This window comes from Gallinula chloropus (assembly GCF_964237585.1).
Source record: "Gallinula chloropus genome assembly, chromosome: 2".
Lineage (NCBI taxonomy): Eukaryota > Metazoa > Chordata > Aves > Gruiformes > Rallidae > Gallinula > Gallinula chloropus.
The window spans coordinates 138,104,787-138,231,946 of record NC_140086.1 but is presented as its reverse complement, the minus strand read 5'-3'; the positions used below and the strand labels follow the sequence as shown (position 1 = coordinate 138,231,946).

Genomic DNA, 127,160 nt, shown 5'->3' with positions numbered 1-127,160 from the left:
TCTTCATAGTGTGGCTGGAGAATTACTCTGAAGTTCTCTTCTTTACCTTACCCCAGCTCTCTCTTTGGGTATCCTTCTTCAAAGCAAAATCCTTGCTGGAATTTGATGGGTGTTGTTTCTACTCCATTTGTAAAATGTTCGACCAAAATGATATCATATTATATGTTATTGTAACATAAGATAATATATAAATATATAACACATTGTTATATATTATAGCAATGTAACATAATGTACTACAGCTTCCTTGAGACACCCTTCAGAGCAGATGTACTCATCCCAGACACTACTGAGGACTTGAGCTATGAAAACCATAATTCCTTTAAGGTAAATCCAAGTCTGGGATCCTACTTGCAGTAATCCAAAATGACTAATAACTTCTGGGGGGAAAACAAACCACACAATTCTCCTGCTCTTTCTTTTATATGACCTACATAAATATTTTTTATTTATTTACTCAAGGTAATCATACAATAATTTACATTTGTTGTTTATTTTCATGGTAAGCACATTTTTGTGGTGAATATTGTGTATTTTGTATCAAGAGATAAAATATTATTTATTGGCTTCCTTGACAAGATTTCTGAATAAAACTAGTTGCTACTGTTTATTTTTATGACACAATGAGATACTTTTTCCCATTACAATTATAGAGATTTGGAGCATATAACGAAAATAATGATTGTATTAGCCTTCTGGCATTGGATTAAGAGTTTTCCTGTTAAGTAAACTGATTGAAAATACGTTGATAGACTATGATTTTCTCTACCATTTTAAATGTAATTCTATAGAAAAGTAGAATAACTTTTGCCTCTAAAATTATTGTTTTATTCTATGTTACTGGTGCATCTGGCAAAATGACTCAAGAAAAAGCACATGTATATATAGCTTCAGTTCCCTGGGACCTCATTTGACAGAAAATTCATAGAATGCTCTTTAATCCTCAATACCACTTGAAACACTGAGAGTCATTTTGGGGTTTGAAGGGTACTGCCTCTGAATCAGACAGCCAAAGTGCTTGCACTTTAGCCTAAGGCCTGAAATTGATAGTGGTTTGATTTCATTCTGACCATAGAGTCATAGAATGTCTTAGATTGGAAGGGACCTTTGAAGGCCATCTAGTTCAACTCCCCTGCAGTAAGCAGGGACATCTTCAACTAGATCAGGTTGCTCAGAGCTTTTTCAAGCCTGACCTTGAATGTCTCTGGGGATGGGCCTTCCACCCCCTCTCCGAGCAACCTCTTCCAGTGTTTTGCTACCCTCATAGTGAAGAACTTCTTCCTAATGTCTAATCTAAACCTACCCTGCTCTAGTTTAAAAACACTGCCCTTCCTACTATCACTACATACCCTGTCAAACAGTCCTTCCACATCTTTCCTGTAGGTCCTCTTCAGGCACTGGAAGGGCACTATAAGGTCTCCCCTGAGCCTCTTCTTCTTGAGGCTGAACAAGCCCAATTCTCTCAGCCGGTCTTCATAGGAGAGGTGCTCCAGCCCTCTGATCATCCTCGCAGTCCTCTTCTTGTCCAAGAGATCCATGTCCTTTTTGTGCTGAGGGCTTCAGAGTATTCCAGGTGGGGTATCACCAAAGCAGAGTAGAGGGGGAGAATCATCTCTTTCGATCTGCTGGCCACACTTCTTTTGATGCAGCACAGGATGCGACTGGCAATCAGAAAAGTGATATATAGTTGTATCAGCTGTGAGGGCAGCAAGATCTGCCAGAAGGAGAGGTAGGCAAGAGAGGAATAATAATAATTGTCAGATCCCTGCCAGCAATCGCTTTGGTTCAGTGCTTGGAGGCTGAACTAATTTTTGCCCCTATCAGTATCTTCTGAATAAATCTTTAGTGAATTTATAGTATGGTTGTTACAGGGAGACATATTTCAGTTAACCTTGTAGTGGGCTTTATTTCTGCTTGGAATTTAATATTGAAACTTTTGAAAATGGAGACTGTAGCAAACTGCAGACAGCCAGTTAATGAAGGAGATAATTAAGAGGGTCAGTCTCTCAGACTGAGTCACAGCCTTTCTCAGCTAATTGTTTCAATCACCAGCTGCAATGATGTAAAATTCTGGTGCATCAGCATTATGGAAACCAATAGTTATTAATTTGTGAGTCCTGTTTGCAGGGATCAGCAGTTGTAATTGTTTGAAACCAAAGATCTGAAAATATAGTTGAAAGATTTGCAATTACAACTGTTGCTGAAGTTTCCATGTTATGAGACGTCTGAGGCCTTTTCCAATAAGCTGTAGAACATTTATGTTAGAAGGCAACGCAGTTTCCAGACATCATTTTAGAGGAAAATGAAGAGTAAGTGTTTTGTTGGGGTCTTCAATTGGATGGGGGGTGGGAGGGAGGAAGCGGCTTTGAGAAGTGACAGGAAGGTCACATTGTCATTTCAGGGAGAAAAGTGTGCCACCAATTCCTTCCTGCTATATTTCTATCCGTAACATCCAGATGATAATATAACAGGTGCTCCCTTCCTCTTTGCTATATGGCTTTTCAGTGCTGAGAGCTTATGAAGCCCCTCGTCTCTGTGCAACCCAGGGTACAAAGCATATAAAACACCTTCAAAACCTGAGCTTGAGAACATCAGAACAGAAGGAGAGGTTTCAGTTCACCATGCACTTTCTCCACATTCATCTTCTCTTTCACAGGTGATATCAGCCCTAGCTGCCATTCCCCCCAGCTCCAGTGATGTGACGTGTTTTTCTCTTCCAGAACATAACTGAAGAGGCATGTTCACCAGCTCAGCCTTCAGAATGAAGGGCATTAAACACAAGAAGTGTATTCATATTGCTTTTTCTCTGGAATCAAGCCAATGCCAAGACCTTCCTTTTCCACCATCTGTCCCACATTGCATTTTACCATGTCCTTACTGCTCTATCCTTAACCAAATCTATCAAATGGCTGAGATAGATTAAGGGAAAAAGAAAAAAAAAAAAAAGGAACTTTTTTGGAGTGTGCAATTTAACCATTTATTTTTAGACAAAAGAATAAAAATGCTATAATACAACCTGTGCGTATAGAGATGACTATGGACCTGTGAGAGAGAAAAGTAGAAACACTTAAGATACTTCCATAAATTACTGTTAGTCTGGTTAGTAACACACACTGTTCTTCCCAGATAAGGAGTCTGGCATAAGGGGAGGGTGGAACAGATTAACACATATCAGAATTAAATAGCCAATATACCTGGAATCTTAAGACAAAAATATGATGATGTTTAAGTCATTAAAGAATATACTCCCCTGGCTGAGGCACTGTGGAAAAAAAAAGATGGATGAATTCATTTAGAAGTGAGAGACCTTAGAAAATTAAAAAAAAAAACAACCTTAAAGAAATGGAATTTGTTAATGAAGTGTTAAACTCTGCTGGCACTTCCATAAACCAAATCATGTCAGGTAGAAAAATGCTGAGCTGTAGGGTGGGATGGAGAGTGGCTGTGAGTAAGGCTCTCTTTTCCACTACAGAAGCTGAGACCTTCCTGAAGCCTAGGTGTAAGGCAATTGAGAACAGCCCTAAACAAAAACCCCAAACACCACCAAAGACAGTTCTTGGTTTCTTCTTCATGAGCTGTTTTTCTTTTCCAGATCTTAAAACACCTCTACGTCCCGCTCCCTTCTTAGCAGACTTCACTCTAGTCATGATTTCACTCCCTTCTTCCCCCCGATTGCAGCACAAGGGGCAGGCACTGGGAGATGGGGGCTTCAGTCAGTCCCTTGCAAGTTGGTTTCCTTCTCGGCCGGGGGGGGCATTCATTCCACACCCTCCCCCTGCTGCACCGTGGGGTCCCACCCATGGGAGCACAGTCCTCCACGAACTTCTCCAACATGAGTTTCTTCCCCCAGGGCTTTATCTCTTCATTCATCTGCCCCACCATGGGTCACTGCCATGGTGGGCAGTCATAAATCACAATGTCTCTCAGTCCTAGTTATCCATGGGTCTGCAAGCCTTCCCCCAGCAAACCTGTTCCGGTGCAAATCTCTGTAGGTTGCAAGTGCTGGCAGAGGTTTGCTCCAATGTAGGGTCACAGCATCTTCTCTATGTCTCCACCTGCTCCATCCAGTGTGGAGCCCCTCCACAGGCTACAGATAGGGTCTCAGCCTTTTCCATGGGGACACCCACTCTACCATGGGTTTCTCCACGGGCTGCAGGGGCATTCTTCTCACCAGCACCTGGGCCGCCTCCTCCCCCGCTCTCCCTGGCCTTGGTGTCTGCACAACTCATTATATCTTCTCACTCCCTTCTCCAGTGGCAAAATGCAGCTGCTTCCAGGCTTTTTTCTCCTGTATGTGATTCTCAGAGGTGCTGTGACTACCTCTCAGCTGCAACTTTGGCCTTGAATCGCCCGTTGTTTACAGTTTTGAAGCTGGCAGAAAACTGTAACTGCTGCTTACAAAAACCGTCTCAGCAGCACGCTACACAAAACTGCAACATTGGAAAAAAGCTTCATTGCATCAAAATATAACTTTAGTCAATCCAAACCACTTAGGTAACAGTACTCCTAGCCGTTGCGTAGGAACTCTTGGTATTGAAAGAACTTAAATTAGAAATATTCACTGTGGTTGCCCCAGTCATATCTTATGTAGAACCTGAAGGACAGCTATGAGGAGTGAAGAGTGCTGTGATCCTCTATCTGGGAGGAGTACAGCAAATTTCATCATTTTTTGTTCTTACTGGCCGTCAGTAGAAAGGTCAGAAATGAAGAAATTAAGCTCAGAGGCAACATGAATAACTCTGCTAAAGAAGTTTGAGTGCATAGAATTGTTTGCCACATTCTTTAGAGATATTTCTAACTCTAAATAAAAACAGACCTACACAAAATTTGTCAACATTTTCATGCAGCCAAATTGTCTCTGGATGGCAATGTCCCACAGTGGTGCTAGTTGGACTTGAAAACTCTCAAGCCTGGCTTTTTGAATGGGAAACAGGCTCCATTTGGAGGTCACATGTTTTTAAAGGTAAATAAATTCAAATGTGTTAATTCCTGTATGTCCAGGTACTGTCAGATTGTCAGAAGAATGATGACCGGCCAAAATCCTGTATGTTTGACTTGCTCAGTGACTTCTGCATGGGTTGGAAAAGTTGTTTGTAACAGATAGTTTCTTCCTTGTTTTCTGTTGCTGTAATTAGAGGAGCAAGAACCATCTGCAGAGAAGAGAAGGTGTGTTCATGTCACTCAGATCTGTGGCACAAACCAGTGGCAGACAAAACTCATAGCTCACAATAATTTGACTTATGGCCACAGATGTTTCTTTTTTTGCATATTCATTCTAATCTGTGTTGTTTGGGCTGTGAGAGAACAGCTTTTCATTTCCCTTATTGTCCCGTGACCATATAAAACCAGAACTGTCACCAGGGAAAAAGTAGCAACCAAATCCCCTCACCCAACCCTCCTCTGATGGCTGTGAAACTCCCAAACCAGAACCAAATCAATAGGAAAACACAGTTCCTCACTATTAATGCCTTCTTTCATGTAATAAAAAAATGTAATGAAGCGAATATGAACATCCTATTGACAAACTGCTCAAGAATTGGAGCGACCCTACTCATGTACATGGTCTCAGGAAATCCTGGCATTTTCAAACCACATTTTAATGGAGTCAGCTGCAGCAGGGAATTAGGAAGACAATGACAGTTTTCTGATAGATAGAGATGAAGAAATGAAAAATTATGCTCTAAGAAAGGAAGTTCAAAGTCTGATTCTGATACAAATTTTGCATTTTGAGTTCTGTGCAAAAATACAACTATTCTTCCAGGATAGTCCACAATCACCCCTCTCTATTTCCCACTTAGTACCAGTTGTAACATTGTATTTTCCTTAGTGTAGTTTCCATCATGGAAATTAGGGTTTAATATTTCAGCTGCTTCTAATTTGACCACACTGAAACTTGGCTTTACTATTTACTCAGATACATTTACCAAGGAATCCAATGAACTGTGATTTTTGAAGTGCAGTAAAAATAGCAAACCTCTGTTGATTTCAGATATATTTTCCAAGGTGCTATGTCCAACATAGCCTGGTTTTGAGAAAACAGAAAAATGCAGGAAAATTGCTCTTGGTCCTTGCCTATTCCGGATCACTCACAGCTAACACACCAATGGTGGAGATGGATTCCAAACCCAAGGAAAGCTGATGGACATTAGCTAAGACTTTTACTGCTGTAGCTCTTGCCAGCAAAAGGCAAAACAGCATTTTTAATGGCAAGTAGAATATCCCCAGTAAAATAAGCCTGAGATAGGCAAAAAGGATGGAGGCTTTCCAGTTTGAAGCAGTGGGAATTTTTCAAGGCTTTCAAGACAGTGAAAAGCTTGGGCTTGGAGGAGAAATAATGTAGCTATTTGGAGGCAGTGAATGAGGGTTGTAGTCACAATAGAGGTGTGGATCTGTTATGAATCCAGCCTGTTATGGCCGACTATTTGGGAGGTGGGGTGGCATTTTAAGCTTAGATTTGCAGAAGCATTCACTGCCTTGCTCCTACACCATTAAGGTTCAGAGTCTTGCTGTGGAGATTAGTAATGTTGATAACCTCATTCACCCTGTGCCACATGGTACTGGGAAAATGTGAGGTGCTTTTCCAGGCTAATAAAAGAACAGGTATTTGACCTACCAGAGGCACATTTTCTAAGCTTGACCCCATCCTCAAATTAATTCAGGAAATTCGTGGTACCAAAATACCTTTGAAGAGCAAAGCTTTCTCTGTTGCTGTAACATGTAGAAGACTTCACATCTCTGCCATGCAGTCAGAACATAAACCATCTCTTATCCATAATCTTGAAATCCATATAAGCATAAATGTGGTGGTTTGTTTTGTTGTTTTGGCATTACAAAATTCATTCATGCTCAAGACCCATTTGTAAAAGTCAGCAGTGTCTCACAGTAGAGAACCTCAGAGCAATATTTGAAAACAGTAGAGAAACATATAAAATTTTGTGTGAAGCAGAGTGGTTTTCAGTTGGGAAATGGAGCAATCATCTCTGGCTTTTAAACTGCATCCACACATGCAATTACTCTGTGTTTCAAATCAGAACTACTAGCAACATGATGGAAAATTACCAGTAGAGGTGAAGTCTATTTTGATGGACAATATTATGAATACTTTATTACCAGAAGAAATAAAAAGCAACCCTTCAAAAGTCATGTGTTTGAGGTGTGGAGGGGAGTTTCCCCATTAATAATGGGATATTGTTAACAAACAATTATTTGTTATCATACATTATTCTGTGATGCTGTGATTACATTGGTGACAAGGGAAGAGGTGTGGGTATCATCTATCTAGACTTCTGTAAGGCCTTTGACACAGTTGTCCAGAATATCCTTCTCACCAAATTGGAGAGGTATGAATTTGATGGGCGGACTGTTCAGTGGATAAGAAATTTATTGGATAGTCACATCCAGAGGGTACTGGTCAATGGTTCAATGTCCAGGTGGCGATCGATGGCAAGTGGTGTCAATCAGGGGTCTGTACTAGAGCAGTACTGTTTATGATCTTCATCATTGACATAGTTGTGGGATTGAGTGCACCTTCAGCAAGTCTGAAGATGACACAAAAACTGAGTGGTGCAATTGACATGCCTGAGGGATGAGATGTTATCCAGAGGGAACTGGAAAAACTCAAGAAATAGGCCTGAAAACATTCAAAGTCAGGTTGGACAGGGCTCTGAGCAACATGATCTAGTTGAAGATGTCCCTGCTCCTTGCAGAGAGGGATTGGACTTGATGACCTTAGTGGTCCTTTTTCACCCAAACCATTCTTTGATTCTGTGATTCTATGATTATCAAAGACAAGTTAGGTCCCTCTTTATCAGTTCTGAGTTTGTCTAATACATTTAAAATACCTCTGAAGACAGGTACTCAGGACTGTCCATGGCCATTTGTCCCCCATTTGAGGAAAGCCTTTCTATTTATGACAGATAATGTGTAACTGCTAATTGAAGCTCATTAGTCTTGCTATTTGTCCAAAGAATATGCAAAAAGGTTCTTTTCCCTTTTTCTTTGCATATACCTTTAAGGTACAGAAAGCTTCATTAAATGAGAGCCAGACATACTTGATGGCAAAAAGTCATTTATCTGAGATGTGTGCATTTGCCAACTAAATGAACTTGATTGGTAGCAACAGCTCTCCTGAGAGGCTTTATAATTCACTGAGCAGAAGAGCAAATGCAACAGTATTTGGGAGGTGCCAGTGAAGGATTTTGTCCCTTGATTGAAAGAATATATTCTTAGGCTACATTTGAACACCATTGTGTTACATGTTTCTCTAATTGCTGAATTTTATTTATGCATATCTCTCATTGGTGATGTTTCATCTAATGAAAAATACTTGTTAATAATATAAATTGTTCTGAGCCACGATGTTTTTCTCTCTCTTCCAATGTCTTCCTATGCTAGCTGACTTCTGCAGCTCAGCTGCATTGCTTCAGAAGCAGCTCTCTCTTAACAGCTTGGTAAACACCTCTGCCAAAATGAATTCTGCTGAAGAGCTGGTGGTTTTGAAAGTTACAGAACCAATCTGGGAAAGGGCTTTTGGGCTTTGTCTTTGCGAGGGCTGCTGACGTTCACAGACGGTGTAGGGATGCTTTGCTTGTGTCTGTTTTGCCCTTGTGCCAACAAAGCTGTGTCCATCAGGTCATTGTGACACAAAGGAGATTTTAACTTTCTTCCTGACTTTGTCACTGGCAGTACTCACAGTGATTTTCAGTGTAATCTTGTTACCCAGAGAGAGGCAGTTTTATATCAGAAGCTGAGAAAGTGAACATCAAGAGGTGTTCATGTAGTAGGATGCAAGCATACAAGTAATATGCATGTATTGCATGCATTTGATATGTTTATTTTTTGAGGGGGTTTTATGTCTATGTATAAATGGGCCTAATTCTTGGAGAAAGGTTCAGCTCTTTTGACTACACAAGGCATCTAAAAAAATATGTGCAGTTTAACCATGCCTTTTTGCACACCAACCCACCTTAGGTGAGTAGTTGCCTTTTAGCAAACCAGTTGTTGGAATGATACACGAAGTGCAGGTGCTGAATTCTTCCCCTGCACCTCCCCACCCTGACCCCCGCCTCCTGGCCAGCACCACTCGAATTGCACGACTTACAATCCAATTGGATAACTGGAATTAAGGGTATAGAGTCTATGCAGGTATTTTGTATTAGATGTGTTGTCCTGGTTCTGGCCAGGCCAGAGTTAACCTCCCCAAAGAGCCAGCACAGATGAGCTGAGTTAGCCCAGGCTGTTTCCTACACCACCTGACACCACTCCCTCATAAAAGGAGCTGGACAGGGAGGAGTGCTCCTGGGTTTTTCCCAGAGCAGTCCAAGTGTGGCGGGGGTGTCTGCTCATTCCTTGTGTTGTGCAGTACTCTGTTTTCATTGGGTTGAGAAGGTACTCTGTGTTATCACCGTGTGTAAGTGAAACTTGCTGTTATTTTTGCCCTTGCATGGTGCTTTTGTCAGTAACTGTCCTTGTCCCAACCCCTGGAGGGTCTGTCTGTTTCTCCTCTGGGAGTGAGATAGTGGCACATGGTGCTCAGTCACTGCTTGGGCTGAACCACCACACATAAGTATGTGTGTGTGTGTGTAGTCTCTGCATTACAGTGTGCTAGAGGTTTCCTTTGGACAAGGCTCTCAGAAAAAAGTGGTGAACAGTTTTCTTTCTAATATTGCAGAATGTCTTAAATATTTGGGAAAATTCACTAACTAGAGGGAAGAAATGAATTTGCTTATGGCTGAGAACTTTAGTGAAGGAAGATTTTGGTGAGAAATTCCCAACAGAGAGTGGAGAGTGAAGTAGTCACTTAGGGATAGGTGGGTTGGGGAGAGAAAGGGAAAACTCCTCCCCACTGACTGTTCTGGGTATTTTGATCAGGACTTAGAGACACTTTTAGATGTGCCTAGAGTAAAATGATCTGACAAGTTGGGAGAATTTACCAACAAAAGCATACTTGTAAGAAAAGTCTGAATTTTGAGTGTAGGAGGATAAGTCTGTCAGTGGTAGTCTCAACAAACTCAGCAGGGCCAGCACTTTGCAGTCATTTGTCTCAAGACCACACAGTAAGTCTGTGGTGGGGACATGACCCAAATTCAGGTTTGCAGAGTCCACACAGCCCAGTGTCTTAACCACAGGGTTTTGCTTGATTTTTTTTAATAGTGTTTCTGTGATGTTAATGCTATTGTGCTACTAGCTCATAGCTGGGTTTGTCAGAGACCTTAAGAAGGTTCTTGATGGGGTGAGAGTTATTCAACTGTTTAAGAACTAGTTCTTTGGTATTCATTTATATCTGATTACCTGAAGGGAAGAAGACACTCCAACATTTTTAAAACGAGTCTGATTTTTCTTTAATTGCAAAAATAGAAGTCTCTCACAAAGCCAAAGTTTGCTGAATGCCCAGCTCTACACCAAAGCAATTGCTTGAGAAACAGTCCTGTACAACATGTAAAATAAATGACTGGCTGGCAGCCACCTCAGCACGGAATCCACCAGGTATCACCTTATCCGAGGGCTAGAGCAGACCCAGCTTTCCAGGCTATCTAAAACCCTTCTCCAGGGCTTTGTCCTCCTGTATCTGCTGTGATAGGAAATGCCAGATCAAGGTTTAACTTCTGTGTTGCTGCTTTCTGAGCTATCTACCCAGTTCTTCAGGGGAATAAATAACCTGAAGAAACCAACAGCATCCCCCATATGTCTGCAGCCCCTGTGGGGACATGGGCGTTGCAGGAGCAGTACCAAGCATCCCCTCTCTGATCCATCTGTAACCATTAACACTGATAAAACAGAAGACCTAAAGGGTGAAATCCCAGTTTCTACAGAACTCAAGCAGCTGTTGCTTTTTATTTCAGAAGGGTCACAATTTCACTCGCATCAGTCAGTATTTCTCTGTTAGAACATTTTCTGCATGTGCTGAATACTTACAGCAAGGTTCTGCTTACGTACTGCACACAATGCAGCAGAACAATTGGCTTGCAATCAAAAATAAATGTCTTCTGGTGTAGAAAATTGTCAGGGGTTTTATGGCATAAAAATACACTATTCAGTAAGTGCTAAAGTAGATAATTTCCTGGCTTATGTGAAAACAAAGGGATAATTAGAACTGTGTTTTCATTCATATCAGCCATAAACAATGACTTTGTGGTTTATAGACTGTCCCTCAGATTTGACAACATGGGAAATCTTGCTACTTTTTTAACCCTTCTCAATTTTGTGAGCTATGCATTTCAAGTATAATCTGATAAACCTTGATTGCATAAAACTTCCCTTCCATAAATGTACAGTACCATTTCATCTAGATATGACTTTTAAAAAATCAAAACTGGGAAACTTTTTATATACACAAGGAATTGTACAAAATACATCCAGGTTTTATTGTGTCTATTTTTATTCCTGAGGGTCTATTGCTTATTTACAAGGATTGTCTATTCTAAACATAAAATATATTTATTATGTTTCTTAGTCCTAATGGCATTCCTTTTTTTTTGGTGGAAATATGTTGTTGATAACTAATGTTCCATTCTGCACTCCAGAGTGTTAGTACTTGTGTAATGTCATACAAATGGCTGAAAAGCAGAAACCTTTGTTCACAATATCCTGATATGTAAGAAAAACTATTATTAAATTACTCCTACAAGGTCTGTAGATAGAAAAGAGAAACATGCTCTGGTTATTTTTCAGCAGTTTCCCAAACGAGTTATGACAAACTGTTCATCATGTACCTGTGTAGGTGATGGCACATCTGCAGTGACCCGTTGTCCTTTCACCTCCCTAGTAACTCTGACTTCCCAAGGAGTTTCTCATCAAGGCAAAATTTTACAGCAGTGGAATAAAATGAAAAATCCTTTCACTCCCTCCTTTTGACAATGAAGGCTGCAGTATGGATTGTATCTACTTTTTGTTGGACATACTCATACTACAATTCTCGTGAAGGCTCTGAATTACTGCCAGTTCACAGCTACAGCCTTTGCCAAAGGGGCACCTCCCTTCAGTTGCTGGAGAGCGAATTGTGAGCATGAAGGCTTAGAGTTAAATATTTGCTATATGCCCAAAGACAACAAAAGAGCTCGTAAAATAAAAAAAGCCTGGACCACAATAAAATTCAATAAGCAAAACCTTTTCTTCAGCTATTTCCTGCTCATTTGATGTGGGCCTGAACTTGATAAACCTGCCCACATAGTCTGCAGCAAGCAGAGTATGAGCTCTGACCATTTGTAGAGCAACATTAATTCTAGGTAGATATCCTACATAACTTTCATCCCTGTGGAAGCCAATACTGGTGATACTGTCTCTAAACTGGAGATGTGGCTGCTTTCTTCATGGAAGTTATTTCACAGATTGTTTAAATTGCGCAGAACATCCCTCCCAGGCCCTTCTCAACAGGGATGTTAATTGTGATGGGTTATTCATTAAAATATGCATGCACATTCATGCACTTATCCACATGCTGGGTGGAGTTCATCCCCTGGAGTAGTTACTGGGAATAGCCATCCATCCCCTTGTGTACCAATCACCTCTCAGAAGCACCTACCTGTGCAAAACTGGTGATCAGCCTTGTGTTGGCCTTGCTTATTTGAAACTGAAGTGGTATTGGTCTATATGTAGCATAATACTGATGATTTGGGATCCTTCATGTTAAATATGAAGGTGAGAAGACTATTTCACCAAGTGTTTTCAATGTTTGCTAGGTATTTGTATAACCTCTAAAAGCAGAGACAGGTTAATCCTGCCCTTAGCCACGCTGCTGAAATCAGTGAGAAATACTTCTGTGTTACTCAGTGTACAGTGAAATAAAGAGCTTTTCCATACCAAGGAGCTGTCTGGTCCCAGGTCAGTCTTCTCCACAGCAGTGGGCCTTATGCTGGTGATATAAATGAGGTTACCCACTGAAGAGCAGACGTACCGCTAGGAAAGAGATAATTTCTGCTTGCCTCCTGATCAGCCCCTTTCATCAGCTCAGCAAGCTGAGAAGTGCAGTGCAGTCAACATCTTCTGACCCAGTCATTCCCATCATGAACCCATGTGGTGTGGCTGTGGGCAGATGGGTCACCCTGCTTACCTGTGCTCCATAAGGGTTCCCCAGAAAGCATTAAGGTAGTTAAGAGAGGTTATGTATCTTCTCTGCTGTACAATCTTTCCCACTCATGACTTATGCTTTGTGCATTTTTGGGGGACTATGGGTCACTCTGTACCATAACACAGTTCTGATAAAAAATTGTTGCATGTATGTTCATATGTATAATTTTTACATATATCTGTATGTATGCTAACTAGAGTTTCCAGATGTTTTAATTTTTGTACCTTTTATCTAACATTCAACTTCTCAAGAGCTTTTAGAGGCTGCTTTTCCTAAATGCCACAATCACACTGTCTCAAAAAAAGAAAGGTAATGTTATTCTTCTTCTAAAGATACTTGATCTCTGTGATCAGACTTTTACCCCAAATTTAGTTTCAAGTCTACACCTACCATTTTCATAATTCTAATGCTGTTTAAAAAAACCCAAACCAGTGTGGGCCAAGCACCTGAGTGCTATGAAGTGGTTTGGAATAAACTGCACACTTTCCAGTCAAACTTGTGGCAAGTACATGCTGGATCAACAGCAAGTAAAGATAAGGTGAAAACTGCAAAGGAGAAATGTTCCTCCTCAAAACATGTAGGACACACGGACTGGATAGTATTTCTTGTGCTGGCGATGCTGAGGTGGAGAGAAATGCAGAGCAGATGAGTGAAGGAGCTGTATCCCCTTGACCACATATGCACAAACTAACATCGACAGCATGTGGGAATAGAGGGGCTGCATCTGGTCACACTGCTGCACATCAGACATTACATGAAGTAATCTTCTGTGGTCACTTTTCAAAGGTGCTTTTACCTGCAGTGAGAGCAAAGGACACAGATTCATAAAATCAGCGTAGAGATCTGATGTCCTTCACAAATTGACTGAGGATACTTGTGGGTTTTTCTTTTAAAAATAGACTCATGAGACCCTGAATCGGATTATGAAGAAAATTTCAAATGCCAGATAATGACAGTTAAGTGCCTTTCTGCCCCAGCAGAGCACGGTGCCCATTTGTGCTGCTACAAAAATCATAGAAGAGACAGGAGTTTCACAGGTTATCCAAATGGTTCATCTGCCAAGGCAGACGAACAGGGCCTAAACCATCCTAACGCTGTCTGTGCCAGTTTGTGTTTCATGAGATCCACATACAACACCCTGGTTAGTCATCTTTCCATGATGCTTTCTTCATCTGCAGCAGTGCCTGTCACATGCTCAGTAATGACAGCCTTCTGACCACTTAATTTTACTGGTTAAAACCACTGTCCTTTCTTAGGCTGAAAGGAATGTTCTGTTCTACACTAGACACACTGAGAAATACTTCCTTTTATATTCTCGATGATGCCCTGAGTACTCAATAAAGGGACACTTATAGATAGATTTGTGAGCCATCTGGAAGTGTCTGCAAAATTCTGTGCTGCACAGAAACATCTGCAGGTCATCAAAAGGATACTTGGAAATAAAACCTTACAGGTACCTTAATTACTATGGCTGCCACAGAACTATAGGTGTCACAGCAACCTAACTCTGTCATCATCCTAAATCTCAAGGCTGGACAGGGACTTAAACTTCACTAGATAGTTGACTAAGGAGCTGGTCATGTTCTTCCTCCTGATGTGGTATTTCAAGCTGGACGTTTAACCTTCATTCGCTGCTGGATGATGGCATTTGCTGTGCAGGACTCAACACTCCCTTTGAAGCGTGTGTTCCTGGAACAAGCACGACAGTACATTGCAACAATCCAGCTGCCCCGGGAAATTCCCAGCTTGGCACTAACTTTGGCTTCAAAGTCTCTTTTTGTGGTATTTTTTTTTCCCCCATGTGGCTAGCACTGGGTACAGATTGCACGTGGTTGGTCTTCTATGCTGCCAGAGGTCAAAGAGGGCATGCTCACATACTGAAGGGTCTCACTGGCTTGGGATCAACTACTGTGTCAACGCAGATGACATATGGGTTACAAATTATCCTATGTTTGAGTGGTAATCAAGTAACTGTGCATGTTTAGTTTCATGAAGACAATTCCTAGCACTGGAAATGCAGATACCTTCATATTGTTAGTGTTTAGGACTTGCATCTTTGAAAAATGGCTCTATTAAGGTTGGCAAAGGATGGAGGAGGATTTAGGAAAAGAGGACAGAAATTCACCACATCTGCGTGGTTTGTTTTATCCCAAAGCAAAGTTATCTTGCTACGTTATAAACACATGAGCATTTTACAATGGCAATGCAGGCAGACTTTTAATTAAGGTAGCATTATTGCTAAGAATTTTAATATAGAGACAATTGTCTGTTCTACCTTTGCTGTTCTTTTATTTCAACTAAAACAATTCATTAAGTAAATCAAACAAAAAAACAAGTCTTACTTTCACCATCCCATGCCACAAGAAGTCTTTTAATGTGTGCTGCACTTCTGTACCTACTAAAGAATAACAACCAGCATCTTCCTAATAGATTTAGTTGCTCAAACAAAGCAACCATACAAACCCTTCTGGCAGAGCAAATGTTCACTAAACTGGGTTTTCATGTGTTTGGTGTCATGTATGAGAGGAAACAGATACTGCAGAGGTGCAGAGATTAATGCAAGGTTTGTTTCCTCTTAAAATACACCTTGATCCCCCTGATTGAAGTGTCATCTCCTTCACTACTTTTTGATACACTGATGCATTAATTATGCATTTCTTCTGTAACTGTGAAATGTATTAGAGACAAAACACCCTACTGCCAACACGTCATAATTATGGAGGTTGTACCAGCATTCCTGGTATTATTGTCACTAGTGTGTGGTATTATTTATAAAGCAGAGAAGTGAAGCTTACCTTATGTATGCAATGACAACATTCCAAACCATCTTGAGATGAAGAAAAAAAGCATTTTCCATCGGAAAATATTCTATTTAGAAATTACTAACTACCTCTAAACAACATCCTTTCCTGCAAAGCCCAAGGGTGATGACAACCCTGAACTCAGTATGTCTGTTAGACCAAATTTTTAGTGGCTGCCAATGATCATCATTCCACTGAAACCAAAGCTGCCGAAAGGATGGACTTAACCACACAGTGTTTCTACCACCTGAAGCTCAAATTGAGATCCTAAACCCCAGATCTCAAATTTGGCTTTTCTGAAAATTCTATTGAACAGAAAATATTAGGAGTGAAGAAAGAGAACAACCACCATAATGGCAAAGCATTTCCATTTTGTACATCCACATGGACATAATAGACTGCAAAATGACTTGTACTTACATGTTGTAAACATGTACATTATTAAAACCCACATGTTCATTATTAAACTCTGTGTATTATGTACACTTCTTTTACAATCAACTCGTTTGTGTCTTTAGAAATTAAGAATGCCTTCTGGAGTTCTCCAGGGAAGTGTGGTGTGCCCCAAAGCTATTCAGACATACAGCATTCATAGCAGAGACACCTTATCGTCTTTAATGACTAAATCCCCCCCTTCCCATTGTTCGCTGGTAAAAGCAGAAATGGTGATAGATTAAATACTGCTGTCCCAAAACCAAGACACTGGGTCAGGGCTGGTATATAGACATTTGAGATGAGCAAGAGTCACCACTGGCACTTGCAGCTGCCTCATCCTCTGTCCGTGTCTTCCTGCTTGGGCTGGGGTTGAAGCATCGGATGCAAGTGGATTAGCAAGGAAAGAAAAAGGGGACTGATAACTTCCCAGTTTCCTTCAAAGTTAAAGAGTGTGATGAATATCTTGAAGTTATTAGCATTTCAAATACCTCATGCATATCTCAACCAAAGATGAGGGAGTGGGAATCCATGTGACGGTTTTTCAGAGAGATGTAAGAAGGAATGACATTATATTAATTAGGTATTTTATGCATAAAACTCCACAGGAGTCACAGCCCTGCAAAACTTCCTTGGCTCTGGCCATGCTGCTTGCAGATTCTTTACAAGTAACTTAGTGTGGGGAAATTAATCTATTTTGTTTCTTTTGTGATTTGCAGAACTTTTGCAGTGGCAATACTTCTCCCTGACCTGATTTCTGCCTCAGTAATCACATAGAGACTCCAATGGTGCTTTGAATGTGTGATAAAGGGTACTTATCACTCACAAAAACGTACATTCATCATCTTTTCCTGATGACAGTCTCAGACTCACACATGAAATCATCACATTCAACAATTAGGGACTCAGAGCAGCAACTGGATTCTAAAAATAGATGCTTCCTGGTAAGACATTAGTTTCTCATTTCTTACCTCGGATCCTTTACTGTCATGATCATAATTTTATACGAGACAAGCATTCATCTAGCATTCATCTCAGAATGGCTTTTAAAGTGAATCATAATTTCCAAACAAATTTCAGAGTTTATTCAGAGTGAAAGAATTGTGCCTTAGTGATGAGTTTCTGGGCAGTGTAATAGGGTGACAATTTTTCCTGTAAATAAATATTCTGGAACTACCAGTACTTCTGAACAAAAACAATTTTAAGATGTCTTTGGGACTTGTCTGAGGCAGCCTAAATAACTTATCTGTTTCTCTGAGGGTGTTTTAGATGGCTATTTCACCTTCATTTGTTTTATGCACTGCTAATGGGATAGGAATATTTTGGGGCATCCTTTGGAGATCACCAAGATTTTAATACTTCGGAGTGATTCTTGTCATGTTCATCTCTCTGATTTGTCTTGCAATGTGCAAAATCCTTTAATAAGTCATCCATCTTGTTAGAAGGGGAAAAGTGAAGGACTGCAAGGTAGTTAAATCTTGTGAAAGTTGGTAGTTCAAAATCTGGTGTTAATGTATTGAAAGGGAAAAGTGCTGAAAGTTTCCAAGTGTGATGTCCGGATTTGTTCCTTCCTGTTTGCTATGGGGTAGCTGGCACTGTTAGTACAGTCGGATGGCCACTTCATATGGCTGGTGTGAAGAGATGAGGAGATGACATAGCCTGGTGTTCAGGTCTGTGTTCACTCACTCCCTGCTGCAGTTCACAGGAAGAAATGCTATTCCCAACCCTGCATCATCCTCCCTCTGTGCCATTGCTGTCAGAGGCTGATGATATAATATGTGAATAAGATGTGTCCTTTTACCTGGTCTTGCCCTCTCCAGTGGTGGCTTTGATTTGTGCACTCCCACCCTTCTCCCCACTTTGTTCACAAGCAGATGAAATGATGTGTTTGCAATGGCTGGTGCTGAGCTAGGCAGATGTCTCTCCAGATTTTAACGCAACAAGTTCAGAGTCCTCTATGTATCTTCCATTTAACTGTTCATTGTTGGAATCATGATGGTACAGGTAAACAGGGACCTCTGTGATTGACGTGGCAGTGTAGGAGGTAGATCGCGTGGAACAGTGTTCTCGGCGCCTTTGGCCCCACTGGGTTTTGTACTGTGTCCATTGCCTCTTCAAAGCTCCTTGTACCTGTTAAAGGACCATATAGTTATGGTCAGGCATCACCTCAACCCCTATAATTGTAGACATGTTAAAATATGATAAGGGAAAGGGAAGGGAAGGGAAGGGAAGAGAAGGGAAGGGAAGGGAAGGGAAGGGAAGGGAAGGGAAGGGAAGGGAAGGGAAGGGAAGGGAAGGGAAGGGAAGGGAAGGGAAGGGAAGGGAAGGGAAGGGAAGGGAAGGGAAGGGAAGGGAAGGGAAGGGAAGGGAAGGGAAGGGAAGGGAAGGGAAGGGAAGGGAAGGGAAGGGAAGGGAAGGGAAGGGAAGGGAAGGGAAGGGAAGGGAAGGGAAGGGAAGGGAAAGGTGAAATTCTCCATGGCAAATTCCATTAGGTTTGGTCTGCCTCTCTCCTACCCTCTGCTCCCAGCTCCAGAAGCAGAAGCAGTTACTCATCTCTTGGCATTAGTTCCCTCCCTGCCTACCTATGGCAGCAATGACAGTTTCTGCAGTATTACTGCTTGTAAAGAGATGGCTACAGGTTAGCCGTTCCTTTAAGAGGGAAGTGTGTAACAGACTACTGCACAGGAACACAGTAGGATCCTGTGGTAGAAGAGGGAGGAGGAAGGAGAGATGGTGATTAAAATACATCTGATGCTGCAGCTGGGTCCTTGCCCCTGGAATGTCTAATGCATTGTAATCTCTGAAGAAACAACCTTGAGTAAAACTGGCCATGAATGGCAAAGTGCAAATACATTTCAAGAACTTGCTGGCACTGATTTTGTAGAGAGAAGGAGTTGGATGATTAGTACAGCTAAACAGAGATTTTTTTTTTTCCTGGTAATTTAAAGGCAGGTTCTTTGCTGGCAAAAAAAAAAAAAAAAAAAAAAAAGTGTTGGTCACAGCCCTCTGTGTAGCAAAGAATTTCAGCCTTTGGACATTCATCTTCTAGGAGTAAAATATTTTATTCAACATATACTTAAAGAGTGATGTTATATATGGTGCCAGGGTATGGCTTCAACTATTGAATTCCACAAGGGAATAAGAAGCCCTTTTCCAGCTGCATGTTCAGGCATCCAGGCACTTGCTATCTCCTTCCCAAAGGAAGCATTGAGACACAAGCAGGGAGTGGGCATACCCAGATCATCCAGATCAGTGATTCTGGACAGCAAAATGTGAGAATAGAAGCAGTTTGCCATAATAATCTGCTGTAAAGGACCACCCCTCAAGAGGAAGGCAGCGTCAGGTGAGCAACTGTGATCACAGGAGTGTCCCAGAGTTTCTGTGTTTCTGCTGAGGTGAGCTCTGTATGTCATTTTTGCTCAGAGAGTAGTCTGAAGTCACTCTCCAGGCTCTGTGCAGAACAGTATCTTTGATTCATGCAGATGAATTTGAATGACTTTAACATTTCCCAAGTTTCCAGAATTCTAATCGCTATTAATATCTATATAGTAAAATGTTATCTACTCACTACCCACAGCTGCCTGCAGAAAGCTGTTTCATGTCACATAAGGATAAAGCTTCAGAAGGAATTGCTATGAATCCGAGATGCTTACTGAGCATTCAGAGGGAGTATGCAGCTTGCCAAGAATGGATATTTCAATTGCTTTAGCTTTTTAATTTTAATCCAAGATGCAAGCCAAGGTATGAGGACCTGTGCTATAAATCCTTACTCATGCAAGCAGTTGCACTGACTTTGGTATGACTACTTGCTTGAGTAAACAAACATTTGCTGGACTAGACCTTTAAAACTAACTGAAAACCACATCTAATGCCCAGTTTCCAATACTAGCTCTTTTGTTGCTGTTGCTTGGCTCAAGACAAAGTTGTTAAGAGTTCTGTACATTTAGAGAAATGTATTGCTACATCAAGAAAATAAATGGCTAAGTGTAGGTTAACTGGATATCAAGCACAGAAAAGACACATAGTTACAATGGGGTTACAACTTTAATCACTGGGGCTGTGAGCAAAGTTTACTATGCCAATATTGAGATTTAAAGTGAAATGGCTGCATGCAAGGATGTTTCATATCACACCATTGCCAAAGTCTATTAGTAAGAAATAATTACTGTATGAAAGAGTAATTCGGATGGAAGACAGATATATTACCCAAAGTAAACCCTGTAAAGACTTTAGTCACTTAATTGCCTTTTGATGTTACAGTCTAAATATTATAGTTTAGCCACACTAGAAGCAGTGAGGAGGGACTGGAAGAAGAAGAAGAAGAAAACTTTGGAAGGACTCACTCAGTGACTTTCCCCAATATTACACAGAGACAGAGGTTCCTGTAACTTACAGCTGCACACAATGAGAATAATGCAAACATCTTGGGTGCACAGCAGCTCTGCCTGTCTGAAGCCATCTCTCCATTACCACCACTGTGGTCATAAGCACCTCTTTGCCATTGTGCACCTCTGGCCATCGCCTCTGCCCCTCAATATTGAGTATGTTTGCATTTCACAGCAGTTCATCCATTCAGATTACTCTCAGTGCTTAGTGAAGGTGGCAAGACCATGGTCTTACAGCCTTCCTGTTCACCGCCTAGCCCCCTGGATAGACCCCAAGGCTTTGATCACTCTTACATGGGCAGAAGAGCTGCTGTGAAGGTGATGAGCTCCTGATGAGCTCTCCATCTGCTCTTAATTAAACTGGAGTCTGATGGGCCATCAGGGCAACCATAGGTCTGGCCATGATAACACAATTGACTAAAGAGAGAAGAATAATGTCACTTGAGTCTTAGGAAGCCTGCTGTGAGGAGCTTATAGTTTTCTTCTCTGAAGGGAGTGACACTTAAATTGTATGTATGGTCAGGGAGGGAACAGGCACAACCCTTCCAGTTCAGCACATGATTAGATGTGCCTTTAGCCAGGTTTATAAGTCTCCACAGAGCACTGAGAGCATGAGGTCAAAGCAGCTGTGTTTATATTCTCTGCTGAACTGCTGGCCTGTACAAGAATCCAGCCATAAATGGATAATGGATAGTACAAGCTGCTGCACTTGAGTAAAGCAATGTGTTAATCTAGATTTCTGCCATATTCCAAAGATCTCAGATGATCATAACTCAGTGCCAACTAAAACCATTTAAATGTGTAAGCACTATTACTGTGCATTTTAAATGTGTAAGCACTATTACTGAAAATCACATGCACAGCCACAATGGATTAACTACCAAGGAGTCTTCTGGGGACCCCAAGGGACAGGGCAGTGTCTGCCATGCTTTCTGCAGTGATTGCTGATGAAACAAAGTAAAGTCCAAATGAATTAAGAGCCTGAGTTTATATACTCTGCTCTTCAGGACTTAAGAAGGATTTTCTGTTGTCTATTATTCTCACTGGCATTTAAGATACATGGTTGATCTTCTTCCAAACAGACTTTCCATTTTGTTGGCCAGCCTTACAGTCTAGAAGCAATCTCAGGTCTGGAAATATGGTCTGGTGAGCAAAGACCTTGTATCATCTGTTGCTGTTGGACTAAGAATCTACACTGCAGCTAGACACTGAGACGTTATATGAAAATGCAAAAGAAGATCTGTCATTTTAAAAGTCCAAAAAAAATCCATTGTTTGTGTTCATTGCTCGTTCTTCTAGATGAATGCAGGCATCAGCACAGCTTCTTATTACTACTTTTACAGTTCTGTAGATGGGCACATGGTACTAAAGTGAGGTTGGTGAGGTAGCGGTCAGTGAATGCAATAATAAAACACTGTCAGGTAGTACTGAGTTTAGTGTTTGTCCTGGTGAAATTTCACGTATTGAAGTTAAACATTCCAGTAGGAAAAAGTAAATCCCAGAGTATCCAGGCTCCTGTGGTTCTAAAATTAATCTCCTTACCCCACACTGAATTTTCTCATGAGAAATAATTTTGAGCTCTATGGCAGCAGATATACACAGTGGCTTGGAAACAACCTCCTACTATGACTGAAGATCAGACTGTGGCTTTGGTCTATGTCATAATGCACCCAGCAGGTCTGGGAGAAATGATCTCAGCTTAGTTCTCTTGGGCAGCCAGGTTCAGGCCTGCACTCGCTTTGGAAGGACCTGATGTCATCTTGGCATTAGTCTGCTGCTGCCCCTCTATAGATTTTGTACCTTATACATCTACACCTTGTGTAACTGCAGAAAGAAATGGGACTCGGAGGAAATTTCACCCTGTTTTCTGTCGTAGTCTGGCACAGGTATTCTAGTATGCAATGATTATTGATAATGTGCTGATGCAAGTAGCGCCAAATTGTCTTGCCTCTGTATGAGTGAGGTGCCATCTTTGACTATCTGCCCACTTTAATGTGAAATTCTAAAAAATTTACTTCCTTTATTGTCTAGTAAATAAAATTTCCCATAAGAAAATGATGAGGGGGTTTCTCCTCATCCCTGCCATTGGCTGTTAGACAGTCTGCAAGTCTGAACCAGGTACAATTTTGAAAATGGGTTTAATGGTGAAAAGTACCCAGGTGCCAACAAAAATCACTTTCAACCCATCTGGAAAACCCAAATCCCCACAGCTGTTTGTTCTTACCCCCAAACTGATGAACATTTCTGATCAGCCACTCCACTGAGGCACCATTAATCCTGTGTGCAGTCCAGAGCTACCCAGGGGTAGTTAAGTCATCCATGTGATTACTTATGAGAGCAGCAGAGTACAAACCAGGAAGCCATGTTTCAGTATTATATTAATTTTTTATCTCATTTTGGGCATCATCCTTTCCAGATGTATCCCCTCAGTGATGGCATGCTGAAAATTCAAGTATCAAAAGTGGATATCCAGATAAGAGCATTTCACAAAGAAGAGATCCTTTTGCTCTGGGCTTCCTGATGTGTGAAAAAGGCTTTTGGAGGTGAATAGGGGTTTGGTGACTATTGCTGTCAGGATTTGATTTAGACTGTGCATCTTCAGCCCACCCAGGGAATGACTGGCTGCTTTTGCCACTTCCAAGCAGCAGTTCAGTTAATGCAGAAGTCTGCAAAAGCACAGCACATCTCTAAGGTCTGAATATTATATATGAATATGATGCATTTTCTTAATGCAAATATATTTATTATGAATTCTAAATTACATGCAATACAGTACTTAATGAACAGAAAAGACCTGTGCATTTATTTTAGACTCCTTTTTTATTCCTGGAATGTGGCTTTTAGTTTTCTGCCTTGTATGCAACAAAGGTTAGTTTGTATCAGAGACAAACCCCTTCATACCCTGCAACCTAATTTTTAATTCAATGATACATACAGTCTGCCATGACGCTGGCAAGAAAATGCTTAATTATTCTATATTCATTTTTGTGTAACTTGGAAATCATATTCCTGGAGTTGTAAGGATGCATATACTTTTCTGACACTGTGACATTACCAAAGGTACTTTGGAATTAGAGCTCTCTGATGAAACATATCTAAGGAACAGCCTTTAAAATAGTTTATATTTTCAGTGCTTTTTTTTTTTGCTGCTATTCCTCATTTTTAGCATTGCTGCAGCCTTTAATCTTGGCACAAATCTGTATGTTCCCATCAGAGTTGGAGAATTACAGAGTAATTGACCTTTCACACTAAAGCGATAAAACATTAAGCAAATTTGTTTTGCAAAAGCTAATCTGAAAAACATGGAAGATGACACTGGGAAGAGGGAAGAAGGCAGTGTTCAAGACCAGGATTTTGGGGTAACGCACTGTTTGGAGGCAAGTGAGGACACCTGGAGCACTGCCTGTACATAGCTACACAGTCATTCCTACAGGGAGAGGATGTTTCAAAAATTGCCTGGCTGGTTTCTGCTTTCTCCATGCCAGGTCCTCCCTACCAAGGAGAATCAGAAGTCTTTCTGTGTTTCCATGGCATGGAGACACAAAGTGTTGACAGTAAAGGACAAGGAGAAAGGTGGTAGTAGATGTGGGGGACTGAAATGTGATAAAAAAGAAAAAGACTTGTACATCCCGCCAACTTTGTTTAATTGGACCCATGAAACCATGAACTTCTGCACTATGATCTTTACAGCAATAATTTCATGTGAGTTTCTGGTATCATTTACTGATCACGTTTCGCCATTCTCTTTTATGCCTCCTGAGAAGCCATGCTACAGAATTACACTGGGAGGCCTCTCATCTTTTTTACTGCTGTGTTTCTCTGTACATTTACGCAGCGAGCCAGCCAGAAGCAAATGGACAGGTCTGTCCACAAGTGGTGGCAGAATTTAATTCTCTCTGCCATCCCAAAAATTGGCAAAGCAGCCAGTAGCACCTTATCACTAAGATAACTTGCTATCGAAACATCAGTGTGGTGACATCACTACTTGGAATTTGCTACTTTCTAAAAATATACAGGGAGGACAAATATCTTTAGGTTGACATACTGAGTGTTAGCATCACAAAGCTTGCTCTGTATCTAATACATCTGCTCTGGATTCAAAACTACATTTTTAAAAGACTTCCTAGTTTTGCTAAGATATGGGGTGTTTTATTTCGCGACAGTTAAGTGCTCCTAATGCATTGAAAAAACATTTTTCTGCTAACCATCTTTAGGAAGCAGCTTACAGTAGGAATTTAAATAGTTCTTGAAATATTTTAACCCAGTATCTTTTTGTAAAGTGTAAAGATTTAGTGAAGTGGACATAAAACCGGCTGTAGTTATATAAAATATTGATCCAACTGTAAGAGAATGGGAGACATCTTTGCCTTAAGGGTTTATATTTCTGAGCTACTACTGACCTTAAAAAGCCCAGCACTTATCCTCAAAGGAGTGAAAGTAATGGCACTCCTCCAGGCTCCTCTGCTCTGACAGTGCTTCTGGGGACAGTATCTGCCACAACTCTGGGGCTGAACGTGGCACATGGCTCTCTAGGACAGAACCCTAGAGATCCCCATGGCTTCTTATGGGGCAATGTGGTCCTTCCAGGTGATCCATTCTGCTCTCCTGTGCCAGGAAGGGAAGTAGAGAACATTTGGCTTCTTTACTTAGACCTCTGTCTCAAAATTGCAGATGGTAGGAGGAGAGTGGCATGCCTGTACCTCGTTTGGTGCCATTTGCTTTGTAATGCTAACACTCCTGATTCATCTGCTCAGAGATATTCAAGTCACGGTCTGCACAGAGCTTTGCAAAATGAAAATTGCTGCTTGTATTATAGTGACTAAACCCAAGGTTGTGTGGTGTCAAAGTTTGTAGTGCAATTACTTCATTTCCTCATTAATGAACAACCAAGTGACTATTTTTCAAGTTCTGTTTGCTGTATTTCACATGCTTACCTCACCATTGAAGAAGCAGAATATCGTTGCCACCAGTAAGCCCTAAGAAAAAGGAAAAGCAAAGAATTTAGAGATCACAATATATACATTTTTTTGGGTGTTGCTTGGAAATTTGTACTTGAGGAATACCAGATAAAAATATTAGTCTGCTTCCTCTGCATCACAGACAGTGCACCTAACCTTCCCCTAATTCACAGTTACTTTGTTACACTGATTTTTGTCTTTTCAACGTGTTTTACCATTTTCTTTTATATTACCAGTTATAGATCATCAATTTTGGCAATTAAGTTATTTTTGTCCAAGAGGCCTAAAGAAGGAAAATTAAACAGCACATAAGGTTACATCTTGCTTACAGGGGACTACCACATTAGTACTGACTATGCTGAAAAGATGGCAAAGGAATTGTGTCCTATGTGCTGGCCCTTGTTTTTTAGAGAGCAGTTACCCAGTTAAAAGTGTTGCTCAAGGAGACCCTTTGAAAGGCTTTAAATCAAACTGCATGTCAGGATAAGTGGGCTTTTATGTAGGGCATCAAGATGGATGGCAAGGATGTGAAAAGAGGTATAAATGTTCAGAGGAAGGAAAAAAAATAACCCCACAGTAGGTGAATTAGATGGTAGGGTCAGAGAACAAAAGAAGAGAGAGTGCAGATCTCTTATCTTGTTCCTAAAAGGTTTAAAATTAATTTAATTATTGCCACAGTTGTTCAGATAATATTTTGCTGCTGCTACAAGGCTAAACAGGGCCAAGCAAGGGACATGAGCTGAGAAAGTGTGACCTTAATGAGAGCAAACTCTTGCAGACAGAGCCTGCCATCCCAAATCATGCAGTTACACCGGTCCGTGTTACAAACTGCACTCGGTCTTATTAAAATAGCATTACATAGCATCACGAGGAGCCAAATGCCTTCATTTTAAATTACTTAAAGCAGCTATTATAAAGTAAACCTATGGCAGTTTGTGAAATTGAGGGGAAAACTGCAATACAATAGCTTGTGTTCCCAAGGGCTGCTTTGAAGAGCTTTACAGCTGTATCTTTTTATAAACCCTCATTTAACTGATTACCAGTTAAATTGTAGCTAACGCTTTTTAAAATGTCTTGGACTCTCAAGTGTATATTTTGGACCACAAATGTAGGGAAGCAATAACTGTTTTAACAAAATGCTTATATATTAGAGATAGGCTGGTTTAAAGACGTGCTGACCACCTGAATTTTGGCAATTATTTTACTCCAATACATTTTCTCTAATGCAGAATTTGTAATTTTACATGACATCAAATATGAACACAGGAAAGCATGTTTGAGGAGGAGGAATGGTAGACCTAGTGAGAAAAAAGAAGGTTTCTCTTCATGTTTTGGAATAGCAGGAAGTATTCTCAAACCCCTCAAATCCCAGCATACGATGTGCAATGCACAATTGTTGGTCCATAATCTCTGGTGTCAGAACCGCCACAGAGCCAACCAAAATCTTACACCCTTAAAGCAGGACTTTGTCAGACCACAGACTCCTAAATCAAAAATGTATAGAGATTTGAGCAAACACGTCCCTTCCTGGTGGCCTGGGTTGATCTTCTTCTGTGCTGTGAGTGCTACATTAATTTGCACAGTTGTGCAAAGCACCTGATGTTGAACTGCACGGTATGTGGTCTCAGCAGGGGTCTCATTATTTTGCTAAACTGTTTTTATATTAACAGCAGTCAGCCACGATGGGAATTGAGATGAATCTCAATCTCCCCTGGGAGCAGAGATGCTCAGTGGACGTCTCATGTGAGGCACGGCAGATACAAAAGACACCAGGAGGACAGAATGAAGTGGAAAAATTTTTCGAAGAAGTCTGCTGTTCAGCAGGAGTTTTAACGGGGAATTTGGGAACTGCAGTTCACCTCAAGGCAGAAATTGAACCTGAACTATTGAAGTGAAGCCGCTTTTCCATTTCAGTTCCTGTATGGTATTTGAAATCTTCTCTTACATCCTGCAATTGCTCTAATTTTCTTCTGTTGGAGAGTATAGTTCCCTGAGCCTGTGTTCTCTCCAAGCAACTTCTGACAGGAAAAATAAAAAGGAAGCTGTGGTCATGCGTTGTATTGTATCTTCAGTTGTTCTTCTGGAGTGAGCTGAGAGCAGATCTGGCTCCTTGTTATTTTGAGACCATGGATGTTGTACATCTGGCTGAAGAAATTATGTTCTCTTTTTGTTCTATATATATCTCATTGCTCTTCTTCCACTAGCAATGGCCATCTTGACTCTTCATCTATGTTTGCATTTGATTTTGTAGCATTTCTATTTCTATTATTTCTTCTTCCATTTTATACATAAAGCTTTGTCCATAGTTCAGAGTACTATTGCTATCTTCATCTATAAAGCTATGGAGACATCATCAGCAGAAAGCAGGTTTGTCTCTTTGGAGCCAGGAGGTCTCTCTAACTGCTTCTGGTTTTTGCTCAGGGTTCAACTCTTATTAAGGATGAGATCTCCAGGTCAATTATATTTCGCTGCCATTGCATGGAGTTGTTAAACTGACCTGTGATATATTGTCTGCTGTCAGCAGGATAATGGTGGCAGTGGTATTGAAGGCAAGGATGAGGAATATATTTATTTTGAGATTAAGGCCTTTCATGACTGCTTCTGAAGTTCTTAATTTCTGAATGAATGTGACTTTCAGCAGAATCATGCCCTCTCTGGGGACACTCTCTGCTTGACAGGTATTTAATTTGTATCTTACTCTCCTGGACAACATGAGTGTCTTCAAAAGAAATTCCGTTAATTTGCTCAGGTTCAAAATAAACGAAAAAAAATACCTATGCAGATATAGCAAATTTACATGAATTTCTGATACCCCAGCTGTTTTTCTTCTACCTTGTGTCTCATAAAACCAGTAAAGCATATATTGATATGTTCGGTTCTGATATTCCTGAGCATATCCTCAGTTTCAGCCTTAATTGCACTGTGTTGTTGCTGTTTAGGCTTTAGTGGGAAGATCTCTACATTATTGATGGTAGAAGATGAAGGCACATGTAATTGTACAGATGGCCACAATATAAAAAAAAAAAATCTGTTTCTGATTCTCTGTGTGGGTTTTGGTCCATGTCCATTCACTTCTCACTTCTGGATCTGAATGCACCGCAAAAAAACCCCAATGCCAACACCCACCATGGCCAAGCTTCTTCGTAGAAGTACTTCCCATTCCCATCTGTCTCATTTCAGCAAAGATGAAGAGCTTTGAGAAAAATAATACCATGTTCTTCATCAGCTCCATTCACAGCACATTCATACAGCATCTCTGAGGTTAATGACTGCACCATAAAGTGTTCATTTATGCTAAGTTAAAAGAAAATAAGCAAATCAAAGAATGTGTCTGTGGTTTCTGCTGCTACTGAGGTGGAGAGATTGCCATGAGAGGGCTGAAGATGTCCTGCTGCAAAACAAGGGAGACATCCCATCAGCCAAAGCTCACACTTCTCTGATCTCTGCTGGAGTTTTCATTACGCTCATTTTGTACATGAATTTTTCATAGAAAAAGGGTACTTTATAATATCCAGCTTTCAAAAAAAACCCATTTTCTCCAACTTTTATTGGCTCAAAATATTAGAAAGTTTTGAAATTACTAATAATACAGAGAAAAAAAGGAATAGGAAATTAAAAAAAACAACATGTATGTTGTCACAAAGCAGTCCTATGAATTAAATTTGCACAGAAGGAAAAATGTTACTGGTTTGGCATCACAGAGGATACCTATTTCCCTTTAAATGGAGTAGCAGATGAAATGTATATCTTCTTAAAATGCATTGAAATATCTTACTATTTTACTTTTAAATGGGTAAATTTTGTTCTGAGGTATATTTACATCTTGGAGGCAGGGTGTATAGATATGTGACCCAAACCGATGCCTGAAAGGTAACAAAACACAAAAGAAGCGCCTGTGAGCTGGATCCTCCTGCCTGACAGGGTTTGTGCTGCTGTGTAATCTTACTCAAGGAGAAAGAAACCTTTGATTATTCTCTATTTAATGAAGAAAACCCCTCTTTTTATTTGCCAACAAAAAATAATGCCCTTATGCTGAATGTGTTAACTTCTAAATACCAGCAGACTTGCACATTCAGGGCCCCAGTCAGCAAGGTATTGTGAAGAATAACTTGCATATTGCTGTTTATTCAGGGGCTATTTCTCCACTGCACCAAGTGAATGTCCATGACTAAATCCTCTCTGGCATAGTCATAGTTCCACATCAGGTATGTGACAGCCTCTACCAAACCCAGCTACAAGATGCTGGAGAGGGAATTCGGAGAGAGAGGACAGTCGGTGGAAGGAGCTTGAAAGCAGGAGTGTGCTAGTCACTGAGCTTGTTTGAGAGCATCTGCCTTGGGGGGGGTGCTATATGTGGGGCTACCTGATGCATCATGGGGTTATTGCATTTTTCTTCTCTTCCTTTTTTCATTTGAGGCTTCTGCTATGGACCAAGCTCAGAGATGAGAAGCTGGAATAATTGGATGTGGTCACTGGTAGCAGATCCTCAGACAGGAGTTCAGAACCACGATATCTTTGCAGCCTGAGACCCCCTCAAATCAGACACTCATTGGTTCCTAGGGTGGGGAAAGTGGCAGGGGACCAGGACCCAGGGAGATGTGGGCAGCTGCAGCTGGGTGTGAAGCATGAGCCACATCAGTCTCTCAGCACAGAGACCTCAGTGCAGTTACAGGCAGGAAACAGGACTGTTGTTGCTGCACTCCTTTGCAGAAGACACTCTGTTTGACCAGATGCACCATTTCATCTTCACTGGGCAGTAGGATGGGACTTTTCAGGCTTTTAAGTGACAGATGTCTTTTCATGACAGTGGTGTGCAAAGGGCCAGCACATCCTGTACTGTTAATATTTTACACTCTGAGGATCACTGCATCTTTCTTGTGCTTTCAGCATCATCTCATGGGCTTTTGAAAGTCAAATCCTCTAGGAAAATCTGCATCTCACTCACTGTGTCTCCCAGAGCGCTAACGTTTGCTTGGTGATGCCTACCTTAGGAGCTCTGCTTAATAAGGTAACTGTGTGCTCAGCAATGCACCTACAGCTCCCCACTCTGTGCCTCAGTTATTCCAGGAAAGGGGTGAAATACCTTTCCTTCACAATCTTCATTTCAGCACAGTCTGGAGGCTGAAAAGCTGGTATTGGTGAAGGGAGATCTCTACTGCTGCAGGATTCATGGAACAGCTCATAGCCATTTTTGAAAAAACAGCTCTGCTTAAACCGCTGAGCACTGATGACTGTACTGCAAAAAGGGCAGGACAGCTCAAACACAGCCTGGCTTTGGTTATTCAAAAATTACTTCAGCAGAGGAAACCTAACACAGAACATCTCCCAGGTTTTCAGCTGAGAAAACTGTTCTCTGAAAGAAATACTACTACACAGTTTCTCATGGGAACAAATCCTTTCTCATTCACCATCTTCAATCCTCTGATTTTCACAATAGAATGCGGTGCTTGTTTGTACCATTTCTGTGTACATGGATGATTTAACTAATATATCAAACTGTTGTGGTCACTTAAAGCAGTGATGTGCTGTTGAAAACTTGTCTCTCTGTTCTAGAAAAGGCGTCAAAATTTAATCATTTAACCAGTGCAGAAACGGAGAATGTATTACACTTTCCACCAGAAAAAAAACACGTAATTGCCCCTATGGTGCCTGTTTTTATATGACTGACATGCTACAGGATGCAAAAACTAATAGACTGCTGCTAGTTTCTGGAGACGCAGGCTGTGCTGCAGTATATGAAAATGCAATAGCTACCAGGGAAATATAGCCATTTGTTACACAAGATAATACAATATCTGCTAATTACATAATCAGTCCTAGAAGAAAATGAGCACCAGAGGAGTGATTATATAGCTGGCTACCTTAAATATGCATACTAGAAATGTTTGGGAAACGATTAAGGAAGCTTACTTCAGAATACAATTAAAATTCAGCCCTAAGTAGAGAAGGGGCGCTGCTGGATGCTGCAGGTAGCAGGACAGCTACACAGCCCTCCCCAAAGGCCAAATTTTATGTGCTGGCATGATACACAGTCATTATACTGCAGAGGCATCAAGACCTCTTCTGTCAGGTCTGTATTGCTGCCCTGGCTGGGGGACAGCTCTGGGTGGACCATCACCACTCAGCAGGCCTGGTGGCTTCTCTGGGTACAGCAGCAGTGGGGCATGGGCACGTGCCCACGCTGGCATCCCCAGCACCATCCCAGTGGCAGGGGACGATTAGGGTCAACAAGCCATGGAGAGACACTCATTCCCGATGAGGGGAATGAGGGGAGAAGGAAACCATTGGAGACGAACCTTCACCTCCTTAGATCCCTCCATCACCTAATCCCATCCCTTGGTACAACAGTTCCGCAGTTGCTTTTGTTTCTGGTTCCCTTTTAATCTTGGTTGGTAACTTTCTATTGCATAATGATCATAATTATGATTATTAATTAACAATTTTTTTTTAAGTTCTCCAACAACCTCACAGGATTTGGAAGATTTTAAGAGTAAAATGATCACTGTATCACTCTATCTTACCCTGACTTGCTAAAGCTGTAAGCAGCTTCTCAGAAAATTTATTTGGAGATATTCATTTACAGCCCTTGAGACAGAAGAAGTGACAATACAGGTAATAACAGAAGAAAGACTCTTGTTCCTTTTAAGCAGAACTGTAATAAGATGGTATAAATTTCAAAACCAGACCTGTAACTTCATTTATTCTATGCACACAGGGGAATGCACACCCACAGTTTTAAAGAGATAAGGGCGATAAGCAGGAACTGTCTTTAAGATGACAGAGTTCATAGATTTTGCTGGCATTATTTATCACTTCATTTAAGAAAAAAAGCACCACTGATCTTTTTTAAGCTGTTGTGTTACTGTAACATTAAAATAATTTCCACATTTACCTTCTGCATGAAAGGAAATGAGAAGTGGGTCACTGTACTCACCCATGTTGAACTCTGCTCACAAATTCATTAGAAATCTGCCTTTGCCAGTCAGTACAGGATGGATGTATTAGTCAGTAAAACAAATAACCAAGCATTTAAAGTCATTTATGTTTGCTTTGTATTGTTCTTAAACGAAAATAAACCAGACTTACTGGATGATGCTGTGTTTTCAAAGTATTTATAGAATCAAAATGTCAGTCTTGTATTTTAATTTAAAATACCTGATAATGGAATTTTAACTCCTAAATGAAGTTTCATTGCCTCATTCTTGGCTTCTTTGTGTTGCCATTCCCTCTGTACAACAGTTTGCATACACCTAATTTTAATATTAACCCCACAGCACCAGTTTCAGTCAAACTGAGCACAGAAACTGTGTTGGAACAGAAAAGCCTTCCATGTTCTCAGTTTTCTCTCCTTAACGTAGAAATAGTCATCTGATAATTTTTGCTACATTTTCTATTGTTTCCCCTATCTTGTGGTTGCTCTTTATGCAGTTCTGCTACATGTGCAAGGGCAGATAATCCAATAATGGGAAAGTGGATGGAAAAGAACTGAAAAACAACAGATATGCTCAGTTTCAGGGCAAAACAACTGGCAACAGCATCTTTTGGCTAAATTAACTTGACAGCAGCACCTCACCTAAGCTGAAGTTACTACTATATAACATACCTGGTAATGCATTAATATATGCATGATGTAATCATATATTTCTCCAGCAAGTCTGTTTTCTGGTCTCCAGGGAATAATAACGAACTGAATTCCCAGTAAGGGCACCAGGATTAAAGTGGCTCTGACAGCTTTCATATACATGTTGGACTCAGCACGATGGGTATCCCTTAGCTTTGTCACCAAAACTCGGACAATGTTAAGCAAAAAGAAAAAATTGACCTGCAAAAGCAAAGCCATTATATTTGAAAGTATTCAATTTAAACAGACATTCAAAATAAAAATACAGAATGCATAAATGGCCAGAAAATCTAATTTTCTAACTTTCTTGTGCCTCATAATGGGCAGCTCCTTGGGAGTCAAGTTCCTTGAATGTTTTCAGAAGAGAGATGCTAAGCTGCTCTACACGTTTCCCTTAGGAAGCCTGCATGGATGTTTCAGGCAGGTGGGGATCAGTTCTAGGAAGCACTGCCCATGGGCAAATTTAGGATTTCCAGGGAACAATTAATCTCATTCTTATGTCTAAAGTTTAAACGGGGTGAACAAATTGTCCCCTGGGAGTAATCACATCTTTCTTCTGAGTCTGAAGGTCACTGAGGTATCTTGCTTCAGTCTGCACTCAAGATGTCTGCATCCAGGTGAGAGAAACCCCAGCGTGTCCCTGGGTGTACGGGACCTATGTGAGCACATGATTTCTCTGAGGAATGTGCTACAGCTTACATGGGCCAATACTTCAGGCTTATGTATGAGCAGGGAGACAAGCCTGCTTTTCAGAAAAGCCTAGGCTACCTACCCTCACCTCCAATAGACGGCACAGACCCCATGGCACACTACACACAGGTAAAAGTTAACACGTGCTGTCTCAGGGCAGAAAAGCCAGACAGAAAGTTTTGTCCCTGTCCTTCAAGGTCAGTGATACTGAGTAGCTGAGCATCCCACCTCCTCAGTCATTTCTGGATACCCGAATCACAGCATACAGAAACCCTGGCTTCAGAGAGAGCTCCTGTAGAGATGTGCTGAGAAAGGGTGAAGGGACAGGGAGGACACACCCAGGCTGATGATAATGGACCGGGTGGGTACCTTGCAGTCACCCTAGGCACCACAGAGCTTCTCTCTCTACTATACACAGATCACTCTTTTCCACTCTGCTACAGTACTATCAGGCACCAATGCCTCTGAACTTCTAAAGACTTTTTTATTCAGATAAAATTTTAAAATAAGTATGCAAGTTGCATAACTTACATAGATACTTTAATAGCCCAAATGCCATAGACAGATGAAAATTTCAGCTGAATCCTTCCGAACAATAAAACATGAACCAGTAAGCTTTAGTAAAGCATTTAATCACTTCTTAACTACCAAGAGACCTTTCAACTGTTTTACATTTATTCTCTACTGGGGGGAAAAAAAGGAATAATAAATGATTTCTGAGGTCCCATTCGGCATTAAATTGAAATCTTATTCTCCATCCTCCTCTGACTTCACTTGCTTTGCTTAACCTTCGCTTTTAGAATTTCTGGAAGTAACTGTGAAAAGTTGAAAAAGACTTTACAAAGGTAAAAATCCTCAGCTCTTCTGTGTCACTCTGTCACTATGACATTTTTGTAGCAAATCACACAGGACAATCTGTAGATGTTGACATCTTCACAAGATAACTAAGACCGAAAATGGCATAAGCACAAACCAGAAATTATGCTCCCTTATTTTGAAAACAGTTAATGATTGCTTTTTTCCACAAAAAAAAAAAAAAAAAAAAATAGTCCCTCCTTTTTTATCTGTGGCTAAGATGTACAGACTTGGAACGTGTGATAAAAATAAAGGTTGAACATGTCCTCTTAACACTGAGAAGAGTAAACCTCTGGCTACTTCTAAGTTCTGACCAGAAAATTACAAAAAAGTTCTATTCTATACAAGTTAGCAGCATTTCTAAAATAATTATTAAACTTTATAGAAAATAGTATTCTTACCAATAAAGCTGCCATTACAGGTCCATGGACAATATAGAGCAAGTGTGTGTCAACACTCATCCAGCAGCTGGAGGAGAAATACACCATTAAAATTTATTATTAACTCAAATAAAAAGTATTACATGGCTAGATATTGCCAAGTTCCTTCAAAACAGAGATGCTACTCACTTGTCATTGAAGTACTTGGCTCTTGCAACAGCATGAATAGACGCTGGCACTAAAGGGAACCCTGAAACAATTAAAAAGATACATCAGTCTTGGTATTTTTTTAGCTGACTTTCATAGAATCTCTTGTTCATAATAACACACAGATGTGAAATCACAGAATCACAGAATTGTAGGGGTTGGAAGGGACCTCAAGAGGTCTTCGAGTCCAACCCCCACAGCTTTTGGGAAAGAACTGCAATCCCACTGCATTCAGGACCTTAGTGTTACCTCGATGGTGAGAAGCAAAAGGGAACAATGTCAGGTGAGACCAAAAGAAGCGGCAAAGCCCACAGGCCATGCTTTCCTGGGGTGTCACAAAGCTGCTGCAGGGCTCCCTTGCCTGCTGTGGCTTGTGCAGGGAAGGGTGTGAGCGAACCTGCAGTGTGGGAAGATCAGCTGGTTCTCAGCAGAGCATTCCCTGGGGAAGCCAGGGACACTTGTTAAGACCATGTAAATCACTGTTGAGCAAGAGAGGCACATTAACTTGCATGCCAGACAATGAAGCAATACACAACAGAGTGAGGAATTGCTCTTTTGGAGTCTATGGTAAGAGAAAATGCTTGCAGCCAGGAGGTTTTTGGAGGGATGGGGATTTGGGATATCTTCTGCAGGTTCCCAGCCTCTGTGCAGCCAAGCCCACACAATGCAGCTTTATCACAGCAGGGAGTTGAGCTGTGGATACCATCAATCCACATCTACTTTATCTGTGAAGCCTCAAGGGAGGCCACTAATCTGACAGGAGCTGATGGGAGCAAATTTGTACCAGGCCAAAGGCTGGGGAACAGCCATGCTTAACAAACTGGAAGCCTCAAATCCTTATTTCCTGCCTGACATTGAGAGTGATAATCTGTTCCACTCCTGTCTGTCTTCCTTCAGCTTGTTGTGCCCCTCTCTAACAAGATAGAAATCTGGGGTTGGGGACTCTGCTCTACAATATCAACCCCAGTTTGTACAACCCTGTGCAGACAGACAGCAGGTCGACTGCCTTGTCCTGTGCAGAGAGCTTTGTGGACACCCTTGGTGTTACTGCTGCCTGTTCCCTGTAAACCACGGATATTTCGTCTGAGCTTTGGATATACTATAATCATAAATAAAAGCATGTGAAAATGTCCTGCTGATACCACAATTAGTCACAGAGGGAAGAAAGTAGGTCCTTGTTTCTTTGGGTGTTAGTGCTTTCATCAACACTTCAGAAGAGACAGAGAATCCTTAGCCAAATCCTGAGGAAGTCTTACCTCAGAGCACAAGCCAGCCAATGCTGTAGTGAGAGTAAGGTCAAAAAAGTACATAAATATGGCACTATGATGTTTCTAGGTATCTTTAAGCAAAAGCTACTTACTCTACTGCCAAACAAAGTTCTTACCAACATTTATCTTGGACAATGCATCTGTGGGAGAACAAATGGTATTACCTTCCCCTTTATATACTAGAAAATGATTACTTGGCCTCTGGCTGCAGACTGCCTTTTTTGGGTGATGATGCACGGTAGAACAACAAATGCTTAGAATAGAAAGGAAGGAGCTTTCATCCTCAGGATGAGCTTATGGGACTGACAGCTTGAAGAAAACCTTTTGAGTTGGAAATGGTGCAAGTCTGGGACAGTTTTGTTGTCAGGTTGAAGTGCAGTTTTTAAGGGGCCTTTCTGAAATAGCAAAAAGTCTTCATCTGAAAGCTCTGGCCTTGAGTATTGCAAGTAGAGCTCTCCACATGATGCCAAGGGACCTTTTTCTTCTGCAAAATTCATTACCCTAGAATATTTGGCTCAACAAACTCACAAGCAAATCTTAAGAATCCAACGGAAAATTTTCATTAGTCAGCTAGAGGGTAAGAAGCTCATGACCATCTGTCTACAGTTCAAATTTCCAGCTGCTCCACAGGGTTAGATGTTGCCCTTCTCTAGCAAAGAACCAAAAGGCAGAGAAAGCAGGAGAAGTGGAGCACTAAGAAGCCCATTGGGACTTGGTGGCACAACAAGTATCACTGCAGGGGTCCCACCTACACATGGTAAGCAGTGAGCAATGTGGAAAAGTGGAAAAGATCTCATGCCAAGCATCCCAGGAAAGGTATGATGTATCCCTCTAGGTCATGCCAGCTCCTCTATGGCATAAACTGGCAATTATGGTTAGTTGTATTTCCAGTTGAATATGGAAGTCACTCTGTTTCAGCACAGGGCAAATGAATTATTCCCTTTTCACTTTTACGTGTATGAAGCTGCCTGAAGCATCCAGAGTGGACTGTAGCTGGATGCACACACTTCATATTATTTTCTTGGCTTGCGTAAAGGTGATTTCCTGACCCAGAGAAACAATAACAAATGAAATCGATGCTCCCAGCAGCAGTTCCCAAAGAAGGGGTCACCTGAAGGCATCAGCCTTGAAATTAAACTGTCCATGTCAGATTCCATTCAATCATCTCAAATCTTTTGTAAAAGTGTTTTATATTATTTTTTTATATTTTTATAGAGCTATTTTAAAAATATAAAATAAAAGAATGTAGATCCCCTTGCATGGATTAGTTATAGCAATGAATAATGAGTATATTCTTCTCATGTTATACCTTGATCTTTTGAATTGTAATTCAGAGCACAACCTACTCTGGTTGCTCTGCATTGCCCTTTGGCGAAATACTTCTCTCTTCATTGACTAATGTACCTGGATGTTTAAAGTTAGACTATGTGGCTACTGCTTGAGGAATCAGTGGAATTACAGTGACTTATGAAAACATAAGGGGTATGGTCAGAGGTGCTAGTGATTACATTTTTTTTTATTTATTCATCTGGTTTCATTAATGAGGCTGCAGACTTTGTAGTCAAAGAGCTGTGTCCATTTCAATGAAACTTCTTCTCAAGGTATCATCATACTATTACAACAGCCACTGACCTATTTAATTTTTTTGGGCAGTGCTGCATATACTAAGGAGTGACTTGTTAGATAACTTCACCAATTTACCTATGATGATGCTAGTGCTGTTCCCAGCAATATTACAGACAGCTCAAAGGCTTTCGATGCAGGCTAGCTGTCTCAGTTGCATTGAATTGCACTGCCTAAATTGAATGTCACCTGAAGAAAAGGTTTATGATCATTTTCCTCCTGCATAATTGGGTATGGAATGACACTATTTTGGGAAGTCATGCTGCAAGACATGAAAATGGTAAAAGCTTTACCCAAAAAGAGATGTTTAAAATGACTCTTCACATGGGGCTGCCATTTCAAAAGCAGTCCTATCAGATTTTTTATATTCAAATATTCTGAACTATGAAAACTTCATGATAGCACAGTTGCTTGCTCCAAGAGGGCTCAGCTATTTGGATTGACAGACAATCCAGAAACCTTGACTTAATTTAGAGTTCTTCAGGAAGGTTGTCTTCATTGAAGAGCTGATGATGTTAATTCCAAGAGCAGGACAGGGCCCTCTCTCCTTAGAAAAGATCCATTTGCATTTAAAAAAGGGTGTATGATGGTATTGTCAGTTTAACATGCCTGGAAACTGCTGCCTGGCTGTCTAAACTATACAAACTAGAAAATCATACTAATTTTCTAGGTGTCTAATGTAGGTATCCAGAGATCTCTTCCTCCATAAGAGGAAAGTATGTTACCAGGCTTTTAACTGAAAATCCAAATAGGGGAAGAACAACTTTCCACTTTGCTGTTCCTGCCTATTTAGGACCTGATATTGAATGCCTAACTAGAGGTTGAAGTCTGAGTTTTAAAAGTCTTCAGAACACTTAGAGCTGGGCAATTTTCCACTGTTCTAATTAATTTATAATTTTTCTCTGCATAAGCACTAGGGCTGTTTTTTATTTTCCTGCTGTAAACAACATAATATTGAACATGGATATATTGGTTGCATTTGTGTGGCCTTTTATTGGACAGTCCGAAGGGTAAATACCTGCTACTAATTAAAAGGCAAGGGATCTCTTAGTGAAAACAGAGAGATCTGCATATTTAGAGATCGCAGATCAGACCCAGTCATAGTTCCTTGGGCAACACACATGCGACTATGTACAGTCTGTATTCATAGTGTGGGGGTTTGTAACCTCTCTCATAGAATATCACTGGCATTTTCTTATTGGCACCTGTACGTTTCTCTGAAATGCTTTTGGGATCACTGTTGTTGGGCAAAATCAGCTGTGACAGCAAAGCCGTTATCTCCTCCTACACTCCTGTGCAGGTAAAATCGAGTCTTCTCCTTTAAAACAACATCTGCCAAAGCGTATCTGATACTGGATTCACTTCCACAGAAATTCTGGTTCCCCTTTCTGCATGCTATGTTTTTTCACTTTCAGAGACATAGATACTGATTTTTCCTCTTCTACTTTCCAGAAAAAATACAAGTTTATAGGTACTGTCAGAGAATAATATTTTTGTATATAAAGTGACAAAAACAGACAATCTGTTTGGATAAAAATCTATTTCTCTCCCAAAAATCTGCTTAACACAAAACCAATTTATTTCAGCCAATCCCAAGATGCAGCAAATAATGGATACTGACTCCTACTGATTTTTGCATGGGTCTAGGCCCATCCAAATAAATGCAATCAAATTTAGGACCCAATCTTAGGCTATGGCCTGGCAGTATGAATAGAGTTTAGGAGTATAAGTGCTAGAAAAATTCAAACAGCTGGAATAAATGACCATCTTGCTACAAAATCATACATACCCCAGCCCAAGAGGTAATACCAGTGCAAACGCTGCTCTTCAGCAAACACTGCCACCACAATCAACGTGTGAAGATAAATGCCTTCACAGAGCATCCAGAAGTAGTTGCAACCCAGCATGTACTGGTGAAAGAATTGCAGCACTTTGCAGCTTACCTGTTAGACAAATAAGATAAAGTCACACACTTGGCCAGCATTTTGCATTTAAGCAGGCAACTACAAATGTTACTGCTTGGCTGTGCAAAAGCAAGGTGGAATAAGAATCCCCAACTCTTGCTGGGTTTGTTCAGCACCTGTAAGCAAGAAGGATTTTATAATTTTATAAATGAAATGAATGGGACAAAAAGCCCTCACAAAATAGAGAAGGTCAAGGAGGACTATGTGAAAAAATAGAAAAATCCCCTTCAAAAGTCAGAAATCTGACAATTTTTAGAACTGACACAAACAACCAGCTTTACATGTACAAGAAAGGCTGTGAAGAAGACTGCAACTTAGAGCTCTGGTTAGGGTGATTTCTTTTACTTTTGAACAAACTCTTCTATGGTCTGTTCAGCTCTCCCATCTGAGACACAGTCACTCACTCTTTAAACTGCACCCAGCTCTGAACTCACTCCTTTGGGAAGGATAAATGCTGCTGGCAATGGAGATCTTTTTCTTAGCGTACCACAGATACTGGCTTTGCTTCTCTCAGATAAAATAGGGTTATTTAATTTTGTCCAAATAAAAAAGCAACACAATGAGCTAAATGGAGACGGCAAAGTTGGGAAGTGCTTTCTGCCTGTGGTTTTTCCACAGTAAGAGTGCAGAGCACTGGAATAGGCTGCCCAGGGGGGTTGTGGAGTCTCTTTCTCTGGAGATATTCAAGACCCGTCTGGATGCCTATCTGTGCGATATGTCCTAAGGAGCCTGCTTTGGAAGGGAAGTTGGATCCGATGATCTCCTGAGGTCTCTTTCATCCCCTACGATTCTGTGATTCTGTGATTTAGATGAAGCTGCAGATATAGACCTTTTCCAGAGACTGTGGCTTCAAGATGCTGGGAAGCAGTGGACAGATGGTGGAGGGAAGTGTGTTCAATCCACTACTAGAAATCCAGCTGGTGTGGGACAATGCTGTTCCTCTACTGAGATCATCTCATGTCCATCTGCATCCTCAGAAAGGGCAAAGAGATCCTCCACAAGGGTCCCTCCATGCCACCAGCATGGTGAGGGCGAGGAGGAGTGGAAGGGTGTTGCTGTCCTTGCAGGACCCACTGCTCCTCAGGAAGCAGTGCTACTCAAAAATCCTAGGTCACATCAGTGATGGCAAAGTGACAGTCATGATCTGTAGCCACAAGAAAATAATTTTTCCCCTTAGCTTCTACAGAGGTTTTCCAAGCTGACTACCTGGGCTGTAAGAGGTATCTTTAGTATTTACTTGTATCTTTAAAGACACATTTTGGCAGCTGAGCAGGTAGAGTACTGCACATTCTGCATCTCTCTGGGCACTCAGACTGCCCCTCTGGACCAGAGAAATTTGTTAGCTATCCAGCGCACCACCTTCTGTTGCTGAAAAACATCCCCAAAGCAATTGCCTGGACGTGTGCATTTGGCTCTCTTTCAATATTTACAGTGCAGATTGGTGCTCATGAAAACAGGAGTATTAGGACTAGCTCGAAGGACTGATTTTTATTTTTAGTGAGACATTTTTTCTGCTCGCCACAGAGGGCAGAGCAATCACATCTTTCCACACCACATCTGAGCAGTTCCTACAAAGTATGTGGGAAAAGGCTTATATAGTGGCTTGAAAAGGTTAAAAATAGGAAGAATTTCCTCCTTTTTCCATTGGCAAATGTGTTCATTAAGGTTCTTAAATCTTCTTTGGATTGTTTTTCACAGCTCTGTTTCAATACATTTCTTGCCTTGTTGCCTCGCCTGTGCTAGACACAACCTCCTAGCTGGTGGCTGGCCTGTCTCCATTCTCCGTTATCAATCACCCACCCCCACAAAGGCTGGCCTTGACTGACAGGCACTTCCCAAAGGCTGCACACACACTCAGGTGGCACCCTCCCTGACATCAGCCAGCTACTCCCGCCTCTAAAAGTCAGCAAACTTTCTGAGCCAGCACAGCAATTTTCCAGACAGGTTTGGTAAAATTAGCTCCCTCCCAGGTTTGGAAAGGGCCAGTCCCCCGCTCCCCCATGGTGATCTTCTTCGAGGACCTGCAGGTCAGGGGTTTTGGTCTAAGAGCTCGAGGCATCATTTCCCTGATGGCTCCAGTGAGAGTAACTCGGGGTGCCTCCATATTGCACACAGGGTGGTCCTGCTCCCGCCAGAACCAAATTGTCCCATCTTTCTGCCCTGCTGTTGGAGCTCTGCTGAAGAGTCAGTGAGTTCTGCAACATAACCCAAAAAATGTCATGGGGTCTCAATCTATGGGTGTGCAGGTGACTGAAGTCAGTAGGTTTTAATGCACGAGCGAGGCAAGCTGAGGGGAAAGAGCTGGTCCTGTCTAGTGCAGCCCCGTAACTGTTGCTCAGGCTGGTGTGCCTGTCTCCCGAACAAAGGAATAAACAAAAGCTCCTCTTTTTGAGAACCTGGAGACAGACAGCATTGACCCTCACAGGTTGGTGGCTATGCACACAAGACAAAGTGTGATACAATTGCCATGAAAGCCCCCAAACCCAGGAAACTACCTAAGAAAGCAGCTCCTTTGTGTCTCTGGGATGATGGCCAAGAATGAACCTTTTTTGGCAGATGTCACCTGGCAAGAAATTCAATCTGTGAGCAGGGTGGCAGCCTCCTGCTACTTGTTCTCACTGCACTGATGAAGACAAAAGCTGAGGAAAGTTCATTACAGATCTGCAGGAGAGCACTTGAGAAAACATCTCCTTTACTGTTAATTTTTCTTCTGCATGAAAGCAATCTGCAATGGGCTTCAATTCTGGCTAGCTGCTCAGGGGAAAACGGGGTCAGGAATACAAGCACTCATATTCTCCTCTTGCAAAGCTTGCTAAGAGTCATGTAGCTCATGTGGATACCTCAGCTGTGACAGGTAACGAAGGCACTTCAAAAAGATGCTGGAACCATTTCACAGAGAAGGAAAAAATTAATTTACTCTCCTAATACAAGGAGCCAGAACTGGGGTCTATGATATTTTGCAGGATATATTGGCATACTGTTAATGTTCCATTCCTGTCAAAGGAATCCAAAGTTCCACTGGCCTACACAGTACCCTGCAATTGGGCAGTCATGGCCCCTTCCAGCGCCCCCTCATCATATGTACTTGTCATTTCCCTGTTTAGACTCTCCCTGGATATCAGTTAATAGCTTGCTATAGCAAACAACAGCATTAATTACCATCACAACCCATTAAGACAAATAAAACCAAACCAATCAGACCATGTAAAGCCCAGAATAGCACTTCCAACAATAGTAACAACATACAACGCAAAGCAAACTGCTTTTGGTTTTGAGCCAGAAAACTTGTTTTCGAGCAGGTGTTCCTAGTGATTCAGAATAAAAGGGTTGACTCAGTTCTGGTATAGGAAAGTTGTACAGATTCCTGGGTGCCCAGTTCTGTGGTGCTCTCCTTGGTGAAGGGATCAGGTTGGCATGTTCAGAGAGCCTGCCCTACTGAAAGCGAGGGTGGGATAGCCCACTGCTGTGCACAACAAACCCTCTCTTTTCAAATGCTCTGACTGACATTTCAGAAAATAAACTAAGTGACCAACTGAGGTTATTGATCTTAAACCAAGCCACCTACACGGGCCATCACTACTGTCCTGCATTTCTCTTTTTAAAGGGAAATTAACTTGACCTCATGGAGGATCAGTTGGTGCAGTCCCTCTTCAACTCTGTGAACCTCCCCAGTGCCTGGCAGTGAAGGGCTCTCCTTGTGAAGAATTTGTACATGATTTATTCAAATTCAGTTTGAAGGATATAATATATATTCTCAGACACTCTTAGTTTAGCATCTTAAACGAGTAGCTTGAATTATGATTTCTGATCTGCCTTACGTGTGTGTTTGGTTGGTTGTTTTTCTTCTGGTTATTAGAACACTGTTCTATGAAAATATTCTTAAATTCCAAGTATCAATATGTTACACAAATAAGAAAAAAAAAGAATTTTCCAAGCATGACAGTGCTATGTATTGTAGTTGTAAATCACTGGCTATCAGAACGTCATACCATTATACAATATATCTACTGTGAGTCATCCATTAAATTGTGTTCCAGTCAGAAACCTGGCTCACAGGGGCTGAGGCTAAGATTAATGTTTTAATATACTTTTAAACTATTTACAGAACAAAATGTACACAGTTTCTCAGAGGGATCCTACGTTTTGTGTTACAAGAAAGCAAAATATGAAATTAAATGACGGGAGATATTTTTAAAAGCATCTGTGTCCATATCCACACTATAGCAAAGCAGACAGCCCAGAATTAGGCATTCTGGATAGGAATTAATGCAGCTACATCCACACATCCTTCAGTCCCAGCTGCCGTAGTGACTGCTCTGCTAGGGCTGCAGATTTGAACTCTGGGATGAGCTCCCCTGGGGTTCCTGTGGCACATGGTGGCCCCTGGGTCCTTACCAGTGGGATACACAGTGGTAAGCATCATGCTGGGTCAGAGGGAGAGCAGCTGTGTCACCCCAATGAGCTCAGTGTCTAAGCTGCGGTTGCTGAAGGATGTCAGCTTTTCAGGAAGGCATCAGAAGTATGAGCCTGAGAGGACAGAGAGGCCATCAGAGAGGGGCCCTGAGGAGGAGGAACTACTTGACCTGCTGTTAATTTGGATTTGGAATGGAGTCAAAGTGCTCACAAGGTCTGCTGCCATCTTCTCCCAGTGGTGGGAGGTAACCCCAAAGCAAAGGGCTATGAGTTTCAGTTATTCCAGGGTTCAGTTATTCCACCTCTCCTCTCCCTCACACCTGAGCAAGAGTGACCGGGCACAGGAGCATAGGACAAGGCAGAGGTTACTCAGACACATATTCATGTTGTTGCACCCCAAGCCAGACTAGTTTAAGACTACTTTGAGTATGTCTATTGACTTATGTTTAGGTTTGAGATGTAAGATCTAGATCTGCAAAGGCATTTCCTAGCGACTAGATACACACCTAACTGATGACATGGATATAACTACTCCATGATTCGGTTAAATGCTCCAGGGATTTTCTAATGATACAACTGGGATTTATGAGACTGAATATAGACACCTAAACTGTCTGTCCTGCAGCCAAAAAGATAACAATACAGGTGAGGGAGATTACAGCAAAAATTACCTCATCCTAAATGAGATAAAATAAATCAGATGGATTGTGCCCCAAATGTGCTTTTGTCTATCTTTAGCGTGAGGTAACTACTTCAGCTGGATGTACCTAGAGTAAAGGTGTCTAAGTGTAAGACATACCTGACCTTAAATGCCTATGAGTGTTTTTACTCTCTAGATGCACTGAGACTCTACTTTAGTGCCCTTCCTGGGCTGACCCACTGCCAGGGGGAGGTCCCAACCCTTTGAAGGATGCTGAAATACCAGGAAATTCAGGAAACAGTTGGATGTATGCAACCATAAGCTATTCAGAGGTGAAATGGTAAGAATGGAGCTTAATCATTCAAATCACTGATATTTTATGGGTTGATAGCTTATTTTGGCTACTAAAACCAAAGGCCATGTGCATAACTAGCCCAAGCCTCTTGCCTTTTTTCTCCTGCTCAGAGTCATTTATATTTCTTTTTCCATGCTCTTACCCCATGTCCCTGGCTGTCATAATGCAAAGACACTTTGATACCTTTTCATTTATTTCCCTTCTGTTTTGGGCTGCTTCTGTTTGGTCTTAAATATCTTCAAGAGGAGGAGGGTGGCTGGGTCATGACTGAAAATGGGCAATAATGCAGGTCTGCACAGCAGTCACCAAAGGGCAATGAAACAGCACAGATGGCATTCATCTCACCTAACCCAGGTGTCTGACTTCAGGGTGCAGATGCACAGACCAAAGCAGCCACTGAAGAGGAATAAGCACTTTACATTTAATTCACCTGACCTGTTTCAACCACCTGCATTACAGCGAGGGGAATGGTGTCCTGGACTCGGACACAGCTCCCTGCACTGGCAGCACTGCTGTTTCATCAGACAAATCTCAGTGAGGGAAATAGCTGCAGCAGCACAGTATCCAGGAGAATATTGTGTTTTGGAAACGTGATACTGTCCTTCTGAGGGGAATTCCTTTTGGAAATTCCATCTTTTGAGGGATTTTGAAAAAGCTTTTGAAAAAAAATCAGAGTCACATCTTTCAAAAATCACACTTTTTGGCCCATTCACACAAATTTCTAATGTTTCAGTCAGATCTTTCTAAAGACACAAAATACAACTTGGTGAGGAATCTCAAGTTTAATTTGAATTAGCTCAAATTAGCACTTGCTTCTACAACAGCAAATTTTCTAAACATAATTGATTTATATTCCCTGAGAAATATCAAAAACTACACTGCTTAAATGTGCTGTTCATGTGTAGAAAGCACAGGAGCAAGAGTTCATTATGGAATGCCCTGTCCACACAGCATAGCACAGAATCCACCCAAGAGGCAAATGTTAGCATTTGCACTTGTTGATCTGACATTTAAGAAGTTGCTACTTGACATTTTTCCATGCCTGCATTTTTAGAAGCTAATGACATATCATCTACTCACCTTTCAGTCTCTCAGATGCATAAGAGACAGTGCAATTGATAGAAATTCATCATCACCCAGGTCCCACCCTACATTTTTAGGTCATCTTCACTTGTTAGTTACAAACCTCTCCCATCTCTTGAGGAAAACCAAAGGGGAAAATTACAAAAAGCCTCATTAAAGGATAGAGAACTGAGTTAATGTCAGAACTCAGTGAAGCACAACTCTGCAGCAGGAAAGACTAGCAGCCTTTCAGCAACTGCTACAGCTCAGTTCTGAGAATAAAACAAGTATACCTTTCTTGAGCAGCAGTTCTGGAGGCATTTCATGAATTTTAGCAAATCTGGAGTGGATTCACTCATTTTGCACATACAACCAGCATGTGCTCATAGAAAAACCCCAGTGGCTACAAATGGCCATTGGAGAATTGCAGCTGATGACAGCAAGACGGGATGCTGAGAGGTTGCCAGTTTGGAAAACAGCTGTCCTGGGTGTGCTTATTTTTCACTGCTAAAACGGCAGAGCTTCAGGGTCCGGATGGGGTGCAGGTGCATAATGTTTAGGCAGAATGACAGGTTAAACCAGACTTTTCACAGGCTCATTTAAATTTGTAGTTTGGCCTCTGCACCAGATATTTGTCCTCCATCCTCACTATGGCTGAGAGTGCAGGTTTTCCTCACCTGAGCCACAAAGATCTAGCCTGAAAACCCAGGAACAGCCACGAGGGTCTGATACCTTTCAGCTTCGGGACCACACTGCATTTTGCAGTATAAAAAGGCCTTTCTGGAATCATATTTCTGAAAAAATTGGCACTATGCCTCCCAAATAAGAGGATTGGACTGCTGAAATACCATCCACAGGATCTGCTAGAGCCTGGATTATTTTGAGATGAAATACCTCTGGACTGGGCTATCATCCCTCCCTTCATGATGTTGCAACAGTTTTGAGAAATCTAAGCCTATTGATAGATACTGCTTTAAAATGAGAGCAAGCAAGTGAAATGCAGACAGAGTAATTTCTGAGGAAAGTAAGGTGAGGAAATTTGTTCCAGAATACTTATTCCTAGAGTCTGAAACCTTTTTTTCCACTCCTGATGGCAGCTGTTAATTTGATGGTGCTTTCCCATTGAGAAAACAACCATAATAATGTTGTTGAGAAGGGTCTGATCTTTCTTCGAGGTGGTGACTGACTTTGCAGCTCAGATTCAGTTGTTCCATGAATATGCTTCACAGGAGTGTCATTCATGAATGCTATGAATGTCCTTTAATCATCCATACTTCATATTCTGGGCATGGCATGCTACATCAGATCAGTGAATCTGACACCGCTGGGATTACATGGTGCTTTGTTTCCTTCATTACTCTGAGAGTTTTGAAAATATAAACAGGCATATAAAGACCTTGGGAAAAATGATGAGAATTGCTGCTCTGTTTCATGCCATTTAGACCCTGACAGATCTGTCTTAAAATGAATGCAGACACTATTCCAGCCTGAAAATTTGTGAGAATTCTCTGAATATTGGCTGGTTCTGAATTCACTATGTCCTTCACCCTGCATTAATCTCATTGAACCTCATGGGAGGGGGAAGATCTTTCCTAAGATGGAAGGAGAGATTCTGATTTTCATCTGACTTTACTGCAGTGTTACACCAGTGCAAACCAGTGATTCCAATGAGTGTAAAATGGTGCTGTACAGTCCCAGGACTGCCCATGAGCTTACTGCTGGCAGAAATTTCACTTGCAAGGGATTCAGCAGCATAAAACTAACTCATCCTCTTGAAGGTTCCTGAACCGAACATGAACCTGAACCAAAATCACAGTCATTCCCTGCCTCCAAGGAAGGTCACACTGCCCTTTGCTCACAGGACATTATCAGTGATCCCATGCTGGCTGTGCCTGGGTGCCAGAGCTGGAGGAGATACCGTCCCTGTGCATCCTGCACAGTACTGCTCCATCTTCCTTGTCCCCGCAGGCTAGTGATGCTGGACAGGCCTGGGGAGGGAGAATCTAGACAGCAAATGCTGTTAGGAAGCAAGGAATTATACCCCGAGAAGTGCAATTCTGCTGACAGAGAAACGCAATGGCAGTAGGAGGGACTGTCCTCTCTGTTAGAAGTTTGGTCTTTCATTATTTTTGCACCTAGATGATACAGTAGAATACCTTTGAGACATTTCTTTGGGGTTAAACTGGTTGCAGAGGCCCCTGTAAGTAACCTTGTGGAAGCAGGATGGAGGAACAGAGATACTAAGATGAAAGACCTTGGAGATGCTTTGAGACTGACAGTAAAGCTCTGTAAATAGTTACATTAACAAAGAATCAAATTAATTTAACAAGAAGTGAGCCTCCAGAAGCTCTACCCCAAGCATAATACATGAAACAACTCAGAGGATGAAAGCGCCCTTCTCCTTTGTGGAGCTCCACCTTTGCTGCTTCCAGTGGGGGCTGCACCGTGGGGACCGCTGGGACTACTGACACAAACACAAGTCACATGCAGCAGCATTTTTGCCATTTATCTTTACTGGTATCAGCTATGAACATCTCATTTGAGAAAAATATGTTTTGAAAACCCCCAGGCTCTGCCAGCTTACATCAGAAGGAACTGAAAGCAACAAGAAGTAATGTTTATATGGTAAAAAGTCCTAAAATTAACACTTTCCAAAATGCTGTGAATGTCCTTTGCTTTCTTGGCTCTTGATCCCTCTCTCTATTCCTCCGAGAACAGGGGAAGTTACCAGTATCATACTAACTACCCTTTACACACTCCTCATCTTCCTGTACAGGTCAATGTTTTATTTCTACTGTTTTACTGTGCTAAGGAGGAAAATCTAATGTACTTGAGTTGTCATGGGTTTCTCTTGAATTAGTTCATGGCCAGAGTATTTATAGTGTTCTGGTGTCCATGAACATACTAGATTTTTTTAATATTACTACTACTATGGCCTGCTTTAAAAATTAATGCTAGTGGACATCAGCTTTTGTGCTCTCCTCCTCACTTCATCTGGGTGTCACTAATAATGCAGAGTGGAAAGAAGCTTAGTGGTTTCTCCTGAAGGCTTGCTTCCTGACAGGAGATGGGTTTGGGGCAGTACAGATAAACCAAGTGTCCTTTTGTCACCCACCTCATGCCCACAGTGACAGCAACTTTTGCAAAATGCTTGGGAAGGGGAAGGGACCATGTGCTGCCAGTCCTGTCAGACACTGAGTGCATGTTGCACCATCAGCTAGAGTGGTGAACTAGCTTCAGGATCTTTAAAATTTATCTACATCCACAGAAGGGGGCTAGAACAGACTTCAGACACCCTGTGTCCAAGATACATCTCCACAAGATCTGAGCTGCAGACACTGCTAGTGGAAAGGACTGTGCCAGGCTCAGCCCAGCCCACAGCCAACCTGTCCTTGCTGAGGAAATGAGATCATGGTGCTTGTAATAAAACACGGATTGCTTTGAGTTCTCCCTTACCAGCTGTGCTGCTGTACCTGTGTAAGAGGGGGTACAGATTATTTACATATTATGGCAAAAATAAGCTTTTTGGCAGGGAGTTGGGACTTGGCAGTGAGATTGGAGCTTGCCTGAATGGCTGCTGGGTCCTTACTCTAAGATATACCATGGCCAGGCATGACACACCACACTGGGCTCCCAGGAGCTGCCAGTGGAGTACTGGCTCTGGCTGTGAGCTCTACAAAACTGCAATGGAAATCAAAACTTTCACACAATACAATGGAAGAAGCAAGGGTGAAACTACTACATGGAAGGTGAAGAGGCTACAGAACAGCTTGGAAAAAGAAGAGAACAGATATTTCCAATAGAACAGGAAAGTTATAAAAATACAGTAAGACCTGTTAAAGCTTTTCTGGAAGAGGTTCTAATTACTGAGCCATTACTGATTTGTGATCAAACCTAGTCCTATCTACAAACATATTTATACTGGTGCCAACAGAGCTAATCAATTATTCAGTTTCTCATTAGCAGAGCTAAACCTTCAGGCACTAGCTGTATCTTCCTTTACTCAAATCAGTGCTGAGTGTTAAAATTACTAGTCCTGTGGAACACAAAAAATGAAAAATACAGATCTGATGCACAAGACTATATTAAAAAATTAGTCAGCAAGATTTTTATTGATATTTCCCAAGTTTTTAATGGAGAAAATAATGTGCTGTTCACAGATCACTATTCTTCTGTGGGTCAGAAGGTGACAGAAATACCTTTCTATAAAATCCACTCCAGTAACAGTGTAATTTATGCAGTTACTACTTTAGATACATTATGCAAAAAAATAGGTCATACAACATTTTTCAATATATGTGAATAAATGTTCACAGATGTGCCATGTCTATTTTTGTTCAAGTGTCACTGAATCTTTTTCATTGCTTCTTTGCTTCTTGTACAGCCAGCTAGGCTCACATCTTGCTCTTCCATCATTTCAGATCCAGGTAAATCTGAAAGAGAAAATATTAAGAAACAAAACCAGAAAGCGGGACAAAAATGAGGTAATAAAGAAAATTAAGATCAAAATGTGGCTTGACTTACCATTTTACATGAGCAGAATGAGCATCAAAGGGTTTAACTCTGTGCAGCAAACTGTCTGCAAGTAAGGATGCAGTGTATTCTCTCCTCATGTAAATGATGCTTTGCATCTTCTCACATCTTTTTTTCTGGATACAGGGAAAATGTGGGTGTCCTGGTGTTAGAAATGAATTTCCTCTCTTGTTCCTCCCGACTTTTCTCTTTGTTATTTAACAGAACTTTCTTTCTTCTTTCAAAATTACATGGATTTGTTGATATTCTCATAAATATGTATTCATCAAATGTATTTTCCCCATGGCGTTGCATACTTAAAATCTATTGTGAAACTTTAGGCAGGAAAAAAAAAAGCTGAAGCTATTGGGGTGGAAACACATTTGTTATTTTGCAGAATAAATACCACCAGCTTCATCTCTGTAGATGGCCATTACATAAGGGGTATCTGCAAAATTCCTTCAGCACCTCAGTATTTTTGTATATATCAGAAGTAGGAGCAACATGCAGATGAGCCTGTTCAGCTCAGAAGTTGCACAGGACCAAAGTGGATAAATGCAGCAAACTACAGGAAGTCAGAAGCCGTAAGCTTAAAATGGACTTAAACCAGAAGGTGCCATAGGGATATAGAAAAATACACTTTCTAGTAATGTTGGGAGGCTTTGAACATATTAGCAGAAGACATCATCTCTTTTTTTCCTGATTTCTTTTGAAGGAAGGGAAACCTACAAAGTGAGGCAAGATCCAGCAGTGAGTGTACCTTCATCACGTACTTGGCTGCAGAACAAAAATGGAAGACCCCATGTCTTCTGGGCCCAAGTTTTCAGCACTAAGGGTCCTCTTTATATTCTGTCTGGAGAACTGAAAGTTGACTGCATACATGAACCTCTGCATCACTCTGGGGCTCCATGGCCTTCAAAGGTAACCCCTTATGTCATTTCTGTAGTGTCTGTTGCCATAGCAATGGAGATTGGGGTTTTTATTGGGTGAGGCTCAGCATGCTGATACCTGCCCTATGGCCACGTGGCTCTACTGAAGCCTCCGAGAGCTCTGCTGTTGACTTCACTGGGGTCAAGATTTCACTCCAAATGAGAATCCAGCCCAAAGGCACTATATAGCGATTTTTAATGAAATCTTAGACCATAAGAGTCCTTGCTGCTCCTCAGCTTTTAGTTTAAAGCACTTCAGATAATTCACTTCTGCTGTCAGGAAGTATCATTCTTAACCCTGAAGTAACGATCTTACTTCGATTTAGGTGCCTGATATCATCTGCTAGCTCTTTATCTCCAAATATCAAGTGTACTTTCATTGTATCTCTTGCACAGGCTATGTACATATAATGCTATGCGATAAGGAGAAACAGAATGTGTCATTTCTTAATAATTCTTCTGCTCTTCTATTTCCTAATCTCCAGATGGTCCCTGGAACTGGTGATGGTTTTTTTAGTCTATATGTTTCCTGCTTTAATTAGCTTACTTAACCAGTAAGCTTTAATTAGCTTACTTAACCAGCATGCATTTGAGAGACACACATGTGATCAGATAATATCAGGTGATAACGTTTAATTGCTTTTATAAAATTAGAAGCAGATAAATGTTTGAATTGTAATTGAATGATCTTAGAAGACAAACTGATCAGTGTTGTGACATAACTTGAGAGATTCCCAGGCCTGCATTGATTTCACATCAGCGGGGCTGCTGTAACAACAGTGAGCACAATGTGATTGCTCTGTTAGAGAGCAAGATCAAAACTGGGTGCCTGAGGTCTGTCATACATAGTTATCAGCTGAGAGGCTGATACAATTTGTATCACTATCTAAAAGCAGTAAAGCAAGCTATTGCTTTTATTTCCCACTTCCCAGAAAAAAAAATAACGCAGCAAACAGATCTTTTGGAGGGATTTTGAAAAAAACCATACCCCTCTTCATCCCTTCCTTCCCCAGCATGTGTCTCTGTGATAGGACAGGTGGCCACTAAAGGCATCTGTCCCTTTGGGGGCTTTGTTGGGAAAAGTCAAGTAGTTTGTGCTGAGAGAGGTGGCGATGTGCCACACATTTGTATAGACAGGATGGCAGGAGCAAGCCCGAGGCTTCTCCCTCCTGTACCAAATTCAAAGATTTTTATTGCTTGGTGGAAGATCTGAGCAGGGTTGAGTGAAATTCTCAGAATCTGCACCTTCCATGCATGCTTTACCAGATGGCCATGATTAACTGTTGAATGGGAATGTCTGCTTTTGGCGTGGCTGCAGTGATTTTAACTGGGTGTTAAGATGGAGAGGAGTCATGCAGTACTTACAGGATCCCTTTTTACAAGGCCTGGGTTAGGCACAACAGCAATGAGGTGGGCAATTGTAAACACGGAGTTCAGCACGTAAGAAAAAAACAAATTCTTATGCAGTGTTATCCTTTGACAGCTGAGGCTCCTGAAAAATATGTAGGACACGTCGTAAATTAGTATTTTTCTTCTGATGTCACTTTAACAAGCTCTTTCTGGCAAGTCTCTCAAGAATGCCTTTTGGCAAAGCATAATCGGAAAATACATGCCTTGCATTGCAGCCACAACCCCTGGCAAACTTTGGATTTTGTTTTTACACCTGTTTAGTACCACATGCTTTTTAGACCATGTTGTAAAGAGCCATCCGGCTGCATTCTCAGCCCTTGATGCCTGTCTTTATTTCACGGTAATCGAGGTATGAAGCGGTGAAGCAGAACTCTGAGAATTTAGATGTGCATGAAACAAGTAAGGAACATCAGGAATACCGCTTAATAAGTAACTGTTCCCTGGAGACACCATTTCTCAAATATGCAGATGAAAATGATTTGCTAGTTTAGGAATTAGTGGTGAGACAGGATGGGAACATTGGGCAGAAATCCCCTTAAATTACAGGGGGATTTGAGCTGCTGTTCTGCATGTTTCTAACTCCAGCTGAGATCCCAAACCAGAAGAGGTTGTTTTCCTGCTTAGAAGAAGCACTAATCTTTTCTGAATTACTGATTTGGGGGCCAGTAGGATTTCTGTGATTGTGGGTAACTGAATTTCACAAGGGATGTTCACAGAATTCTTGTGCAACCAAATAATGAATGCAGTTTCAGACCTGAAACATCTTTCTAATTCATACCCAAATCCTCCTGCCATATCCCTGGCTACCCTTCTTGTGGAGAACAATGTTCCCACAGGGGTCCATGCCCCAAAGCACAGCCCAGAGTTGGCAGGAGGTGATTGCAGAAGGGCTGTTGTTAGATAATGCTGTGGTGTCAGTGATCACTGAGACCAAGCAGGCAAAACCTGTAGGTAAAAAGAGCTGAGAAGAGCAAGTATCACTGCAGTCAGCAACGGAGCACAGGCTGTGGCTTTCTGATGCTCTGCATGTGGAAGTTCACATAGAAAGCATTTTGTTTAAAAACAGAGAGCTAATCTAACAAGATGAACCCTTTTCTGTTAATTTTTCTTGCTTATTTATTTTTCCTTTTTTAGCTCCTTGGTCACCAGCCACATATTCTTAGTTCTCCTAATACCTTTTTTTTTTCTCTTTACACCTCTGTCCTTACATTTTTTAAAGTTATGATGTTTATTCCACCTATATTTGCCCCATCACATATCCAGTCTAATGTTCCCTTTCTGCTCCTGTGCTCTGGTGGTATTTATCTAGTCCTGATACTTCCTTTCTCCTCATTCTGCATCACTACACTTTGCCTACACTACTGACCCCACCTTTCTTGAGACTCTACCACACACCGACACACTCTGCTAGTTTTGACAATCATCTATAATCTTCTCCATCTCTGACCTCTTTTAGCTCTCTTCCTGTCCCTGTTCCTGATTCCTTAATAATTCCTTGATGGTGTCTTTCAAGGCTCCTTGTCATCCCCCCAACCATCTTTCTGTACACTCCCTATTCTGCTTCATCATCCAGTATGCACAAAGGCATCACTAAGTCAGGTATCCAGGTCAAAAACTTGGGTTTCACTTGTGAGTTTTCAGTGTCACTATGCCTCATCAATTGTATATCAGAATTTCAGAGGCTCCTACATTTCATGTGGCTCTGCAGTGTTCCCTGTTTATTGTATGTCTTCTACATTTCCTTTGGCAGAGACAGGTCCTTCTATCTACTCAGAGTCACCATTATATTTGAATTCCTATCTCAACTCCTCTAGGATATCTAGTCAAGGAGCTTTTAGCATTATTTTCTTCATAGATCTGCCATGTGAATCTGTCATTTCTTCTATCATTGATGATTATCAAGGATACCGATTTTCACCCCCAGCCAGTTATTTTCCACTTCCTTCCCACCTGTTCAGTTTTCAAATTCTTTTCATTCTTTCTACTATACTCTCCTTTACCCCAGGGAAAACTCCCAACAAATTTCCACAAATTATGCTTCTACCCATTATCCTTCTTCAATTCCCTTTAAATGCCTTGGAATAATTAGACTGCAGGTGCATTCACAACACACCATCTATTATTCTGGCAAATATAGACTTACTGTACTCCCCATCTGTCTTTCTGTATACAAATGTCTTTGTTTTAGGAACTCAATTGGAAGAGATTTGGAGCCATGTTTCCTCTTTTTTTGTGTGTGTTTTATCATGTAAGATAATAGGGTCTCAGTTTGAAATTATAAAAAAACATTCCAACAATGTTACAGCATGTAACTGTTAGACAGCACTTTGTGAATACTCTGTCTCCTGTTATGAGTTAGTATTGCTTAGTGATGCTTGTCAGTACTGAGTCAAGACTCCCTGCCAAAAGTACAGCAGCATGTGCGATGCCAGATCATTATGAATCTTCACACCCAAAACTGAAAGGAAAATAAATCTCTGCCAAGAAAGACTTCTTATATGGGGGAAACAGAAACCTCACAAGTTGCTTGTGGCTGCCTCTACAGCCAAAGGCTATTATACAGCCCCCAAAACATCTCATGATATCTGATTGAGTGTCTGATTGACAGCTTGCCTTCTATTGAAGGTCAAATAATCTACTGCTGTCACAGCCAGATGATAGAAAACAAACGAAGGTAACATGAACCCTGCTCCCTTAGAGCTTTATTCTCATTTTCTTATCATCGTAGTGTGGTTTCCTCTTTGTCCTCTCATTTTGCAGCACTTTGTTTTTAATTCTTTTCTTTACTTCTTCCTGTGACCTGTGTGCCATGGATTAGTCATGGAAGGGGAAGGAGGAGGAAAAAGAGGAGGAGGTGTGTTACTGTCTAGGAGGTTGCTGCAAAGATGAATCTGTCAGCATGGCCTGGGACAGGTCAGGATCGTGTGTTGCCCATGACTCAGAGATAAGAATGAGTCAGACAGCCTGATCCTGCATCGTGCACTGCAAGAAGTACCACCTTCTCGGTCAATTTTAGGTAGCAAATTTAACCAGACCTTGACTTTGCTGTCCCAAATGAACTCTGAAGCCTGGGTATAGGATTCCAAATCAGATTAAATTGTGTGCCCTCCTCAGTTTTCTCAGTGCATCACTATGGCTGCGCTTCTGTGCTCTTTGCCTTTGCATATATGGGAAGATGTAGTTTTGCATGGCTGGTTCTGGGGGAGAGGCAGGGTGGGGGGAGGAGGGAACACGACTGCAGGGGTGGCTTCTGCAAGCAGCAGCTAGAAGCTTCCCCTAGGCCCAACAGAGTAAACACCAGCTAGGCTCAAGGATGGAGTTGTGGTTGACCAAGGCTGAGCCCATCAGCGATGGTCAAAGCGCCTCTGGGAATAACACTTAAAAGAAAAAAGCAAACAGCTGCTTTTTGCCACCAGAGAAGGGAGTGAGATGTAAGAAACTGTGCAGATATCAAGGTTAGTGAAGAAGGTGGGGAGCGGGGGGGGGGGGCGTGCCCCAGATGCCGGAGAGAAAGATGCCGCTGCAGCCCATGGAGAAACCCATGATGGAGCTGGTGTTCCCCCGCAGTCCATGTAAAAGGACAGGGAACAGAGACCCCACCTGCAGCCTGTGGAGAGGCCCCACACTGGAGCAGGTAGAAACATATGGAAGACTCCGTGACCCGTGTTGGAGCAAACCTCTGCCAGCACTTGAAGCCCATCGAGAGAGAGAGATGATGCTGAGATGAGTGAGTGAGAGAGACCCGGGCAAGAGCAGATTTGCTTGGGTTGCTTGTGCCTCATTGGGTGACCAGGCTGGAGCAGTCTGGACCTGAGATGCTGAAAGACATTCTATGATTTTTGCCTGCACCCCATAGCAGCGACCCATGCTGGGGCAGCTGGTGAAGAGCTGAAGCCCTGTGGGAAAGAACTCACATTGGGGAAGTTCATGGAGGACTGTCTCCTGTGGGTGGGACCCCATGCTGCTACAGGAAGGGTGTGAGGAATGCACCCCCTCCACCCCCCTGCCCCTTCTCTTCCATCTAAGAAGGAAAACAACTTGTGAGGAACTGACTGAAAGCCCCAGTCCCTGCCCTTCCCCATGCCACAGTGGGGGGCAAGAAGGCAGCAAAATCATGACTGAAGTGAAGTCTGCTAAAAATGGAGGGTTGGAGAGAGGTGCTTTAAGATCTGGATGCACTTCTCATTATCTGACTGGTCTCACTGTATGTGTATGTGTGTAGTGAAATAAGAGACTTTCCTTTATTATGTGTTGAGTCTGTTTTGCCCATGACACTAATTGCAATATAATCTCTCCCTGTCCTTATCTCAACTTCTAAGCATCTCAATATGCATTTTCTCCTTTGTCCAGCTGAAAAGGGGAGTGAGCTTTGGTGGGTGTCTGGCCTCCAGCCAGGTTCAAAGCACCACATGCCTCATGTAAGATTCAGATTAAATAATACAGGGACTCTGATGCTAGAACTGGTTTATGCACTGGCATAAGGTACCTGGGGTTTTGTGGAGCACATTTCACTGCAGATTTTTAGAGCAAGTAAACTATCCCTTGTGCACTAAGGGTGGGAGTTCAGCAAGGGGCTGTTTTTATCCCCCAATTTTTGCAATTACTATGCATGTGTAAACTGGAATTTTGTGTTTGCTGTGTACTGATGGAGTCTACCAATCTTCATGTGTGTATTTATGAACAAAAAAATCACATCTCAGAAATTCAGATAACAAACTTGACGATATCTCATGACACAGCATGTAAAGTTTGTCCCATTGAATTGAAGTTTTTCACCTATGCTGCAGAACATTAAATCTACCAATTCCAAGGCACTTAAATGTCAGTTAGTATAGATGCATAAAAACTCTGTACTAAGAGAGTCACGGTAAATGTATAGGACTAGATGGTCATGATAGAAAATGAACTGGCTGCATTTCATTATGATTCCTTGGCCTTACAGGTGATAAAAAAGAACAGCTGAATGTTTCCAGAAATACCCTTTGTTTTAAGTTGAGACTGCAAGATAAAGGAATGAAAAAAATTACCAGACTTGGTCGTTTCATACTTGGAAATTTCAGTGTGAAAAACTGCTTTGGAAAATTAAGGTTTCTACAGAGAATGAATCCTGATCGTTTTGAAAACAAGGCATATGTAATTCATTATTTGGCATGAATGGGAAGAATTTAATTTAGAATCTTAGAATCCTTAGTTACTATTTTGGTCACTAAGATTTGAAAAAAAGTTTAAGAGTTTATTTTTCCAGAAACATCAACTAGATTTAAAAAAAATTATAAATTCTGAGCTGCATACAAAAGTTATGCTCTTTATCTGTCCACTGGATCAACAATTAATTCCTAGAAGTATTCTACACTTCTGGATTGTAAATGTCTTTGAGCTGCTGAAATAAACTGGTAAATACATAAAAGAATTTATCTTTCTGTGAGGATGATCATAACCGAAAAAATGTATTTTGGATCCTCATCAGGGGCTTCAATCTTACCTGGCTTGCTGGATTACCTTGCATTTGTCTCCAGATATACGCTACTGATGGTGAGCATTTCCCTATCTCTGGTCATGAACTGATGGTCTGGCTACCTTATTACAGGTAATAGATGCGCTTTTGCTGAAATCAGTAAGGTAACATCCTATTTGGGTCATTATACTGGATTTATCCTTCTGTTTCATCAAAATATCTGTGAATGGACATTGCAACCATGATTTCTGAGTATCTTGGAACCTTGCATTTCATAGGAATGTTATGAAAGTAAATACCTTTAAAAGCCTGTTTAAGAGCTAGAAGACTATAGCTTATGCAAGTCATCATAGCTCTGGACATGCAATAGCTCAGGATCTTGTCTAGGGTTTATTCTTTAATATTTTCCCTAGTGCCTTTGATGTATTCTAGTGCTTACCATTTCCCTGAGCTGAAAACCAAAGGCTGTTCTCAGGCAGCCCTTCATTACTGATTGTGACTGAAGCTCTGACTATATGTCTAATGGCAAATTTGAGCTCCCTCTGCTTCTTCACTAAAAACACATTATAATAAACGGCATGCAGACAGGTTCAGTAAAGGACAAAATTTAAACGCTCTAGTTAAGTTGCCACACACTAGCTGCTTTCAATAAATACCTGTTTCACCTCCTTTGAGGTTCTAATACAGCACATCACTGTTTTGCCTTTTAATGATGAAGATAAGCTTTGCACTAGTGGCAGTGCTGAATCCTGTATCACCTACTCAAGTCAATTGCTCAGTCCTTCAGCATGGAATGTCTCCTGCTCTCCTGTCCTTCAGGAGACAGGGGCTCCAAGCCACTGCATCTGCCAAGGGTTGTACATGCCCTTCAAGGAACAATAGGCAACTGGTAAATGGAAGTCCTTACTTTATCCCCAGTTACACCACTTCTCTATGGGCTGCACTTTTACACCAGTCTTACTAAGCCTAACAGCATGATCTTGATTACACACCACTGGGAGATGTCCCATTGGTGAGAAGCCCCGTGCTGAGACTTTTTTACCAGGATCATATAAAAAAGGAGCTGTTTCTCACTGCCATGTCTCCTGTCAAACTTTTCTTTGGTTACTACTTGAGATCCCTCAGGGAAAGAAGAGTGTCTGTAAGAAACACTTACTTGAAATAGAAGAAAATTCCCAAGGAAATCAACAGGGATGCTATAGACAAAGCATGGCCAACAATTGCCATATAATAAAGTATGAACGCCATCTGCAATTTAACAAAAAGAAAAGACAAACATGAACTATTTGTAGACACTCAGGTTTTCTTTCTCATTGAGGAAGAATCTACAAAGGCAACCTTCCATTTTGCATTTCTTTTCTTTCAGATGTTCTTTTTCAATATACTTTTAATATCAGTAATCAAATAGCATGACTCATGGTCTAAAGATGAGATAAGTGTTTCTTACGTAAGTTGATCTGCTTCTGCTGCACTGAAGTAACTGGCAAGATCCTGGCTCACACTATGCATCACTAACTTCCCTGGGCTCCAGGACTGCTCAGCAGACATAACACATTCAGATTTTCAAAAAGTCCATCACAAATTTCCACACACACAAAAAAATTATTAAAGAAAAGAAGTTGCTGAAGCACTGGGAGGGAGCTTTTATGGTTTGAAAGCAGTTTAAACAACAGGGAGCAAAAGCTTAATGGTCACTTTTGAAGATGAGTGAGTGGTTAGGTGCCTTTGGGACTGGTATTTGGGCTGGCTTTTTGTTCAACACAGTCATCAGTGACATGATGCAGAAAAATCTGTAAGTTTTCAGGTCACAGTTAGGTCTTACAGATAGTAGTGAGGGACTCTAGAAGGGCCTCATATAACTGAGGGTACAAGAAGATGTCATATGAGCTTTAAATACAGGAAAAAATGAGATTATACAACTAGGGACAAATGATATAAACCCTGCATACACAATGCTGAACTCAGAACTGGAAATCAAACTTATGAAGGAGATTTTGGCCTATTCTCTGAACCACTGACTTAGTGTGTAATAGCCAAAAAATCAACACAGTGTTGAATATCATCAGTAAAGGCACTGAGGGTAGAACATTGTTGTGCCTCTGAGGGTAGAACATTGTTGTGCCTCTGTTCAAAATTTACATTGTACATCTTAAATGTATATGAATTTCTCCTCTCCTCAGTTTATGGACACAGCAGAAGTAGGAAAGGTGCAAAGAAGGCAACTAAAGTAACTGAGGTAGAGTAGCTATGTTATGGCAAGTGGGTACAAATTTTGGGATTCTACCCTTTGGATAGGAGAAGTCAGAAAGAACTTATGATTAAGGTCTACAGAGTCATGGAAGAAGCAGATGGGGTGAAAATTATCCTTAACTCCTACCACAGCAGAACAAGACACCCTGCGAAAAATTCTGGTTCACACCAGTGTGAACCTTGATACTGGGCAACTAGATGGTTACAGTGCTGTGAAGTCAGTATGCAGAAACAGATAATTAGGTTTTCACTTTGACTAATACCAGCCTATGGTCTACCATCACATTTTTAAGAACAGGATGCAATACTTTTTTTAAAAAATGATCTCTCTCAAAAGTATAGCACGTTGTTATTTCCAGTTAACTTCAAATAATGAACTATTTTATTAATTTCGGCACTCCTTGAACTGTTAATCTGTCATGTTCCTTCTGACTTACAGGACTTCTAACATCGTGACTCACCAAAATTTTAGTTTCTGCATATTTTGTTATCCTGAGCTTAGAAAACTTGTAAAAGAAACAGTTAAATGCTCATTTTTGTCCCCTTAGAATTCCTCACTTGAGGAAAGAGAATTCTCTAGTAGGAATACCTCCTACTCAGTCAATTATATTATCTGTAGATACATGGAAATATTGTACAAATGAAACATGCTCCTGGTTTTGAAGACTTGGATAAAAGGTCATAGTCTAACTTGGCATTTCTGTAAAGATAGATTCTTTCTGCATTTTCCATCATTTTTTTGTTTCAGAAGAATCTCGATGTGCGTATAATTTTCCTTTGTGTTCTAGCTGCACTTTTCTTGAGTGATGTTCAAAATTGTTCTTCTGGAAGGCATGAATAATAGGTAACAGAACTACATTTTTTGCCTCCCTACATGGGCCAACATCTGGAAAAATTATATTTTTACAGTGCTTCCATTTAATGCCTCTGTGAGCTCAGACTGTTACTATTATTCTCCTTTTGTCACATAGGTGAGCCCCATTTTACTATGATGGTTCCTCATGCTGCAAAACCTTTTAGAATTCACCTCCTGCCTAGTCCAGTAGACTTTTCCAAGGTCCTTTAGGCTGGATCATTGCTAAATATAACCACATAGAGCTTTTTGGCTGCATAAAAAAAGATTCTCCAAAACAAACCCCAAATCAAATAACTTTTTGACTTTTTTCCTTCAGAGATTCCAAATAGTCACAAATTATTCTGTCACAAATCTGTAATCAGATTTTCCTGGAGCTCCACTCACATTTGAGAAATGTGTTTATTTTCATGAGTTTCCCTAACTTAATTCTTTTAAGCTTTTCTCAAATTTCTTTTTCTTTGTTTCTTTCTCCTGGTGCTTTTATATTTAGTTCTCCTCTTTCAGCTTAGCAAGTTGTTTTTGGAAATATTCATATGAGTGCTTAATTCAATATTGAAAATAGTCTCAATGAGTTCAGTCAAACTGTTAAAAAAGTGTTCAGGCTTGTTGGGTTTTCTGGATTAGTGGTTCCTTCATAAATATTTCTTTTCCAAGGGATTGAGTAGGGGGTGATATTCTTTGCTTGAGAAAAATAATTTGAACTTACATTAATATTTCTAGTCCTGCAGAGAAGACATGAACACCTTGGAAGCTGATTGCTACAGAAAGCAAAATTGAAACTCTAAAAGATCATTTTAGAATTGTTGGACAATCAGGGAAAATGATAGGAATTAAAAAAAGCATTTGAAAAATGCTGCAGAACTGGTAACATGAATTGCTACTAAGTTATCCACCCTGTAGTAAACCTGTATTTAGGTCTGAGCACTCATCAAACAATTTTAATAAGCTAAAATCACGAGGACGATGCCATTAAACTCTTGTGCAATAAATAAAACTAAAAGATGAGGACTGTTCTGACTTCTCTCATATATGTCTTACTGCTAGCCTCAAACCATTCCCAAACAATCACTGCCTTTTTAACTACAGCATACCTTCAGTTTTTCAGAGGTGAAAGAGTTGCAGAGGGTATAGTTGGACCAAGTTCGGTTGCTCTCAGGATGGCGGAACCAGTTTCCAGTTTCATCACAATATTTTGAAGCCCTCTCTGGTGATAAAATGCAACAATAGTTATTTTAGCATATGCAAACTACACAGTTAAAAATCCATAAGCAAGAATTTCTGTGTTTGGAAATCAAATGGGTGTTTAACGAAATCTGAAGTATTTTCAATATGTGCAATTAATATACATTTGCCTTTTTTGGTTTAGGGGTTTGGGTTTTTTTAATCTGACAGTATACTTGTCATTTATCTGTCTCCCTTTGTCTTGAATGATTGCAGTAACGTATATTTATCCAGCCTTCATTCAGGTGCTATTATTTATATGATAATTCACTTAGAAAGGCCGTTGAAAGCTGTTTATGGAAGGGAAAGTACCATTAGGCCCTGGCAGAAGTGTGTGCCGGCAGGCAAACGACGCAGTGTTTGCATAGTGTCAATTCTCTTCCCAACCTGCAACATTGATGTTGGAAAATAGATGTCCCCACTGGCTAGCATGGAAATCTTTTTTTCAAGTCCAACGCTTGCTAGGACATGCTGGGGTCCATGCACAGGCACTAGCTGTCTGAATCTTGCAGCAGAGTTTCACGCATCGAGGGAAACAGTTAAAAATACTGTGTAGAGAAAGGGCAGCAATCTGTATATGAACAAGAGCCTGGGTGCTAGCGATGGTGACAGCCCCAACGGCAGCCATGTGCTTATGCAGAGCCCTGCCCAGCCTCTGTGCCAGCTAAATCCTGCCAGGGGTGAGCAGGAGCACTGCTGACTTTCCACCGAGGCTGCAAAGCGTGCAGGCACTAGGAGAAGCAGCCTCACAAACATTTTGGCGCACGTTCCAAGTGTCCAGTTTAATTTAAATTGCTGCAGAGTTCTCTGTTTAAATAATCTGATGTGTGTTTGGCCCCCTCATGTCTCCGGTGTCTCCAGTGCCAGTTTCTGTGCCGCGGGTGGCTCTGGCATCCTTCCCGAAAGGCCTGCTGTATGGATCGCTCTCCAGGTCCATTCTCCTTTGCACATGTCCTGTTACTGGTGGCAGGGGGCAGTTGGGGCTTCAGTACTGTATGGCTCTGAGGGATGCCTGGAGCCACAGATGTGTGCTGTGCCTGTGTCCTCCCAGCCACACGCACACGTCTGCCTAGGAAACCCTGGTCACAGCAGCGCAGACACTCCTAATCACCTGTCAAGTTCTGGACTAGTTCCTTTGGCCTTCCCTCAAGCATTAGGCACATAGGAGTCACTGGAAAATTTGCCTGAGTAACAAAGGCAGGATAAGATCAGAAACTGAAAACTACTTGATGTTTTCTTAGGTAGTGACACAGCTGTGTATTAATGATAAACACAGTATTTCAAGAATGACATTTTAGGTAGTCTAAAAATTCTATCTTGACTTCCCTTTGCCTATTCTAGCTTTATAATTTTATTTGCTTTATACATAGATTGTCAGCATTTCCAATCAATATACTCTTACCACTATTTGAATACTCACATTTTCATTTTTTGTGTTCAACATTTGCATTTATTTTTCTTAATCAGCTCTGGTGATTAATGATTCTATTAATTTGGAAGATTCCTATTCCTTCCATATACCCTAAGGAAAGCAATCAATCATCCTGGCAAGGTAAGGATTGCACAGACTAAGCCATCTTCCTCTAACTAGAAATATACTTTACATAGTGCCATCGCCAAAAAGAAAAGAAAAAAAAATAAAAAAGAGAAAAGACAACCCTCCAGAACACAGCATGCTTTTGAAATTACTGCAAGTTTCAAATCATTGTTTTGGGGGACTTATTGAAAATCAATACGTGCATCAACAACACCAAGAGGAACGGTACACGTTATCTCAGCCTTCCATCACCACAGCTCGGAGATAATCTCAGACTGCCTGTGTAGCAATGTTCCCATTGCACTCATTGCCAGATATTATCTAAAGCTGGAAAGAGTTTTCAGTCACAGATAAAAGATTAATGGTTACGCTACCACAGTACACAGCGTACAAACATCATACCTGCTATCCCATGCACTCTGCAAAGTGCATGCTTTTGTTAATATGTTATAGAGTATAATGGCATATCATCTATCATCTCTGACTCTAGTGTCTAGGTAGGCACTCTGCCGAAGTTTAATGTGGCCTCTGTAAGCTAGAGACAAACCTGTTGCCTCACACTTTTACTTGATGCCAGGCACAGAAGATCCTGGTTTGGAAGCAGCCATGGCCCATGGATCTCTTGCTGTGACTTTCTCAGAATATAGGACTGGTGTTAACCCCAGTGACTCAAACAGGGCAAATATTTCTTCTAAACCTATGATTTTATATAGAAATGAAGCTGGGAGCCTGTAACCCAACCACTGTTCTACTGGAAGTTATTATACAGTGGCACAGTAGCAGGTGTGGGAGTATGAATGTGGCACATGTTTGTTTTTATGCTGAGTAGAAGAATCCAGTAAACCGAAAAAGTACACGGTGTGTAAGGATGGATAAAGCAATTCTAGCAAGGCAGAATGGAAGTGTGAGCTTAAGATAAATCACACACTATGGACAAACTAATTTTTTAGTTTCTGTCTGCACCCTATAAGCTGGGATAGGGCACTGCTTGGGCATCCACTATTCAAAGTGGAAGAACAGTAATATTAAATGGGATTCAACTCAGCAGACTTTAGCAACCTTAAGTTATGCAATTCATCGGCAGTTGTGCAGGTTCTCTGTAGCCTGCTTAGAAAGGCAGACGCTTGATGAGCTGTCTGGGAAAAATGGATGAGAGAAATTTCATCCACAAGGACAGTTTCAGGGGAGCAGTGAAGTGCCGGAAAAGATCAACCAGCAGTAATAGTTTTGCATGTGGCATTGTTTATGCTACCAATACTGCTGTTATGAATCGTATTTTTACAAAAACAACTCAGTCATTTATATGTAACAGATATCTTAATAACTCTGGAAAACATGATAGCTCTATCGATCAGGTTTTTTACAATTGCACCAACTCTGTAGCCAGTACATGTTAAAAGAATCAGCACTTTTTTTTTTATTTACTGTTGAGTTATAAGCTGGAAGTAGAAAGAAGGTTTCCTCTGTTGCAGTGCATGCTCAGCACATACCAGACATTGGATGCTTTGCCATTGTTTGGATAGACCTTTGTAGTGCTTAGTTTTGCAGATGAGGGATGAGCTGATGTAGCACATTTGATTTACTTACATCCTCAGTAAAATATTCTAGAAGAAAATTTTTCAAAACTGAAAAAAATCATCTAATTTAATACAATAGACACCCTAGAAAAGTTCATTCCAGTATCCTAATACGTGAAGAATTATTGCTGTCATCAGAATGCCTCAGTCAGCAGAACTGGAATCTCTATAATAGAGTCATATTGTGCTCTGTGGGGATAAGAATTGATTTTTCAAATACAGCTGCCAAGCTTGATAAGAAACAGGACAGAAGTACACAGAATGGCGGGGAAGAAAGAAGCAGCTGGACAGAGTTCAGATTTGTTTTATTTATCACTGTCTAAATGATACCATTTCAAGACAGGAAAATAAGAAATCCACAGCTGGCTTTTTTAGCCAGTATAAGGAATTTTGCATTTTGTGGCAGCCTGAGAAGGGGTCCCTGAGGCACAGCTCTCCCTGCACTGCTCAGGCTGTTACAGGTCCCAGAGACTCCTGCCCAATGAGGATGCTGCTCTGTTGCCTCTGTGAGTGCAGGCATGTTGCCCTGCCGAGGTACAGTGCTGGGTGGGAAGGAGCACATCATGGGCTGGATACACAAGAGGGGAGACCATGGTTGGGAAGGAAGTGGCCTCCCTGCCTACCAAGAGGTGGGGTAGTGTGGAGGGTGTAGAAGGAGCTGCTGCTGCGATCCAGAAGGTCTCTCTCTCTCTGGGCTGTGTTTACTCATTTGTAATGACTGCTCTTGTCAGCTTGGCAACCTACCCAGCTGAACACTTGGTGCATGTTGCCAGCTGTGAGAAGGCTGTGCCATGTCCATCAAATTCAGTCCCTTATGGGCACAGATGTCATAGCTGATACCACCACAAGGGTCTGAAGGGCTATTGAAGCTGCTCTCCCTTCTCCTGCATGGAGCATTTATCCTTATTTCTCTATTCTCTAAGAAAGACAAAGCAATTCAGAGCCTGCAGTCCAACACAAGAGAGCTGCAGAGAACACAAATACCACAGTTCCTCTGCCCCTTCCGCTGCCACGATCCACAATCCAGAGCAAGGGGACCTCTTGCTCTGGTCAGTGTCAGAGCAAGAAGGCAAGGCTGGGCTTCCATGTTGCTCCGTTGTGAGAGGTAGCAACACATTGATCATCAGCTGAGTTAATTGCTTATGGATAAATACAGATCTATTTTGAAATTACATTTCTAGAAACATTTTGCTTGGAGCCATATGAAGAGGAACCAAAGACAGAAACCCAACAAGCTGGTAAACTGAGAGGAGTTTTGCTAAATGCAGTCTTGGATCACAAAGTTGGGCCACGCTTGCTCCCTGCTGGGCTGGCTACTGCTCATAACCTCCGCTCTACACCAGAGAGCAAAAGGGAGTGAAAGGGAAATGGAAAGCCATGGCCACCACAGTGACTCACACATTTAGCTGCACTGCTATGGGAGCACACCAGAGGAATCCTGACCAAACGCACCATGTGGGGAGAGCAACGTGGGTAACAGAACAGTCCCTGTCACAGACCCAACAGTCAGTGCACAGCCAGGGCAATGCTGTGCCTCTCCTGCTGCCCTAGTAAATCTAGAAGGCAAGTACATTCACAGTATATTTCCCTTTATTTTATTCACCAGAATATTACCAGCATGAACTACATACTACATTCCTATCAAGTTCAATTCCTAGCAATTTTTGCGTGTCCCAAAACAATTTCAAAGGGATTACACCAATGATTAACCTGGATAAAATATGAATGTAAAATACAATTCAAGAGATACTGTTCATGTTGCCTGAATAGGGGAGTGTAAAACAGCCCTGCTCAGAGTTTCACAGGCAGGAGTGGGTGAGACAATGAATTTCCTGCTCTTGGCATTAAAGCAGTAGGTCTTGGTGTGTTTTCCAGACAAATTGATTTGATTTTATGCATTATCACATTGCATACAATGGTCATTGTGAGAAAGAGATTGCTACAAGAGGAAACAGTTGTTTTTCGAAAAGGACAAAGTTGTCACAGCACATTGAGTATCTTAAAGCTGTTTGTTAGCTTTAAGATACTGATTTCCCTTCACAGGATAGAGCTTCCTCAGGTAGGGAAAGAAATGTGAGATGCCCTAGCTAACTGAACAGACTAGATTGCCACACTGGTCCCTTTGTTCAGAACACAGATTTCTACCTAGTAAGAGCTGATGTAGGTTCAATGAAATAAGTGGGATTACATCTGGCAGTTAGTTGTGAAGTTGTCAGACATGAAATGAATGGAGCACTAATTGTGTTTTCAATCATTTTCTTTCTGGGGCCTTTTCTCCAGAACACAATTTCACTTTATTTGCTTTCTAACATACTGTACCATGGTCTTCTTGATTTCAATGCTGAATGTCATTGGGGGTTCAAAGAGAGCTGCATACAGCACCCACAGGTGCAGATGTGGGGAGGATCTGATCCTGCGCTGCCAGCTAGCATTTCCCTTTTCCAGTTACAAATGACCTAAGTATCAAAGGACAGAAAGAGGCTGTACAACATCATTTTATTCCGAGACTCAGATATACATGACCCCAAATGAAAGTAACTTAGCATCAATGAGGTAATAAAAAGTAACATCATCAAGCTATTACACAGTGGTTCTGCAGATCTCAGTGCAGCCCAAAGCAGCACAGCAGAAAATGCTTGTTTCAGAAGTCCATAGGGTTACTTGCATGCCTGAAATATATGCTGACATGTTTGGTACCACAGAGACCTAACAGGAAAAAAATCTGAGAGGCACTGCAGTTTTCATCTTGTAAAATTGTTGTTCTTTAGGATGAATTTTCTGTTTCTCAGCAGAAAAATCTAGCTGCATTTCATTTAACTAGATAAATTACTATGAGAAATAATGAACTGGGACCCAGACCCTGACAGATTTCTCAGGACTGCTGAACCAGTGCTTTTGACCACCTCTAAGCAGCAGTCACTTCCATCATCAGCTGGAAGACTTCTAGTTATGCCCATGATTTCATATCTCCTTCCAACTTTGTTAAGTCCTGGTGTGACAATCAGCTGCCTGTAAAGCAAAGGTTGGCTACCCACTGGTTTGATGCCACAGCTGCAATACATTCTGGGCAACTCAACAGCTACTCTAGGAAAGAGCTCTGGCTCAACCTGTGATAACACAGACACTGTGTCTCTGCTGAGCCATGGAAACAGTGTTGACAAGTGGATGCAGGCAACGAAGCCGACAGAGGTGCTGATGAGGAGGAGAGAGATGTGCCAGGGGAAAACACTGAGTCCAGGAGATCACAGGTATTGTTTCTAAACAGGACAGCAGAGACAGCAGTAGGAAATTAATTACTGGAGGAGGCTCTTCCCCTTGTGGCTCTGTGCACAGAACAAGAATACTAAAAAATTCCCAAATCTGCAAGTTTTAAAGCACGGCAGAAAAGTAGCCGCAGGGGACACAGGGTGCGGGCCAGACTCTGCAGCATGCATCTGTACATTAAGGAGCCATTTACAATCAGTTGTACGAGTCACAGACTTTGGCATTGATCAGCATTAGTGAGTGGAATGAGGTGCTTCTCCACGGATGGCTTCAAGTGTTACTTTGAAGTGTGCTGTTGTAATGGAGCGATTAGTTCATAACAAATCACTGGAGACAAACGGGCAAGCAGAAAAGCTGGGAATGGGCGTCTTGGGACTTGCAGGAGAGTGGCTCTGTGATCACCTCCCTGCACTGAGAGATGAGGACCTCAAGTCACAGGGACACTTCTGTGATCATGGGACTGCCCAGCGCCACTGTGCACATATAGGCTGAACAGCGTATACATAAACCAGGACTGACAGGACCACTTTTTTTCTATGAAAACCATGGAAGCAAGGAAAGAAGAAGCCTTGGAATAAATTGTCCTATTCATCAAAGGGGCTGTTGCCAGAGGAAGGTACAGACCCCATCCAAGAGGCACCTCTGACATGGGTGTAAGAAAAGGCAACCTCAGGATCTGGTGCCTCAAGCTCTCTATCTGGGGACTGAACCAAGTTTGGCCAACTCTTTTAAAATGCTCTTCTGTAATCTCCGGGATGTAAACTGCTGTGGACATTTGTGGGGTGGGTCTCAAGGTATTCCCAGAAGGGGTGGACAGTCACACTGCCATGTGAACTCACTTCCCAGGCACACAGATCCTTCAATCTGCCTACTTCCACTGGAAAAGGGAAAGCTGCTCCACCTAAGCCAGGATGCAGGTTTGAATCCTTTCAGACTGGGGTTGACACTGGAAGTTTCCAGCTTGCTGGGTAAATTCTCTAATTGTGAACAGTTTGATTTCTAAAGAACAGAAATAATGATTGATCTGGCTGCTACTGCAAGTGGGATTCAGCAAAATGCAGGCTGGGTCTGATCCAGTGCAGTAACTCCTCTGTTTCTAAATAGGCAACAAGCTCAATAGAACCAACAGTTGTAGCTAACGGTACTGGGTAATTAATTCATTATTCATTAGTCTGCAGGGCTGCAAGTATTTGCATTAAGACTTCAATGAACAATTGAAACTTGGAGACTTAAAGAACAATATTTCTGGTCATCTTCTTCCATTAAATAGTATTTTCCAATTAAAAACTAAATGAGGAACATGCTGATCCATATTTCATGCATATAAACATTTTCTCTTCATTATAAAACCTTAGAACGAGGCTTTTAAAATGTTTTGATATTATAACTAAGTAGTTAGTATTTTCATAAACTAGGTTCCATAAACCCATGGATTATATTTACAAAAACATTAAATATAGACAACCCAAAAGCTTGATATATTTTAATTTCAGCCAAACTCCCTGAGATTTCACAATGATGCAAAAATATTACTGCATACATGCTTCCAATCAATGGCACAAATGTTTGGAAGATTTCCTTCAACAGACAAGATGATAGAAAGAAATACCGTACCAGTTGGATCAAAGTCTGGAAAATAATCTGGACAATTCTGAGCAGTGATTCTTCCAGCAGGTGTGTCATCCCAGCACAACCAGCCATCCCAGGTTCGGTTGCAGAACAAACCTGGATATTTAAGAGGAATGCAGTAGTTAATTTAGCACACAGTCACTCCTGAACCTGCTCTGGCTTCCCAAGCAATATTCCCATCTGCAGACAATCACGTTTTCTTTTTTAAGTTGTGCCGTGTGTGTGTCCCCCTTGTTATTGCTACACTTTGAGTGGCATTCAGGTACCACAAGGTATGTGGTTTTACTGACCTGGTGTTAGTGGTGTTAATCTTACTAGAAAGTAAAATTTTAGGGCTATTGAACTGAACTTTGAATGTAGGGTCTAATCCTAAAATTCTTCTTCTTGATCCTCCTATCCTTGGCTCTAAACATGTACACTAGGGCAAAGGAGGGGGGGAGGGCTCAGTTACCTGAAGACCTTACAGACACCCAATTTTCATTTCACCTTCTGCTGTTCAGCAAGTATGAAAGTTTGCCAGGATAGGTCCCTGTAAGGCTGTTGCTCAACTTGAGATCATTCAGATAACTACGGACCCAGTGAAGCAAGGTGCACGGCTGCACACAAGGTGCGAACTCTGCCTGTCAATGCTGTCTGGGTCACCATGCTGTGACCTTGTCCTCATCACACCCTTTTGGGAAGGCAGCACTGTTGACGCTGTGTGAGAAGTAGTAGATTCCCCATCCCTGGAGGTGTTCAAGGCCAGGTTGGATGGGGCCCTGGGCAGCCTTGTGTAGATCCAGGCCTGGAGGTTGTTGTCCCCACCTGTGGCAGGGGGGTTGGAGCTCTATGAACCTTGGGGTCCCTTCCAACCCAGACCATTCTATGATTCTATGATTCTCTACAAGGGCTTCTCCCAACCCCAGAAATGATGGCCGTACTAGGGGGGCAGAATGCAGCTCATTCTCAATTCCCCTTTTACAGAGATGTTACATACTCTGGTCCTCTGAAGTCACACTATAGACTACTTGCTGTAACACAATTTCCTGGCTTATTGTGGATTTATTCTAGTAACATATTAAAAAAAAAGAACCCTATAATTCTTCATTAGATTTAATTTCAAATCAGTTTGTGTTGGGGACAATGTGTTTATCATCAAGACAATCAGATTAAAGGGACATTCAGTGGGAAGACACACCTTGCCTTTTTTTGCTCTGGTCCCTTTCAGAATTACTGCTATGACCATGTAGGTTGTTTTTGAAAGAGTCATATGGGAGGTACGTAATAACCATTGAAAGTTAATAAAATATTGGCAGCTAATTACTTCTGGTGCTTTTGAAATTATCCACAGATAAGCTTTCCCTAGGAAGCAAGAAAGCTGTAAAAGGGTAGCTGAATTGTTCAAATTTGCATCAGTAACAGTTTTTAAATCAAAATATTTGTGGATTAAAAATTGAAAGCATAAATCTTTCCAAATTAACTTTTCCATATATATATAGCAAAAAAAAATTATTTTTATGAACAGTTTTTCTTCATTAGCTAAGATTTTTTGCCCACATTTTTCCATTGTCAAATGAAATAGGCTAATGCTATTTGTTCACTTAATTAAACAACCATCACATCAGCAGTTTGTTGTCTTTTCTTCAGGCATTCTCATGTTCTTCTTTAGCTTTAAGACGTATCTGAAAGACTTTTAGGAATAATTTTGTAATATCAGAGAAAAAGAAGAGTAGAAAATGTTTGCAACTTGTGTTTATATCTGAAAGAGACTGCAGAATGGGGTTGGTAGGAATTTCTAGCTTTAAATCTTTGCCTCAACTGATAAAGAAAAAAAATTACTGATGTGGATCTACACTTTATGGAATGTGTCTTTCAAGGTAAGCAACAGGTATGCACACATATATCCATAAATACATATATGTCTACACATACATAGGTATATAAGGTTTTTTAAGTGTTGCAAGAAATAAAACAGTGTAAGTGATAAAACAGGAGTTCAACACCATATTGTTGTATCACCAGCTAAAAACATTTTTGGATGGACAGGGAGTGTGGGAATGCTGTGCTGTCCCCTAGGGAGCTCAATGTGCCTGAGCTCTGCATTTTAACACTACTTGGGATTTATGGTAATCAATTCTACCTTGAAATGGGCAAGATAAGAATGTGTCATGGTCCATTATTTTGTCTCTGCTGACACATGGCCACTTGTAACACTGCCACAGCTCACCTGTATCATATCATCTCTCTGGTCCCTGAGTGTGAGACACTATGCGGTTCTCTTCAGCTCACTGTCATCAGCTTTGAGACTGAGGATTATCAAGGATTTAAACTATTGTTGTTCCAGTCTACAAATGAGCCACATCAGGAACTTCAGAGATGCCAGGGAGAAACTAGACACATCTCTCTGGCTCTGTATAGTTGTACCAAACCCTGGGCTTCACTGCAAACTCCACAAGGGTTTGTGCTGAAAATGCATGACCATTATATACCCCTTCAGCTCATGTGTTGGGTTCTTCCTCTCAGCAGACACCCCTACAGTTGTGCTTTGCATTAAGGGAATTTCCCATTTGAACCCATCCTCTCTGTCACATTTACAGTCAAGAAACTTAGACCCTTGTTCACTTTCAACCCTTTATGAAGTATAGATGTTGGAGGGCTAGTGAGGATCCCGTCATTCAGTTGAAAACACAACTTCAGTAGTGTTGGCATCATTCCTTAGTCACCCATTACCTTCATTCTTGATGATAAAAGAATTAAGTGCATGTTGGCACGAGCATAACAGTCCCCAATGACATCTCTTAAATCTAGCTGCCAGTTGAAGGAATGCAGAACTGCTGTGCTGGGTCTGCCACTGCTCTCCTGGGATAACGTTGCCCTTGAGAACGTATTACCAGGACACTACCCGGCTCATGCCATGCGAACAAAGGTGAGAAAGAAAGGTGAATCCAGTAGAAATATCAATGGCTGAAAAAATGACATGTGACTAGAGCTGGAGGCTGAAACAGTAATCTGAGCAGACAGTAAGCTTTTTCCTCCCTCAAGCCCCAGCAGCTCAAGGTTTATTTACTTTTGAAACACAATGCTTTCTATGTCATAACCCTGTTTAAATACATCTGGGTTTTTCTCATTATTGCCCTGAATGAAAGCTCATTTGAAGCCATGGGAATCTCAATATTCACTCCAAAACATTTCTGCATCAAGACCCGAGTATCTTAACATCTAATTATTCTTTGAGCTTTAAGGAGACCAGTTAAATCTTTGTGGCAGAGCTGTGGAAATTCCTTTGTTCTTGTATTACAAAAAATCCCACATTATCTCCACCCCATTTATTAGTTTGGGTTTTTAAAATAATGCTTTTTAATATAGTTTCTCTTTAAACTGTATCCTCAGTATCACCATTCTTTTCTTGCATAAATCCCCACAATGCCTACAATACTTTTCTCTAGCTTCCTTATAACTTCTTCCATATTTTCTGTGAGATACAGAGACCAGGACACTCAGTCCCAACCAGAAATGCTTCTTCATGCATACTGTGGCATTGTAGCAGCACTATCATTTGTCATTTCAGTTTTTTAATATTAATATGTGCCTTGTATGTAGTAAAGATGTGTCCTCAGTGCTTTATAAACCTCTTTTTGCTTCTGTTACTGCTGAGTATAGAACATCTGGAACATCTATGTTGGTATGACAGCTATCAGTCAATACAAATGACAGAAAAATGAAACACTGAGTAAAGCAAACAGAACAACATTTATATTTAAGAGATCACTAATCACAATCAGGTCCTTGTGTGAGCTTGCTGAAAGGTTCTGGAAAATGCCATTCCCTAAAGAACAAGAGACATTCAAGCAGCAGAGTACTGAACTGAGCCAGAAATGCAGACGATGGAGCTACTGTCTGCATGGGGACGAAGGAAAAGCAATTAATTCCCTGGGCTCACTCTTACTTTGAAAGTAAGTCTTCCTGCACCCTGAGGAAGACTATGGGTTAGTATGCAGAAGAAAATGTTTCTTTATAGAGATATAAGCAAGTGTGGCAATATACAGATTTTTTTTTTAAATCTTTTTTACCTTTTTTCTTATATGGAGGAGCTCTGTTCATCCTCTCATAGCATTTGAACTGCGAATCTATTATCTTCTGTCGTATGACTGAATTTTCAGTTACTACAGGCTCTAATGTAGGATCAGTATAATTTACAGTAGAAGAAAGACTTGGAACCATTCTCTGCATAGAAAGAAAAAACTGTTAGTACATGGGAATAAATAGGAAGGTAAAATAAAAAAGAGGTTCAGAAATTTCTGTCATGCATTCTTCAAAGGCCTTTTATTTGCACATATGTTTAGCATTACGATGGCCCTTATACTGCTTGCAAAATAAATGCTGAAATTTTACTATTTTACCTCATTATAAACTTGGGATTTTAACCAAAACTTTTTTCTTGGCAAAAGAGAGACCCATGAAATACTTGATAAAGTTTTCAAAATCTTTTCATGGAACTTAGTGATCTGCAAAAAGAAAATTGTATCTGCCCAGAGTTACACCCATGTATTTCCGCTCACTTGTGCCAATTTCTCTCCAACTGCACAGGCAAAATACCTCAGTGCCACAATCTCACAACGATTATTTCACATTTTATGCCACCTGCTTTAAGCTGCTTCAACTGTTGAGGTCACAGAAATACAGGGCAGAGAGTTTAAACCTCACTACCTGGCGTTTGCGCCTAGATAAGTACCTGAAAAAGTGACCCTAAATTTGAGAGCCTGAATAACAAAGTCTTCTTTGGCATCTTCTGACTTCCACTCTGAGCTGCCTGAAGGGCAAAAGGAAGGACCGATGCCTCCGGAAGAAAAAAATCTTAGGTAGAGAAACCAGCTATCTTTTTTTCCATCCATCCATCCATCCATCCATCCATCCATCCATCCATCCATCCATCCATCCATCCATCCATCCAACTACCATACAGCCCAGGTCTGTAAGCCAGAGTGGAAATGAGTGTGGCGCTTTAGTGAATGCTGTTCTGCCTTAATCCTGTATTAGGACACTTCTCTGCATGAAGGTGATAGGAAAGGATTAGTTCCTCTGCTTCTCCAGCCAAAGCAATGCTTCTGTGGCCCTTCCCTTGTATGACCCTCTACTTTTTCCCTATAGTAAATCATACTAAAACTATCACAAACACCAATGGAGTCATTTATGGGCTGCTTAAAAATGTAGCGTTCTCATAAACACACAGACTTGACATTTTTAGCATCAAATACTAGTACCCAGACCTGTAAGCAACCATTTGTAGTTGTTCAAACTGCAAACATGACAGGTTTGAAAATTCAGATATCAACTTGCTTCTTAAATTGTTGCTTCCCTTTTTCTATTGCACAACTCAAGCAACTGTATCTCATTAATAAATTCCTTTCTTTACCATTTGCACAGTAAAACACCTTGGCAAAATACATAGCAAAACCACAATATGTTTGACTGAGTTGAAAAAAACAGGCATTACTTTATCCACATGCTTCTGTGTTAAACCATGTCATTTTAATCCTTTCATACACCATTACTTTTCCCTAATTTAATCTAATCTCTTTTGATACTAACATTTTCATTTTGAACTCTATATAGATACTGTTTGAAGGCTGGAGGACAGTGAAGGCAATTTATCTCACTGCACTTTAATAGGTACTTAAAATAAAATGGGATGAGTAAGGAGGAAGATATTTTCTGGCAGATACAATTTTATATAAATTTTATGTGTATGTATACACACACACACACAGATATACTTGGGCAGTGAAGCCATTTGGAACATTTCATCTGGCCATCCAAGTGAAAAATTAAACACTCAGAAAGCCAGAACAGGAAATACAGAAGCAAAGCCAAACCTGTCACAGGTCACTTACTTATGTAAAGATTAAAGGGAATAGCTGGAGTCTATGAGGATCATTTAAAAATCAAGCAATTAATGTTATAAATCCAACAAGTGCAGGAAAAGGGCAGGTAAGGTTCTTCGGACACCCTCAGGTCTGTTTTAGCCCTTTGTGTCCATATATTGCCACAGGCTTCAATCATTCATAGATATTCCAGGCGTATTTTTTTTTCTTTCTTATTCTGAATAATATCCCCAGTTCCAAGATGTTTGCATTGAAGAGAAGAATAACGGTATCACTAAGGAAAGCTAAGGGGTCTTCTGTGGCATCCCCCCTGTTCTCGATGATTCCTGTTAATCTGGGCCAGTTTTGGAACATGCTCCTATTCTGAAAGCATAACCATCTGATTATGCTTGGAAAACATCAACAATTTTCCATGCCCTGAAACAATGCTTTTATGTTATTTGTGTTTTTTTCTAGGTAGGAGATAATCAGTTCTTCACATCTGTTTGACCAAACCAGATCAACATCACTTCATACTGACAGAGACTAGAAATACTGGTGTTGCTGGCCATAAATAATGTTGCAGTTTCATTTGCTTTATCTGTACAGAATAAAGCACAAAACAGACATGAAACAATTGGCAAATGTCAGCTACACATATAGAAACTGTAGAAAATGTTCAGTTGTTCGGAACATCTTTTCCCTATTCTAACCTTTTCTGTATCCTCTTTTACACACCATTTTTAAAAGGATGGACCATTCTGGAAGATTCCACAGTACAGAAACATATAAGATGAAATCAAAAGTACCATATGCAATCAGAAAAGGAATGCTCTATTTACACCTTTTAACTAGTGGTACAACAGTTTGTAACTAGGGATAATGATTTTGAGGGGTACAGTATTATTCAGAGACCAAAGACACCCTACTCTTAAAGGTCAGTTTCGTAACTCCCCATGAGTGATGGACTAATCCAACTCCTGAAGAAGTCAGCTTTTGTTGGATACAGCTTAATGAGAATATTTTAATACTTGGAGGCAGAATAGGATAAATGGTGGCAAATAGGATAAATATCTTGGATTGCGCACAAAATTATTTAAAGTGCTCAGCCAGGAGGGCTGCCCATTTTACCACCTCTGAGCAAGGCAATCACAGCCCAGCCAAAATTGCCAGCAAAATTTCTATTGCTCATAGTGGGGCCAGGATTCACTCAGAGAGATTAAAAATATGGATGAGACTGTGACACTAAAGCTCAATGGAAATTGCTTCATCAATAGAAATCACTTAATGGCCTACAGCAAATCTAAAGCAAGTTTGGATAAAGACTGGTATAATTATATTAAATTACAGCTGCCTCCTAAAGTACCTGATTTTGTTTTCTTATTACCAAAAAGAAAGACTCAGATTTTCAAATTTAGTTGCACACAAATCTTTCCAGGCACTTTTGATGTAACTGAATAGCTTATGTGTGAAATCAAATTAAGGGGTTATATTTAGGTGTGTTACTGGCATTGTTCATCTGTGATGCACCCTTTAAATGTACTCCTTGCCTTGATTGCTCTTGCTCGCTTCTGTTTGCCTAGAGTTAAAAAGCTGGTCATGGAAGTTTGAACAATATTTTCTGCTACCTTAAAATCAGATGACCATTTCAGCAGACTAATGAGAAATTTGGCAGTTGGTGTTTTGCTGTTTTTGCAACGCTGGTGTTTTCTACCATGCTCGGAGAATCACATGTTCACCTCCACTCTGGGACTCAAGGCGTAAAGCCAGTCAGTTCAGCGTGCAGATGATCCAGCCTTATATTTCAGCCAAACAAAAATCTTGGTACAGTTTGTGATGTCAGATACTATTTTTTTTGTTGTTGTTTGTTTTCTTGTGCTCCTTGTGGGGGTAAGGAAAGAGCAAAGGGGACAGAAAAAAATCTCTGGACCTTTATTCTCTTAGCAGAAGTAGCAGAAGATTGCGCATGGCTACACAAGGATGATGTGCATAGAAGAGGGTGGGAATGTCCCACGAGTCTCTGTGTGTCTGTGTGTGTGTGCTCTCACGACATTAATGATTTTGAATCACCTCTGTTACTACGTTTTAGTCATTATACCTAGGTATTTTAGGAATTAAGTTTTAAACCATGTTTTTTCACTATTAAAAAAGCCAACATTAAATGATTTTCACCTGGTTACTACCTATGGTATTGAACAAATTTTGAATGTTCGGAGTCCGTTACTGCATCTTAAAAATGCTTCCTATCGATCCATCAGTTACTTCAGATGGAAGAATAAGTGATGTTGATACAATAAAGCAATGCTTCGTTTACTTATAAACATTCTTTATTAAGGAGAAATAAATAATTCACAACTTAAAAATCAGATGTGTTTATAGCCTGAGAATGATTGGCAAGATTTCTTCAGAAGAAAGCTGTTTAAGTGATGTCCTATGCAGCAGTTTAGCAGCCGTACATATGATGTCACTCCTAGAAGTCCAAGTAAATGACGTCATACATACGACCACCAAGCCACCACGTGACAAATGACTGTTACAAGAAAATGAATTATCAATACAAAGAGAAAAAACCAGGGTGCTGTGAATGCTGAAGTTCACTTTATACCTAGAATAAAGGAATCTAGACAAAGCAATTTGATTTCATTATTAGACTATATCAAAACAGATAATGCCAGACACCTGCTATTGACCTGAGCAAGACTGTCCATTTTTGCAAGAGAGAATACAGATCAAACAAGCACAAAACTCCTTCTTTTCTTTTATTTTCCACAAACTATTGTACACAATGAACAAGCATCCCCAAATATTTTTCTTTCACCATCAAGGAGCTTGAAGTAACTGATGACAACATGTAACATTTAGGAAAAGAAGGTATTTGAAGATGTCTATGCTTGTGTTTCTCTCCTCCTTCCACTAAATGCAGTAATTTTGCAGCATTTATTGTTGAGTCAAAATATATTTCAAATTTTGGGTGCTCTGTTTGTTATTGACCCACTTTGTGGTTCACTAAACTCCTAGTCTTCAATGCATCACATCTTTCAGTGAGAGCTCAGCATGATTTAAGCTGATTGCAGAGCCTCTCCACTCCTTGATTATGTTTGAGCCACTTTTGACAGCTGCTAGCATTAGGACAAAGAAAATGACTATGATACCTTGGGAAGGTCATTAGTGCATGGTACTCCGTAAACATAACAATAATTTCTTACCCATCACAAATGTGCTAGGAAACCACAGACAATCTCTTTGGGAAAATACCTTGGCATGACATGTTTTACTTAACCACTGAATGTTCAAATTTTCCCATATTCAACTGCTGCTGAAGCAGGACAGAAATTACCTCACAGCAAGATCCCATATGACTTACACTGCAGATTTTGGCAGCTGTTTAAACAAGCACGAGATTATCAGCCAAAGCAGATGAAGACAAGGCACTTCTAATGAAAAGCAACTGACGAATCTTACAGTTCTCCACTGCTGCAGGTTTCGCAGGGAAGTTTTACTCCTAGAGTAGCCTGTGCAAATTGCAGGCTTAAAGGAAGTCTGTAGAATACTCCATGGATTTTTTTGCCTGATTATCATATTGCAAGAGGCCTCATTAGGGCAATAAGCTGCGTAGCAATATTCTTATTATTTCAAAAAGCAAAGATGGAGGAAAGAGGTCCTGATCACCTCTGAAATTGGGGTGAATACATAAGAATAGAGCATTCTTCTCCCTCTTGGGACAGTGAGTAGCTTGAGTCTCAAACTGTCACACTAATTCTCAGCATCTTAAATCAGCAGCAGTTTGTTTTCCTGAGTCTTCTGAGAATACCTCCAGAATTGTCAAGGTCACTTCCTCACAGCTTGAAGCAACCCACAGTTACAGATGGAAATGCATACAGCAGAACAATGGCTTTCAAAGGCATGATCTCGGTGATGAGACCCAGGGGTATCTCATCGTCCAAGGCTGGGGAAGCCTCTGGGAACCCAATGGTGCCTGACAGCAAGCAAGGCTCTGACAAAGCATGCCAAAGGAGGCTGTGACAGATCTTAAGCAGCTCTTCTGGCCCACCAATGAGTGGGACCTGCTCTATACAAGATGTTGGGAGAACTACTGTCTAATCAGGAAAAGGTTTGTGCTTACCACACCTGCACCAACATGGGTTTTAATGATTTGTGATGAAAGCTGCTGAACTGGGCAGGAGCCCAAGGAACATGTGGCCGCAGCACCTCACCAGTACATAGAGTACTCCCAGCCAGGAGGTCTAAAGTGTACACCATGAGCAGGACCCTCATCATAGTGACTAATGTTTTACTAATTGGCTCTGGAGAATCAAAACTAACGCAACTGTGTTCCTAAACACAGCAGTTTGTGCAGTTACCAAAAACTACATTTAGCCACTCACATAATTAATTTCCCCTTTGTTGTGAATGGCAATTATTCACACACCTTTCACGAGCTGACACGATGTACTGGACTGTGTATAGTTTAGTGACTGAGGCTTGGTAACAATTTGACAGATTTAGACTTAATGAACTTGTGCTCAAAATTAATTTATTTTAAAATACAGCCTTGATCAAATGGTCCTAACTGAATAATAGTGCAGTCTTCAGCAGCAGCATTCATTCTGTCCTTCCTGTGCACTTTGTGTTTGGTGCAGGACCAACACAATTGGAATATGTAAGAAAAAAACCTACTCTTTCAATCCTCATTTACAGAATAAAAACAAACCACCATCTGTAGGCACTAGATGACAATTCTTACGTGAAGAAATCAAGTAGAAACCAGAACTCTCTTTCCTCAATGTCCTGCAAAGCTCATCAGTCACGCACGAAAGAGACCCAAGCTTGTTTCCTTCTCCTCATTCTCTGCAGTATGATGCCCCCGGACACACTGTGCAGATGCTCCATCCTTCTTGTGGAGAGAAATGTGCACTGAGGAGATGAACTAATTGCTCCAGTGCACAGGGCCTCATGTACTTGAGAAAACAAATCTCAGTCACGTTCTGTGGCTCTCAATAATTACCAAAAATGAGAGAGCATCAGGAATAATGTGCAATAAGAAATAATGAAGAATTAAACTTTTAAATAGAATTCATTTTGAATTGTAAGGGACTGTCCAGTGATGCTGCAACCATCATCATTATTTTACAACCAAAAGCAAGGGAACCCATCAAAGAGGAAGACAATATGGAGTTAAATTTATTTCTCTATTAGGCTTTGGAGCAATTGGTGCTTTAGGTTTTGTGTGGCAAAGGTGAGTTATTATGGACCTTTACACAAAAGAGTAAAGTCCTATTTATTCTATGCAAAAAAATACATATATAAGAGAGGTAGGTAGCATCTATCAGAGGTACCAAAACCACTTGGTGATAGACCTAAAGGCTGGAGACTGTGGGGAGGGGCGTGTCTACGGATACCTTGTAACTAGGGTCTAGGATAAAACATTCAAGGAGACATGAGATGAATGTGGTGCCTGTGGTAGGGAAAATTGTGTAAACAGAGGAGAGAAAGAATGGGTTGTGTTGCTTTGCAACAGCTTGCAGTCACCAGCTGAGACTGCAGGGGACAGATGAGAGTATAACAGTAAAACATCAAAGCCATCAAAGAAGATCTGGAGGGTGATCTGTGGGTCGGTAGAGAATGGGAATGGGAGATTACATTTGTGTCACAAATCACTGTAAGTCAGAGCAGCTCAGACACTCAGAAATACCGTTGACAATTTTAGTTATCAGAATATTTACAGTCCCGTTTTTTGACTTGGGAAGAAAAATGATCTGGAACTGTTCAATAAGTCAGCATTGGCTTGTGAGAAGAATGGCTGACCTTTGCCAAGGCCCCATTAGGCAATGCAGATCAGCTAGGACTCAAGCCAAGAAGGAAGCTGGTGTCTGTCAGGCTGTTTGGCTAGATGATCTAACTTTGGTTAGATGATCTAACATGACCTCTGACCATGGGGTGATGTCCCAGCCAGTGCACTGCTATATGCATCCCTTGCAGGGCAATGTATAACAGCCACCAAAGGACACAAGTATCAGAGTACTCTGACACACCTCAAGGTAGAAGACTTTTGCCAAGCACAGAGATGATTCCTAAAAGAATTAACTAATTATGGACGAGCTCCTTTTGAGACCAAGTTAACAGAAATGTGATAGTTCTCTGTTCTTTCTCTTGGTCTTCAGCTATTCTTTGGTAGAGAGTCCTAATCCTAAACTATGAATTCAGTATTCTTACCAGAGTGAGATATTCTTCTCTGTTCTCCATGATCTCATTTCATTTTTCCCCCCTTTTGTGTCCTATCTATCATTCTCTTTCTGTTCCTTCCCTCTTTTTTATACATATAAATTTAAGCGGCAAATAGCACAGTGGGCAAGTTATGCTAGGCTGAAAGAAGAGGAGGGACACAACCCAACAGACTATCCAGGGAGAGCAGTCTATACCGTGCCCCAGTGTGTCTTCTGATCCCTTTTCTACAGTGTATATCCAGAAAAGATGGGAGTCGATTAGGAGATGCAAATACATGTTCCACATTCAGGTGTCAGAAGAGAAACTGAGAAGCAGGACATACATGAGGAGCTAATGAACAAAGCACAAGAACAGTAAGAATGAAAGCTTTCTTTCTGGTGCACAGAATTAAATGATTGAGGAATAAGGTGGCATCTAGCATGTGAGTTATACCACACCAAGGCAGAGACATGCTCGTTCCCAATAGCATTGTTATGACATATTCTGACCATTCTGTAAGTAAGGCTCTGGGCAGTATTGTCATTTCTAACTACCGCAGTAGCTTTGATTTTATGATAATTGCTAATAGTTCGAGGTTTCACAAGTAGAGATCAGAAAACATATTCAACTTACATGAGAGGTATTTATTCAGGTAGAAATTAATTAGTTACATATTTAGAACAGCAGTTTCTCAGCCATGTTACACATAGAAATAATTATAATATTGTTATTAAACAGTTGAAAATAGCATTTAAATTTACTAACTAAACTTTATACCGTTATCTTTCATTTCAGCTGCTTTTGTAATAGCATAGTTACTATAAACATTGAAAATCCACAGTTACCTAAGCCAGTCTGAGTCTCACACAGTGATGTTAAGCAAGTTTTCCAACACAAAAGTTTCCATGTCACTGATAGGTTGTAGCCAGTAAAAAAAAGAAAAAGCATATGCATTACCTTCATCAGACTTGCAGTTTTCTCTCACCAAACAACAATGATTTCAAGTTTAAAATTTTATGATGTATCTTATTTAGAAACTTTGCTAATCTTATTTTGAAGTTTATTGGTAAGGAAACTAATTTCTTCACCTGTACAATATAGCAAATAACTCAGTATTCCTTATTTTTCTGAACATCGCCACATGTCTAAATTTGTCAGGTGTCATGAGCAGCTCAGTTTTCTTGTACTTACAGTTAGAAGGATGATCAGTAAGAAGCAACTGTGGGTTGTTTTTTTCATTGTGGAGGCTTCCTGGAGAGACACGGTGTAGCTGTCCCTTCTGGGAATTAAACAGCAACAAAAGTAGTATTAAACTTTATTTGTTAAGATAAAGTCCTTCTTTTCATGTATAAGCATCTTTTTAGACCTAAAGAGGGCTTTGTGTGTTTACGTTTCTCCAGCCTTGGGTGTGCTCATGTTTGATTTCACTGGAGTCCTGTATGCCTTTAATTTGGTGTCCTCTGTGGATCTCAAGTGCTGAGTTCAGTTGATGTGGGGTACAGCTCCATGTTACTATGTCACCAGCAGCAGATTTAAGTTAAGCTCTCCATCTTTACCAGCTGAGGCTACCTTGGTTGTCCTGATTCAGCTGCTTCTAACCTACAAATACAGCTGATGACCTATGAAGAATCTGTATATTTAAAAAAATTACCTAGAAACCCCAGTAAGATCTGGTTTGCAGATAAGTGTAATGGCAGATCAAAAGGCATATTTATGGAGCTAGAGAAAGCCAGAGGTCAGATAACCTCAGGAAAGGAGAGAAACTGGGAACACCATCATGGCATTACATGCTCCCTAATGCCAGTAGCTCAGCCAGGCTGCAGATAGACTCACAGCAGAGTAACTCTCAGGCTGTCAAGAATCACTGCTCCAGCCACACAAAGTAGTGGAAGGGCAGAGCATCGACAAAACTCCACAACCTTGGAGGGAAGTGGATCGGCAGCTTTTTCATATTCCTTTTTTTTCCTAAATCAACAACCATCTGGCCTTCCTGGAACAAACATCCAGGGGTCACCATGTATCATCATGTTACTTCACAGTTGTGGGAGTTCAAGCAAGCAAAGCTCTTTGCATTAAAATGTCATTTTTAGTGTTATAAAAATGGAACTTCTGCATTGAAGTGAGAAACACGGCTTTTGTCAAGATAGAATGTCATCTGGTGTCTCATGGACCACTCTTGGTGCATAGGCTGAGAAACATACCTATAGATCACCGTCAGCCACAGTAAGACAGTGAACACTCAGAACCTTTATTTTTCAGAAAGTTTAGAAACTGAGTGAAGCACTTTGTACCTGAGTTAACAATCCTGTGAGCACCCTACATAGCTGGAACCCCAAAATTTAATGGGAAAAGGCGCACAGACTTGCATGTTTAGTCTACTTGACATGTAGTGAGCAACACAGGCACTTGTGTAACACTGCAACAGCACAGTAACAGCTTTCCTCATCTTGAAATGGTCTGGAAGGTCACCCATTTTCAGAGGTGAAGGAAACATGAGATCCATTGTAGCTCTCCTCATCTAAAGCAGAAATATGTAATCCTAAAATGTAATAAAGGTGTGGCACTTACACTTCAATGTAGCACATGGGGATGTAGTCTCCTACTAGATCCAAATGGGAACACTGCAGTCATGCCACTGAGATTACATAGAACACAAAGTGATGGAAAATAGGGTTCAGAGGATTTGTGTCTAATAAGAAGTAGTCTTATTACTGTCAGAGTCTTGCCAGAACCACTCTGGTGTGACAGAGGTAATAGAACAGGCAAATGACACCCAAATAATATGTAATTACTCTGTCCACCATATATTTGCATTTGATCAGCAACGGTAGTCAACTTAATTGAAGCAAAGACTGGACAGCTAGATGAGAGGAAAACACCTGGAACTGTCTGCATCTTCTCCATACTATTCACTGCTGTGTGCATTGGTTCAAAACTGGCAAAAAGATTCATGGGCAGGTAAACAACGGGTCTTGGTCAGCTGTGCAATGAGCAGACATACAAGGTGAATGTACATGGACTTCATACAGATACAGGCTGTACTGTAAAACATTCTGTAGAGTGGTGTAAAGCCACTCTGTTAGGTGCCTCTATTCTTGCTAGCCTCACTACTGCTGCTGCTGCTACAGGGACTTTGCAAAATGCAGGCACAGGAAGGGCTTTGACTTACAGACTGTCGACAGTTCAAAAATACACAGCACTTTCTCCAAACAGCACAGAGATCAACACAATATTATGACCTAGAATGCATGAGCAAAATCAATAGCAACTGAAGTTACCTGCAATGCATCTACTTTGCCTGTACTTTGTGATGGGAATGCTTGCAACACCATGTTGGGTTATAGCTGTGGCTACCAGCAAATCTTATCCTCATGAGATTTTGTGAACATTTGTTATTATGTACTGAAAGAGCTATTTAAAATGTTTCTTGCTCCCATCTCTTCTAATTCCAAAAAAAAAACCAAAACCAAAACCCACACCAAAAAACAAGCCATCTGTAAAATATTTAACACATTATTTTCCCCTCTGTTAACTGTGATGACTGTGCCATATGACACCACATACGAGTAAATGAGTAAGAATTATTTCCCACGCGAAATCTTATATAGCCTTGATATTTCTAGTCTTTCTTTTTCTAGCCAGCTCTGACCACAGGAATGGCTGATCTACTACATAAAATCCAGTACCTTGGTTTTCTTCCTCTTTCAGAGTCTTTTCTAGTGACAATTTCAGTAATTGTTGAACAACATTTTAACAATCCTTGTATAAAGCCCCAGACTAAGTGGCTTTTCTCTACTTTAAGCATAAGAACAGTCCATAGCACTACAGAACACTTGGATTAGCATCCATATCCAATCAAGGATGATGATCACACTGAAATGAAAAGGTACATGCAGCTAAAATGTGTTGATCAATGGGCAGGGATGGATCAATGGTGAGGCAGAAAGATTAACAGAAGGGAGCCCTGAGAGACAGACCCTGTCAGCCTCTGGAAGAAGAAACAGACCAGCATCTCCATGGCTCTGCCCCCATCTCAAGAGATCCAGGTTCAGGTGTGACATGGCAAGCAAGCTGGGATGTACAAAGCAGTGCCCTCAAGTGCCCTGGGGTTTGGGTCTCTCGTGATAGAACTAACCACTTTTTTACACCAACTGGCACTATTTCCCACGGACAACCTGCTTGTGTCTGAAGGGTGGCTGGGTAGCCCAGAGCAGCCTCATGGAGAGTGTAGGTACTGCCCCGATTCCTGTTTCTATACTATTTATCCTTTTTTCCATAGGTCAAACAGTGTTCTTTCTTGATGTTAGGATAGTATCACAGGCCTCACACATTTAACATCCTTTATTTGGTGATTGATCATAAACACATTGCTCAAACCCAGTACTTCTCCATGGTTGTATCAGTTCTTCACCCTCTGTTGCATATAATAGTTATGTATGAAATCCCTGTCTATTTTTTAAACTATAATATTGTTCTTTCTTTCTTTGCAAATGTAGTATAGCTCATTATGTGCTAAAATATTCCTCCTGCTCTAGCTATTATAGTAATACCACCGACACCATGGGATTACTCCTGAAGCTCATCTGGGTACAAGCACAGCATCCTACTTAGTAGTGACATCTCTTTTGTCTCTATCCTGATTTCTAGAGCTGCAGCACTAAGCTTGAACAGGGCTTCAATTACAATTATATTGGGATAACCAGAAGGTGGGACAACCCTCCCTGAACAGTCAATTGCACAAGGATGACAAGGGGGGTCAAAGTCAGTCATAAAGGAGGGTATAAGGGGGAAGAATCAAAAGAGGGCAGTAGAGCAACATTTCTTTGCTGAGGTCTGAAGAAATTATAAGAAAGAAAGAAAGGCCTTTCTGGCGGAAGAACTGGAAAAAATCTTCTTATTTAATTATTCTGCTCTGATAATTCTGCAGTGCCATCTCTCACAATAGTGCTGACATACCTTTGGAGGAAGAAATGGTTTTAACAGCACAAAATGGGATGTGTGGGGGTTGTGGCTAAGTACAGAAGTGTAACACAAAAGTAACTTTCTCAGTCATTGTCTTATCCCCAGTAACATAGAAAATTCACTTGCTACCTCCTCAGTTGGTCTCAAGCCTTTTCTTCCGCTCTCAGGGTGAAAAGCCGCATACCCACCTCCAACCCCGAGGTCTCTAGGATTTGTTAACTAACAGAGAGGCTTGGAGACCCTAGAAAGTGCTTTGCCCCTCAGCACAGAAGAGCACCAATGCACTCTGTCTGTGTTAGCACTGGACAGAGAAACACAGGGCAGAGGCACCAGGGACCAGGCACGGGCAAGCCAACAGACCTCACTGTTGAGCGTGTAGGGAATTTAAATCCAAGGAGGATGAAGATCTGCTTATATTGCCAAACACACAGATAGTCTGAGGGAAAGTATTAAATTTTCCCTTTAATTCCCAGATGGACATTTTACTCCTGGGTTCCTAATTTAGGCTACTGCTTTGAGCCAGGAGTGAGCTGTACATCACACTTTTATAATCCCAGGTACTGCACAGACCAGCATTGTACCTGTAGCCCCTTCAGGCAGAGGAAATGCCATGGGTGTGATCGCCGTGCAGGAGAAGGAAATAGAGCCAACACCACCTACACCCCAAGCACATGCTCTAGCCATTAGCCTAGAATGGTCTGCAAATGGTTTAACTGGCAACAGAAACTTCTGACAACCATATTTCAGAGGGAAATAGAGAGCTCTGCTCAGTTCTTCCCAATGTGCCAGAACACTGGTGACCAGCAGTCCCAGGTGGAGAGACATGCCTCCCTACAGTCTCCAGTCTGGGTGTGTTTCCTACCACTTTTCAGTACTTAAGAAGCCATCCCTAATCCCTCTTGGCTCTTAGCCAAGGAGTTTTATGGTGTTTTAAAATGAAGTAAAAGCAAAGAAAATTTCAGGAAGGGATTAGTAAAGTGTTTCACAGGATTTGTTGGCAGACAAAGTTTTAAATACTTACAAGGACAGGGTGTTGTATTTTTGCATGGTTTGCTGAAGGCTTTATTTTGGGGTTTATTTACAATCAGATTTTCATGGATAACATTAAATACAAAATGTGCACTTTTGAAATATTGCTCAGCATTTTACCAGCTCAGCTTCAACTAATGGATAACAAGTTAAACCCAATAATATTTTAAAAGAACTTACTAAATGCCACTAAACGTTAAAGTCAAATATTCTGAAGCTACAGAACAAAGGGACAGAAAGCTGTGTGAAAAACCAGGGGAGTAAAAGCTATGGCAGAGCATTCTTCTTATTGTAAGGGTGCTTGAATAATGGTATTAAAGGAAGCAGCTTTGGCTAGTGGTCTACCATGCAATAGGTGAAAACCACAGTGCAGGAATGCCAACTTCATCACTGCACATTCCTCAAAGCAGACCACTTCCTTGACTTTAACTGCACTGCAAAGCTGTGGTTTACCATCTCATGTAGAAGCACAGTATAATTTTAGCCTTTTAGATACAGCTTTGAAAGCTTTTTTTGATAGTTCTTGCAATTTTTGGAGGGCTTTGTAGCAGTACTTGTAAAATGAGCAAGTATGCAATTATCTAATATTGGTGACACTGCAGCTTGAACACATCCAGAAGCTGCGGATTAGTACTACCCTGCTGTAGAACAAAGACTTCAAAAGGGTTGCATACATTTGTGACAGATTATAATCTTTTGCATAGCCTGCAAAATTAAAGCAGATATTTAGAATGAACCTGTATATGTAATTCTAGGTGGGTTTTTTTCTTCTGAGAAACAAGTTTTCAAAGTCCTTATTACCTGCAAAATAATCTTTGTAGGTAACATTAATAACATTAGTATAATTTACAATGAGAAATGTGAGGGGTAGAGCTAAATAAACATTGCTAAATGAATTGAAATATATCACACAGCTTCAGTCAAAACTCTGAGTTATGGAAAAATTCACTTTCATGGTTGCATTATGACTTCAACTGGATCAGCATGCTGCACTGTACATGCAGTCTAGGTCTTACAAACAGTACACGTTCAGCAGAACAAGAATATAATGACAAGGCAGATCTGGATGGACTTTGGAAGTACCCCTGAAGAGTCAAGGAGAAGCAAGAAAACCCGCAGAATACAGGTTGAACATAAGGGCTTTCCTTTTTCCAATTCTCAAATACTTTTTGTGTCACACTGGAAGAATCTTCATCTCACTGGATGAACACAGCCTCATATGTGACATTCTTCCCTCTTGGATCAATACTTTTTTTGATCAATACTTTTTTATTCCACATTTTCTTTCAGCTGCAGCATATACATAGACTGGAAAGAAAAATAGTTATTTAATATTTATTCAGGGCCAATTCCCTCTCAGTTTTCCAGTCGATCTTTCCCCAGGCAAACTCCCACATGTCCTTTATTTGTAACTATACATTCCTATAGATTATATGAAGCAAGTGAATATTTTATGGGGTGGGCACAAACCCAAGAAAAATATAATTTCTTATTATGTCACTGTTTTTATATAAATCATATAAAGTGTGAAAAATCCTGTGAGTGGATTGCTACAAATCAAATGCACATGACACACATTTAAACCATTTTGTTCCCATTTGGCAGCAGAAAAAAACATATTGCAGCTGGATGTAGGTTTCATTTCTGTCCTGACAAAAAATGAGCCTGTGCTGAGACACTAATACTTTTTCCTTGAATCTGGTTCTAATTTTATAGGCGCTTGGGAGCTCTGCTAGTAATGAACAGAAATCCTAATTTTGATCTGAAGTCAGAATATGTCACCACTGCTCTGGAAGGGTTGTATCTAACAGGGTGTTCTAAACGCCCTAACAGAGAGACGGAATCGTTGGGGCATGTAAGCCCTCCTGTGACAGTCTCTGAAGAAAGCTTTGCATGTCTGGGGTCTTGGCTAACTTTACAGAGACACCAGTTGATCTACTTAGAGAGTTATTCCCTCTGCTTGTAAATCTTGCTTTACTTATGCTCTTAAACTACTGCAACACTGATATTACATCTACCGCAACACCTACGCCGCAATAAATAGACAAGTGACCCAAAGCTGTCATTGCCTTTTAGACTATTTTTACAACTGATGCAATGAATGCAGGCAGGATGGTTTGATGAATGATGAAGATATAAGAAAACCTGTGTAAGTCTGTAAAAACAAGACTACTTCCATCAGTTGCTACAGATTAATTAAATATCCAAGCTGTAGTGCTTGGATGCTGTTGGCCCTGTTACTTTAAACTGTTAGATTGAATGCAACAATCTAAATTGCCAGTTTTGGTTTGGGCAAATCCACACATTGCTCACTATGGCATTACACACTCATTACAGAAGTTCAACAGGGCAGTTTACATACGGTAAATTACTATGAACTGATGTTTTACTAAGAGCTAGCCACTAGCTACTGAAATTAAAACTCTGTGGAAGACTTCCGGACTAACATACACGAAGACATCAACTTTCAGTGCTAACAAGGCAGCTGAGGTTTGTAGTGGACACACATATACTTAGGTTAGAATAAAAGGTGGCATGGGTCTTTGCGGACTTGCAGAGGGAAGGTTAGTATTTTCTTTATGGTTCCTCTTTTCTTCTTTAAATTAGAGTGGATTAGCAAGGAATATAGATGAGGGAATGGGAATCACCTGAAGAGCAAGACAGGCCTTACTAGTGTGAGTCACTTGCAAAATCCAACCAAACTTCATAAAAAGCCTGTTCTTTGTCCCAAACATGCTTGCAGTCTGGAGTTCAGGGTTCTTCCACGTGTATCAGAGGGATAGGTGGGTCCAGCTGAGACACAAAGTCTTCACAAGAAAGCAAGGCCAGGAGATGGTGACGCCTTTCACTGCTTATAAATATTAACACGTAGAAGAATCAGCATAACCCCTATGGGGTTCAGAATCTCAGCAAAGAACTCACACAGGTCATAAATACATGTGAATATCAATGGAATATCAGCTATCACAGAAGTACTCAGGTCCATGGAAGAAGGCTTAATTTTCTGGCAGATTAGATATGAATGTAATATTCCCCAAAAAAGCCAGACTAAAATTGTGGAGCAGGAGTAACCCAGAACAACAGAGACACAAGCCCTTTCACCACAGCCTTTCCAGACAGGAAGATGCTGGACAGCACATGCTTTGTATCTGTAGGTCTTTGACGGAATCTTTCTGCTAGGATGAGCTACTAAGTTCTTGAGGAGCTAGTGAAGCACTTCTTGTATTGAGCTGCAATTTTTGAAGATCTCTTCCTATCCTGTGGTATGACAGCAACGAGGATTTGGGCCAGCCCTCAAATTACAGACTGATACTTGCTCTTGCAGCCCCTTGCACTCAGTGCTGGATACTCCAAAGTACCAAGGTTCTCACTGCCTTCTACAGAATCTGCAACATAGACACAAAGCAACTGAACTACTGTTCTGTGAGCCCTGGGTTTTCCTTCTTCCATTATGCATGTTAGTGAGCTCTGAGACAGCCCTTTGAGACAGAGGAGCTAACCTACACACTTTGAAAAGGAAAATGGTGAATCTTGGGAATGATTTGTTGTCACCAATGTTGGTAAAAGTGTCTCCTCCAAATCTGTTAAATGCAATACAGTTTGGTTTTTGGTTTGGGTTTGGGGGAGAGGGAGGGGTTGCCTCCACTTGCTATTACTGTGATTATTTCAAACCTATTTCTCTGACTTTACTCTCCTTTCATGCATGATTTTGTACATGAGGGTCCAGTCAGACAAATAATACATAGCCTCATCTTGTGCTGGACAGAGCACTGGTGGGATCCTGAAGGATCTCATTAGCCAGAGCCAGTGAGACACACTGTGGGTAAAGCATCATGTGACCTGGCTCCCACCCACTCCATTGTTAGGACTGGAAGCCCCTTGGGCCATTGCAATTCTCAGGCGAGTCAGGCAAAGTTCATTTATGGTCACTTATAGGATAATGTATTTCTTAAGGCTGCCAAAAATAACTCTGAATGCTTCCTTATGCCAAGGTTTGCTTTTGGTGAAATCTTGATATACATTGGCTAAAGCCTGTCTTTGGCCAGGTTTTATTTTGCTGGGGCTGCTGAAATGAATTTCTGGCTCCATTACCCAAGGAATTCAGAACCAACCCTGAAATGTCAGGTGAAGTCACCAAGAAAGACAAGCCTCCAAGCTTTGAGTCAGCTAAAAATATAGTCAATTTGGCTTTTCTGAGCACAGCCCAGACCCATGTAGGTGCCATGGGGCTGTTCTTCAGTTTAGTCCGTAGGGCACTGGGACACTTTTCCACCAGGGTTAGAAACTGGGTTGCCCCAAATCTTCCTACCAAGTCCAGCTGCAGAGACAAAGGATACTCTGGCCAACAAATGATAAACAGTGAAAGAAATGCCTCCACTATAACAGCCTCTTTGTAAGGCTTTTCAAAATAAAAACCTGGAAGTAGTCTGTAATTCTCAGCAAGATTTTTCCTGTTACACAGTAGGTTGCCAACTTTATTATTTATTTCACTGGCACTGAGTACAAAGACCTGAAACTCTAGCCCTTCTGTGCTGTTAATAACTTCAAACATCTATCCATGATCAAAAGCTTCATGTGGAAAAATAATAGATGGTCTCTTCCATAAATTGTATTGCCAGATAAAGTACTTTCATATGGAAAGTACTTTATATAGTAGATAGAGGACAACAGGGAAGCCTATTTGGATGAGCAATGAGATTCAGACAAGATTTCTAATGGCTTTGGAAAGAAGCCTGCATGGACTATTCAGCAGCATCTAGGGGTGACCTTGCTTGACATTCTGACTGCCTCACTGAATCCAAGCATGTGTGTGTGTGGAAGCTTTTGCAGGGCTCTACAAGATCTCAAGATGTAGGTAACTTAACACAGCCTAGCTCTTACAGGATCGGCAGAGGTTGTGTCTTGAGGCTTTTTGCCCTTCTTCTGGTTTTGATTTGGCCTTCTGGTGAAGCAAAGAGTTCAGGCTTTTATTTGTTTATAAGCAACTTGTAGCTTTTGCTTAAAGCTTGCCAGCTATTCATCCTGATGAAGCACTTGACCTTTCTACAAAGTATGTTTTTCAGGCACCACTAGTTTGAAAAGCACCTAAAGTTGCATTTATTTTTTTTTAAATCTAAATATTTCTAATAATAGCTATACTTTTGAATCTTCTGAACTGTACCTAGATGGCCACCTTCACCAAGGTAATGAGAGGCCCAACTCTCATTAGTTTCTTGAAGTAACATCTAATCTTACATACCATACAGCTTGCATATTGCACATACACAATCAAAATGCAACATAAAACACATCTAGATTTTTTCCATTATTAAGAGAAAAATATCCTTCATATTTTAATTGTTGGGATTTTTTATTACCTCATTTTATCTCAGTATGTGCAACTTTGTCATGGCTTAATCTGAGCTGACAACTAAAAAATGCAGACGCTTGCTCACTCCCCTCTCCTAACTCAAGTGGGATGGGGGAGGGAAATGAAAAAGTGAGAAAACTTTCGGATTAAGAACAGTTTTATAAAGGAAATAATAATAATAATAACAACAACAACAATAATAATGATGATGTAATAAACCCCAAGAAATACAAGTGATGTAAATGAAAAGTAATTGCTCACCCCCTGCTGATGGATGCCCAACCAGTTCCCAAACAGAGACTGACACCTCCCAGCCAACTCACTTCAGTTTATATGCTGGGCATGACATTGTATGGTACAGAGTATCTGCCTGGCCGGTTTGGGTCAGCTGTCCTGGCTGTGCCTTCTCCCAGCTTCTTGCACACTTCCAGACTTCTCACTGGGAGGGCATGAGAAGATGAAAAGTCCTTGACTTACTGTAAGCACTACTTAGCAACAACCAAAACATCAGTGTGGTATCAACAAAGTTCTACACCAGCTGCTAGGAAGAAAATTAACTCTATCGTAGTCAACACCAGGACAGAAATTTCCAGCCTTCTTCATTGAGCCCATTTGAGCAGGTGTTTTACAGAGCTACAAGGAAAAGTAGCTCTGTGTTACACAGAGCTAAAAGGAAAAGTAATGTTTTAACAGAGAATACAAACCCCAGTCCTTAAACAGAGGAAGACATCACTATAAAGCAACAAATGAGTGCAGGAGAAGGATTTGCACTGGAAAATAAAGTTGTATGTTTGCATAGCTGTGTAGCCTGGATCTTACAGTGAAGGAGAGTTCTTGTTTAGGAATGGAGTGGTCTACAAAAGCAACTTTTTGTAGAGTGAGTCTTGCTGAATAAGCTGGTATTTCAGATGTGGTAGAACATCTTCTCCATTCCTATTTAAGAGTAAGGCTCACAGCAACGATACAAGTAGCCAAACTTCTTTTCCATGCCTATTTATCTAAAACGTCTTCTTCCAGACCTTGCAGTCATAGCTTCTTTCCTTATATTTAGCTTTTCCCACCATCCTTTATCTCCTTTTCCATATAGATTTTTTCCAGAAGACACTATTTGCGCCTTCTTTAAATATTCATAATGCAGTCCTATACTGACAGTACAGAGCTCCACAGTGTATGAGAGTGGAAAATCTGGTGTAACTTTATATTAATATAGTTCAGAAAAAATGGTATAAAATAATGACCTTTTGGTGATTCCCAGACAGTCCTGAATGCCTTAAGCTCCCCTCGTACTCCAATGTAATAATAATATGGGCAGCACTCAAAGACATTTGGGTAAATATATGGGTTTTGCTGTTATGGAATGTTTTAACTATGACAAACATTATTTCAGCAATCTGCCCTTTCCGTGCTGATAGCAATGGGACAGTATCTGAAAAATCATGCTGCCCCTATGATGTCAACAACGGTTGGACCTTGAATTTTTAAGGAAAACTGGTATCCAGACAGTTTTCTATATTGAGAAATTCTAGTAGGTTAGCCTATTTATTTGACATTTGGGTTAAATTAATGGTCCAAATAAGGAACTGATTTTCCCACTAACATAATATTGTTTCATACCATCTCCCTGTGTGATCTGATCCAGTAAAACTGTCCTGGTTCTGGCCAGGCCAGAGTTAACCTCTCCAAGCAGCCAGCACAGATGAGCTGAGTTAGCTGGGGCTACTTTCCACACCACCTGGGTACTCCTGGGTGCCTCCAGGACATGCTGAGTGTGGCTGGGGTGTCAGGTCAGTCCTTGTGTCATGCAGCACTCTGTAATTCTTGGCTTGGTAGTCTGTGTTATCACCAGGTGTGACTGTCATTTGCCTCAGGCTGTTATTTTTCTACTTTCATGGTTCTTTTGTCAGTAAGCTGTCCTTATCGCAACCCAGGGAGGCTCTGTCTGCTTCTCCTCCTGGAGTGAGTGAGCAGCACCTGGTGCTCAGCCACTGCATGGGGCTGAACCACCCCAAAACCAATCTTTGGTTTAGGACTGCCAATGCCAGTCTGGCTAATGGACAGATACAGAATTCTGCTCTTTTCTTGATGTTAAAAGTTGTGACACTGGATCACTTAGTTTTTGATCATTAGCAGCACAAACCTGACCATATTCATGAAAGAATTTATGACTTGAATTCTGCCAGGAAGAAGACATAAGGGGGAAAAAATCTGTATATGAAATGAACTACAAACATTACTTTTGACTTTAAAATGCCTTAAGGCAACACACTTCTTCCATTAGAAAGTTTATTGTAATAGTAAAGATGATAGTGGGTTGGTATTTAGTAAAAATTACAAGGAAAAGGACAGGTTGTTCATCATAACATTTGTCTACTGTGACCTACTTTTGAACCCAGCTATTGACTACTATAAAAATCAAGTGCCTATGGTATATTTAGGTTAGCGTCTATTCAGGGCAGTGAGCACAATATCATTGCATAAGAGAAGGCCATTACATTGAAAAGATTTGACTGAGCCCTTTTATTTCCTGCCACAGTGGGGGAAAAAAAAAGCCTGACTAGGCACTAGAAAACCTCCGCTGGAGGTATTTGAGATTGCTCTCCACCAATACAGCTTCCAGATCACAAGAATGCACATGGTGCTCCCTTGTGCTGTACTCAGGAGTTGTTTTCAGGAAACACTCTCCCTTTGTCTTGCTAGATTTTACCTGAGCAAAAAGCTACACTCCCTTCTTGTTCAAAAACAGGGCAAAACATACTGCTAGCAATGTCTGCAGGATATTTTTGAAACACCACGAGGGAGAGCATACACTCATACTTGATGCTTTAAGCACAATTCAGTAGAGATTTGAAATATTTACATCTCTTTGACTTGCACTACAGTCAACCCCAGCTTTTCACAGCATCTAAATGCAATCCTGGCTTTAAATACCATCTGTAAATGCTATTTGTCAGCTGAAGTTATTCAGATGATGCAGTGAGCTTATTCCTTGAAGGTTGGCCTGTTGACCATGGAAGCAGTAGTACAGGTGTGTTTGATGGACTTTGTATTTAACAGGATGCATTGAAGAATGAGCTCCTGACCATCTGGGAACTTTGGTGATCTCACAGGGCAAATGCCACAAAGACTTCAGGGAGATAGCAACCCCTCTAGCTTTACATTAGATTAACAGCAGTGTAACATTTTGGCACAAAGAAAAGAGATGATGAACTAGTTTCTTTGAATTTTATCAAGTCCCAAAAAAACTGCCCAGTTAATTCCTACCTTGGTGAAGTAAGGTGAAATTTACCTGCCATGAGACCTTACACGCAAATTTTTGAAGAACCATCTTTGTGACTGTATGTGTAAATAGATACTCAGCAATACAGAGCTCCTTCTTAGCAGAACTCCCCAGTGCTATACCTGTATTAAACAATGAGTCCCTTTTCAAACAGTTGCAGTGACAGCTCTTTGGAAAAACTGCTTATGTGGTAGGACTCACTTTTTGGAAGAGTGGGACTGTGATCTTTCAGGCAGCATGTCTGTATCTTTCTGTTTAAAAGGAGATCTCAACCATTGCAAGTGATCCTTATGGTAGTACTTACAAGGGGGTATCACAAGGGATTCTTGTGCCAGGATAGAGGTTCAAGCAGACTTTTATAGCTAAATAAATATCTCACATGACATCATAATTATAAAAGCAGAAGTTTTGGGCAAGATTGGCAACTTAATTTTTAACATCAAGTTCTTTGAGCTGGTCTCAGTTTGGGATTGTAAACATTGCACAGCTGCATTTATAATAGATGAACAATACCACTAGCTGCTGAACTTCTAACTTTAAATTTGTGGAGGTGAAATAGACGTGTAAAATATCTGAAATAATGACAATTTTCTTTGAGAAATTATTGTTCTGCTTATATCCATATGAATCAATGTATGCACTTAATTAAACTGATATTTAATTGAAAAATATTTTTAAGTAGATTAATATCTTAGTGCTGTTTCAGGACTTAATTTCAGGTCTCAGTCATTAATAATATTGCATACTGCTGATTAAATAGAAGGAAACATCTGGCCCATAAATTGTCAAGGAAATGTAACAACTGTTCAATTACTATCAGTTTTGAAGTTGAAATATTATTTTCTGATTTAACTTTGGCCTGACTTCGGGCCAATGGTGCCATTCAAACAAAGTCAACATTTAGTATTGATTTCAACGAAAAGGACTTGGGAGCAGAGAGAGGAAAAGACAAATGCTGCAAAGAGAAGGACAGGCTCCCGCAGTGAGCAAAGCTGGCAAAAAGGCCAACACTTCCACTCATCACGGATTTCTTACTAAAACGTCCTCCCTGATAATTGCATTTCCGAGCTGGGGCACACAATGCTGTCCACACAAACAACCATGCCTTGCTTGAATCGCATTTAATAATGAGGGCTTGGGAGAAAGCTAACTACCCTGTTTAATTAAAAGTCTTCCAGACTTTAACAAAAACTCCGTACAGACTTCTTATCACCACACTCTGCCAGAAAGACTTTCATCTCTCTGAACTTCTTCCACACGCTTCACAAGCTGAAGCGCCAACAAAACCCAACAGAGTCCAAACCCGAAACGGTGTTTAGTTCCTGCTGGTTGCTAAAACCATGGGATAAGCTGTCCCTGGGGGGAACAGTTTCTCTTCAGTCAACCAAGTCTACATGAATCCTTGTATTGGGCTGCTTGTTGAAATTTTGTTTCGGAAGCTGAACTCATCTATTGGCAAGTCTCCCAAGTTTGATGTCAGACATGAAAATACCTTACTCCAAAGACACCAGATGAAAAACCCTGTGGATTGTGACAGTGTAATACCAACAAGCACAGTTGCAATTTCTAATACCAGCACAGAAGATAAGCTGCTTCCTTTTTTTTGCTTTCCTGGATACAAATTAAGGACTTTGTTCAGTTTACTATCTATGACTCGAATCAACCTTGCACCTTACTTGAAGACAAGTTAGTAAAAAATAATAGAAAAAACTTCCCAACCAGCTTTGAGATTGAAAACAAGTTCTAAAATGGGAATGAGATAGTACTGTGAAAATTAATGCAGTTCTCTACCGACACAGTTCCATCAGATAATAACATTAAACACACTCAGTGTGTGATAACGTTAAACACTGCTCAGTACTGGTAGTAAAAGTGAATTCATCAGAGTTTATGTAACTGCTTTCTAAATTCTTATGTACAGACTGTTATTTCTGCCTTTGGGTTTGTTTATTAATGAAGACACATAAAATTCTTGATTTTCCTTCAAAACAAACAAAAAAGATTTATTTTTATATTTGAAGTAATCCTAACTACTGCACCCTTAAAAAACAGTCCAGTAAAGAGGGTCAAACAGAAAAATAGAACAGAATGATAGTGCAGCACATTCCCTAGAGATTCTGGTCACTAAAATCATTTGAAGAATTAGATTATTTGAATTAGTTTCACTTTAACACTATTTAGAAACTTCCAGAGAGAAACATTTGCTCTGGAATGCATGAAAATACATCAGGCAGCTTGCAGAATTACCATCAAAAACAAACTACATGGGACTCAAGTATAAGGTATGTTTTCCAAAGTTAGGAATACTGACATGAGAATGCCGTCAACACCTATAGCGACAGATATTTCACAACACAGAACACACCATTCTCTTTTTCCCCACCTCTCAGGCCACACATACTTGTTTTTGCGAGTTTTTAAAATTACCTACTCCAGTCGTATGCCACACAGGTATCGCAAACAGGTACACCCAAGGAAGATAAATAGTAAGAATAGAAATTGCAATGGGTTCTGGAACTTCCTTTTCAATTTAATGTTGCTCTATACCATTTTCCCACCTGTCATGTTCTGTATATCTGTATCCTACCTTGATGCAGATAGAGACACAAAAGTTATGAACAGGGTATCAGAGTCCAGGAGGGTGTACTGTTTTCTGCACTCAGGATGTACCTACATGGGATAATTTGATGCCTCTTCAAGTGTAGCACTGCTGTAGAATTAACAGTCATACACTTAATTCCCATTTGTTTGATGTCAGAATGAGAGCAAATGGTTCAGGTCTACAGTGTCTCTGATGTCTACAGATTTAGAAATGAACGTCAAGACATTTATAATCCTGTTGTTGTTTTGGTTTTGGTTTTTGTTTTGTTTGTTTGGGGTTTTTTGACAGGGAACTGAAGCCAGGTAAAACCTTGAAAGCTGAAGACCCAAACTACAGCTTTCTGAACCCTGCAGAGAGGCATTAATAGCTCTTTCATACAAGAGCAAGAAGAGAATATGTCCTTCACTCAGAGCCACAAGGAAAGAAGAGAGGAATTTTCAGGACTGGGACTAAGGATGCAAATCGTGTATCAAATTCATATTCCAACAGCATTCAGGTTTTCACCATTCTCCTCTCTAAACAAGTAAAGCAATCAGCTTCAGGAATGATATTGGGGCATGCTGATAACTAGAGGTTTGATGGAGGAGGGAATGAATGTGGGAAAGGGAATATTTTTCGGATTTATTTTTTGTAGTTTTACCAAGACGCCTGTTCATGATGGGAAAAATAGTGAGGAGGACACAAATAGCAATCAGCATTTACTTAACTAAACATCTGGTACAAATAGTACTGTTGTGTTTTATGCAGTGTAAGAAATTATTGGAAAATATGGTTTCTATCCATCCTTGGAAAAGTATTCCAGCATACTCTTTAGAAATCATTTCTTTCAATAACAAATATACCAAAAAGCCAAAACAAAACAGCTGAGAAAAATAAGTTAAATAGTCAAATAAGCAAAAAACAAGTGAGAGATGCAGAATGCTTGCTTTGTTTTCCCAAAGTGAAACAAAACCTAATTTTTTAAGTCAAATGTAATGATTTTTTGTAGTGTGGCTTTTGTGCAAAATATTATTTAGCTAATTTAGCCAAAAGAACTAAAGCAACTTAAATTCACGAAAAACAATCCTTATTCTATCCCTTCAAAGTATACCCAGAAGGACAAAATTGTAAACAGTATGGTCTTCAAGTGCCAGAATTAACGACATTTTCTTTCTTAAGAACTTAATGTCCTAAGATTGATCTCAAAGTGTGAACACAGATCTTTTGATGCAGAAGCATTTATTACGCTCTATGCATTCAGTCCACACATGTACACCCAGGCAGTATCACCACAGGAGTCTTGGTTCCCAAGAAAGAAATCAAATATTGCTTTCTCTATTTATTATTCTAATTTTTCATGTAGATTCTTCTTACTTTTTAGACACATTTTTACATTGACTTACAAAAAATTCAAAAGTGGTTATACTTCTATCTGCAAAGTATTAAATATTATAATAGTATCCATCCGTGGTTTTAGATAGCACTTTGTATGTAATGCAGAGCCAACAGATGTATTGAAGTATGTAGACAAATGTGCTTGCAAATAACAGGGAAACTATTAGGAGATTAATTAAAATTTCTTCCCGTTGTGCTAGTCAGATGATGCAGATGAATTTTAGTTAGGTGCCTGGTTAATCTCCTGGTCTCATTTGATTTAATCTTGTCATACTGTGCAAAACCTTATTTTTGTCTGATGAGGCTGGAAAATGGAGAAAAAAAAAGGGGAGGGAGCTATAAAAAGAGATTGGTTTGGGGCTAATCTGAGAGGCATGGATCTAGTTTACATTCAGCAGGCAGAAGTTGTGGTACAACTTGCAGGGCAAGGTATGGATGTTAGCAAGACTCCTGCCCTTTTCGACATGACATGAACAAAATCAGCACAAGTTTTCCTGTGTGTCTCTGGTCCATATTTAACTGTTTTCCTGCAGGAAGCATCTAATGCTGGTAAAAGCTCCATACAAGCCACCAAACTAGAAGAAACTTGGATCTGAGATAGTGCAGCAAATTCTGAATTACTGATCTTGACTAAAACTTGTTTTGTCTCTTATGGGTGGAGCATATGAGAATGACTCAGTATCTAACAGGAGTCAATCCCACTGATGTCTAGATCATCTAGTCCACTTTACATATGGAGGAGAATGAGACACACATCATGAGGGGACAAAATAATAATCTGGTTCTTTGGAGGACCAATAGGCTTATTTCTCCTTTTCCTCATCTAGAAATTTTGCTTCTTGATACGGTTTCTTCCTGCACCATGAGACAGAGAAGACTAGGGCCAGCACCTAAGTTCTATGTGTCTGTGTCTGTGTAAGTTCATCCCCATACGTTAGCAGCAGATCAGAGCTTCTTCCCATAGCCAGTAGTCCCAGAAAAGAGCTGGATAAGGGGAGTAAAAGTGCACTGCCCATGCCATGGGCATGAATGCAAATGATGAGGTCACCTTGGGTTGCCCACAACATGGAATTGCTATAGCTGTGGTGGAATTGAGACCTTCTGACAAACATGGGAGCCAGAGCAAGAAAAAGAGGATTTCATTCCAAAACCTGCCAGGATGCAATCCTATGCAGCTTGCTCTAGGTGAACCTTCTTTAGCAGGAGGATTGGACTAGATGTTCTCCAGAAGTCCCTTTCAACCTCAACCATTCTGCCACCCTGTGACTCCGTAAATCCAGCAGTAGATCAAAGAGACCTGAAAAGAGTTCTTCACATCATACATTTCTTACTGAGTTGTTAAACAAATTTACGCTCTTTCTTGCTAATTTTTTTTCCTAATTCATCTGTCAGAGCCCTCAAGATCAGTTTGTTTATAAATGTAGTTATACATTTATAAACTGGATAAATATTTTTTTCTCTACATCCAGGCTAAAGCAAATCACCAGCACAGAAATCTTGCTTCAGTGGACTTACGAAATACACTGATGTGCTTTATTCAATTTCCTGCCAGTATATCTGTCCAACCAAATCGCACTGTTCAGGAGCTATCACAGTTCAATGCCAAAGCCTTTTTAAACAAATCAATGCTACAACCTTTGACAAAGTACCAATCCTGCAGTCCCTCACAGAATCTTTGCCTTGGAGACACCGGTTATGAACAATTTGAAATACAACAGGACAGACACTCATCTTTTATTGTAGGTAAGTGGAAGTTAATCCCAAAGATTGCAGTACTATCACTGCATGTAGCAATCCACTTTTTAATCTCAAGAGAAAAACAGCTAGATTAACACACATAATTACAGACTGTCAGGTCCCTTAATTAAACCCCAATATATCTAAGAATATGCATGTCCAGATTGATGAAAATATGATAAGCAGTCATCGAAAATCTTCCTTGGGTTTTATGTACAAACTCTGAAATTAATCTACACAGAGACCACTATTTCCCACCTTAATTTCCATATTTCCCCTGAAATGTTAAGCATGTTGTAATCCATTCATTATACATAGGAGGATTTTCCTGGCCAAGAAATGGAAATGGCTTAAATAAGGTATATTTTCCCAGAATAAATATGTCAACTGGGCTAGTTTATCATGTTGGTTACTGTATCATGGCTACAGTATATATCCGATCCTAAATCCTTTCCAAATGACTGGGAATTCACCCACCCTGACTTAGAAAATAATGGTGACTTTACAATATCCTTCCCTTATTGCTGAGCTGCACTGGGGGCAGAGATGCAATTGGCTCAGGAAGTCAGTGCACTGGTTTCATAGTAAGCAATATCTTGGCAAATGGAATAGCTTAGCACTGTGTAACAGCAAAGAAATGCAAATTAGTGTCAAGAGCTGGCTATCACAGCAGGCTCCATTATCTCAGCAGTAGGAAAACCTCTGTGGCTGCGATTGATTTTGGCAGAATGACGGGGGTAAAATACTACTAAGATTTTATATGCCTTGCTCTTCTAAATGTATTTTCACTTGCTTTAATCTTTAATGCCATTTCTGAAATCCTACACCTTGACCTTTTATAATATGGGTGGCAATGGTACATCCTTGCTTGGACACAAGCAGAAAAGATACCTCTGAAACCCTTCCTTCTTAAGGGAGCTGAATGTGGAACTTGGGGAGTTAACTTCAGCATTTCAGTGGATAAGCAGGAGTGTCCTGACCAAGATGGGGGGGGGGGGGGAGGGAAATGCTCGCATGAAGGGCTGCAAAAAACTCTTTCTCAAGACTAAACAAAAGAGGCTTGCAGTACAGTTAGTCTGAATCGCTGCAGCAGCCCAAAGCTTCTCCTGTTGTGAGACACCTGTGATGGTGCCCTTATCCAGAGATAAGTGTGCAGGTTTAATCTAGTGCTTAATGAATATGATTAATCAACATAACAAACCTGATCCTCAGTCTGAGTTGTGATACTATGACTCATGCTAAAGAGCCTTTTACTTCCTAAGCAAATACACTGATTCCAATGTCACCATTCAAGGGATAAAGATTCACAGAATCGTAGGGGTTGGAAGGGACCTCCAGAGATCATCAAGTCCAAACCCCTGCCACAGAAGGTTGCCTAAAACAGGTTGCACAGGTAGGCATCCAGACGGATCTTGAATATCTCCAGAGAAGGAGACTCCACAACCCCCCATGGCAGCCTGTCCCAGGGCTCTGTTACCCTCACGGTGAAAAAGTTCTGCATATTGTTGCAGAATTTCCTGTGCTGCAACTTGAGGCCGTTGCCCCTTGTCCTGTCCCCACAGACCACTGAAAAGAGGCTGGCCATTTCCCTTTGTCTCCCACACTTCAGAGATTTATAAAAAATAATCAGATCCCCTCTCAGTCTTCTTTTCTGAACGCTGAACAGCCCCAGTTCATTCAGCCTTTCCTCACAGGGAAGACGCTCCAGGTCCTCAATCATCTTAAGATCAGCTCAACATGAGCAAAAGTAGTGGGATCTGGCCAGCAGTTCTTTTGTTATGGTACTTCAGGCACACCCAGAGCAATCAGATATTAGAAGAAGCACACTTCCCTTCAACAAAAGCCTTTCTCAGAACTGGCATGACATCACTACTGATGCAAATTACAGTAGTAAGTAAATAAATAAAGCTGCATTGATTTAAATTTTACCAAAAGAGCAGGTGGTAAAATGTCCCTTTCTGTCTGAGGAAAATCAGAATATCATACAAGAAAGAAATTATGCTTTTTTTTTTTGTAGCTGTTATTTCCTAGTACATAACACTTCTGAACAATCTAGCATTTAGAGCACAAAGCAAGTATGCTCAAATGATTAAGGTAACAAGTTTGTGCCTGATCTCTTATGAATATTATATTTATAGGAGCATGTTCTGTCCCCCTTGGCATCCTCCTTCCTTTCTCTCTGCAAAGACACTCTTAAAGGATGCCTGAAGGTAAGAGAGAGAACTAGGAATATTAAAAGTCCCCCTCTGAACGATACTTGCAAAATCTGGTCCTTTCATGTTGATCTTTTAAAAAGTGAATGTGAGAAAAAGTACCACTTCCAGTAAGTCAGTTCACTTGGATATATTTGAGCTACACATCCATCTTTCCTTTCAAACTCAGTCAAAGGCAAACAGGCACCTATAAAACATGATTCATTCACATTCTGTTTTAAATGTTTATTTTAGGATGATACAAATTAGCACTTTTAAATGTCTGGTTCTACATAATCTATGGATTTTTACATTGGCCACAAGAACACCATCTCATGGCTTCCATGAAACTGCAACAGAACGTCTACTGGGGAAAAATAGAATTGCAAGCATTGCACTTGCTTGATGTTTCAAGATGCTTTAGTACATTCCATGACAGTATTTGTAATCAAATAACCCTGACAGCGTCAAACTAGACTTTGACCAAGTCAAAGACCTGGTCCAAGAGAGTAGCCCAAAAAACTATGTCAGCTGTATGGTTAGAGGTACAGTCATGTGAGGTTGTACATGATTCCCCTATAAGGGCAAGAAAGACCAGTTTAGCACATCACTCAGTAGTTGTGTTTCATTCCTACTACCTGCTATCCAAAGTTCTAACTCCCTGAGTGGTGATACCATTTGTTCATGAGAAAAAGAAAATCCTTAAGAATCCTTAAAATAAGCTTACTGGGAAAGGCAAGGCATCTGACTATTGAATTTTTCTTTCTCTTGATCTGAATCACTTACAGTTCTTGTGAATTTGAATGCACAGCTGACAGCTACATTGACTATGAGCTCCAGAGCAAGCAGCCTGGCTACAAACAGTTGTTCTCTACTACATAGCAGTGCAGCCTGAGCACCCTTCACACTGAACCGAAGGATCATATGTCATAGAAATGTTAAGATCTCTTTAACAGAGAGTGACTGTGTAGTCTCCATCTCTGGAGATATTCAAAACCTACCCGGATGCTGTCCTGTGCAACCTGCTCTAGGTGATCCTGCTCTGGCAATGGGGGTTGGACTAGATCTTCAGAGGTCCCTTCCAACACCTGTCATTCTGTGATTGGGAATATCTGAGTTTGGAAGTATTCAGAAGGAACAAGGACAAGGGTTATGGGAATGGCACGTGCCAATGTCATATATATTAGCAGACAAGCAAGATACTTGGTCATTTATGTGCATCTTCTCAGGGCACCCAGCATCAAGGCACCAAAGAACAGACTGAAAGAAGGGACATCCTAAAACAAAGAGAGCACACATGAAGACTAAAGGGAAGACTCAATGCATTTAGAGATGATGGTGAGAAAACAATGAACAGAGTAGAAGCCCGAAGACATCCCTGTAAGGAGATAAAAAGCAGTGTACAAATCCAGATGACTCACAGTGGTAGGACCGGATAGAGATGAAAATCACAATCACTGTCCACTTCTTAAAGGTACAAACAGGCAGACCAAATATTGGCAAAAGTTTCTAAGCTAAGAAGCACCCAGGAGAAGGACGGAGCTTCCATCCCTTGTCCTCCAAGAAAGTGCAAGAAAGCCTGGACAGACCACCTGGGTACAATGTAGTGTGTGCAGGCTGAACAGATTACTCAAGCACACACATGTGGATTATGAATATGTGGTACAAGAGAGTGACTGAGTAATACTCATTTCTTTTAAAATAAAACCACCTTTCTCTCACTTGAAGTCTCATGTTGAGCTTTGCTATGCTACAGTGCTGCGACATTACTTACTACAGTCATGAGAACCAATCTTTCTCAAATAATGTTTCATAACTCATGCAAACAGTGAGAGCTTTGGCACTGAGGAACAGTCATGACTGGCCAAGACCTATGTAGTTAGCACACACTCAATGAAGTGTGGATGATTTACAGATTAGACCCTTAAAATCTTCTGCATGGCGGTCACAGCCAAAACATGCAGTCTTTCTACCCTTTTCTGTTTGCAAATGGTCCATCCTAAATCAGATAAACTTTTCCATATAAGAAAATTATTGAAATGTATATGTTCCTTAAGGCTTTTTATTTCAACAAACTGCATTGTCCAGCAAAATAATGAGGTGGAAAAAGCATTTTGATAAAAAATATCCAAGTAACTTCAGAAATAACAGGATTATCCATTATCATTTATGTCTGATTCAAACTAGAAATGCATTTACATTCTTACGTATACATGGTTATTTAGGAGACACAAAATAAATTACAGCAATTTACTATAAAGCAGTTTTATGATATTATCTCCCTCAAATGAGCTACCTGTAGACCACACATGAAAGAAATTATTACATTGCATCACCAGGCTCTATTGTCAAAGGGCTCACCAATAATTTGTTGGTTACAGTAAAATGTCCATTTCGTTTTTTGAAAAGACTTTACACCACAGAAGCTGGGTTACTATATAGCTTTGGAGCTATTTTGAACAGACCTTTTTTATGCATTCCTTTCACCTGGTCTATTATGTTCCTAGTGGAAACAATTTCCATTACAATTAGTGTTTTAGGAGTGTTGCAGGAAGGAAGCTCTAATAAACAAAGAGCAGTCTGAATTTCCCTGTACTAATTCACAGGGTCTATTATTTTAATATTTTACAGATAATTCAAATGAACACAAAGAAATGCATGACTTAGCGATGTTCTTATTTATTCTTTGCTGTTTAACAGTGATAAAATCATTGCATGGCAATTACACATTGTATGGTTTGTGACACAATTCATTCTTCCGTTACATGGACACATCTATTTTCAGCTACAGTGAGTTAGCAGACACAGTGGGATATGCAACACTGAAAACTAGGGCACAGTGGCAACAATGGCACCGAGTTCCTAGGAGAGACCAAAATACGCAAAGGGGTGAAAACAATAGGATCAAAGATAAATTCAAAGGCATCTCTGCATTCCTCTGGCATAAACACACTTGGATATTGCATTGGTACAGGAAACAGTTTGCCGATCTCCACTTAGGAGGAATTTCTGGGGCCATTTGGCTGGATTTGGGGTGTCTCCAGTAGTTCCTACAGCAGAAACGGCAGCTGCAGGAGCTGCAACAGGGGCTCCACGGCACTAGCTTCACCACAGCACACAGAAGTTGCTGCATTGCCATGAGACCAAGGTGTGTACCATAGCCCCAGTGAAAGAGTTTGGTCCTACCTACCTAGGCATGGTTCACATTTCAGTTCATTACTCCTGTTAAACACTATGGAAAATGCAGCAAAATGTATTATATAATTTTTCAGGTGTGGAAGCTGAGGTCCAACAAAAAAGTAGCATTATGTACTAAGCTGGTATCGAGTCCAGGACAGAAATGCCAGAGATTGATTCCAGGACTGGTGTTTGGACCTCATACACCGACATCCTTCTTCTCGTGACACTCTTTATTGGGGCAGCTATAGTTTGGAACAGGTTGTTAGCAATTTTTGAGGGAATAATTTATAACAAAGAGCTCCACTTATGGAAATATGGGCTTTGGACTTGATTCTGTTTCTGGAATGTGGTGCTTGAATGCTAGAAACATGCCAGTGTCTGGATTTTCAAGGACTGAAAAAACAAAGTTTGACAGCGCTCTCTTTCTAAAAAAAACCTGAAAAAAAATCATCCTTTCTTATGATCCTTTCTTGCTTTTGTTCACTTCTTGAACAAGTGGTTCGGAATGGATCCTTTGAAAAGCATAACAATAATGCTGAACTTGAACAGACCATCTGAAAACACCTGAACAAATAAGTTGGCATCGCTTCTCATTGATTTCCAACTTCATCTCAGTCAGTCAGCTGAGATCTCACTTGATGAAACATAAAAAATAGGCAAGCAATTTCTATTTCATGAAACATGAAAACATCAAAGAAAAATTTATAAGACATAAATCAATTTTTAATACTACTATTTTTATTGAGATTCAACCGGTCCCTCTCTCTGTTCCCCTGTGACCAACAAATGCATGCTTCAATCAGGCTGCATGTGGAGGCAGCCTTTTCTGGATGCTATGTTTTTAGGAAAATAGGGGTTTCAAGCTCTGTTTGCTGCAGATGAAGAAGATATAAGACAGCAGAACAACATGTCACAGTGGCTGAGCAAATAGTGGTACATGAAGATATTGGCAGCCTTCAGATTTGCTTTTATCTCATGGTTGACAGGTGCAAGTGCATGGTGTTGAGTATAGCACATTCTTTCAAGTACACTTGTGAGACATATCTGTGAATATGTGAATGGTTTGTGAACAGCTCTTTTCACTCTGTCAGATCAGATCAAGAGCAGAGGTGAAGACTGTGCTGCTAACTTGTGGTAAAATAACACTGGAATAAAACTGTAGTACCTACGTGTTGTTTCCCACTTATTTGTATTACTTTGTGGAGCACTGCTTATCTCTATAGTATGTACCTATAAAATATGTCACAGACAGAACTCTATAGCTAGGTAAATATACAGATAAGCAGTGTACCACAAACTATCACAAATGCAAGGCAAGCCTCATATATGGAGCTTAGATGCACTCAGTCACACGCTCTGACTTGGCTGGCCCTGTGTGGAGCCAGGGGTTAGACTTGATGATCCTTATGGGTACCTTCCAACTCAGGATATTCTATGATTCTGTAATTCTATAACTAATTCTTTTCTTCACTGTCAAATACATATGAACTGAGGTTTAGGTTGCTCTGATGTCAGTGCAATTGTGATGATGCCGTCTTTAAACACATCCCATTCCTAACCCCAACAGGGGAGCCCGATACCCAAAGGCATCTGTGTATGAATGTGCTGTCATCAGTGCTAGGCTTGAAAGAGCAGGATTTTGCAAGACAGCTGGTGTGAAACTCTGCTAGCAGAGTAGCATTCAAGACCATAACACTGGATCCACCAACAGTGTTAGTTCCTATTACCACAGAGCTCAAATACTTGGCATTTCCTCCCAAGACACATAGCTCATCCCAGTCGTCTTCAGTGGAATCTGGTTCTACATTCCCAGTTCTCCCCATTTATGCATGGGAAGCCATGCATGAGAAAGAATGATACAATGTCCTTAAGGGGACCAGCTGCAAATCTCCCAAGAGGTGTCTCAAGAGACACTTTCCAAATTCTGGTTTACAATCGATGCTAACTTGCTCATTTGCATTTGTGTCATCTGGAGAATATTTGTGGGACATCTGCTCTCTGTAGGTTATTGACTTTATATGATAGAACTGCCTAATTCCTTCAATTGCTTTTTCTTCATTGCTGAGACTGGGACAGTGAGGGTCATGACAAGAGAAACAATTACTTGATCATAGAGATAGGAAAGGCTTCTTGAATACCCAGGTAGAGGACATCTGTATTGGAACTTCTACCCAGTTACTTCAAGCCTTGTCTTAAAGGCAGCAGTACATACTATACGTGGATATTAGAAATACACACCCACACTTATCTCTAGGGAGCAGCATTTTCTTTTATCCTGCTAGAATTTAATTAGGTGAAACATCAGATTTGAGTCCTCTGGCATATAAACTCGGCAATACAGTTTCATCTGTAATTGGCTCCATCTCAGAAGAATTACAGGAGCCCGATGAGACAAAGCAATTATTTTCTTGCTTGCTAATAAGTGAGCATAAACCTAAACTACCATAACAAGAATTAGTAAGTCACTTCTAACCTTCTTTCATCTTTCTTAGTCTTTATTTTTGTCTTCAAGTCCAACCTCTGCCTTTCAGAAATTCACTTTATGTCAAGAAGTTGTGAAGAATGAAAGGCAAACACTGCTAAGTGACAGCTGTACTCCAGAGAACAGCAACATCCTTTTTCGAGTCAGCCACTGCATTTTATGATCAGTCAAGTGTTCTCCTAGGAGCCACTGGTTCTGTCAAGCTTGGGGTATATTTATTTTGAAGTAAACAAGAGAACATATGTTATGATACTAAGTAGGAGCACTTTCTGGTTAAACAGACTGTACTAAAAAACTCTTATACTTTATATGCACTTGCACATGGGACTGAGCTGTGGTATGAAGCCTGCAGCCTCTGCCTGGGGTGCTGCAAGACCAGGCTGCTTTGAACTTGCATCAGCAGAATGCTTGGCTTTGGCCAGGCACACCCGGCATCAGGTCTTTGCTCTGTTACTGGAAAAAAGTGAGAAATTAGAAACAGGAGTCAGTTCATTTTAGTTACGGTTTGACTGAGCAATAAAAACTCCCAAGAAATATACTTAAAAAAATACTACATAATGAACTTCGTGTTGATAATGCCAATATGACTTTTGTTCTTTAACACTATCCCAATTCTGAGCCCTTGAAATCACAGACTAACCTGTGCCTGAACTGAGAGCCTGGAAGGTAAAACCTCCAGTCATATCAGTTGAGTAGTTATAGACTCAGCTTCTCCTTTTACGGGAACAAATGCCATAATGAAGTCCTATTCTAGCTTTCACATACTGATTATTTGCAAGTAGTTATTCGTAATGCCACTTTGTATTCTGACAAAAAAGATTGTATGACAAGGGCCAAATCCTAATGTCTTTACTCAGTACTGAAGCAAATCTCTGCAGGAGTTCACTGAAATCTGTAAAGGCTGAATAGAATTTAGCCAAGAACATTTTTAGACGTCAAATCTGCAAGCATTTTTCTATCTATTTAATATCATGGACATGAATAGTCGTGGAGATTGCAGAAGTTTGTTGGAGTGGGTTTTTGGTTTGGGGGGGGTGTTAAAACTTTTTTCCTTGCTTACAAATTTAACCTTCCTATTTTAACTTAAAAAAAGCTCTGAGCTGCTAGGAGGAGAGAAAAATAGAATGATGCTGAGTATGATTATGAGAATTCAGAGCAAGCCAGAAGCATCACATAGGCATCCTTTGATGATTTTCTAACCCAGTACGTGGATCATGTTCCCTTTTACAGAAAGGTGACTTCTTGGTTATAGAAAAGCCGAAATACTTTCTGAAGTCGAGTGTTCTGCACAGTGCTAAAAAAAAATATTCTGCATATTATTGCTAAGGCACAGCTCGGATCATACACATTTTTAAAAATTCATCTGAGTGGTTAAACATGGCCTATATTCAGAAATCAATTTTATTCTTACCAACGTTTTAGTATTTGAACTGGGTTTTCTGACGCATCTCAATGATTCTTCATGTAGTTCCCAGGCAAGAATCAATTTATCAAAACTAATTTATATTTCTCTCAAAGAGACAATACTAGTGATTGCAGGGATAGTGAAGTAGAATAGTCTTGCAGCAGGCATTTATCACAATTTGGACTTCCTTTTTTTTTCCTTTGTGACAGAAATGGTTGGCTTTAATTTGACCCAAAGAGATGGCAAGTGGTCTTTCATTTACTATATTTGATGTGTTTTCTAATGCAAGTATCAACCATTTTTTAATTATGGTTAATAACACTGTTTAGTTTCAAACTCTGTCACTATGACACAGTAATTTTTAATTACTGTCGGTGAACTTAATTTAAAAGAAGCATGTTCTCATTTCTCACAGTATTCTCAATGCAGAATTATTTTAATTCTTGACAGATCACCAGCAAATTTTCTGTCAGTGCAAAGTCCTATAGTATCTCACTGACCTATGACACCTGGGAACTTGAAACCATGAATTAATTCAAATATAATTTAACCAAATTACATCTTTTATAAGAACAGATACACAACACATTGCTGCACCATCATACTAATTACTGACTTCCTAGGTTTTCTTATAACTGTATGTAGATTTAAAACTGTAATGAAATATCATAGCAGTTTACCAGATATCAGTACTAAAGCTACTTTGCTAATTAAATATGGCATTTGTAACATAGTACTGTGATTAAATCAATAATGAGAAAAGATCCTCTCTAATTGGTTTGAAGCACTAAAGAAAATTAATTAAAAATTGGTAAATTAATCTTTATTGAACAAAGCCATTCAAATATGCAGCTAATCTCCTGCTAGCTTTTTGGAACCAATTTCAATAATCAAATCCATAAGTAAAATCTAAAAATGGTAAACACAAGAAATAAGGGCTCCCAAAGAAGTACAGGCTTTTGTTCATTTATGACCAGTGTATAAGTATACCAATGTAGGATTTTTTGTGTTGCTTTGGCAGGGATTAATTAGTCTGCTGCTGACCTAATCATGTGAGACTGATGAGTACTAGCAGTCTCATAAAATGGGAACAAGAAAGAAAAAGCTATATTTTTGTGCACAAACCCCATGAACACACACATCAACTACGTGTTGCACAGACCCTTGATTTCTAATCATCTACTTAGGAAAATACTGCACTTGAGCATGTGTCTCATCTTTGAAAAATGGAGAAGGTGTTTAATTCTTAGAGGTACAGCCCAGGGGGGTAAAACCAGCTAGTGAAATGTGCGTATCCCATTATGTGGGAAGGTCATTTTGTATGAGCTCTTATCCAGGTACATGAGTCTTTGCCTCACTTTTTGTCTGCTAGCCTATGACCAGCAGGACTGCCTGCATCCCTCATCCTTACCCTGGGCTAGATGGGATGGTTCCCCAGGGCCCTCGGGTTGGTTCCTTCCTGGGGAATAGAGGGGTAGCAGGACATGCCCATCCGGATATGGTAGATCAGTAAAGGGAAGGAGGTATTCAAATATTTAGCTGCCTTTAAGGCCCACTTTGCTTTCCCAGTGCTCTTATTTTACACTCAGAGGGATGCACAAGAATACAAATGAGTATACCTAGAGAATCTCTGAATATTTAAGAATAAAGCAAAATGAACAGTTTGCCTTATCCCCAAAGACAGATTCGACACTCCAGCATCACTTTCCAATTTCACCAGCCTAATGTACTCATAGACCTGAAAAATAATCAGAGCATAAATTAAATTAATTGCTTTATTTCTGGAAATAGCTTGTCATTCTATTAAATTGCCAATTTATTATCTGTCCAAATGATAAAGACATTTAGCTCATAACTGCTTCTGCTTCAGGGATGAAAGCAATGGGAGCAGGAACAGGATAAGAGTACTACTGGGCTGTGATTTCACTGCTGTGATGACATGGCCCCAGCCCCACCATGATAACTATGATGCAAACTGATACAGCACCCTGTTCTAGAGAGTGCCAAACCCACACAGGACTCAGGTTATACAGTAAAACACAAGTGGGAAAAAATGAAGGAAGAAATGAGTGTGATAAAACCACCACAGCTCACTGCACATCAGACATTTGCAACCACACACCTTATTGAACAGTAATACTCAAGTTCTGGTCATTTGCATTGTTTAGTATTATACACAGTGGACTCATTTCACAGCTGCTTCAAACAAACAGTGTTATCTACAGTGCCTTTGTATTTACAGTGCTGCCTCAGGAGGCTTGAAGGATGGAGAGGTTATATGGAATTAAATGTTTAATTAAAACTTTTAGCTGTCTAAATGTGTTTAGAGTTCCTTCAAGCCACAAAACTGCCAAAGTTGCTTACAGTAATTTGCTGAACTTCCCCTAATTTTTAATCAAAAGGTACAAAGTAAAGGGTAGTGTGGTATATCACACTTTGAGAAAGAACTCATAGCTTTCACAAAGGATTTCATATCAAGACACTGTACGAAAATAAGGTTAGTTAACTGATGCACTTCTGTTGCATTCAACACAGAAAGAGCACACCTCTCCAAAACCTCAGAGAGTGACAGAACAGCTTACAGAGAGAGAAAGCCCTTCCTGATGGGCTTTGTGGGTCACAAAACTGTATGAAGACTGTTAAATGGGCTGGCTGACATCTGGAAGACCAGCACCTGAGTGTCAGAGTGTGTTTATTGCCCTACCAGACAGAGTCTTCTTGCATTCGTGAATTCAGGCTGCATCAAAAGAAATTAGAATTCATGTTTTGTCCCAAAACTACAGCCAGGTCTGAGTCACCTGTTCCAGGGAACAATCTCATAAGAAATAATCACCAACAGCATTGCAAACATTTCCTTGCACCAGACCTTCAATCCTTTTCTTTGAGGTTGATTTCCAAAAAAGTTCAGAATAATATCACTTAGCTTACTCCCTACAAGAGCGCTGAAGCAGACAGGGAGAATGAGGTAAAAGAATTAAAATGAGATTTGCTTAGTACATTATCCTCCTTTTGACACTTTTGGGAACTTTATGAGAACCTGTGGAGAGGGATAATATTAGCAAAATACGGCAGTAAACTGAGTTTTCAACAGCTATTGATCTGTGCCTCTGGGTCCATCACTAAGGTTTCTATTTTGAAAACATCCTCTTCTTATGGCCTTTTTCCCAGGACCTAAACACCCCTGCAAAAAAGGAAGAGAAAGTGTCTCAGCAGCAAGTTAAGATGAGATTTCAAGGGAAAAGGATGGATGAGAGCCCTCAGAATAGGTACAAATAGGTGCAATAGGAGCAATGTATCTGGCTGCTCATGCTTAAAATGCTTAAATCCCTTTTCCAGAACTAGCCCTTCTAATTTAGCCTATGAAGTCAATGGTGTTTTACATTGATTTGTCTCAGTTTGCATTTGTAATCTCTAGCACAGCAGGGAAATATGTCTTCATCTTCACAGGTCAGATCAACCCCTCAGCTACAAGACTGTCTTTCACTATACACTGATATTACCTCTATCTTCTCCCTAAGCCCTGTGCAGTTTGAATTCAGTCCTATTGCAATAGGTATATTTAAAGAACTCAATCACTGGAATATATTGAAGCTCAGTATATTTAGATCAGTATCTTGTAAGCCTGGTATGCTGGCAGTTTTGAATGTTGTAAATATACATTGCTTTACCACTTAGTATGCACTTTCTGTACTAAAAATTACAGCAATAATTCTAGGAATGAGACAGGTATTTATTATAAACAAATCCAAAGAATAATAAGACATAGTATCCTCTGGAATCCCTTTTTCCATCAGTTATGTACGCATTACTGACACAGTATAATCAGAAGCTATGAAATGTGTTTCATTTAAAGAGCTGGAAGCATGAGGTATCTTCAGTCTCTTTGTAAGAGGCATGTCTGCAGTTTCAGCCCAAAAGTACAGTGCAAAGTTGCATCTCCAATAATGCAGTTTTAATTTTCTTAACTGTAATGTTGCACTGCTCACCAATCAGTCCCATTTCATCTCCTGGTGCTTATGAGGAGCAACCTCCCAGTATTGCCACAAAGCTATACTGTTTCTGGAGAAACTTCTGGCTCCCTCAGTGCAAAAATTTATGAGATCTATCTTCTTCATGTGGACCCAGGTAACACTGTATTATTTTTCTGAGACACTGGAGCAGCCATAGATGTGATGCCACCAATGCAAGAAAGACAAGGAGGAAAAGAGGGATAATTTATAAAGTTGTAAACGAAACAAGGGGTTCAGCATGTGATTCAGCATAAAAGAAAAAGGGTGAGGATTTCAAACAAGGAGGATGGAGCGAGGAGGCTGGAGAAGCAGTCTCAAAGAACTGCAGGTTGATGTCAAGGGCAAATGAAGGCAGACATGCTCTTTATCCTGTTATTTGAGGACAAAGAGTGTGCCAGGATTCCTTGGGAACTGTTGATGGTTAAGAACCATTTGAGGATACACACACACTAGGTATGCCCTTGGGGATCTCCTGGATGTACAGGCTTGTGAGAGCAGGCCCTGATGTTCCCTACAGCACAGGAGCACAGCTCCAATGTGTAGGATGCATTGTTCATGCACAGCAAAATGTAAACTCGGAACCAAATCAGAGAGGAGAACAGGGCATGAGCAGTGAGGAGTAGGAGTTTCTCTAAAATCACCTGAGTGTTCAAATTAAATCACTACTGTATGTGCAGCCCCACTGATCTTCCTTCTGAGTGGGGCAGAAGAAATCAAGCATCATCAGTGCCCCCATATTTATCAGAATGAGAAACTATGAAGGCTGGGAAAAGACAGACTATCTTGAAGTCCTTGAGGACTTTTTGCACAAATGGTCATTTTCCAATATCCAGTGAAGCCAACGAAGGCCGGTGACTAGCGGCAGCAGGCCCCAGGCCTGCTCAGCGCGCAGGCTCCTTCTGAGGATAGCATCTATCCATGTGTAACTGACTCAAAGCAGCTGTGCCACAAGCAATACTAGTTTGGGAAGGTAAATGTCTTCACAGTGTGACAACAGCCATAAGGAGAGGTATAGCCCCTTGGTGACTAAAGACTGATTAACGTAAAAGCAAATCTATAAAATCATTTGCATGTTCCAGCAGGCAAACCACCCTCACAGACAAAAGAGAAGCTCAACTCTTCTTAATCTTGCCAATACACAGTTCACTGGCTACAAAGAAACCCTTATGCAGACTCTAGGATTAAGTCTTTTATAAATCATCATAACTTAAAGGATGGATCAAGATTATGCATTCTGGTATCACAAAGTCAGTTTCAGCATAATCTTGATTGATAGTCCCTTTCAGGGAAATCTTATTCAGAAGAAGATATAAAATGCATATGTAAATCTAAGCATGCATTGAAGTCTCATTATAATCAGAAAAGCCAGAAATAATTTAAGGGTGGTAGACTTAGGCCTGCATTTTCATGCTTTCCTAAATTGAAACCAACAGAAGCCAAATTTAATGACCATGAATCGGACCATTACTCTGTATTCCTGAATTCAGCATTGTCTGCTGCGTACTTCAGGTTCTTATCTCATCACATTTACTCTGGAGATCTTTCCTTGAACATGCAGCATGAGGGCTTGTAAGCACCAATTAATAGATAAGTAGAGGAAATGACAGATGGCTTAATTTAGAAATAGGAAATATTTAACATCCACATACAGCAGCACTCAGGTTCTGTTCAGCTGTCACTCTTCATCACTGCTTTCTGCATGCATGCTAAGTCCCATACTTACATTTAACTGCTTGTTTCAACTAGGATACATTCATATTGTTCCTATTTGTTTAACCTCAGGCATTTTTACACTAGTGGCAACTCAGGACTCTAATTATGAGTCAAATTTCTGCACTGCCTCTCATAGAGTACTGAATCCCCGTCAGAGCTTTGCCATTCAAAGCAGGATTTCTCTGTGCTAAGTAGTAACTCAAGATCAAGTGATATTAAGAAGTGGCAGCAAGCACAGCTTCAAAACAGTCCTTTCGTACTGATCCTTAATCACTTCCTCAGAAGAAAACTGGCAACCACTTTGTTCCCACAGTTTCATGTCACCACAAACTCTTATTTGATAGATAGAAGTATTTTGTGCCCAAAGTGATGGTTAGCCCATGAAGATGCTAAACGAAGCTTTGGAAACGCAGGCATGCTCAGGCAGGGAACAGTTCTGCTCAAAATGTCTCTCTCTAGTCCTTATAAATTGTCCTCAATGAGTCTATGAATCATGGCATTGGATGGGCATTTCATCTTTCTCTTCCATGTTAATTCTCAAAATAAGTATTTGCATTTTCAAATTTTGATAAAAAAAAAAAAGTACTTTAGGCACATGATTGAATTATTGATCATGACCTGGGATTTTCATCTCCCTGTATTACAGAGAGGTAAGATCGGGGATTGTTTGTAGAGCTATCATACCATAGTATGCCGTCCTCCTGCTTTCAAGAAAATAACCCACCCATTTCCAGATTTATCCCATTTATCAGCCTATCAAAGGCAATATTCTGGTCTTCTATGTGCAACTTCACCTTAGATGTTTCCTCAAGATTTGACAGAGAGTTGGTTACTGAAACAGTGAGCCAGGGAGAGTGTTCAGTGAATGTCACATGCTATACAGGATATTTTTTAATTTGTTTTCATAGTGCTTTCTTTTTATTTCTATTACCATATGATAAAATTGCACACAGAGGCATGACTGAGGGACTTGTATTTACAAATCCATATTTATAGGCAAAGTAATATACATTAGAAAGGCAATAGACAGATTTCAGGTCACTTTAGCTCAGATATGCCTAGAAACAAATATTTCCTTTTACTAATGCAAAAGCTAACTGATGAAGAAAACTTCCTTTTAACAAGATTCCTGACAGCAGTTTTGTTGAAAGTGTGATATACTCAGTGCCCACAGGGCGGTAATAAATGATAAAATTAGAAATGGCTAAAAAATTTCAGGAAGCTGGATGAATGGTAGTTGACAAAGCACTTGCACAGATTTGCATGATTCTATTGTAGCTGAGAGCACTTGAACTGCAGAGAGAGCTATGAAGTCCATTAAAAAACTTCAAACTGACTTAATCTGAAGCAAATATTGATACTAAATGACATTAGTGTGAGTCCACATGGAAGAAGGGACAAAGGTGAAGGAATTGGATTTATTATCTTCTACTTGTTGTCACCTTGCAAATTGGAAAGGTGACCAAATTCTCAAGGAAAAAGTTGCAATTTTCATCACACAGTGAACTAGAAGCACAGCTGATTACCCCGCTGCTTGTTCCTAGCTCCTTTTTAGCCATTATGTCCACCTCAGCCTGCTTCACTGACATGCAAGACTTGCACCTCCACCAGCGCCAGTTCACCAACAGTCCTGGGGTAGGAAGGGAGGAATTTCAACATGAGATGTGGTCAGCTGTGACACACACAGTGTGTGATAGCTCTGGCAATGGGTAGTCTGTCATTCCTCATTGTTCAAAAGGAACACCAAACTTGCCCCACACACTTGATTGATTATTGCATATTTGGTGATATCTTCCTATTAAAATAGTATAATTTTTGTAAATTTTCCTGCATGATCATGTCGGAATTGCAATGATAGATTACTGGAGACACTAAGATCTCAAGCAGTTCAAAGGAAATCCAGAATATCTTTCTTGTTTTCAATAGAAAAGCATGGAAATAATTAAAGACAATTTTAAATTTTTCATTTTAGCCTAGTAAGTTGAGACCAGAATGGTGTTTATCGGTGTGACGTTTTGGAAAAGAGAAGAATGCTTCTGAGCAAACTGGTGAAAGACACTGCTCAACCAAACTATTATGAAAATTTTACCCTTCTGAGAAGGAGTGCCAAATAGGAATTTCTTCTTTAATTATGAGCAGAAAGCACTGTGAGTGACTTCTCTTGTGATGGGCACTTCATTTTGTGGACCAAAGAATATAGGTAAAGAAAAGAAAGTAAATTTTATCTGAAAACAAGTTTAATAGTATTGCACAAAATTAATTGCAAATTCACCAGAAATACAATTTTTGCTTTACTGAAATGACATATAAAACTGAGGTAATGATGTTGTCTACTTGGGACTGAAAAAAAAATAAAGGGTACATGCAAGATTTTTACTTTTTTTCCCATTTTTTTTTTATTCACCATTTTTACCATGCTTTCCTTCCCCCCCCACAAAACAGTAAAAAAAAAACAAAACCAAAAGGGCCCTTTTAATCATTCTGCAATAGTGGGTTAGTACTGTTGTCAACATGAAACTTTTTTTAAGCCTTATTTTCTATGGAGTGTGAATTACATAAGATGGTTTTTTTGTGTGCCAACGTTTAGGATAAAATCACATACGGCTGCACATAACACAGGTTTCAGTACACAGACAAAAGGAAAGAATTTGAAAATGACGGATCTGTATTTCAGGGGATGGGGGAAGGATGCTGGATATCACTGTTCAGTTCAAATGTTCCACAAACTGGACCCCAGATGTCATCCCTGTATAACAGGGAAAACAAAGAGCCTGGATGCAGGTCTACCTTTGAATCCTGTGTCTGGTCCTCTTTTCAGTGGGCCTGGGGATGTAGGGGCCTCATTTCCTAACAGTTCCCTCACTGCTGTTTCAGAAGAGAGATTGAAAAGAATGGTTCCTAAGGGAGACACAGCCACAACTCCATTCCCATTACCTCTGTCTGGCCTGTTTCGGCAGAAGCTCTTTCCATATTTCCAGTCTTTTACAAAAAGCTGCATCCTTCAGCACATGCCACAGTATTTTCTGAAATCTTGTAGAATCACAGAATCATAGAATCTCCCAAGTTGGAAGGAGCCATAAGAATCATCAAGTCCAACTCCTGGCTCCACACTGGACCAGCCAAGTCAGAATATGAGACTGAGTGCATCTCCCAGACGCTTCTTGAACTCAGTCAAGCTGGGTGCTGTGAACACTGTATTCCAACACCTCTGCTGGAAAGGCAACATAAATAAAAATTCAGACTAAAATAGGGTTTCACCAGGAAACCTGCCATCAGGCAGAGGAGCTAACAGACACGGCATGGCAGAACGGGAATGCAAGTATATCCTGGGCTGCTAATTTTCACTGCTGTTTCTGGTAGTCATACTGGTGAATGACACATTTCAGACATTCTGGGTGCCTTCATGGAGCACTGACCGGGAATGAGAAGTGCCATCTTCTGGCAGCCACCCCTGGGGAAGCATAAGTGAAAATCCCAGTCCTTCCATGCAAATAATTAAAACTAAAATCGAGGGGTTTTAAAAGTTACTTCAGATTTGGAATGACTCAGTCTTTGGACAACAAATGTAGGCAGCTGACTAGTATCAATCATGTATGTAGAACTCAGAAACACGTATTTGTTTGAAAAGAGAAGTCCTGACTGAAGCGCTGCCCTAAAGCCAGCAATGAACTGCCTTAAGTAACGTTGAAAAATTCTCCCCACTACTGAGTCAGAGGCACTCTATCTTTTTCCTCTTTAATTTGTTGTTGAAATTGAAACAAGCCTTCTTAGTACTGCCATGGCAGTGCATTCAAATCGGTTGTCAACAATGCCACTTTCTCACTGAAGCACATTTGCATGCTATTTGTCATTGCTCTACCCATAGCAATTTAAAAACTCTAATCCGTGCTTCTCTATTCCCAGGAAAAGGAACTTATTTCTCAGATAAAAACAAAATAAGCAAAGCAAAAACTTCTGGAATATATTTGCTTTTGAAATGCAAATCTCTGAAAGGGGTTGTAAATTCAAGTGTTCAAGGATATTTTCAGCTGAGTGTTTTTTAATTACACAAATAATGTTCTTTGCAATTTCCATACAGAGAGGGGCCATATTTCACTAAAGATAATCAAGAAATTTATTGTGGATTGGCTAGTCCAAATTAGCTGTTGTCCACAAACCCACGCAAATTTATAGAATGAGAGCGATTGAAACCTTGGGCATATTTGGCAATTCCCAATTAAGTCTATCAAGAGAATACATTTCCATTAATATTTTGACCCCAATGAAGTAAAATTTTCTTAACAGAAAAGTACTTCATCAGGAATGTTTCATACATCCATACAAAGACATTTAATCCAACTGTTTCTTTGGATCACAGTAATAATAATATTTTCTAAACCAAACTAGAACAGTTTTATTCCAGGTTTTTAAAGCTTTCAAATACTTTCTTAGGGAATAAAAAAAAAATTTGAGGAATAAATGAGCAACTTTATGTTTTAACAGAAGATTAAGTTTGAAAAACACCAGAAGAGACACTGGAGAAAGTGAAATCAGTGTTCTGCAGAACAGTGGAAACTGTTCCAAGCTGCCGTCATGGGTTTTTGCTGTGCTTGTAACTCAAAATAAATGAGCGTAGAGTAACCTGCAATAGTAAATAATTGAAATTTCATTCTGTAGATGACATAGCTCTGTCACAAACATTTCTTATTAATATGGTATTCTGAAGTTTGCAGCACTTTAAAAGGCGCAGAACTATAATTTATTTCTCCTTTTTTTTTTTCCCTGGGGAGGTGGATTTGTGATTTTTGAAAAAGTGAGAAAAGGCTATTTTATTTAGATTGGTGCAGCACAATATTTATATGTCATCTGTAACATTTAGCATAGGATGGAAAACTTTCTATTTCTACCAGTGAGAACTGCCATAAAAACATAGAAAAAAATGTCTACATTGATTGATAGTTTTTAGGAGTGTTTACTTTAATGACTGTCACAATAATTCTTGAAAGCAAAAGTACAGATAAGGAATGAGATTAAATAGAAATGCCAGAAGAGGGGCAAATTTTAAGAAAACAGCTTTTCCCATTAATATTACTAAATTAGTATGTTTTAGTGAGATATTTTAATATTTCCAGGAACTGATTTTTTTTCAAGTGATACAGAACCTTTGAAAAGTCACTTCATGACTGATATATACAGCTAAAGCCTTATACTAAGAGAACAATCTGACTTCTCTAGATCGACAAAGTATTACTGGAATCTTGAAAAATCGTGGAAGAACTCAAACTATATTTTTTCAAGAAAGAGGGATGCATTATGGTCAGCAGTGTATTTTCAGCACACATTGAAGTAATTTTACAACATCTTCTGGTTTTAATTCACTTTTGTTCTTTCATACAACATGAAACTATAAGACAATATGCTAAGGAAGTTACCATAACCCCTACTCTGTTATTAACCATTATTTGTACAGTTAGAAAATCCAGGAAACCTTGTCACAGATCAGTAACCCGCTGTGTTTAGCAAAGTAAAAGTATTCAAAGGAAAATATGCCCATGCAAATAAACAAGTTAAGTGTGCAACAAGAGAAACAGTTCAATACAGAAGGTTCATGTAGTAAAAGGAAGATCTCCATTGTAATAGCCAGTGGTTTCAACAGCCTCACCACTACTGAGTTCAATAAAAAGTCACAGAAAAGGTGGATCTGTAAGGGAAAAGCAAAATGGGTATTCACCAGGGGCTACTCCTGTGGAGGAGAGACAGTCCAGAATGAGTGGTCGGTGCATTACTCAAATACACCAGGATTATTTAGAAGCAGAACGAGAGGCTGACTAACTGATACTGCCTGAGACACAAGAGTGTGTCAGTCTCTCTGACTGTTGGTACAGTGCAGGCCAGAAGAGTCCCAAAAGTGAAGGACTGTGAACCTGGTGAGGCTGAACTCCCAAAAGGATATAAGGGCAGGGCTGATGCTCCTGAAGATGGTGGAATATATATTCATAAGAAGAGGAAAAGAGAAGGCATTGGAGAGATTATAAAAGCCAGCCTAACTTCAATATCTAAAATGATAGTGGAGTGTGATACTAGACAAACAATTTATGACTACCGAGTCAATAATATACTGATAAGAAACAAACCATGTGATTATGTCAAGAAGAAATCTTTCAAGCCAGTCTAATTTCATGTCAGGTTATCTAGAAAGTGAGGCTGCAGTTGGTGTGACAGGTTGACCTGAATATGACTTGCTAACACAGTGCCCTACAATGTTCTCACAGATAAAGCAGTGAAATATGGTCTAGATGACAGCACTGCAAGATGGATGCAGACCTAGCTGAAAAATAAGGTTGGATTTGGTACAAACAGTTTCCTGTCAACAAACTGAGATATCACTGTTGTAGGGGGTCTCTCCAGAGCATGGTATTATCTCATTTTTTTTTTCATCACAAACTTTCTCCTCACCAGGGCATATGAACACAAGAGCATGGAGCATTGAGCACAGGTTTTTAATAAAGATGGAAACAAATCCACGTTCAGCAGAGAGCAGCAAACCCCCTCAATTTTAGAAATCTGTCTCATGACACTTCGTGAAAAATTGGATGTCTGAATGTAGGAAAGGAAAGATTCAGCAGCATTTAAAACTACACAGACCAGTTTAGTTTTTCAGAGATAGGATGGGAGGCAATCTGCTTAGCATTCTGCAGGGATGACCTGGCTGCATATCACAAAAATTACTCCAGCTGTACATATAGAAAGCACTCAAATCAGGTACTGCAGCAATAGGATGAGGGGTGCATTTGCACATGACAGAAGAGACAGCTAGTATCTGAGAAGTAGATTTCTGACACGCTACGTAAACAGCTATTGCTGCATAGGAAAGTTTGTCACCCACAGATGCCATGAATGAAGAATCATCATTACCAAGGAAAAAACCTAAAAGTGATGTCACACTGGAAGCAGACATTAGACCTCAAGAAATAGCAGAAATGGTTTGGCAGAGAAAAGAGATATCCTTAGAATCATGTAATGGCATAACATTGACCATCCTTGTGAAGAAATGAACCTAGAAGTTTAACATATGAGCTCTAAAAGTTTACTAAGGAAAAGGTAAATATTATTAAGAGTGTGTTTATGTGTCACTACGGTTATGCAGTGTCCCATGAAAGCCTGGGTCTATGGGGACATATAGGGACAGGTGGCTCAGACAACTGACAAGGTTCTGGCTTTCCTGATTAGAATCATGGTCAGCTCCATCTCACATGCTGGGGGAGGAGACTGCACCGCTCTGCAAGTCCCTGTCAGGAACAGAAATTTGGCCAACAAGTGGTGGCGAACATTTTCTTTCTATCCCGTATTGTAATGACAACTGTAGCAGAGTAGCTTTGTGATGGCTGGACGCATGGCCATGACAGCATCTTTTGATTATCTTTGTTGTCTCTTAATGGATCACAGAAGAATACAACAGACTGTGAGACTGTACCTTAGCAGCAGCAGCAGCTTACAAATTACATTAAAAGTTTACCAGAATATCAAGTGTCTCCTTCTCAAAATCATTGCATGGAATGCAAATAACTAACTCCATTGTACTTATGATAATCTAGTACATATACACATGGCAAGTTTACAGGACTGCTCCTTTAAAGTATCCAAAATAAATCTGTTTCAAAATTTCCAATGATACAAGTATGTCATGATATTCAGTGATTTTGTGCCAGTTCCTTGGTGTTGAAAGCATCTGAATCCCACCCTCATAGCAAAATACCTATACCAAAGAAGATAAGTGAGCCAGCAAAGGACTCAGATGGACTGTCAAGGATTAAACCATTGAGTTGTACACAGTTCTAAAGTAAATGGGAAATAATTTTCTGCCTTCAGAGGCAGCAGGCAGTTAGTAAATTCATTGTTTCTGTGGATGCTTTAGAAGCCCAGAGGTTATGCAGAGTATCTAGGCTATGATAAACAATGCAATATGCACAACTAGATGGCATATATAGGCAGATTATATTTAATGTTAAAAAATTCTCAGTGATCAGGCATTAAGGAAGGTCTAACACCACAAGAATACAGAGTGAATCAGTATTTTTTTTTATTCTGCTATTAATTAAAAGAAAGAAAAATATTGTTCTTCCTGGAGTAAAGTACTTAACTGTGAATTTTTTAAAAGGTGAGGAGCAGGCAGATGGAAGGAAGCCCAATTATGATGCTGTACAGCAGCTGCAAAGTTTTAAACAGTATCACAGCTCTGGGATTAAAAATCATTGCAGCTACATGAAATTGCCACTTGTATTCCCAAAAACAGAAGCTACAACAATTATTAGCGATTATTTCATCCAACATCATTTAGGCTGAAATACAGAAGGAAAATCTGCTGTCCTGCCATCCTAATGTTCTTTGTGCCTTACTTTTACTGGCAATCTTTTATGGAATTTCATAATGATAAAATGTTTGGCTTTGCAAGCACACAAAACTG

General features: G+C 40.4%; 1 protein-coding gene across 1 annotated transcript; it reads right to left on the bottom strand.

The window, feature by feature from the left end:
* Positions 1-18,207: 18,207 nt before the first annotated feature.
* CALCR (calcitonin receptor) lies at positions 18,208-84,658 on the bottom strand (the record flags this gene model as incomplete). The annotated part of the gene is made up of 12 exons (XM_084260435.1): positions 84,596-84,658; positions 75,410-75,563; positions 71,346-71,456; positions 63,224-63,336; positions 60,183-60,274; positions 53,527-53,653; positions 40,076-40,229; positions 35,378-35,438; positions 35,210-35,276; positions 33,246-33,464; positions 25,619-25,660; positions 18,208-18,429 (listed from the first exon to the last, which is right to left on the bottom strand). The coding sequence occupies exons 1-12, from the start codon at positions 84,641-84,643 to the stop codon at positions 18,208-18,210; spliced, it is 1,410 nt and encodes a 469-aa protein (XP_084116561.1). The 5' UTR covers positions 84,644-84,658.
* Positions 84,659-127,160: the final 42,502 nt, after the last annotated feature.